This window comes from Hyperolius riggenbachi, chromosome 3 (genome assembly GCF_040937935.1).
Source record: "Hyperolius riggenbachi isolate aHypRig1 chromosome 3, aHypRig1.pri, whole genome shotgun sequence".
Classification (NCBI taxonomy): domain Eukaryota; kingdom Metazoa; phylum Chordata; class Amphibia; order Anura; family Hyperoliidae; genus Hyperolius; species Hyperolius riggenbachi.
In genome coordinates this window covers 512976025-513120203 of record NC_090648.1, presented here as the reverse complement: position 1 = coordinate 513120203, position 144179 = coordinate 512976025, and the positions used below count along the sequence as shown (strand labels likewise).

General features: G+C 46.7%; 2 protein-coding genes across 3 annotated transcripts in view; both read left to right on the top strand.

Moving 5' to 3' along the window:
- ATOX1 (antioxidant 1 copper chaperone) overlaps window positions 1-13973 on the top strand; it is a 56634-nt gene extending 42661 nt beyond the window's left edge. The window contains exon 4 of the mRNA XM_068278398.1: window positions 11678-13973. The gene's annotated coding sequence lies outside the window, so the exon portion shown is untranslated. The remainder of the gene's footprint in view (window positions 1-11677) is intronic.
- Window positions 13974-77051: 63078 nt separating this feature from the next.
- On the top strand, window positions 77052-121462 carry SPARC (secreted protein acidic and cysteine rich). Of its 2 annotated transcripts, none has more exons than XM_068278393.1 (10): window positions 77052-77157; window positions 103721-103790; window positions 103879-103932; window positions 105486-105582; window positions 106831-106952; window positions 107393-107513; window positions 114228-114361; window positions 117849-117997; window positions 118457-118605; window positions 120637-121462. In XM_068278393.1, the coding sequence occupies exons 2-10, from the start codon at window positions 103734-103736 to the stop codon at window positions 120663-120665; spliced, it is 912 nt and encodes a 303-aa protein (XP_068134494.1). In that variant the 5' UTR covers window positions 77052-77157; window positions 103721-103733; the 3' UTR covers window positions 120666-121462. The 2 variants fall into 2 exon arrangements, with proteins under 2 accessions (XP_068134494.1, XP_068134495.1); XM_068278394.1 differs by lacking the exon at window positions 77052-77157 and adding an exon at window positions 94714-94822.
- Window positions 121463-144179: the final 22717 nt, after the last annotated feature.

The following is a 144179-nucleotide window of genomic DNA, read 5'->3' as shown; positions in this document are numbered from 1 at the left end:
AAAAATTGCCCTGACTCCACAGCCCTGGGGAATACACATGGGAGCCACCATATCCTTCTCACTTCAGGTGTCCTTTAAGTATAATGTCTTCTTAAAGGGAACCTTAACTGAGAGGGATATAAATGTTTCCTTTTAACCTTTTCGGGACCGCCTCTATTAGATTCTACGCCGCACTTGTGGCTGTTCTAGCCTGATGCGGTGTAGAATCTACGCCGGCCCGCAATTTCCGCTCCCGACGCGATCGTGCGCACCCGGAGGGGGAGATTAAGCTGTCATATGACAGCCGACATCTCCCCCGAGTGATCAGCAGCCATCGCGTATGGCTGCTGATCACACGATCACTACGATCGCCGTCGGATCGTAGTGATCTGTTTGACAGCTGCGGCGGCAGGGGGGGAAAGAAGAGGATCCACTCACCTCCCTGCCGTTCCAGCGACGATCGGCACCCCCCTCCGCTCTGGCCGGCATCTCCGCTTCATCTGACGTCAGCGCCGGGTCCCGGCTTGATGACGTCATCAAGCCGCGACCCGGAACTGATCGTCAGACAGAACGGAGATGCCGGCTGGAGAAGAGGGTCCCGTGCGGCTCATCGCTGGAGCCTGGAAGGTAAGTGAAGGCTGCTGGCAGAAGGGGGGGCACAGGCCACTATGGGGGGACACAAATCCAGCCAGCCACACACGGGATCCGGCCGCCTGACCCCCCCCCAAACGCGCGCACCCCCTTCCCGCGCAAAATGCCTGGTCCTTAAGGGGGGGTAGGTGGCCGGTCCCGAAAAGGTTAAACAATACCAGTTGCCTGGCAGTCCTGCTGATCTATTTGCTGCAGTAGTGGCTGAATCACACACCTGAAACAAGCATGCAGCTAATCCAGTCTGACTCCAGTCAGAGCACCTGATCTGCATGCTTGTTCAGGGGCTGTGGCTGAAAGCATTAGACACACAGGATCAGCAGGAGAGTCAGGCGACTGGTATTATTTTAAAAGGAAAAATCCACATCCTTCTCGGTTTAGGTTCCCTTTAATGAAGGAATGTTGCTCCACATATCTGGGTCACACTGCTAGCGTTCAGTCAGCAGCTCTGCAGGCGTTTCCCTTCTACTCCTTCTCTTGCACCCAAGTTCTGAGAAACTCTTCATTTACTGTTCATAAGTCTGTGCCAAGAACTTAGTGTATTATTGTCATTTTCCCAAGCTAGACATTGAGTGATTATCAGCAATAATGCCACATGGAAGTCCTCTGAGCTATCCTCGCTAATCACCCTCTCATCCATCAGTGTTTTTTCATATCCCTGAAAATCTAATTTAAAAGACAACTAACCTGAGAGGGCTGCCATAATGGTTTCCTTTTAACTACTTTCGCCTCCTGGATGTACTAGCTACGTCCAGCATGCCATGTGCGCGTCCGCGCGCTCCCGTGGCCGATCGTGCACGCGCGCTCCCGGCCGCAGTTCGTTAGCCCAGGATTCAATGAATCGGGCTATGATGCCCGATCACTGATTCCTCTCTCCTGCAGAAAAAGCGACAGCTTCTCTCGGAAGCTTCGCTTTTTCTGGCTATTGCGTCCCCATGCTTCCCTTTAAGCGTATATGTTACGCTTAGAGTGACGTCATGTAAACAAACTCATGGCTGTCATCTTGTGGCCAAAAAGTAAAACTACAACTACATGTAAAAAAAAAAAAAAAAACACATTTACAGAAAAAAATTACTGTTTACATCCCACCCTCCCAAAAATACCCAAATAAAATGTTTAATATAAAAAAAAACATTACAATAAAAAAAAAAAAACATGTAAATATTTACCTAAGGGTTTAAACTTTTTAAATATCAACGTAAAGATGAAATATTTCCAATTTTTTTTTTTAATTTTAAACTTGTAAATAGTGATGGATGCAAAACGGAAAAAATGCACCTTTATTTCCAAATAAAATATTGTCGCCATACATTGTGATAGGGACATAATTTAAATGGTGAAATAACTGGGACAAATGGGCAAATACAATACGTGGGTTTTAATTATGGAGGCATGTATTATTTTAAAACTATAATGGCTGAAAACTGAGAGATAATGAATTTTTTCAGTTTTTTTCTTATTCTTCCTGTTAAAATGCATTTACAGTAAAGTGGCTCTTAGCAAAATGTACCCCCCAAAGAAAGCCTAATTGGTGGCGGAAAAAACAAGATATAGATCAGTTCATTGTGATAAGTAGTGATAAAGTTATAGGCTAATGAATGGGAGGTGAACATTGCTCGGATGCATAAAGTGAAAATGACTGAGGGCTGACGTGGTTAAGCAATACCAGTTGCCGGGCAGCCCTGCTAATCTTCTGCCTCTAATACTTTTAGACATAGCCCCAAAACAAGCATACATATCATACGTATCATTTGCCACATGCTGGTTTCAGGTGTGATTCAGACACTACTGATGCATGAAATATTAGCAGGACAGCCAGGCAATCAGAAATCAGAATCACTTTATTTCGCTAAGTACAGCAGAGCTATACTTGGAATTGGTTGTGGTACACATGGCATAGACATAGTGTAGGAGGACAGATGCGCAACACATACAGTTAACAATGATACAAGTAAAGAAATGCAGTAGTGATATAGACATGGCCTTCACGTGAAACAGTCCCGAGGCAACAGTTAGTCCAATAGAGCTACTTCTGATAGTGAATGGGTAGTGATGATACAGTGGTGATAAAAACAATGACAGTGAACCGGACCGTGGGCAGTGGGGACCAGGCAGGCAAACGGGCGAGAGCTGGCTGACCGACCCCGCCAGGGCAAGCTAGTGGGCGGGCCTTGACGGGGGAAGGTTGGAGTTAAGCAGCCGAACCGCTTGGGGGAAGAAGTTTTCCCGCCTGGTGGTTTTGAATGGTAAGGTCCTATAGCGGCGGCCCAGCGGGAGGAGTTTGAAGTAGCGACTGCCTGGGTGGGAGGGGTCTCGTTTGATCATGGTGGCTCTCTTTATCATCCTAGCGAAGTGGAGGAGATCAAGGGGTGGAAAAGGAGACCCGATGATCTTCTCTGCGTCCGTTATGACTCTCTGCAGTTTGTGCTTGTCCCTGGCCGTTGCACTTGCGTACCAGACAATGACTGAGGAGCAGAGGATGGATTCTATGGTGGCAGCAACTGGTATAGTTTAAAAAGGAATAAATATGGCAGCTCCTCCATATAGGGTATACAAATTAAGCTTTTTAAAGGACTCCTCAACTGAGAGTGATATGGTGGCTGCCATATTTATTTCTTTTTAAACAATGCCAGTTGCCTGGCATCCTCCTGAACTTCCTGGCTACAGAACTGTCTGAACTGCACACCTGAAACAAGCATGCGGCAAAGCTTGTTAGATTTTTGAAAGAGACACCTAATTTGCATGCTTGTTCAGGGGCTGTGGCTACCAGTATTAGAGGCCGAGGATCAGCAGGACTGCCAGGCAATCTGTATTGTTTAAAAGGAAATAACTATCATCCCTCAGTGGTTCAGGTGTCCTACTTGACAACTGGACCAGAGCAATTTTTATCTGCCAGCGCTCCTCTTTCTTTCGCCAATAACTTAATCACTATTAATCACAACAAAGTGATCTATATCTTGTTTGCCTCGCCACCAATTATGCTTTCTTTGGGAGGTACAGTATGCTAAGAATTATTTTATCCTAAACGCATTTTAATTGGAATAATAAGAATTTTTTTTAAAAAAATGCATTATTTCTCAGTTTCTGGCCATTATGGTGTTAAAATAAAACGTTCTACTGTGGATAAAAGCCACACATTTTATTTACTCAATTGCCCCGGTTATTGCAACATTTAAAAAATTTCCCTAGTACAATGTATGGCGCCAATATTTTATTTGGAAAAAATCAAGGTGCATTTTTTCAGTTTTGCGTCCATCACTAATTACAAGCCCGTAAATGAATAGTAATATACCCGCTTGACATAAATATTAAAAAAAGTTCAGTCCATAACGTAACTACTTATATATATTTTTTTTTTATGTACATTTTTTTTTCCTATACAAAACAAAAAAGTTTGGGTACTGTGGGAGGGAAATAGTTAATTATAAAACTCAGTGTGGGCATTTTTATCAAATAAAAATGAATTTTGGTGTAATTTACAATTTGGCCACAAGTTGTCCTCAGTCATCATTTCCGATTCACATACGTAAGCAGGTGAATTGAAAGTAATGCGTGGCACTTAAAGAGACTCCGTAACAAAAATTGCATCCTGTTTTTTATCATCCTACAAGTTCCAAAAGCTATTCTAATGTGTTCTGGCTTACTGCAGCACTTTATACTATCACAGTCTCTGTAATAAATCAATGTATCTTTCCCCTGTCAGACTTGTCGGCCTGTGTCTGGGAGGCTGCCAAGTTCTTCAGTGTTGTGGTCATGCTATGAACTCCCCCTTCCAGGCCCCTCTATGCACACTGCCTGTGTATTATTTAGATTAGAGCAGCTTCTCTCTTCTCTCTTATCTTTTACAAGCTGGATAAATCGTCCTCTGAGCTGGCTGGGCTTTCACCTACTGAGGAATTACAGACAAAGGCAAAGCTGTTTGCAGGAAGAAACGAGCAGCCTGAAACTTCAGTGCATGAGAACTGCAGGGGGAAAGAAACACACAAATGATCTCTTGAGATTCAAAAGGAAGGGTGTATACAGCCTGCTTGTGTATGGTTGTATTTTCTATGTGTGGACATGCTGTACATCAACCTACTTCCTGTTTTGGTGGCCATTTTGTTTGTTTACAAACAAACTTTTTAAAACTGGTTTTAACCACTTTTAATGCGGCGAGGAGCGGCGAAATTGTGACAGAGGGTAATAGGAGATGTCCCCTAACGCACTGGTATGTTTACTTTTGTGCGATTTTAACAATACAGATTCTCTTTAAAGTGAACCAGAGATGAAGCACCCTCATGTATTTTACCATATATATCAGTGGGAACATTAGAGAAAACACCTACCCTGCTCTCTGTTTCATTCTTCACTGTTCAGCTTTCTTCTTATCAACCCAGATAAAATCCCCCACTGAGCATTCAGTCTGGCTTTGCTATAATGACTCAGCTATAATGATTCCTGAGCAGAGCCACAAGGGGTCAGGCTTGGGCTTGAAAAGACACCAGAGAACACAGACTCAGCTATAAATATTCCTGAGCAAAGCCAGACTGAGTGCTCAGTCAGGGATTTTATCAGGGCTGATAAGAAGCAGGCTGAGCAGTTAATTGATGAAACAGAGAGCAGGGTAGGTGGCGAAGAGCCTCCCCGATCCACACTACAGGCTGTCTCCTGTGCATGGATCGGGGGGGGAGGCCCTAGAGCTGCGCAGCCGCACTCGCGTCTAGGCAGACTGTGCAGCCGCGCCAAGCCCAGACGGCCATTTTTTAGGGGGCATGAGAGCCCTACCTGGGCTGTGGGGTCGGGAGCCGGCCCGGGGGGAGTTGAAAGGGATACTGTAGGGGGGTCAGGGGAAAATGAGTTGAAGTTACCCAGGGCTTCTAATTGTCCCCCACAGACATCCTGTGCCTGTGCAGCCACTCCCCAATGTTCTGGCCCCGCCTCTGGTTCACTTCTGGAATTTCAGACTTTAAAGTCAGAAAACCACTCCGCCTGCGTTGCCGTGTCCTCACTCCCGCTGATGTCACCAGGACTGTACTGCGCAGGCCCAGTATGGTCTGTGCCTGCGCCGTGCGCTCCTGGTGACATCAGAGGATGCGAGGACACGGCAACGCAGGCATAGTGATTTTTCAGACTTTAAAGTCTGAAATTCCAGAAGTGAACCGAAGGCGGGGCCAGAACATTGGGGAGTGGCTGCACAGGCACAGGATGTCTGTGGGGGACCATTAGAAGCCCCGGGTAACTTCAACTCATTTTCCCCCGACCCCCCCCCCCCCCCCCTACAGGCTGCTTCCTGTCAATTCACGGCGGGGGGCTCCGTGAATAGCCTGCAGGCCGCCGATCGCGGCTCGCAGGCTAAATGTAAACAGAAGCGGAAATAATCCGCTTTGTTTACATTGTACGGCGCTCGGCGATCCCCGGCCAATCAGCGGCCGGGGATCGCCGCCATGTGACAGGGGACATCCTGTCACTGGCTGCACAGGACGGATAGCGTCCTGTGCAGCCCAGATTGCCAGGGGGGACAGGGATGAGAGGGAGGGGGGGAATTTCGCCGCGGAGGGGGGCTTTGAGGTGCCCCCCCGCAACACCCAGGCAGGCAGGAGCGATCAGACCCCCCCAGCACATCATCCCCCTAGTGGGAAAAAAAGGGGGGCGATCTGGTCGCTCTGCCTGCACCCTGATCTGTGCTGGGGGCTGCACAGCCCACCCAGCACAGATCAGCTAAAACAGCGCTGGTCCTTAAGGGGGGGTAAAGGGTGGGTCCTCAAGTGGTTAAGCAGCGGGGACCCGGCGGAACTGCACGGAGGGGGCGGAACTGCACGGAGGGGGCGGAACTTTTTTTTTTTTAATTTCGCCTCGTAAGTCCTTTAACAAGAAAGATACAATGACGCAGGCATCTCATAGACACCGGTGTTCATTGAATCGAGGGCTTAGATTAATGTGTTCCCATTCATTAATCTCCTCGCTAACCTGCGGTATGAGCGAGCGGCGGACGCACGCCGCTGCAGACTTGTATTCAAGGCCCTGGTGCATCCTGTGAAGTTTGCAGGGCCGTGAATATACTGCACGGTGTGCAGTAAGTAGTTGAAGGCACACCCCCCCCCCCCCCAAAAAAAAACAGTTTATTTAAAGGACAACTGTAGAAAAAGGGCAATGGAGGCTGACCTATTTCATTTTAAGTAATACCAGTTACCTGGCTGTCCTGCTGATCCTCTGCCTCTAATACTTTTAACCATAGCCCCTGAACAAACATGCAGCAGATCAGGTGTTTCTGACAATACTGTTAGATCTGACAAGATTAGCTGCATGCTTGTTTCTGGTGAGATTCAGACACTACTGCAGCCAAATAGATAGCAGGGCTGCCAGGCAACATGTATTGTTTAAAAGGTACTGTTTTCCTGCACATTGATTGTTACATACGCTCACCTAAAGGATTATTAGGAACACTATACTAATACGGTGTGTGACCCCCTTTCGCCTTTGGAACTGCCTTAATTCTACGTGGCATTGATTCAGTAAGGTGCTGAAAGCATTCTTTAGAACTGTTGGCCCATATTGATAGGATAACATCTTGCAGTTGATGGAGATTTGTGGGATGCACATCCAGGGCACGAAGCTCCCGTTCCATCACATCCCAAAGATGCTCTATTGGGTGGAGATCTGGTGACTGTGGGGGCCATTTTAGTGCAGTGAACTCATTGTCATGTTCAAGAAACCAATTTAAAATGATTGGAGCTTTGTGACATGGTGCATTATCCTGCTGGAAGAACCATCAGAGGATGGGGACATGGTGGTCATGGAGGGATGGACATGGTCAGAAACAATGCTCAGGTAGCCCGTGGCATTTAAACGATGCCCAATTGGCACTAAGGGGCCTAAAGTGTGCCAAGAAAACATCCCCCACACCATTACACCACCACCAGCCTGCACAGTGGTAACAAGGCATGATGGATCCATGTTCTCATTCTGTTTACGCCAAATTCTGACTCTATCGAGACTCATCAGTCCAGGCAACATTTTTCCAGTCTTCAACTGTCCAATTTTGGTGAGCTTGTGCAAATTGTAGCCTCTTTTTCCTATCTGTAGTTGAGATGAGTGGTACCCGGTGGGGTCTTCTGCTTCTTCTGCTGTTGTAGCCCATCCGCCTCAAGGTTGTGTGTGTTGTGGCTTCACAAATGCTTTGCTGCATACCTCGGTTGTAATGAGTGGTTATTTCAGTCAACGTTGCTCTTCTATCAGCTTGAATCAGTCGGCCCAGTCTCCTCTGACCTCTAGCATCAACAAGGCATTTTCCCCCACAGGACTGCCGCATACTGGATGTTTTTCCCTTTTCACACCATTCTTTGTAAACCCTAGAGATGGTTGTGCATGAGAATCCCAGTAACTGAGCAGATTGTGATATACTCAGACTGGCCTGTCTGGCACCAACAACCATGCCAAGCTCAAAATTGCTTAAATCACTTTTCTTTCCCATTCTGATATTCAGGCTTCTTTTCCACGGACTGTTTCTAGGCAGTGAAATGCCTCTCAAACTCTCACAACTGCTCACTGCTGCCTGGAAACTGCTTGCTGAGCACACAGCTCAACAGTTCGTGGACGAGAGGCCTCAGTTTGGAGTTCAGGAGATTGTCTTGACCAGGACCACACCCCTAAATGCATTGAAGCAACTGTCATGTGATTGGTTGATTAGATAACTGCATTAATGAGAAATGGAACAGGTGTTCCTAATAATCCTTTAGGTGAGTGTATATTCCCCTGGGGATCTTGTGGCAGGATGAGGGAGGCTTTAGTAAATAAGCCCCATTTGTGTCTGTGGCAGAGAACATTTTTGTTGTGAATTTTACATGGTTTGAGTGTGAACAGATTGCAAGCACTAGACTTTTAACACCAGCCATCCTGGAGCACTGTCTGCAGGCTTCATTGTAGTGACTTCCCGCCAAGGAATCATCTCTAATATGGGTTCAGGAAAGTCCGGATTAGTGAACATAAGAAAGTGAATTTCAAGATCTCTGTAATAAGCTTGTGATATGTAAACCTCCACTAGATGGCGATCTCATGATGCTTCTGTGGGATTTCTAGTCACTAGGTATTCATAGGTACAGTGGAGGAAATAATTATTTGACCCCTCACTGATTTTGTAAGTTTGTCCAATGACAAAGAAATGAAAAGTCTCAGAACAGTATCATTTCAATGGTAGGTTTATTTTAACAGTGGCAGATAGCACAGCAAAAGGAAAATCGAAAAAATAACCTTAAATAAAAGATAGCAACTGAGTTGCATTTCATTGAGTGAAATAAGTTTTTGAACCCTCCAACAATAAAAGACTTAATACTTAGTGGAAAAACCCTTGTTTGCAAGCACAGAGGTCAAACGTTTCTTGTAATTGATGACCAAGTTTGCACACATTTTAGGAGGAATGTTGGTCCACTCCTCTTTGCAGATCATCTCTAAATCCCTAAGGTTTCGAGGCTGTCTCTGTGCAACTCTGAGCTTGAGCTCCCTCCATAGGTTTTCTATTGGATTAAGGTCCGGAGACTGACTAGGCCACTCCATGACCTTAATGTGCTTCTTCTTGAGCCACTCCTTTGTTGCCTTTGCTGTATGTTTTGGGTCATTGTCGTGCTGGAACACCCGTCCACGACCCATTTTCAGTTTCCTGGCAGAGGGAAGGAGGTTGTCGTTCAGGATTTCACGATATATGGCTCTGTCCATTTTCCCGTTAATGCGATTAAGTTGTCCTGTGCCCTTAGCAGAAAAACACCCCCAAAGCAAAATGTTTCCACCCCTATGCTTGACGGTGGGGACGGTGTTTTGGGGGTCATAGGCAGCATTTTTCTTCCTCCAAACACAGCGAGTTGAGTTAATGCCAAAGAGCTCTATTTTGGTCTCATCAGACCACAGAACCTTCTCCCAGTCACTCACAGAATCATTTAGGTGTTCATTGGCAAACTTCAGACGGGCCTGCACATGTGCCTTCTTGAGCAAGGGGACCTTGCGAGCCCTGCAGGATTTTAATCCATTGCGGTGTAATGTGTTTCCAATGGTTTTCTTGGTGACTGTGGTCCCTGCTAATTTGAGGTCATTCACTAACTCCTCCCGTGTAGTTCCAGGATGCTTTTTCACCTTTCTCAGAACCATTGACACCCCACGAGGTGAGATCTTGCGTGGAGCCCCAGAGCGAGGTCGATTGATGGTCATTTTGTGCTCCTTCCATTTTCGAACAATCGCACCAACAGTTGTCACCTTCTCTCCCAGCTTCTTGCTAATGGTTTTGTAGCCCATTCCAGCCTTGTGCAGGTCTACAATTTTGTCTCTGACATCCTTGGACAGCTCTTTGGTCTTTCCCATGTTGGAGAGTTTGGAGTCTGCTTGATTGATTGATTCTGTGGACAGGTGTCTTTTATACAGGTGACTAGCTAAGACAGGTGTCCTTAATGAGGGTGACTAATTGAGTAGAAGTGTCTAACCACTCTGTGGGAGCCAGAACTCTTAATGGTTGGTAGGGGTTCAAAAACTTATTTCACTCAATGAAATGCAAATCAGTTGCTATCTTTTATTTAAGGTTATTTTTTCGATTTTCCTTTTGATGTGCTATCTGCCACTGTTAAAATAAACCCACCATTGAAATGATACTGTTCTGAGACTTTTCATTTCTTTGTCATTGGACAAACTTACAAAATCAGTGAGGGGTCAAATAATTATTTCCTCCACTGTATATAAAATGGAACCATTCGGAACATTGAGCTTTACAAATTCCCTGCCCGTCTAATCTGTACAATTTTAAGGGGAAAAAAAAAGTTCCTGTAATTCTGTAGAAAAAGTGGATTACGCAGCACTTTTCTTTTTATTTACGGTACCCATTTATATCTGCCCCATAACAAATTGTGTTCTAATGGCTGTATCATGCTAAGCACTCCTGAAGTGAGAGGTATACGGAGGCTGCCATATTTATTTCCTTTTACACAATACCAGTTGCCTGGCTGCCCTGCTGATCCTCTGCCTCTAATACTTTTAGCCACAGCCCCTGAACAAGCATGCAGATCAGGCGCTCTGACTGAAGTATGACTGGATTAGCTGCATGCTTGTTTCTGGTGTGCATAGCTCCCAACTGTCCCTTTTTCGGAGGGACAGTCCCTTTTTGGGAGCCCTGTCCCTCTGGCCCTCTTTCACCCTCATTTGTCCCTCTTTCAGGACTTTGTCCCTCTTTCTATGTAAATATATATATTTCTATACTAAAAATGTGTTTGATTGACTCTAAACTTTATTCCCATACTTTAAATTGATATATTACTAATTTTAAAATGTTACTATGAAGGAAAAATGAACCAGGATAGGAAGCACCAGTGTGGTTTGAATTATAAAACAACATATGTTTCTTATGAAATCTTTATGGTATGCGTGACTAGAGGTGTGGCGAGGGTGTGGCAGGGGTGTGGTTTAAGTGGTCTCATCTCAAAAAGTTGGGAGGTATGGGTGTGTGATTGTAATGCGTAAGGGTAGGGGGTACTACCTGAGGCTTCCTCCAGCCCCAGGTGGGTGGGGTCCCTCACCGCCCTCTTCGCCCCCTCAGTTTTCCGGTAAATCCCTCTGGTAACCTGGCCAGTCATGCACTTCTGCACATGTGCGGCCTAGCTGAGCGCGCCCCCCCTCCCGTCTGCTCCCGCGCCCAGCAGTGTTCTGCGCCTGCCCCGTACTACTGCCCAGGCACAGTACACTCCCGGCTGCTGGGCCAGACTACCGAGAGGGATTTTGAGAGGGCGGTGAGGGATCCTGCGCACATCATGGGGCTGGAGGTATCCCCAGGTAAATATAAATACCTCTGTACCATCTATTTCAGGTTCTCTTTAAATTTGAAAAAATTCAAAAAAGGTATTTCACACCATATACGATTTTTTTTGTAACTTTTTTTTTTTACGAAGTTTCGATAATATCAAATAAGGGTGTGGCACCTCGAACTTCCTTGAAATATTCAATCAACCGGAAAATTGGATCTTTTTTGTGGAGAAAATTTTAGAAAATGGTTCCGTTTGTGACCACTTTTCTATTTTCACTGACGGGTTGTTGTTTCTTATAGACTGATTGGGAGCCGTGTGATCTTATGGAATTCTGAAGATTTGAACTCCCCATTCTGGAGACGACATTGAAGAGCTGAGAACTCTCTGGAGGAATCGGAGATCCCAGCCTCCATCACCCTCCCGTTGTCTTTCTGTGTTTGATAGCTTGCTTCTGATTGGTAGCTTTTGGCCGTACGCACATGTAATATATCATACAGTGTATTAGAGGAGACCAAATTATAGCCCGTCTATCTATATGTTTTGTAACACTAACCCTGATCTGATTAATGCCAGTTCTTCATGGGAATCAATTTATCGGCCTCCGATATTGATCTGTTCTTCTAAAGTGGACCCCCTTCCTACTTCCACCACCAATGGATGATCGATAATATGCAAATATTCCAGAGTTTTTGCAAATGTATGTAGGTATTTATGTACATGTATGCAACTTGAAAATGGGCCAATCGAGTCCCACCCAGGTTTAAATTGATTGGCCCGTTTTTTAAAGAGACTCTGTAACAAAATTTTCAGCCTTATTTCTTCTATCCTATAAGTTCCTATAGTTGTTCTAATGTGGTCTGTCTTACTGCAGCCTTTCCTAGTTGCACAGTGGCTGTATTATCTCTGTTATATGATCTAATCTTCTCTCCTCTGTCGGGCTCAGGCAGTCAGGCTGGAATGTGCTGTGCTGCTTGTGATTGGATAGAAGCTATACACACCCTCTCCAGGCCCCCTGCACACTCTGTATGACTCACACACTGAGCTACTCTCAGCCTATCACATGCCATGTTTTGTTTGTAAACACTGCCTAAAACTGGCAATTACAAGCCAGGATTGCAGCAGGGAGTGACAGAAACAGCACAGAGGGGCCCAGGAGAACATAATGAATAGAATGGTATGCTTTTTGTTGTAAGAATTTTAGAATACAGATTCTCTTTAAAACTGCATAAATTCAGAAATATTTGGGTATCATTGATCATCCCCAGTGGCCATACACTGGAGGATGTGGTCCAACAGATCCCTCTAAGATCATTATCTGATCCGAGGTGGATCTATATGTCTGAATCTCTCCACATACTGCATATCCAGAGAGAGAGGAGCAGACTGGGCCATAGTGGAAAGAGAGGCGTGGCCTCCTGTGACAGAGCCGCACCTGCCCAAGAGTCATGGAGATTCAGGCCACTCCCCCTCCCATAGTACTCTATTATACGGGACACTGAGGAGCAGACTGGGCCATAGTGGAAAGAGGCGTGGCCTCCTGTGACAGAGCCGCACCTGCCCAAGAGCCATGGAGATTCAGGCCACTCCCCCTCCCATAATACTCTATTATACGGGACACTGAGGAGCAGACTGGGCCATAGTGGAAAGAGGCGTGGCCTCCTGTGACAGAGCTGCACCTGTCCAAGATTCATGGAGATTCAGGCCACTCCCCCTCCCATAGTACTCTATTATACAGGACACTGGGGAGCAGACTGGGCCATAGTGGAAGGAGAGGCGTGGCCTCATGTGACAGAGCCCGCCTCCAGGTGGGAGGGAGTAGAGGAGGAAGAGCCCAACAGTCATCATGTGACCACCGTGACTGAAGACTTGAAATAGAGTATTTATGGGAGAAAGAGGGAAAGTGTTGGGAGTTCATATTAGTTGCAGCATTTTGGTGGTGGGGGGAGGGGTTCCATTTTCCCAGAGAGCCACTTTAGAATATTTGTCATTGAGATGATGATAATTCTGGCTTGCATGCAAATGAAATGCAGTTTAGAATTGGGACAATCAGATTTGACAGGACATTTATTTGATTGGTCAGGTCTGATGCTGCATACAATTTGCATGACATTTGCATGCAGGCTGGAGATGTAAACCTCTCATTGGCTACCTCTAGTCACCTGTACATCCAGTCATTTTCTATGGAAAGCTCAGATCAGTGTCAGCAGTAAACCAGCAGTAGTGACACCACTGTGGCTTAGGGTGCACACACACATCCAATTTTATTTGGCCAATTTTACCACCTCCACATAGTATAAGGGACAACAGATTATGAATTCTATAAACAAATTGTGCAGCTCTCCTACTACCTGGAGGTGATAAAATTGGCCAATTAAAATTGTGTGTGTGTGTGCCCTTACCCTGCAGTGCTGTCACATGATCCTGTACATCAGACAGGATCATGTGACACAACATCTGCCACAATCGGGCTAGGAAGTGACAGGGACACTTTTTAAGTGCCTCAATGCTCTCATGTTTTGATATCCCCATTAATGAAGTGTATATAATGAACATAAGATATACAGGTGCTTTGTAGTAAATAAACTAATAAAATGACCCAGATTGTTGTCGTTTGTCTGAACTTGTGGAATAATCTTCTCTGAGCTGCGCTCCAGCCATGTGCAGAGTGGGCGTCAGATGTAAACACAGGATATTCGAGGGCGGGATTCCTGAAAGGTCTCCCTCAGCCGCGCACAATACAGTATAATAATATGGTAGGACATCATGCTGGGTACGCAAATTCCCGTCCGACCGACAGGATCTGACAATTATTTCCTAAATGTCCGATCTGCTCCTGATTGGCAACGGGATCAATCAGGAGCAGTTTGGATTCAGATAATATTGAGGACAGCCGACATTGGTAATGAAGGGGAAAGTGAAGCATTCACAAAGCAGGGCACAGGGCTGCGCTCATACCTGGTTCTGTGCTCTGTTAAGTTCCCCAGAGCTGCTCCATACTCTGTATACATGCTGCTGCTCCATGCTCTGTACACATGCTGCTGCTCCATGCTCTGTACACACGCTGCTGCTCCATGCTCTGTACACACGCTGCTGCTCCATGCTCTGTACACACGCTGCTGCTCCATGCTCTGTACACACGCTGCTGCTCCATGCTCTGTACACACGCTGCTGCTCCATGCTCTGTACACACGCTGCTGCTCCATGCTCTGTACACGCGCTGCTGCTCCATGCTCTGTACACGCGCTGCTGCTCCATGCTCTGTACACGCGCTGCTGCTCCATGCTCCGTACACGCGCTGCTGCTCCATGCTCCGTACACGCGCTGCTGCTCCATGCTCCGTACACGCGCTGCTGCTCCATGCTCCGTACACGCGCCGCTGCTCCATGCTCCGTACACGCGCCGCTGCTCCATGCTCCGTACACGCGCCGCTGCTCCATGCTCCGTACACGCGCCGCTGCTCCATGCTCCGTACACGCGCCGCTGCTCCAGGCTCCGTACACGCGCCGCTGCTCCAGGCTCCGTACACGCGCCGCTGCTCCAGGCTCTGTACACGCGCCGCTGCTCCAGGCTCTGTACACGCGCCGATGCTCCATGCTCCGTACACGCGCCGATGCTCCATGCTCCGTACACGCGCCGATGCTCCATGCTCCGTACACGCGCCGCTGCTCCATGCCCTGTACACGCGCCGCTGCTCCATGCCCTGTACACGCGCCGCTGCTCCATGCCCTGTACACGCGCCGCTGCTCCATGCCCTGTACACGCGCCGCTGCTCCATGCTCTGTACACGCGCCGCTGCTCCATGCTCTGTACACGCGCCGCTGCTCCATGCTCTGTACACACGCCGATGCTCCATGCCCTGTACACACGCCGCTGCTCCATGCCCTGTACACACGCCGCTGCTCCATGCCCTGTACACACGCCGCTGCTCCATGCCCTGTACACACGCCGCTGCTCCATGCTCTGTACACAAGCCGCTGCTCCATGCTCTGCACACACGCCGCTGCTCCATGCTCTGCACACACGCCGCTGCTCCATGCTCTGCACACACGCCGCTGCGCCATGCTCTGCACACACGCCGCTGCGCCATGCTCTGCACACACGCCGCTGCGCCATGCTCTGCACACACGCCGCTGCGCCATGCTCTGCACACGCCGCTGCGCCATGCTCTGCACACGCCGCTGCGCCATGCTCTGCACACGCGCCGATGCTCCATGCTCTGCACACGCGCCGCTGCTCCATGCTCTGCACACAAGCCGCTGCGCCATGCTCTGCACACGCCACTGCGCCATGCTCTGCACACACGACGCTGCTCCATGCTCTGCACACACGCTGCTGCTCTATCCAAAGTCTACTGTAGCAGGGAAAGAAAGGGGGCAGTGCTATGAGCTGCAGGATACCTGCAGATACTCTGGTGTCTCAATTTGTGCTTGGCCCTGGTCTGAGGGGGGATTCTGGGCAGCTGTAATTCCCCCCCCCCTCCTGCGTTTGCTTATGATTAACAGTGTAAGAATGGCTGCAGTTTATATTTTCCCATGTAAAAAGTTAGTTGTTTTTGGCTGTTTCTAACCTTGACATACAGTCACTTAGAGACAACGCGAGGTGGGGTTCTGACAATGCTATCTGCATACAGAGGCTGGGTCTGCCTATACAGCCCAGCCTCTGTTGCTATTTCAATCCCCCCTAAGTTCCCCCTGTGCTCTGCAATCCCCCATAAATCACAGCCATGCTGTGCTGGCTGTGCTTACATCTGTATTGTCAGTCTCGGCTCTCCCCCCGCCTCCTGCATAGCTCCGGTCCCTTCCCTCCAATCAGCGGGGAGGGAAGGGACGCGGGCGGGGACCGGAGCTATGCAGGAGGCGGGGGGGGGGGGGGGGAGCAGCAGACTGACACTATAGAGGTAAACACAGCCTGCTGTGACACGCTGCGTGTCGGCAGCGTGGCTGTGATTTATGGGTGATCGCAGGGCTTAGGGGGGATCTGGCTAGCAACAGAGGCTGGGCTGTATAGGCAGACCCAGCCTCTGTATGCGGATTTCATTTTCAGAACCCCACCTCGGGTTCTCTTTAATGACTATGTTTATAAACTTTGGTGTCCTTGGCATCAGTAAGTTGAATTTTTCCTAATTTAAACCCCAATCTCCCATTGACTGACTGTACCAGATTTGAGGCCTCTGCCATTAAGAGTAAGAATGGCAGCAATGTAAATATTCCCCTTTAAAATCAAAAGGTGAATTGTAATTGGCTGTTGTAGGCTCCACCCACTTTTCTGAAAATCAATCCCAGTCACCCAGTGACCAACTGTGTCAAGTTTGAAATCCCTGCCAATAATAGAATGACTGAAATCAACCTAACAAATCTGATTGGCTGTTTGTGGCTCCCACCCCCTTTAGTGAATTTGGACCCCAGTCGCCCAGTGACTGACTGTATCAGGATTGAGGCCTCTGCCATTAACAGTGTAAGAATGGTAGCAATGTAAATATTCATCTTAAAAAATCAATAGGTGAATTTTGATTGGCTGTTGTAGGCTCCACCCACTTTCTAACTATTAATCCCAGTCAGCACCCAGTCACAATTTCCCACTGAAATTAAACAAATCTGATTGGCTGTTTGTAGCCTGCCCCCTTTTCAGAATATAAACCCCAGTCTCCCAGTGACTGACTGTACCAGATTTGAGGCCTCTGCCATTAAGAGTGTATGGAGGGCAGCAATGTAAATAATACCCTTATAAATCAATCAATCCCAGTCACCCAGTGGCCAACTGTGCCAAGTTTGGGAACCCTGCCATTAACAGTGTAAGAATGGCTGCAATTTATATTTTCCCATGTAATAAATGTAGTTGCTGGCAACGCCCACTTTTTCTGAACTTGACCTATAGTCACTCAATTACCAAGTTTATGAGCTTTGGGGTCCTTGGTATCAATAATTTGTATATTCCCATTGAAATTAATCAAATCTGGTTGGCTGTTTTTGGCAGCAATTTAAATATTGCCCTTGAAAATAAACAGGTGATTTTTGATTGGCTGTTGTAGGCTCCACCCATTTTCCTGAATCACCCAGTCACCAACTGTCCAAAGTTTGGGAACCCTGCCATTAACAGTGTAAGAATGGCTGCAGTTTACATTTTCCCTGTGAATTTTGTTTTTTAGCTCCGCCCACTTTTTGTAACCTGGACGCACAGTCACTCAATGACCAAGTGTGTGAGCTGTCAGGTTCCTGGCATCAAAAATGTGTGAATGGAAGCAGTTTATCCACCAATTGAATCTGATTGGCTGTTTGTGGCCCCACCTCTAGTGAATGTTGACCCCAGTCACCCAATGACCGACTGTAGCAGGTTTGAATCCTCTGCCATAAACTGTTTAAGAATGGCAGCAGTTTAAATATTCCCCTTGAAAATCAATAGATGAATTTTGATTGGCTGTTGTAGGCTCCACCCACTTTCCTGAATCTTAATCTCAGTCACCCAGTGACCAAGTGTGGCAAGTTTGAGAACCCTGTGATTAACAGTCTTGTTTCCATCTATGCGCTTCTATCCGCTTCTGTCCGCTTTTTAGCAACATGTATCAATCTGTAACATTGATGTGCTGGTAAAAAGCGGACAGAAGCGGATAAGTGGAAACAAGGCCTAAGAATGGCTGCAGTTGACATTTTCCTATTAAAAATGAATGGCTGAAATTTGATTGGCTGTTTTATGCCCCACCCACTTTTCCTAGATTTGTAACCTCGGTATCCAAGTGTCCAGCTGTGCCAAGTGTGGGGACTCTGGCTTGATTACCGTGAGAATGGCAGCCTTTTACATTTTTTCCATTGACATGAATGGGAGGAGTCTGATTTGCTGCCCAGGTGTGCAGAGACCCACAGAACATATCATCCCAGGCAGTAAGGGATCTGCATAGCAAGTTTTGTTGAAAAACACACACACACACACACACACACACACACACACACACACACACACACACACACACACACACACACACACACACACACACACACACACACACACACACACACACACACACACACACACACACACACACACACACACACACACACACACACACACACACACACACACACACACACACACACACACACACACACACACACACACACACACACCACTGTACAGAGTACATAGTCATGTCACTGACTGTCCTCAGAGAAGCTCACACTCTAATCCTACCATAGTCATAGTCTAATGTCCTACCATATTATTATTATTATGCATTTATATAGCACTGACATCTTCTGCAGCACATTACAGAGTACATAGTCATGTCACTGACTGTCCTCAGAGGAGCTCACAATCTAATCCTACCATAGTCATAGTCTAATGTCCTACCATATTATTATTATTATGTATTTATATAGCACTGACATCTTCCTCAGCACTTTACAGAGTACATAGTCATGTCACTGACTGTCCTCAGAGGAGCTCACAATCTAATCCTACCATAGTCATAGTCTAATGTCCTACCATATTATTATTATGTATTTATATAGCACTGACATCTTCTGCAGCACATTACAGAGTACATAGTCATGTCACTGACTGTCCTCAGAGGTGCTCACACTCTAATCCTACCATAGTCATAGTCTAATGTCCTACCATATTATTATTATGTATTTATATAGCACTGACATCTTCTGCAGCACATTACAGAGTACATAGTCATGTCACTGACTGTCCTCAGAGGGGTTCACAATCTAATCCTACCATGGTCATAGTCTAATGTCCTACCATATTATTATTATGTATTTATATAGCACTAACATCTTCTGCAGCACTTTACAGAGTACATAGTCATGTCACTGACTGTCCTCAGAGGAGCTCACACTCTAATCCCACCATAGTCATAGTCTAATGTCCTACCATATTATTATTATGTATTTATATAGCACTGACATCTCCTGCAGCACATTACAGAGTACATAGTCATGTCACTGACTGTCCTCAGAGGAGCTCACACTCTAATCCTACCATAGTCATAGTCTAATGTCCTACCATATTATTATTATGAATTTATATAGCACTGACCTCTTCTGCAGCATATTACAGAGTACATAGTCATGTCACTGACTGTCCTCAGAGGAGCTCACAATCTAATCCTACCATAGTCATAGTGTAATGTCCTACCATATTATTATTATGTATTTATATAGCACTGACATCTTCCTCAGCACTTTACAGAGTACATAGTCATGTCACTGACTGTCCTCAGAGGAGCTCACAATCTAATCCTACCATAGTCATAGTCTAATGTCCTACCATATTATTATTATGTATTTATATAGCACTGACATCTTCTGCAGCACATTACAGAGTACATAGTCATGTCACTGACTGTCCTCAGAGGTGCTCACACTCTAATCCTACCATAGTCATAGTCTAATGTCCTACCATATTATTATTATGTATTTATATAGCACTGACATCTTCTGCAGCACATTACAGAGTACATAGTCATGTCACTGACTGTCCTCAGAGGGGTTCACAATCTAATCCTACCATGGTCATAGTCTAATGTCCTACCATATTATTATTATGTATTTATATAGCACTAACATCTTCTGCAGCACTTTACAGAGTACATAGTCATGTCACTGACTGTCCTCAGAGGAGCTCACACTCTAATCCCACCATAGTCATAGTCTAATGTCCTACCATATTATTATTATTATGTATTTATATAGCACTGACATCTCCTGCAGCACATTACAGAGTACATAGTCATGTCACTGACTGTCCTCAGAGGAGCTCACAATCTAATCCTACCATAGTCATAGTCTAATGTCCTACCATATTATTATTATGTATTTATATAGCACTGCACTGACATCTTCTGCAGCACTGTACAGAGTACATAGTCATGTCACTGACTGTCCTCAGAGGAGCTCACACTCTAATCCCACCATAGTCATAGTCTAATGTCCTACCATATTATTATTATGTATTTATATAGCACTGACATGTCCTGCAGCACATTACAGAGTACATAGTCATGTCACTGACTGTCCTCAGAGGAGCTCACAATCTAATCCTACCATAGTCATACTCTAATGTCCTACCATATTATTATTATGTATTTATATAGCACTGACATCTCCTGCAGCACATTACAGAGTACATAGACATGTCACTGACTGTCCTCAGAGGAGCTCACACTCTAATCCTACCATAGTCATAGCCTAATGTCCTACCATATTATTATTATGTATTTATATAGCACTGACATCTTCTTCAGCACTGTACAGAGTACATAGTCATGTCACTGACTGTCCTCAGAGGAGCTCACACTCTAATCCTACCATAGTCATAGTCTAATGTCCTACCATATTATTATTATTATGTATTTATATAGCACTGACATGTCCTGCAGCACATTACAGAGTACATAGTCATGTCACTGACTGTCCTCAGAGGAGCTCACAATCTAATCCTACCATAGTCATAGTCTAATGTCCTATCATATTATTATTATGTATTTATATAGCACTGACATCTCCTGCAGCACTTTACAGAGTACATAGTCATGTCACTGACTGTCCTCAGAGGAGCTCACACTCTAATCCTACCATAGTCATAGTCTAATGTCCTACCATATTATTATTATTATGTATTTATATAGCACTGACATCTCCTGCAGCACATTACAGAGTACATAGTCATGTCACTGACTGTCCTCAGAGGAGCTCACACTCTAATCCTACCATAGTCATAGTCTAATGTCCTACCATATTATTATTATTATGTATTTATATAGCACTGACATCTCCTGCAGCACATTACAGAGTACATAGTCATGTCACTGACTGTCCTCAGAGGAGCTCACACTAATCCATATTGTTTTATGCAATGTCTTAGAAGAAATCCTCTGGTTTTCTCCTTAATCCCGAAAACATACTGATACATGCACAGTGTCACAGCCAAGATTGGAAACCAAGCAGTGCATGGAAGTACTATCCTCCCTTACCAGTGTCTGTAACAAGTATAACTCACCCTGTCTACATATAGAGCTCTTAGTTCTCCCTGTGCAGCAGAATACAGAACAACCAGTCAGGTCTCAGAAAGCACAAAGCTGCAGTGAGCTAAAAACTAAACAATTCTTTAATCTACAGCAGAAAACAAAACTTCCCACTTATAACAAAAACTGCTGCTGTCCTTGAAATATACATTTTAAAGCAATACCCTAAAGTGACCAGTAGGTGTCGCTCATACACTACTTGTGAGAATGCATACCTACAGTCTGTGCACCCAGCACATTACAGAATAGGAATATCTTGGTCTGCAGGACTGTAGGGAGCATTTACTAAATTGAGTGCTTCCAAGATGGAAAACATAAGTAATATGCAAATCCAGCTTGGATTTATTAAAGCACATCTGAAGGGAGAGGCATATGGAGGCTGCCATATTCATTTCCCTTTAAAGAGACTCTGAAGCGAGAATAAATCTCGCTTCAGAGCTCAAAGTTAGCAGGGGCACGTGTGCCCCTGCTAAACCGCCGCTATCGTGCCGCACAAAGGGGGTCCCTTCACCCCCAAACCCACCCCAGCACGACTTGGTCGTGCATTTGGTCGCTCCGGGAGGCAGGGCTAACGGCTGCAGCCCTGCCTCCAGTCGCGTCTGTCAGCGGCGCATCGCAGCCTCTCCCCCGCCCCTCTCAGTGAAGGAAGACTGAGAGGGGTGGGGGAGAGGCGGAGATACGCGCTGACAGACGCGCGTGGGGCAGGGCTGCGGCGGTTAGACCTGCCCCAACCAGGAAGCGTTCTACCGCATTACGGAGGGGATTTGGGGGATCAGGGACCCCCGTTAAGCTGCGCTATAGCGGCGGTTTAGCAGGGGCACACATGCCCCTGCTATCTATGAGGTCTGAAGCGAGATTTATTCTCGCTTCAGACTCTCTTTAAACAATGCACATTGCCTGGCTGTCCTGCTGATCCTCTGCCTGTAATACCTTTAGCCACAGCCCCTGAACAAGCGTACAGATCAGGTGCTCTGACTGAAGTCAGACTGGATTAGCTGCATGCTTGCTTCTGGTGTGTGATTCAGTCTCTACTGCAGCCAAAGAGATCAGAAGGACTACCAGGCAACTGGTATTGTTTAACCACTTATGCGGTTTGCGAAGGTATATCTACGTCCTGCAGGACTTCAGTTCCCGCCCAGGGACGTAGATATTTGTCAATAGATGTGGATGGCTGCCACTTGCTCCCGTGTGTGCGCCCTCGCGGGTACCCACCCTGTTTTCAAAAGAACAGGCAAATGTTTGTGATTCATGGGGGCTGCCATCTTTGTCATGGGGGCAGCCATCTTTTTGGTTGAAAGGAGGTGACAGGGAGGAGGAGACACAGATCCAACTGTCCTGTGTCCTGATTACCTCTCCCAGCTGCGCATTCTAGGCTTCAAATATCAAATTCAAAATGTTAAAAAAAAATTGCACCAAAACAGCAGAACGAGAACAACAAAATCAGAAATCCCATCATGCTTTGCACAGCATCAGGGGAAAAAAGCCCGGGCAGTTTTCTTCTGTGCAGCTAAAAATGAGGCTTGTATAAGAGAAACAAAGTTCTGATGACGTAATACTGTTAAAGAAACACAAAGCCTTTTCAGTGCTGCTGAGTCGATTTTTAGTCCGGAGGTTCACTTTAATCTAAGTCCTTGTGTCATTCATCGCCGGCATCATTGAGATGCCTGCATCATTGTAACTACCGCAGTAACATGTCCACGCACGACTTCCTGTTTAGCGTTAGCTAATAGGAAATAATGTGCAAGGGCATCTTGTGGCCAAATTGTAAAATTACACCTACATTCATTTTTTTTTTTTTTTTAATATAAAGACCCACCATTACATTAAAAATTAACCCCTTACCTCCCTCCCACTCCCAAAAATTACAAATAAAAAAATTACATAAGTAGTTAACTAAGGGTCTGAACTTTTTTTTAATATGTATGTTAAAAAGGTACATTAATGTTATTTATGAAATGATGGGCTTGTAAATAGTGATGGACGCAAAACTGAAAAAAAAAACACACCTTTATTTCCAAATAAAATACTGGCACCATACATTGTACCAGGGAAATATTTTAAAACATTTTAATAACTGAGACAAATGGGCAAATAAAATGTGTGGGTTTTAACTATGGTAGCGCATTTTAAAAATATAATGGCCGAAAACTGAGAAATAATGAATTTTTTTATTTTTTTTTTCTTATTTCTAACATTAAAATGCATTCAGAATAAAATAATTCAGAGCAAAATGTACCACCCAAAGAAAGCCTAATTGGTGGCAAAAAACCAAGGTATGTATCGTTGCATTGTGATAAGTAGTAATAAAGTTATAGGTGAATAAATAGAGGGAGCGCTGAAAGGTGAAAATTGCTCTGCTACAGAAGGGGAAAACCCCTCAGTAGTGAAGTGGTTAAAAGGAAATAAATATGGTAGCCGCCATATCTCTCTCACTTTAGGTGTCCTTTAACAACTGTATGCTATTAGATTATAGAAGTCTGCAACCCTTGACTGGGTTATATCATACTATAGCGAGGGTTGTATAGCTACAAATCGCTGTGTCGTCCAAATTTGCGAAGAGATTTTGCCAAGCGATGTTTGGTAGAATGTGCAATTTGGCAGCATTCCTTAAAGGAATACTGTGGGGGGGAGGAGGGAAAATGAGTTGAAGTTACCCGGGGCTTCTAATGGTCCCCCGCAGACGTCCTGTGCCCACGCAGCCACTCACCGATGCTCCGCCCCCGCAGACATCCTGTGCCCACGCAGCCACTCACCGATGCTCCGCCCCCGCAGACATCCTGTGCCCACGCAGCCACTCACCGATGCTCCGCCCCCGCAGACATCCTGTGCCCGCGCAGCCACTCACCGATGCTCCGCCCCCGCAGACATCCTGTGCCCGCGCAGCCACTCACCGATGCTCCGCCCCCGCTGACATCCTGTGCCCGCGCAGCCACTCACCCATGCTCCGCCCCCGCAGACATCCTGTGCCCGCGCAGCCACTCACCGATGCTCCGGCCCCGCCTCTGGTTCACTTCTGGAATTTCAGACTTTAAAGTCTGAAAACCACTGCACCTGCGTTGCCGTGTCCTCGCTTCCCCTGATGTCACCAGGAGCACATGGCGCAGACACAGACCATACTGGGCCTGTGCAGTACGCTCCTGGTGACATCAGCGGGAGTGAGGACACGGCAACGCAGGTGCAGTGGTTTTCAGACTTTAAAGTCTGAAATTCCAGAAGTGAACTGGAGGCGGGGCCGGAGCATCGGTGAGTGGCTGCGCGGGCACAGGATGTCTGCGGGGGACCATTAGAAGCCCCAGATAACTTCAACTAATTTTCCCCCGACCCCCCTACAGTATCCCTTTAAAGCACAATTGCTCAGAAGATGTTGCATGCGGCGCAATTGCTATTTAATACAAATTGCAATGCTGCAGTGGCGTAACCCACTACCATTGATTCCATCGGTATCTGCTGCGTAGACGATCCATTTCTGTATTTGCAATTATCGCGAACCACAAAGGCTTCCGTTCCACTGATCTGACTGATTGCACAGATCTGTTCTGACCGGACTGTTGTGTACAGATCCTATTGCTCTGCATGAGGTCCGTTCACATCTGTGCCAATCCGCTCTGCTCCAACAAGGGGGAATGATTTTGATGCCAGTGTGAACCCAGCCTGAGACTATGCACGGTCGAGACAAACAGATTTGAGGAGTAAGAGGAGTAATCATAAAGCATGCAAATAAACAAAGAAGCAGCCGTGTTACACACCAGACAAATCTCATGCAGACAATCGACCACAAAAAAAGTATGCATGTTATGCCCCTTTCACACTTGGGCTTTTTGCCCGCGATTTGTGCTTTGCTGATCACCGGCAATCAGCAAAGCGCTGCTGCACAATTCATCTCATTGCAGCAATTCTGGTGCGTTTCTGATTATTGCCTATCGCAATTCGCAAACACGCTGCATGCAGTATTTTCCCAACAATTGTGTCACTGGAATGAGAAACGCAAGACGCAATCACCTAAAAAAATCATACAAAAAAGTAATGCAAAATCGAAATCGATTGCTATCCCAATTTGCATTTACAAGCCTAGGATTAGATTGTGAGCCAGTCTGAGGGACAGTTAGTGACACGACTATATTCTTTGTAAAGCATTGCGAAAGATGTCAGTGCTATATAAAAACACAATAATAATATGGTAAGACATTAGACTATGACTATGGTAGGATTAGATTGTGAGCTCCTCTGAGGACAGTCAGTGACATGACTACTATGTACTCTGTAATGTGCTGCAGAAGATGTCAGTGCTATATAAATACATAATAATAACATGGTAGGACATTAGACTATGACTATGGTAAGATTAGAGTGTGAGCTCCTCTGAGGACAGTCAGTGACATGACTATGTACGCTGTAATGTGCTGCAGAAGATGTCAGTGCTATATAAATACATAATAATAATATGGTAGGACATTAGACTATGACTATGGTAGGATTAGATTGTGAGCTCCTCTGAGGAAAGTCAGTGACATGACTACTATGTACTCTGTAATGTGCTGCAGAAGATGTCAGTGCTATATAAATACATAATAATAACATGGTAGGACATTAGACTATGACTATGGTAAGATTAGAGTGTGAGCTCCTCTGAGGACAGTCAGTGACAAGACTATGTACTCTGTAATGTGCTGCAGAAGATGTCAGTGCTATATAAATACATAATAATAATATGGTAGGACATTAGACTATGACTATGGTAGGATTAGATTGTGAGCTCCTCTGAGGACAGTCAGTGACATGACTACTATGTACTCTGTAATGTGCTGCAGAAGATGTCAGTGCTATATAAATACATAATAATAACATGGTAGGACATTAGACTATGACTATGGTAGGATTAGAGTGTGAGCTCCTCTGAGGACAGTCAGTGACATGACTATGTACTGTGTAATGTGCTGCAGAAGATGTCACTGCTATATAAATACTAATAATAATACTCTGCATTACCATAGCAGCAGTTGCATCACGCTAATACCACAATGCACTGCACTTTGCTGGCGAGAGTACCAGTAACACTGCGGGTGCGTTATGTAACAGTGCCAGTGTAATACTGTAGCTGCGATAAGCTGGTAGGATTCTCTGTGGTTGCACAGCAAGAAATGCAGACGCTTTATGTCCTGTTTCTGAACTGTAGACAAAATAGAAGGAAATCTCTCCACCCTTCGGGACAACGACAGACGTGTTATGGGCACCAGACAGACGCTGCCAACCACATGGAGCTATTTATAAACTGGTACAATGAAAACACCCAGCAATTGAGCGGCCAGGGTGGCATACGGGGGGGGGGGGGGTCGTGGCGTCCATATGTGGCGAATACAGCAAGTGCTGCTGACAACTACAGAACCTTCCCTTACACTAGAGAATCTGCCGACCATGAGGGAGAGATGGTTATCCTGAAATCAGTCGCTTCACCCAATTCTGGTGAAAGTATAAAGCCTCTTACTCAAGAGGCACAAAAGGAGGCAAGTGACACACACAAAAAAAAAAAACAAAAGCAGCGACAGCTCGTCGCCAGGTCCCTCTGTGCTGCAGCCGTACACACGGCACACAGAGGGACAGAGATGCGGCGGAAGCTGTCGCCGAAGGTCCCTTCCCCCGCCGGAAGCTCCGCTCACTTTGTGTGGGTTGCTGTCGCTAGTCCGCATACACACGGCGGACTAGCGACAGTTGCGGCGACAGCTGTTACCGGCGATTGGCCGCGCCAATCGCCTGGCAACAGCAGTGACAGGCGACGGTTCAGGGCGCGCGCGTCATACACGCGGGCGACCTTTCGCTGCAACACGCACGTGCTACGTGGTTGCAGCGACAGCCGTAGCCCGTGTGTTTGAGCCATTAGAGTAACTAGAGATAGCCCAAGCGGTTCGACTGCGAACCAATTCGCGCAAACTTCGGTGGTTCGCGTTCGCGGTGAACCGCGAACTAAATGTGAGTTCGACCCGCCCCCTATACTACATCATTAGGGTCAATTTTGACCCTCTACATCACAGTAGACCTGTTCACTGCACGTGTGTGTGTGTGACAGCTGCACATTTGTAATACTAATCATTGTATAATTGTTCACAGTACCTTTGTGACCGCATGCTGTTTAATATACCAGTCCTTGTATACCTGTTAACTGCACCTGTGTGACAGCTGTACATTTTATTGTAATACCAGTCACTGCATACATTTCACTGCACCTGTGTGACTGCACATTGTATTAGTTAAGTCAGTGCATACCTTTCACTTCTCCCCCCCCCCCCCCCCCCCCCGATATGGACAAAACAACAGGCAGAGGCAGAGTCAGAGGCAGGCCACCCGGCAGGTCTGTTCTAGGTCGTGCTGACGTGATTTTGTTCGGCCCTGGACTAAAGTATAGTGCTCAGAAGAAGGCACGTCCCATCAACTCCCAAGATTGTCAGGACGTGGTTGACTATTTAACACAGAACACCTCATCCTCCGCAGCCACCAGCGCTACTACAAGCACAACATCCGCTGCATATGACACTTCGCAGGAGTTATTTGGTGGGGAAATCACTGATGCACAGACATTATTGTTACAGCAAGATGAAGGCGCTAAGCAAGTTACACCACCTCATATGTAACAAGAAGAGAGAGACAATCGAGAGCCCCCAATAGTGTATTATCGTTTGTGTGATAAGCATAGGTTGAAGGACAATTCAAGTTATACTCACAAGTCTGAGTTGCCGAATTAGGGCAACCACTTCAATCGCAGACGAGGAGATTAGACCTGTCCTCGCTCAGGTTAAGAAGTCGCTCTCCGTAGGAGGAAAAAAAGAGGGTGTCAACACCCATCCACCAGCCAGGTGGATCAGTAAGCACTATGTATACGGAGGCGCCAATAGAGTAAAAAGGTGTCAATTAAAAACAATAATAAAATTGTGGGTGGCAATGGTGGACTTGTCCACCCCAGTGGTGCTCGGATACCCCTTTTTATTATTCGAGTTTGGTCGAATTCGAATAGTAAATTATTCGCGATCGGTCGAATATTCGAGTCGAATATTTTTTACTATTCGATTCGACCTCGGACTTCGAGCTCACTATTCGAGTCGGTATTCGAGCTCATTATTCGAGCTGACTATTCGAATTGGCCTTAAATAGCTGTTTTGAGGGTGAATGATGCAAGAAACATCTTTTTTTCCAAATAACAACAGCAAGTGATTATGTGGGGATGTTCCTTTAAAAAAAAAAACAAAAGGTGGAAAGAGAAGTTGTGTCCAAAATTCTGTTCAGTACTGTATATACTTCTTCTTCTTCTTTATCTTCTTCTTCTATATCTTCTTCTTCTTCATCTTCTATATCTTCTTCTTCTTCTTCTTCTTTTTCTATATCTTCTTCTTCTTCTTCTTCTTCTTCTTCTTCTTCTTCTTCTTCTTCTTCTTCTTCTTCTTCTTCTTCTTCTTTTTCTATATCTTCTTCTTATTATTATTTTTCTATTTCTTCTTCTTCTTCTTTTTCTATATCTTCTTCTTCTTCTTCTTCTTCTTCTTCTATATCTTCTTCTTCTTCTTTTTCTATATCTTCTTCTTATTATTATTTTTCTATTTCTTCTTCTTCTTTTTCTATATCTTATTATTATTATTTTTCTATATCTTCTTCTTTTTCTATATCTTCTTCTTCTTCTTCTTCTTCTATATCTTCTTCTTCTTCTTCTATATCTTCTTCTTCTTCTTCTTCTTCTTTTTCTATATCTTCTTCTATATCGTTTTCTTCTTCTTCACTTATTTCTCTTCTATATTTTTTTTTTAAAGAAATGCAGCTATTTTTGAGCGTAATAAATAGCTGGTGGCGCATGATGGAAGCGCCATTGTATGTGCTCCCTGGCAGTGGAAACACACAGACAGCAGGAGGTAAATTCAGCAGCAGCAGCAGCAGGAGGAGGATGATTGTGTGGCAGCAGGCAGTCAATGAGGCAGGCAGCGAGACATAATAGGCTGTGGTACCTAGCGGTGGTACCAGGCTGTAAATACACAGCATGAGGTTCCAGACAGCGGTCGTGAAGCCCACATCGTGTCCAATACACAACTGGGACAACACAGTTTTCAACCCGGACACCTCTAAAAATAATATCACAAAGTATTAAAAAGTATATATATTTTTTTCGTTTTTTTAAAGAAATGCAGCTATTTTTGAGCGTAATAAATAGCTGGTGGCGCATGGTGGAAGCGCCATTGTATGTGCTCCCTGGCAGTGGAAACACACAGACAGCAGGGGGTAAATTCAGCAGCAGCAGCAGGAGGAGGATGATTGTGTGGCAGCAGGCAGTCAATGAGGCAGGCAGCGAGACATAATAGGCTGTGGTACCTAGCGGTGGTACCAGGCCGTAAATACACAGCATGAGGTTCCAGACAGCGGTCGTGAAGCCCACATCGTGTCCAATACACAACTGGGACAACACAGTTTTCAACCCGGACACCTCTAAAAATAATATCACAAAGTATTAAAAAGTATATATATATTTTTCGTTTTTTTAAAGAAATGCAGCTATTTTTGAGCGTAATAAATAGCTGGTGGCGCATGGTGGAAGCTCCATTGTATGTGCTCCCTGGCAGTGGAAACACACAGACAGCAGGAGGTAAATTCAGCAGCAGGAGGAGGAGGATTGTGTGGCAGCAGGCAGTCAATGAGGCAGGCAGCGAGACATAATAGGCTGTGGTACCTATCGGTGGTACCAGGCCGTAAATACACAGCATGAGGTTCCAGACAGCGGTCGTGAAGCCCACATCGTGTCCAATACACAACTGGGACATCACAGTTTTCAACCCGGACACCTCTAAAAATAATATCACAAAGTATTAATAAAAAGTATATATATTTTTTTCGTTTTTTTTAAACAAATGCAGCTATTTTTGAGCGTAATAAATAGCTGGTGGCGCATAGTGGAAGCGCCATTGTATGTGCTCCCTGGCAGTGGAAACACACAGACAGCAGGAGGTAAATTCAGCAGCAGCAGCAGGAGGAGGAGGATGTTTGTGTGGCAGCAGGCAGTCAATGAGGCAGGCAGCGAGACATAATAGGCTGTGGTACCTAGCGGTGGCACCAGCCCGTAAATACACAACAGGAGGTCCCAGACAGCGGTCGTGCAGCCCACATCGTGTCCAATACACAACTGGGATAACACAGTTTTCAACCCGGGCACCTCAGAAAAATTTAACCTTTTTTTTTTTTTAATGTTTTTTTTTTTTTACAGCAAATTACACAGATATAGCTATTGTTGGACGTAATAGCTGGTGGCAGAGTGGCAGCAGAAGGTAAATCTGTGTACCCTGGCAGTGGGAAACACAGACCGACAGCAGCAGCAGCAGGAGGAATGGAGGAGTAGTGTGAGTGTGGCAGCAGGCAGGCAGCGTGACATAATAGCCCTGGTACCTAGCGGTGATACCAGGGCTGTAAATAAACACAACAGGAGGTCCCAGACAGCGGTCGTGCAGCCCACATCGTGTCCAATACACAGCTGGGACAACACAGTTTTCAACCCGGGCACCTCAGAAAAATTAAACCTTTTTTTTTTTTTTATTGTTTTTTTTTTTTTTTTTAAGGCAAATTTAACAGATAGCTATTGTTGGACGTAATAGCTGGTGGCAGAGTGGCAGCAGAAGGTAAATCTGTGTACCCTGGCAGTGGGAAACACAGACAGACAGCAGAAGGGCAGTACGCAGCAGCCCACTGTAGGTGTAAAATGTGTGGCTACAGGCGACGTAATAGTCAAACTGAACCAGGCTGGCTTAGTAGCGAGCAGGAGCCAGGAGGTGGTAAAGGGTGGTAAGGCATATTAACGATGGTTCCGGCAGCCAGTTCATGTCCCCCTCTCGCCGACAACAGGGGCCAGGAACTCGCCTTCCACCCACGCCTGGTTCATCTTGAGAAACGTCAGTCTGTCCACAGACTTGTGAGACAGACGTGAGCGTTTCTCGGTGACCACGCCACCAGCTGCACTGAAGCAGCGCTCGGACAGCACGCTGGAAGGGGGACAGGACAGCACTTCCAGGGCGTACTGCGCCAGCTCGCTCCAGATCTCCAGGCGCTTGACCCAATACTCCATGGGATCAACAGGGGCATCGCTGTCAAGCCCGTTGTAGGACCCCATGTAGTCAGCCACCATGCGGGTCAGGCGCTGGCTGTGACCGGAGGAGGATGCTGCTGCATGCACCTCCTCTCTAGTCACTGCTGCCGGAGCCTCTACAGTCCTGTAGAGCTCGTTGCTGAGAGACAGCAGGTCTGTGGGGCGCTTGCTGCTGGATGCAGGCACCTGCTGCTGCCTCTGTGCTGGCTGGACAGTGGGGGTGGAAGGCTGGGGGAAGGCTTCCTCCGAGCGCTCAACAAGGGCCTGCTGCAAGCTCCTTATTTGTTGCGCTGGGTCTCCTCCTGCAGAAGGCAGGAACTGGCTCAACTTCCCCTTGAGGCGCGGGTCCAACATCATGCTGATCTAGATGTCCTCCCTCTGCTTCATCTGGATCACCCTGGGGTCCTTGCGCAGGCACGTCAGCGTGTGCGCTGCCATTGGGAAGAGGCGGGCCACGTGTGCTGGCACATCGGCGGCAGTGCTGTCCTCATCCTCCTCCTCTGCCGCCTCATCCTCTCTCCACCCCCGCACCAACTCAGCTGCACTGTGCTGATCCCCCTCATCAGCAGCAAGGTCAGGGACCTCCACCAAGTCCTCCTCCTCCTCCCCCTCAGTGGTGGACTGTGCAGCTGCATGCCGCTCCTGCTGGGCCAAGGCTGCCGCTCCCTGTTCCAGCAAAGCATCGAGGGCCCTGTTCAGCAGACAAACCAGGGGCACCCACTCGCAGACCATAGCATGGTCCCTGCTCACCATGTTAGTGGCCTGCAGAAAGGGAGCCAGCACTAAGCACACCTGCTGCATGTGCCTCCAGTCATCATCGGGGACGATGGACGGGATGTTGCTGGTCTTGTCCCTTCTCTGAGCGGCGGAAACAGTGGCCAGGGCAAGGTACTGGTTGACAGTGTGCTTCTGTTCAACCAGACGCTCCAACATCGCCAGGGTGGAGTTCCAGCGAGTCGGAACGTCAAGGATCAGCCGATGGCGTGGCAGCTCCAGCTCCTTTTGCACGTCTTCCAGGCTCGCAGAGGCTGCAGCCGAGCGCCGGAAGTGACGCACAACATTCCTTGCCGTTTCCAGCAGTTCGCCCATCCCCTGGTAGGTGCGCAAGAACTTCTGCACCACCAGGTTCAGCACGTGGGCAAGACAGGGGATGTGGGTCAGGTTTCCCCTGTCGATTGCGGCAACCAGATTGGCCCCATTGTCGGCCACCACCTCTCTGACTCTGAGGCCTCTGGGGGTCAGCCAAATCCTGTCCTGCTCCTGGAGTTTGGCCAACACATGGGTTGCCGTCAGTTTGGTCTTCCCAAGGCTGACCAACTGCAGCAGCGCTTGGCAGTGGCGGGCCTTCACGCTGCTGCTGAGGCGGGGGGTTTGGCCAGGTGTGCCGGAGGATGACAGAGGATCGGAGGAACCTGCTGCAGTTCCCCTGACCATGCGGGGTGGCACCACCCACTGTGTTGCTGCTGCTGCTGTGCCCGCTGCTGCTCTCCCATCCTCACCCCCTTCCACCAAGCTGACCCAGTGGACAGTGAAGGACAGGTAGCGGCCTGTCCTTTAGCGGCTGCTCCAGGAGTCCATGGTGACGTGGACCCTTTCACCAACCGCGTGCTCCAGCCCTCGCTCCACATTGGCCATCACAAAGCGGTGCAGTGCAGGCATGACCTGGCGGGCGAAGAAGTGTCTGCTGGGGAGCTGCCAGTCTGGGGCTGCACAAGCAAGCAGCACACGCATGTCGCTCCCCTCCTGCACGAGCGTGTACGGCAGGAGTTGGGAGCACATGGCCCGTGCCAGTAAGCCGTTTAGCTGCCGCACGCGACGGCTGCTGGGAGGCAGAGCCCTAACCACCCCCTGGAAGGACTCGCTCAAAAGGCTCTGGCGTTGCCTTTTGCTAGCACGGGAATCAGCGGAGACAGCAGAGGAGGCCACTGAGGACTGGCTGCCAGAACAGGCCTCAGTGTCGGCGGCAGGAGTTGCAGAGGGGGGAGGAGCAGTGCGTTTCCGCACTCCTGCTGGTGCTGCTGGAGGAGCAGGAGGGCGGGTGGCTGCTGTTGCTGCTGCTGCTGCTGAAGGCTGTGCAGTGATGGGTGTGGTGCCACTGCCAGCACCAGATGCCTTCAGCCTCTGGAACTCCTCATGCTGGTGGTAATGTTTAGCAGCAAGATGGTTGATAAGAGAGCTGGTGCTGAACTTTAAGGGGTCTGCACCTTTGCTCAACTTCCGCTGACAGTGGTTGCAAGTGGCGTACTTGCTGTACACTGTGGGCATGGTGAAAAATTGCCAGATTGGTGACATGAAAAACCCCCTACGGCCTGGAGCCGCTGCTGCCTGTCTCCCTGTGGTGGTTGGGGGGGGCTTGGGTGCGGCTGGTGGTGGTACTGGCAGATGCTGCTGCTGCTGCTGCTGAGCCTGAGACACCAGCAGGCTGTGGGACCTGCCTACTGCTGCCAATGCTTGCAATGATGCGCCTCCTTGCAAGGCCCACAAGAGCATCCTCCTCCTCCTCCTCAGAGCTGCTGAGGACGACATCCCCTGGAGGTGGTGGCACCCAGTCTCTGTCTGTCACCGTGTCATCATCATCCTCCCCCTCCTGAAACATGTCCTGCTGGGATGATGACCCCCCCAAACTCCTCTCCTGATGCATGGATGGGCTGCTTGACTGTCGCCACAGTCTTGCTGTCCAATCCCTCCTCCCCCAAAGTGCCTATCAGCATCTCCTCCTCAAAATCGCCAACAACAGCAGACAATACCCTGATGGTGCCTGGGGTAAAAAGACTGCTGAGTGACAGGTCGGCGACTGACGGTGAACTGGCCTCCTCCCCAGGCCCTGCTGGGCGGCTGCTGCGAACAGGGGTGGTGGTGGTGGTGAGGGTGGAGGCCTCGGATGCAGAGCTGATGGCGGGCTGCTCATCCTCCGTCATGAGTTGCACCACAGTGTCTGCATCCTTTTCCTCAATGGGACGTTTCCGACCCGGCTGGAGGAAAATCGGAGCAGGTGCTACACGCTGCTGCTGCTGTGTCTCTGCAGCGTGAGTTGCAGATGCTCCTGCTGGGCGCCCAAGGCGTCCACGGCCAGTGGCTATGGGAGGAATGTTAGCCACTGACGCAGCTGCTGCTGCTGCGGAACTGTGCATGGTGGCGCGGCCGCGGCTTGCCACAATGCTGCTCCCTCTCCTCCTGATTCCCTTGCTGCCCTTCCCCTTGCCCAAACCGCGCTGGCTGCCACTTCCAGACATCTTCGATGTTTTGGGCGTAAACAAAAAAGTTTTTTAAAAGGGCGGGTGAAAAAGTGGGGTACTTTAATGGAGTGGGTTAGTGGGTGAGGTGACACTAATCACTAAGTGATTAGATCGCTAAGTGATTACTAGTACAGTACAAATACAAAATACAATAATCAGTAATCAGTAAGTGTGAACAGTGAACAGTGAGTGTGTCCCCTAGTACACTAACTAGAAAATACAATAATCAGTAGTAATCAGATTCAGTAGAAGGAAATAGAGTGTGTGTACACTACAGACAGTGCACGCACACACACACGCAGGAGCTAGCCTATGAACAGTGACTGAGTGTCCCTAGTACAGTAAGTACAACTAGAAAATACAATAATCAGATTCAGTAGTAATCAGATGATTCAGTAGAAGGGAATACTGTGTACTGTGTACACTACAGACAGTGCACGCACACACACACGCAGGAGCTATGAACAGTAACAGTGAGTGTCCCTAGTACAGTAGTATAACTACAAAATACAATAATCACTCAGTAGTAAAGGACAAGACAGGGTAGAATACACAGCAGAAACACTGGTATAGATGAGAAATAAACTAACAGAGGACAGGAGGACAGCTGCCCACACAGGCAAGGCCCTGAGGCCTAAAGCTGTGTAAGCTTGCCTGCAGCAGCAGCTGTCTCTATGTAACACACAAGCTACTAACTAAAATACAATCTCTATCTAGCTAACAACAATATAGGTGTATATAGCAGGTGTATGTGAGCAAAAACGCTAGGTAATTGACCACAATAGAGCACTTGCTAAGCCAAAGCACAAAGGAGCAGATCTCTCTCTGTACAAAGTCAGGCAAGGACGGAAAAACCGAACATGGCGGCCGCTATTTATAGGGTAGGGGCTGGCCAGGGTCCCCCTCTGTGATTGGCTGCCGTCAGAGGGCCTGGGAGCCCTCTGATTGGCTCTAAGGACATCAATCTGGGCTATGACGCTATTCGAGCTCGGTATTCGAGCTCGAATAGCGCTGTTTTCTCGAATAGCTTGAATAGTGAGTGGGCTATTCGCGTTTACTCGAATAGCCCATTCGAATAGCTGCAGCTATTCGAGCTCTGCTGAGCATCCCTGGTCCACCCAACAAAAACCACAAGCACTGATTCAGTGTAGTATAAAACGTACAAATTTAATTAGATTATTACTCCTCATAAAAAACAGTTTGCAACGCGTTTCACGGGTCCCAAGCCCGCTCCCTCAGGCAAAAAAACATACAGGCAGGAGCAACAGTGTCTCTGTGTGAGAGACACTGTTGCTCCTGCCTGTATGTTTTTTTGCCTGACCCTAACCCTACTCTCACACAGAACCCCCCCCCCCCCCTTCCTGAAGCCTAACCCTAACCCTACTCTCACACAGAACCCTCCCCCCCCTTCCTGAAGCCTAACCCTACTCTCACACAGAACCCTCCCCCCCTTCCTGAAGCCTAACCCTAACCCTACTCTCACACAGAACCCCCCCCCCCCCTTCCTGAAGCCTAACCCTAACCCTACTCTCACACAGAACCCTCCCCCCCCCTTCCTGAAGCCTAACCCTAAAATCCCCCTTCCTGATACCTAACCGTAAAAACCCCTTCCTGATGCTTAACCCTAAAACCCCTTACCTGGTGCCTAACCCAAAACTCACCTTCCTTACGCCTAACCCTAAAAACTCACTTGCCGGGCTCCAAGCAAAATTCATCTCCTCTGTCTGACTGCAGCGCCCCTTACTCTCACTACTTCCTGCTAATTCGGGGTGCCCGACAAGAGGGAGGGAGGAGATGCACCCCAAGTGTGCCTGCGGCTCCCCCCTACATCACCTATTCTGGGGACACCTATGCCTGGCTACTTATACAAGGGGCACCTATGCCTGGCTACCTATACTGGAGACACCTATGCCTGGTTACCTATACAGGGAGAACCTATGCCTGGCTACCTATACTGGGGGCACCTATGCCTGGCTACCTATACTAGGGGCACCTATCCCTAGCTACCTATACAGGGAGCACCTATGCCTAGCTACCTATACAGGGAGCACCTATGCCTGGCTTCCTATACAGGAGGCACCTATGCCTGGCTTCCTATACAGGAGGCACCTATGCCTGTCTCCCTATACAGGGGGCACCTATGCCTGGCTTCCTATACTGGGAGCACCTATGCCTGGCTTCCTATACAGGAGGCACCTATACCTGGCTTCCTATACAGGGGGCACCTATGCCTCGCTACCTATACTGGTGGCACCTATGCCTGGCCACCTATACAGGGAGCACCTATGCCTGGCTACCTATACAGGGAGAAAGAAGGCACCTATGCCTGGCTTCCTATACTGGGGGTACCTATGCCTGGCTACCTATACTGGGGGCACCTATGCCTGGCTTGCTATACTGGGGGCACCTATGCCTGGCTACCTATACAGAGAGAACCTATGCCTGGCTACCTATACAGGAGGCACCAATGCCTGGCTTCCTATACTGTGGGTACCTATGCCTGGCTACCTATACTGGGGGCACCTATGCCTGGCTACCTATACTGGGGGCACCTATTCATTAGATATGTGACAAGCATTACATGTGAAGGTGAATCTGGGGTGAGCTGTGTGTATTTCCTCACATGAAATGGTATTTGGTAATGATAAATGATGGATTCCAGGTAAATGATAGTCTGTGAATACACATGCTGTCCCAATGAATGGAAAATCCCATTTATCTCCAGCTCTGTTTACTCTCTTCCCCCTCCAGTTACCAGGCTGTGGTGAGAGCTATTCAGAGGTGAGGACAGGGATTGTTCAACTCTCAGTGGGGATCAGGAATGTCTGCTATTTAAACAGCTGCTGTTTGTGGGGGAGAAGGAGGATGTGCTGTACTGCATGTCATGTTTATCCATCCTTGCATCATCCCTGCATCATCCATGGATCAACCAAAACATGTAACCCTGTATCAGGGGAAGACACTGAATCAAGGCCATGGAAGGCCAGAATATTATTATTTTATATTCATCATTCAGCAGCATTTTACCGAGTACACAGTTGTGTCACTGACTGTCCTCAGAGGGGCTCACACTCTAATCCTACCATAGTCATAGTCTAATGTCCTACCATATTATTATTATGTATTTATATAGCACTGACATCTCCTGCAGCACATTACAGAGTACATAGTCATGTCACTGACTGTCCTCAGAGGAGCTCACACTCTAATCCTACCATAGTCATAGTCTAATGTTCTACCATATTATTATTATGTATTTATATAGCACTCACATGTCCTGCAGCACTTTACAGAGTACATAGTCATGTCACTGACTGTCCTCAGAGGAGCTCACACTCTAATCCCACCATAGTCATAGTCTAATGTCCTACCATATTATTATTATGTATTTATTTAGCACTGACATCTTCTGCAGCACTTTACAGAGTACATAGTCATGTCACTGACTGTCCTCAGAGGAGCTCACACTCTAATCCTGCCACAGTCATTGTCTAATGTCCTAACATATTATTATGTATTTATATAACACTGACATCTTCTGCAGCACTTTACAGAGTACATAGTCATGTCACTGACTGTCCTCAGAGGAGCTCACAGTCTAATCCTACCATAGTCATTGTCTAATGTCCTACCATAATATTATTATGTATTTATATAGCACTGACATCCTCTGCAGCACATTGCAGTGTACATAGTCATGTCACTGACTGTCCTCAGAGGAGCTCACAATCTAATCCTACCATAGTCATAGTCTAATGTCCTACCATATTATTATTATGTATTTATATAGCACTGACATCTTCTGCAGCACTTTACAGAGTACATAGTCATGTCACTGACTGTCCTCAGAGGAGCTCACACTCTAATCCTACCACAGCCATTGTCTAATGTCCTAACATATTATTATGTATTTATATAGCACTGACATCTTCTGCAGCACTTTACAGAGTACATAGTCATGTCACTGACTGTCCTCAGAGGAGCTCACAGTCTAATCCTACCATAGTCACAGTCTAATGTCCTACCATAATATTATTATGTATTTATATAGCACTGACATCTTCTGCAGCACTTTACAGAGTACATAGTCATGTCACTGACTGTCCTCAGAGGAGCTCACACTCTAATCCTACCATAGTCATAGTATAATGTCCTACCATATTATTATTATGTATTTATATAGCACTGACATCTTCTGCAACACTTTACAGAGTACATAGTCATGTCACTGGCTGCCCTCAGAGGAGCTCACACTCGAACCCTACCATAGTCATAGTCTAATGTCCTACCATATTATTATTATGTATTTATATAGCACTGACATCTTCTGCAGCACATTACAGAGTACATAGTCATGTCACTGACTGTCCTCAGAGGAGCTCACACTCTAATCCTACCATAGTCATAGTATAATGTCCTACCATATTATTATTATGTATTTATATAGCACTGACATCTCCTGCAGCACATTACAGAGTACATAGTCATGTCACTGACTGTCCTCAGAGGAGCTCACACTCTAATCCTACCATAGTCATAGTGTAATGTCCTACCATATTATTATTATGTATTTATATAGCACTGCCATCTTCTGCAGCACATTACAGAGTACATAGTCATGTCACTGACTGTCCTCAGAGGAGCTCACAATCTAATCCTACCATAGTCATAGTCTAATGTCCTACCATATTATTATTATGTATTTATATAGCACTTACATCTTCTGCAGCACATTACAGAGTATATAGTCATGTCACTGACTGTCCTCAGAGGAGCTCACAATCTAATCCTACCATAGTCATAGGCTAATGTCCTACCATATTATTATTATGTATTTATATAGCACTGACATCTTCTGCAGCACATTACAGAGTACACAGTCATGTCACTGACTGTCCTCAGACGAGCTCACACTCTAATCCTACCATAGTCATAGTCTAATGTCCTACCATATTATTATTATGTATTTATATAGCACTGACATATTCTGCAGCACTTTACAGAGTACATAGTCATGTCACTGACTGTCCTCAGAGGAGCTCACAATCTAATCCTACCATAGTCATAGTCTAATGTCCTACCATATTATTATTATGTATTTATATAGCACTGACATCTTCTGCAGCACTTTACAGAGTACATAGTCATGTCACTGACTGTCCTCAGAGGAGCTCACAATCTAATCCTACCATAGTCATAGTCTAATGTCCTACCATATTATTATTATGTATTTATATAGCACTGACATCTTCTGCAGCACTTTACAGAGTACATAGTCATGTCACTGACTGTCCTCAGAGGAGCTCACACTCTAATCCTACCATAGTCATAGTCTAATGTCCTACCATATTATTATTATGTATTTATATAGCACTGACATATTCTGCAGCACTTTACAGAGTACATAGTCATAGTTTTTGTGCTGATAGTGGGAAATTTTTAAAAAAACCTCTGTAGCCCCTTGTCTCCCATGCAGGCTGGGACAGGCAGAATGTGGAGCCCCGGTCGACTGGGGCTTCGCACCCTGAGCTATACCAGCCCGCATGGGGTTTCCCCTCTCCCCCAGAGCCCTTGTCTAATCCATGGACAAGGGGCTCTTCCCACCTCCAGTGCCGCAGGAGGAGGTGGAGGGGGGGGGGGGCTCCCTTGGGGGGAAGGGGGGGGGGTTGGGCTCATGGTGGCATATGGGAGTCCCCTTTAAGGAAGGGACCCCAGATTTCCGCCCCCCTCTTTAGGAGAAATGAGTATAGGGGTACAAAGTACCCCTTACCCATTTCCATAAATGGTTAAGTGAAATAAATGTGCAACAACAACAAAAAAGTATTTTATTATTCTTAAGTAACCAGAAATACTTACCTGTACCTTTAAAAAAAATGTTCCCATGCCAATATCCTTGGAAAAGGTCCCACGCCAATATCCTCTATCTTGCAAACTTCACTAGAGATGGCCCGAACCTCCGATTTTCGGTTCGCGAACGTGAACCTCCACAAAAGTTTGGTTCGCACGAACTTTTGCGAACTGCAATAGACTTCAATGGGAAGGCGAACTTTGAAAACTAGAAACATTTATGCTGGCCAGAAAAGTGATTGAAAAGATGCTTCAAGGGGACTAACGCCTGAGTTTTTTCAGTGACTACAAGAGGGAAATTTTTTTTCAAAAAGACTTTATAAATTTTGAGAAAATCGATTTTAAAATTCTCCTGACCGTGGGAAAATGAAACGGCCGTCGATTTTAGCGGTTAATAGCAAAGCCCCTTTAAAAGCTAGAAACACCAAAATTGCTGGGAATATTAAGATGAACAGTGGGAACAAGAGGGAAAAAAATTCAAAAAGACCTTATAGTTTTTGAGAAAATCGATTTTAAAGTTTCAATGCAAATTCTCCTTCTGACCGTGGGAAAATTACCATGGGTGCACCAGTTGCCAGCCTAGGTGAGTGTAACAGGTGAAGACAGGTGGGGAGAGACAGTGGGAGCCAGCAGCTATGCGTCCCAAAGGACGCATTCTCTGCTATGTGGGTGGCGGCGAAGATCTATAATCAACTTAATTGAAGATCGCAATTATTTTTTACTATTTTTTTATATATTTATTTATTTAAAACCCTCCCTCCCCCCAGCCAGCCAATCATAGCGATCAGCTCTCATAAGCTTCACTCTATGAGAGCCGATCGCTCTCTTGTCCCCCAGGGGGACAGCCGTGTCACACGGCTGTCCCCAGTACAGAGCTGCTGCAGATCGCAGCGCTGTACATGTAAATAGACGGCAATCACGCCGGAGACTGAAGAGGGGGCGGAGCTCCGCCTCCCAAGCAGGAGATGCGCACGCAGCCTGCTCGCGATCACCTGCAAAATGCAGCCCCAGGACTTGACGCCAATTGGCGTTAAGTGGTCCTGGGGCTACCGCCGTGACCACGCCCATTGGCGTGGGGCAGTCTTTAAGTAGTTAAGTATAGCTGAGAGTGCATTGACCTATGTGGATGCATTGCCGTCGGCTCCCGCTGTCCTCCCTGCCATCCCATGGGATGGTTGCACTTGGTGTCAGCATAGGTGAGGGTGACAGCTGTGGGCGGATGGAGAGGACAGCGGGAACTGGCGGCAATGCTTCCGGATAGGACACTCTCTCAGCTATCCTAAGTATAGCTGAGAGAACAGCAGCTTTACATTTTGGCTTCAAGGCTCCCCATTGGTTCCTTATCGACCAATGGGGATCCTCCTGATCAGGCCTGGTTTAAGGGGCCCTGTAGCCCTAGGGAAAACTATAATTTTGGGGCCCCCCCAGCGCAAAGCTTTCCCCCCCCCCCCCCCCCGCTATTAGCCCTCTGCTCCCCGGGGCCCTGCAAGCAGCCATAAATACCTATTGGTCCCAGCTGGTGAGCGGACGGGCAGCGGCTGTACTATGAGACACGCTGTCTCCCTCCCACTCTATGAACCGGCGCGTCATTTGTAAACACGCGCCCAGTGGCGTAGCTAAGGAGCTATGGGCCCTGATGCAAGGTTTACATTGGGGCCCCCAAGCACTCTATACATAACAATTGATACGGCGCACCAAAACCTGCCAATGGCAACTACAGTGTCAGAGGTGCAAGAGGGGAATGGGGAACAGCTAGTTAATGATTACCACTATTCAAAGTATCTATAGAAGTGATTATTATGAGCACAGGACCAATAGAGAGCTAATACTGTAGTTGAGGGAGGAGCCCTCTGGCCCAAGGCCCCCGATGCAGTCGCAACCTCTGCAACCCCTATTGCTACGCCCCTGCACGCGTGTAATCATGGAATTTCCATGACCGATTTCCCTGATCCAGAATCGATCACGGCGTCAAATACCGAAGCCGAATGGTGAAAAAAATACTCGTGAGTTGCGGCTAATCCGTGATCACGGAAAATATCTGTCCTTCATTGCCTGTATCCGAGCAAGGAAGGGTTAGTAGTTGCCCCCCCCCCCCCCGAGTTCTGGGCCCCCTGCTATCACAGTGGCTGCTCTACTCTAGTTACACTCCTGACTAGAGGAACAAATCACTGGTTTAATAACCCTTGCAATGAATATGCTTATCTCATCATGCCCAGGCCTGGTCCGACCCATGATGCCAAGTGAGGCGACTTCCTCAGGAGGCAGAAGTCTGGGGGCAGCACCAGACAGAAACAGGAAGTGATGAGAGTGCCTGGCCAACCTATACTGAAGGCAACTGTACCTGGCTAACCTATACTGGGGGCCACTGTACCTGGCCAACCTATACTGGGGCAACTGTACCTAGCTAACCTATACTGGGGCAACTGTACCTGGCCAACCTATACTGGGGGCAACTGTACCTGGCTAACCTATTCTGGGGGCAACTGTACCTAGCTTACCTATATTGGGGCAACTGTACCTGACTAACCTATACTGGGGGCAACTGTACCTGGCTAACCTATACTGGGGGCCACTGTACCTGGCCAACCTATACTGGGGCAACTGTACCTAGCTAACCTATACTGGGGCAACTGTACCTAGCTAACCTATATTGGGGCAACTGTACCTGGCTAACCTATACTGGGGGCAACTGTACCTGGCTAACCTATACTGGGGGCCACTGTACCTGGCTAACCTATACTGGGGGCCACTGTACCTGGCTAACCTATACTGGGGGCAACTGTACCTAGCTACCAATCTATACTGAAGGCAACTGTACCTGGCTAACCTATACTGGGGGCAACGGTACCTGACCAACCTATACTGGGGCAACTGTACCTAGCTAACCTATACTGGGGCAACTGTACCTAGCTAACCTATATTGGGGCAACTGTACCTGACTAACCTATACTGGGGGCAACTGTACCTGGCTAACCTATACTGGGGGCCACTGTACCTGGCCAACCTATACTGGGGCAACTGTATCTGGGCAACCTATACTGGAGGCAACTGTACCTGGCCAACCTATACTGGGGCAACTGTACCTGACTAACCTATACTGGTGGCAACTGTGCCTGGCTAACCTATACTGGGGGCAACTGTGCCTGGCCGACCTATACTGGGGGCAACTGTACCTGGCCGACCTATACTGGAGGCAACTGTACCTGGCCAACCTATACTGGGGCAACTGTACCTGACTAACCTATACTGGTGGCAACTGTGCCTGGCTAACCTATACTGGGGGCAACTGTACCTAGCTACCAATCTATACTGAAGGCAACTGTACCTGGCTAACCTATACTGGGGGCAACTGTACCTAGCTCACCTATACTGGGGGCAACTGTACCTGGCCAACCTATACTGGGGCAACTGTACCTAGCTAACCTATACTGGGGCAACTGTACCTAGCTAACCTATATTGGGGCAACTGTACCTGACTAACCTATACTGGGGGCAACTGTACCTGGCTAACCTATACTGGGGGCCACTGTACCTGGCCAACCTATACTGGGGCAACTGTATCTGGGCAACCTATACTGGAGGCAACTGTACCTGGCCAACCTATACTGGGGCAACTATACCTGACCAACCTATACTGGTGGCAACTGTGCCTGGCTAACCTATACTGGGGGCAACTGTGCCTGGCCGACCTATACTGGGGGCAACTGTACCTGGCCGACCTATACTGGGGCAACTGTACCTGGCTAACCTATACTGGGGCAACTGTACTTGGCTAACTTATACTGGAGGAATCTGTACCTGGCTAACCTATACTGGGGGCAACTGTACCTGGCTAACCTATAATGGGGCAACAGCACCTGGCTAAACTATACTGGGGGCAGCTGTACCTGGCTAACCTATACTGGGGCAACTGTACCTGGCTAACCTATATAGGGGGCAACTGTACCTGACCAACCTATACTAATGGCAACTGTACCTGGCTAACCTATACTGGGGGCAACTGTACCTGGCCAACCTATACTGGGGGCAACTGTACCTGGCTAACTTATACTGGGGGCAACTGTACCTGGCCAACCTATACTGGGGGCAACTGTACCTGGCCAACCTATACTGGGGACAACTGTACCTGGCCAACCTATACTGGGGGCAACTGTACCTGGCTAACCTATACTGGGGGCAACTGTACCTGGCCAACCTATACTGGGGGCAACTGTACCTGGCTAACCTATACTGGGGGCAACTATACCTGGCCAACCTATACTGGGGGCAACTGTACCTGGCTAACCTATACTGGGGGCAACTGTACCTGGCTAACCTATACTGGGGGCAACTGTACCTGGTTACCTACCTATACTGAGGGTGTTTTTTTGGGGGGCTCACCACAGCTATAACGTGCAGTGCAAATTGTCGGGTGCTGTGCGATCATCCCTGTTCGGGGGGGGGGGGGGGGGGGAGGGGGGACATCCTCACAAGTTTGCCTCAGGCAGCAAAAAGTCTAGAGCCGGTCCTGATCATGCCACATGTCGTTGTATGCAGTGCTGCTCGGATACCCCTTTTCAAAATCCGGATTGGATCCGGATACCCAGATATCCGATCCGGGCCGGATATCCAAGTTCAAAATGTTCTAATCTGGATCCGATTTGGATATCTGGATAGAAAAAAACGGAAGTGGCCTTTAAAATGCTTTAAAAACGTTTTTTTAGAGTAAATGAGGCATGTATCATCATTATTTTGTAAAGGGGAGCACTCATTGATGATGTGGGGACTTTGAATCCCCCCCCCCCCCAAAAAAAATGGCTGTCAATTAACATCAGGACTAGGTTCCAGACAGCGGTCGTGCAGCCCACATTGTGTCCAAAGTCCAACCACACAACTGGGACATGACAATTTTCAGCCCAGACACCTCCAAATATTACGCAGCAATTGTGTTTTGGGTTAAATATAGGTGCTATCAGCACAGCAGCAGTGGCCTGTGGCACCCTGGCGGTGGGAGCAGCAAAGGCAGCAGGAGCAGGGCAATGCAGCAGCAGCGGGTGTATTGGCTCAATGAGGTCGGGTGGGGCTGGCCAGAGTTCCCTTCTGTGATTGGTTGCTAGAGCTTCTGCTGGGAGCCCTCTGATTGGCTCCAGGACTTCATCTCCTTAGTTACAGTATTTCGGATCTGGATATCTGCCTAATATCCGCGGATATCCGGGTTATGCGCCCAACTATCCGCAGCTATCCGGATTTGGGCACAACTATCTGGAATCCGAATCCGGTGGGATAGCTGAAAAAAGGTTGGATATCCGGGTTACCCGGATATCCTGAATCCGGATGAGCATGTACCCTATAAGTCTAAAGAAGAAAATGAGTTTGTGTTGGATCTGGCATGGCCACGTGGTGGAGAGGTCCACTCCTTGCCATCTCCATACAGCAGTTCCTCCTCTGTATTGTAGGACGGCGTGACCTGTGTGAGGGACGATGTGCTGCGCTGGAGAGCGGTCGCTGGGAAGCGTCTGCACTGACTGCTTTCTGTGGCTGCGGGGGGTCTGTTCGGAGTCCCTGACGTGTCACTTCGGCGAGGGAACGCCCACAAGCCGTGCTGTAAAACGATGATGATGCTGTACAGCTGGCAGCCAGCTCATAGCCTGCAGTCGTGGATTCTCACATGCTGCTAGCTGCCTGATGCTTTGGGTGGAGCTGGTGAGGGAGTTGTATGATCTAATATTCCTATACATGCCGCCACACATGCCAGCATCGTAAATATCACTCGCTGACATAAACCCGCCACTCTTCTGACGCCCCCACCCTCTGTAATAAGCCTCACTTACCTCCCATCTATCCCATTTCCACACAAATAAATAAGCACAACATAAAGGTAAAATAATCAGGAGTTTAAAGAGACACTGAAGGCTCCTTAAAATCACGTTTTTATTCTCAGGCCTCGTTCACATCATTTAGCGCAGATGGCTGTGCGATTGGAACGCAACGCGTCCGATCGCACGCCATCTGCGCTCCTATGCGCTGCGCTGCAGATCCCATTCATTACAATGAATGGGATCTGCGCTGCGATTCACAAAAATGCGTGCAGCACGCGATAGCGCAATCGCGCTGCCACGCAGCGCATATGATGGGAACGGTAGAAGGGCTGTCTATGCCCTTCTACCGTTCTTGCGTGTCGCACACTATACGCGCTGCCAAAATGCGCACGGCAGCGCGTATAGTCTGAACGAGGCCTAAAGAGGAACTGTAATGGCAAAACGTCCCCTGGGGGGTACTCACCTCGGGTGGGAGAAGCCTCCGGATGCTAATGAGGCTTCCCACGCCGTCCTGCGTCCCTCGGGGGTTTCGCTGCAGCCCTCCGTACAGCCGTGACGCAATATTTACCTTCCTGGCTCCTGCGCAGGCGCTCTGGTGGCTGTCGGCTCCGAAGTAGGCGGAAATACCCGATCGCCATCGGGGCTGCTCTACTGCGCAGGCGCAAGTCTCCGGCGCCTGCGCAGTAGAGCGGACCCGACGGAGATCGGGTATTCCTGTGTAGTTCGGAGCCGAGAGCAGCCACAGCGCCCCTGCTGGAGCCTGCAAAGGTAAATATTGAACTGACAGTCGGCTCAGTCGCCGGCTGTTCGGAGGGCTGCAGCGAGACCCCCGTGGGATGGAGGACGGCGTGGGAAGCCTCATTAGGATCCGGAGGCTTCCCCCACCCGAGGTGAGTACCCCCCAGGGGAGGTTTTTATTGTTACAGAGTCTCTTTAAAAACCTCTTAAGTATGTTTGCCCTAACTAAAACGCTGGATCTCCGCGGCTGAAATCTAACTAAATCTCCCCCAAACTCCCCTCGCAAAATCCACGACTTTCTTCAACGTGGATTTTGCTGCCCTGTGTGCTTCCGTGAGAGGCAGAGCTTTCAGCTGCAGCTCTGCCTCTCAACGTGTCTATCAGCGCGTATCTCCGCCTCTCCCCCGCCCCTCTCAGTGAAGGAAGACTGAGAGGGGCGGGGGAGAGGCTGCAGTGGCTCAATTTGAGAAAAATGGCCTGGTCTTTAGGGGGGTTTAACACTGCGGTCCTCAAGTGGTTAACATTTTAGCAAGCCTCTTTTTCTCAAACTTCAGAAAATGACAAAGGGTTAAACTGGACCTGAACTCTTGCACAGGATAGAAGGATTACATACAGAAATGCACCCTGTATGTACAGTATTTAGAGAGTTTAGTCTGTATAATTCCCCCTCATCTGTGACTAACCACCAGTGTCATTTGGTCCCTCAGCTGTGTCAGCTGACTGCCCCGGCAGATAAGCTCATTTTAAAGAACAAGATTTTAACCCTATGTCTGCTTCCATGAAAGCAGGAAGTAGACACACTGCAGATGTATTACAGGATTTGTATCAGCTGTAGCAAAAAATGTTTTTTTTTCTTTAAAAGTTTTTATGCTGTTGCTTATCTTTTAAAGCAGAGAGGAAGTTCTGAGTTCAGGTCCGTTTTAAGACGCAAACGATAGCAACAGTGTCTGGAATACAGTAAGGCTAGCAGCAGACGATGAATACACATGATATTGTCAGTGTGGCCGGGACCTGACTGGTGTGATCCCAGTACAGACCCGCAGAGCGTGTGGTGTGATCCCAGTACAGACCCGCAGAGCATGTGGTGTGTGATCCCAGTACAGACCCGCAGAGCGTGTGGTGTGATCCCAGTACAGACCCGCAGAGCGTGTGGTGTGATCCCAGTACAGACCCGCAGAGCGTGTGGTGTGATCCCAGTACAGACCCGCAGAGCATGTGGTGTGTGATCCCAGTACAGACCCGCAGAGCGTGTGGTGTGATCCCAGTACAGACCCGCAGAGCGTGTGGTGTGATCCCAGTACAGACCAGCAGAGCGTGTGGTGTGATCCCAGTACAGACCCGCAGAGCGTGTGGTGTGATCCCAGTACAGACCTGCAGAGAGTGTGGTGTGATCCCAGTACAGACCCGCAGAGAGTGTGGTGTGATCCCAGTACAGACCTGCAAAACGTGTGGTGTGATCCCAGTACAGACCCGCAGAACGTGTGGTGTGATCCCAGTACAGACCCGCAGAGCATGTGGTGTGTGATCCCAGTACAGACCCGCAGAGCGTGTGGTGTGATCCCAGTACAGACCCGCAGAGCGTGTGGTGTGATCCCAGTACAGACCCGCAGAGAGTGTGGTGTGATCCCAGTACAGACCCGCAGAGCGTGTGGTGTGATCCCAGTACAGACCCGCAGAGCGTGTGGTGTGATCCCAGTACAGACCCGCAGAGCGTGTGGTGTGATCCCAGTACAGACCTGCAGAGAGTGTGGTGTGATCCCAGTACAGACCCGCAGAGAGTGTGGTGTGATCCCAGTACAGACCTGCAAAACGTGTGGTGTGATCCCAGTACAGACCCGCAGAGCGTGTGTTGTGATCCCAGTACAGACCCGCAGAGCGTGTGGTGTGATCCCAGTACAGACCCGCAGAGAGTGTGGTGTGATCCTAGTACAGACCCGCAGAGCGTGTGGTGTGATCCCAGTACAGACCCGCAGACAGTGTGGTGTGATCCCAGTACAGACCCGCAGAGAGTGTGGTGTGAACCCAGTACAGACCCGCAGAGCGTGTGGTGTGATCCCAGTACAGACCCGCAGAGCGTGTGGTGTGATCCCAGCACAGACCCGCAGAGCGTGTGGTGTGATCCCAGCACAGACCCGCAGAGCGTGTGGTGTGATCCCAGTACAGACCCGCAGAGAGTGTGGTGTGATCCCAGTACAGACCCGCAGAGCGTGTGGTGTGATCCCAGTACAGACCCGCAGAGCATGTGGTGTGTGATCCCAGTACAGACCCGCAGAGCATGTGGTGTGTGATCCCAGTACAGACCCGCAGAGCATGTGGTGTGATCCCAGTACAGACCCGCAGAGCGTGTGGTGTGATCCCAGTACAGACCCGCAGAGCGTGTGGTGTGATCCCAGTACAGACCCGCAGAGAGTGTGGTGTGATCCCAGTACAGACCCGCAGAGCGTGTGGTGTGATCCCAGTACAGACCCGCAGAGCGTGTGTTGTGATCCCAGTACAGACCCGCAGAGCGTGTGGTGTGATCCCAGTACAGACCCGCAGAGAGTGTGGTGTGATCCCAGTACAGACCCGCAGAGCGTGTGATGTGATCCCAGTACAGACCCGCAGAGAGTGTGGTGTGATCCCAGTACAGACCCGCAGAGAGTGTGGTGTGATCCCAGTACAGACCCGCAGAGCGTGTGGTGTGATCCCAGTACAGACCCGCAGAGCGTGTGGTGTGATCCCAGTACAGACCCGCAGAGCGTGTGGTGTGATCCAAGTACAGACCCGCAGAGCGTGTGGTGTGATCCCAGTACAGACCCGCAGAGAGTGTGGTGTGATCCCAGTACAGACCCGCAGAGAGTGTTGTGTGATCCCAGTACAGACCCGCAGAGCGTGTGGTGTGATCCCAGTACAGACCCGCAGAGCGTGTGGTGTGATCCCAGTACAGACCCGCAGAGCGTGTGGTGTGATCCCAGTACAGACCCGCAGAGCGTGTGGTGTGATCCCAGTACAGACCCGCAGAGCGTGTGGTGTGATCCCAGTACAGACCCGCAGAGCGTGTGGTGTGATCCCAGTACAGACCCGCAGAGCGTGTGGTGTGATCCCAGTACAGACCCGCAGAGAGTGTGGTGTGATCCCAGTACAGACCCGCAGAGAGTGTGGTGTGATCCCAGTACAGACCCGCAGAGCGTGTGGTGTGATCCCAGTACAGACCCGCAGAGCGTGTGGTGTGATCTCAGTACAGACCCGCAGAGAGTGTGGTGTGATCCCAGTACAGACCCGCAGAGCGTGTGGTGTGATCCCAGTACAGACCCGCAGAGCGTGTGGTGTGATCTCAGTACAGACCCGCAGAGCGTGTGGTGTGATCCCAGTACAGACCCGCAGAGAGTGTGGTGTGATCCCAGTACAGACCCGCAGAGCGTGTGGTGTGATCCCAGTACAGACCCGCAGAGCGTGTGGTGTGATCCCAGTACAGACCCGCAGAGCGTGTGGTGTGATCCCAGTACAGACCCGCAGAGCGTGTGGTGTGATCCCAGTACAGACCCGCAGAGAGTGTGGTGTGATCCCAGTACAGACCCGCAGAGAGTGTGGTGTGATCCCAGTACAGACCCGCAGAGAGTGTGGTGTGATCCCAGTACAGACCCGCAGAGAGTGTGGTGTGATCCCAGTACAGACCCGCAGAGAGTGTGGTGTGATCCCAGTACAGACCCGCAGAGCGTGTGGTGTGATCCCAGTACAGACCCGCAGAGCGTGTGGTGTGATCCCAGTACAGACCCGCAGAGAGTGTGGTGTGATCCCAGTACAGACCCGCAGAGCGTGTGGTGTGATCCCAGTACAGACCCGCAGAGCGTGTGGTGTGATCCCAGTACAGACCCGCAGAGCGTGTGGTGTGATCCCAGTACAGACCCGCAGAGCGTGTGGTGTGATCCCAGTACAGACCCGCAGAGCGTGTGGTGTGATCCCAGTACAGACCCGCAGAGCGTGTGGTGTGATCCCAGTACAGACCCGCAGAGAGTGTGGTGTGATCCCAGTACAGACCCGCAGAGAGTGTGGTGTGATCCCAGTACAGACCCGCAGAGAGTGTGGTGTGATCCCAGTACAGACCCGCAGAGCGTGTGGTGTGATCCCAGTACAGACCCGCAGAGAGTGTGGTGTGATCCCAGTACAGACCCGCAGAGCGTGTGGTGTGATCCCAGTACAGACCCGCAGAGCGTGTGGTGTGATCCAAGTACAGACCCGCAGAGCGTGTGGTGTGATCCCAGTACAGACCCGCAGAGCGTGTGGTGTGATCCCAGTACAGACCCGCAGAGCGTGTGGTGTGATCCCAGTACAGACCCGCAGAGCGTGTGGTGTGATCCCAGTACAGACCCGCAGAGCGTGTGGTGTGATCCCAGTACAGACCCGCAGAGCGTGTGGTGTGATCCCAGTACAGACCCGCAGAGAGTGTGGTGTGATCCCAGTACAGACCCGCAGAGAGTGTGGTGTGATCCCAGTACAGACCCGCAGAGCGTGTGGTGTGATCCCAGTACAGACCCGCAGAGCGTGTGGTGTGATCCCAGTACAGACCCGCAGAGAGTGTGGTGTGATCCCAGTACAGACCCGCAGAGCGTGTGGTGTGATCCCAGTACAGACCCGCAGAGCGTGTGGTGTGATCCCAGTACAGACCCGCAGAGCGTGTGGTGTGATCCCAGTACAGACCCGCAGAGAGTGTGGTGTGATCCCAGTACAGACCCGCAGAGCGTGTGGTGTGATCCCAGTACAGACCCGCAGAGAGTGTGGTGTGATCCCAGTACAGACCCGCAGAGAGTGTGGTGTGATCCCAGTACAGACCCGCAGAGAGTGTGGTGTGATCCCAGTACAGACCCGCAGAGAGTGTGGTGTGATCCCAGTACAGACCCGCAGAGCGTGTGGTGTGATCCCAGTACAGACCCGCAGAGAGTGTGGTGTGATCCCAGTACAGACCCGCAGAGAGTGTGGTGTGATCCCAGTGCAGACCCGCAGAGAGTGTGGTGTGATCCCAGTGCAGACCCGCAGAGCGTGTGGTGTGATCCCAGTACAGACCCGCAGAGCGTGTGGTGTGATCCCAGTGCAGACCCGCAGAGCGTGTGGTGTGATCCCAGTACAGACCCGCAGAGAGTGTGGTGTGATCCCAGTACAGACCCGCAGAGAGTGTGGTGTGATCCCAGTACAGACCCGCAGAGAGTGTGGTGTGATCCCAGTACAGACCCGCAGAGCGTGTGGTGTGATCCCAGTACAGACCCGCAGAGAGTGTGGTGTGATCCCAGTACAGACCCGCAGAGAGTGTGGTGTGATCCCAGTACAGACCCGCAGAGAGTGTGGTGTGATCCCAGTACAGACCCGCAGAGAGTGTGGTGTGATCCCAGTACAGACCCGCAGAGCGTGTGGTGTGATCCCAGTACAGACCCGCAGAGAGTGTGGTGTGATCCCAGTACAGACCCGCAGAGAGTGTGGTGTGATCCCAGTACAGACCCGCAGAGCGTGTGGTGTGATCCCAGTACAGACCCGCAGAGCGTGTGGTGTGATCCCAGTACAGACCCGCAGAGAGTGTGGTGTGATCCCAGTACAGACCCGCAGAGAGTGTGGTGTGATCCCAGTACAGACCCGCAGAGCGTGTGGTGTGATCCCAGTACAGACCCGCAGAGAGTGTGGTGTGATCCCAGTACAGACCCGCAGAGAGTGTGGTGTGATCCCAGTACAGACCCGCAGAGAGTGTGGTGTGATCCCAGTACAGACCCGCAGAGAGTGTGGTGTGATCCCAGTACAGACCCGCAGAGCGTGTGGTGTGATCCCAGTACAGACCCGCAGAGAGTGTGGTGTGATCCCAGTACAGACCCGCAGAGAGTGTGGTGTGATCCCAGTACAGACCCGCAGAGCGTGTGGTGTGATCCCAGTACAGACCCGCAGAGCGTGTGGTGTGATCCCAGTACAGACCCGCAGAGAGTGTGGTGTGATCCCAGTACAGACCCGCAGAGAGTGTGGTGTGATCCCAGTACAGACCCGCAGAGAGTGTGGTGTGATCCCAGTACAGACCCGCAGAGAGTGTGGTGTGATCCCAGTGCAGACCCGCAGAGAGTGTGGTGTGATCCCAGTGCAGACCCGCAGAGCGTGTGGTGTGATCCCAGTACAGACCCGCAGAGCGTGTGGTGTGATCCCAGTGCAGACCCGCAGAGCGTGTGGTGTGATCCCAGTACAGACCCGCAGAGAGTGTGGTGTGATCCCAGTACAGACCCGCAGAGAGTGTGGTGTGATCCCAGTACAGACCCGCAGAGAGTGTGGTGTGATCCCAGTACAGACCCGCAGAGAGTGTGGTGTGATCCCAGTACAGACCCGCAGAGAGTGTGGTGTGATCCCAGTACAGACCCGCAGAGAGTGTGGTGTGATCCAAGTACAGACCCGCAGAGCGTGTGGTGTGATCCCAGTACAGACCCGCAGAGCGTGTGGTGTGATCCCAGTACAGACCCGCAGACAGTGTGGTGTGATCCCAGTACAGACCCGCAGAGAGTGTGGTGTGATCCAAGTACAGACCCGCAGAGCGTGTGGTGTGATCCCAGTACAGACCCGCAGAGCGTGTGGTGTGATCCCAGTACAGACCCGCAGAGAGTGTGGTGTGATCCCAGTACAGACCCGCAGAGAGTGTGGTGTGATCCAAGTACAGACCCGCAGAGCGTGTGGTGTGATCCCAGTACAGACCCGCAGAGCGTGTGGTGTGATCCCAGTACAGACCCGCAGAGAGTGTGGTGTGATCCCAGTACAGACCCGCAGAGCGTGTGGTGTGATCCCAGTACAGACCCGCAGAGCGTGTGGTGTGATCCCAGTACAGACCCGCAGAGAGTGTGGTGTGATCCCAGTACAGACCCGCAGAGCGTGTGGTGTGATCCCAGTACAGACCGGCAGAGAGTGTGGTGTGATCCCAGTACAGACCCGCAGAGAGTGTGGTGTGATCCCAGTACAGACCCGCAGAGAGTGTGGTGGGATCCCAGTACAGACCCGCAGAGCGTGTGGTGTGATCCCAGTACAGACCCGCAGAGAGTGTGGTGTGATCCCAGTACAGACCCGCAGAGAGTGTGGTGTGATCCCAGTACAGACCCGCAGAGCGTGTGGTGTGATCCCAGTGCAGACCCGCAGAGCGTGTGGTGTGATCCCAGTACAGACCCGCAGAGATTGTGGTGTGATCCCAGTACAGACCCGCAGAGAGTGTGGTGTGATCCCAGTACAGACCCGCAGAGAGTGTGGTGTGATCCCAGTACAGACCCGCAGAGAGTGTGGTGTGATCCCAGTACAGACCCGCAGAGAGTGTGGTGTGATCCCAGTACAGACCCGCAGAGAGTGTGGTGTGATCCAAGTACAGACCCGCAGAGCGTGTGGTGTGATCCCAGTACAGACCCGCAGAGCGTGTGGTGTGATCCCAGTACAGACCTGCAGACAGTGTGGTGTGATCCCAGTACAGACCCGCAGAGAGTGTGGTGTGATCCAAGTACAGACCCGCAGAGCGTGTGGTGTGATCCCAGTACAGACCCGCAGAGCGTGTGGTGTGATCCCAGTACAGACCCGCAGAGAGTGTGGTGTGATCCCAGTACAGACCCGCAGAGAGTGTGGTGTGATCCAAGTACAGACCCGCAGAGCGTGTGGTGTGATCCCAGTACAGACCCGCAGAGCGTGTGGTGTGATCCCAGTACAGACCCGCAGAGAGTGTGGTGTGATCCCAGTACAGACCCGCAGAGCGTGTGGTGTGATCCCAGTACAGACCCGCAGAGCGTGTGGTGTGATCCCAGTACAGACCCGCAGAGAGTGTGGTGTGATCCCAGTACAGACCCGCAGAGCGTGTGGTGTGATCCCAGTACAGACCCGCAGAGAGTGTGGTGTGATCCCAGTACAGACCCGCAGAGAGTGTGGTGTGATCCCAGTACAGACCCGCAGAGAGTGTGGTGGGATCCCAGTACAGACCCGCAGAGCGTGTGGTGTGATCCAAGTACAGACCCGCAGAGCGTGTGTCAGCGCTGTACAAACACAGGAGATAAAAGCTGCATGTTGATATTCAGTAGAAAGATACAGAACTCCGAGTTTAATCATTCAATGCATTCCTTGGAAGTGACTCATATAAATGACTTGGAAGGTCTTTAGACTGAAATGGTCTGTGATGTGAAAGCAGTGGCCACGTTACACTGCCTGCATTGTCTGTGCGCACAGCCTGCACAGACTGCCTGACACATTATTCTACAATCAGATCCAGCCCAGACCAAACTTTCAGAGGGACAGAAGAGTGACACGCTAGAACCGCCACATATCTGGCCACTTGTAAGGACTTGTAACAGCCGGTGACCGCAGGTGTGGGGAATGAGGGCTGAGCAAGCACTGAGACAAGCACATTAGTCTGACAGACTATTGCACTGCATCCGTCAGTGGAACGAATGCCAGCGAACGTTGCCAGACAGGTACTGACAGCGAGGGAAGAAGGCCAGGGCTGGGTTTACACTTAGATACGTTGCGCTGAGTTGCTTTGAGTTGCGTTGCATTATGTTGCATTGCAGCATGCTTTTTTCAATGAGATGCAACTAGACGCAACTCAACTCAATTAAAGACATCCACATGTTTCTTAAAGCATAGTCTACACTGTTATTAATTTGATGTGCTGTTACCTTTAAAGAGTAACTGTCGGGCATAAAATCAAAAATCAATTCTTTATTTTTATCTGGTAAACAAGTAATAAGGATGCTAACCAGGCAATCCAAAAGTTACAATCACTTTTACTTTTCTTGTAATTGTCCTTTCCGGATGCTTACATATCATCACACGTGGGTAATGTCCCGCCCACTTTACCCCATAGGACCAAAGATATTATAAATTCTACCTGTCAGCTCCGCCTACCTGCCCCTCCCTCCCCCCCATTCTATGTAACCTCGGATTCACCGAAGCCCACAGAAGGGAGGGTTCCGTGTGATGATATGTAAGCATCAGGAAAGGAAAATTACCGGCAGGTAAGTATCAATTTTCCGTATTCCCTATGCCTACATCTCATCATACGTGGGAGCTAACTAGGAAAACAGAAGGGAGGGAGACAGATTGCTGTGCAACAAACCAACTTTACTATATTATATGATATGTGCAGACAAAACCGGTTTTCCAAACAAAGCAGAAGATTAAGTAGTCATATCTACTTTATAATGTTTCATGAATGTGTGGATCGTAGTCCAATTAGCAGCCTGGCAAATCTTCTCTACCGGCACCTTATTGAATGCTGCCCATGAGGTAGATATCCACTTAACCCCCCGCGGTACTAATTTCTCCATCCCTTTTTTCCCCCCTAAAAAACCAGGGACGGAGAAATCCGTACCTTCCGCGCTACCTCCGCTGTCCGCGCTCCCGCCGCTCATGTACGCCGCCGCCCGCTCGCCCGGAGATCAATGAACGGGAAAATCCATTCCCGTTTGTTGATCTAAGCCCCCGCAATGATCCGTTGCTTCTATTAGAAACAGCGCGATCATTGTGATCTTCTCAGCCTCGTACTGCTTCCTGTAAGCGTCCTTCCGGACGCTTACAGGTCGCATGTAAACAAACACACTGTAGCCATCTTGTGGCCAAATAGTAAAACTACACCCTAAAGCATTTTACATATACAAACACATTACATTTACACAATAAATTAACTCCTTACCTCCCACACTCCCCAATTTTTTTGTTTTTGTAATAAAAAAAATAAAAAAATACAATAAAAAAAAAACATAAATAGTTACCTTAGGGACTGAACTTTTTAAATATTTATGTCAAGAGGGTATAACACTGTTACTTTATAAACTGCGGGCTTGTAATTAGGGATGGATGCAAAACTGAAAAAAATGCACCTTTATTTCCAAATAAAATATTGTCGCCAAACATTGTGATAGGGACATAATTTAAATGGTTTTATTACCGGGACAAATGGGCAAATACATTTCATGGGTTTTAATTACAGTAGCATGCATTATTTAAAAACTATAATGGCCGAAAACTGAAAAATAATAATTTTTTCCCCACATTTTTTCCTATTTTCCCATGAAAACACATTTAGAATAAAATAATTCTTGGCATAATGTCCTACCTAAAGAAAGCCTAATTGGTGGTGAAAAAAACAAGATATAGTTCATTTCATTGTGATAAGTAATAATAAAGTTAGAGATGAATGAATGGAAGGAGCGCTGAAAGGTGAAAATTGCTCTGGTGCTCAAGGGGTAAAACCCCTCAGTGGTGAAGTGGATATGGGCTTAAATTTGTTCAGGTGGCTCAAGGCTAAGAGTCCTATAAGCCAGTTGAATGGCCTTGACCAACCAAGTTGCCAAAGTTCTTTTTGAGGCAGGTTGACCCTTCCTATAGCCATTAGGAATAGCCTCTCAGTAGCCCTGAATTCCTCAGTAGAACTCAGATAGTCCATAAGTGCTTACACTACTTACTTGTGTATCCTCCTGAAAGAAAGCTGGTAAAGTCCAGTCCTGATTTAAATGATAAGATGAGTTAACCTTTGGCAAGAATTGGTCTACAGGACTAAGAACAACTCGGTCCGAGAAGAAGGTGAGGTAGGGACCTTTACATCCTAATGCCTGCAATTCTGAAATTCTTCTTGCAGACGCTACGGCTACAAGGAATAATGTCTTTAACGTTTAGTTCCAAATAGAGCAAGACTGGATAGGATGAAAAGGCTCCTTAGAGTACGCCTCTAGAACAAGCGGTAGATCCCAAGAAGAGTGAAGAGTGTGCTCAGCTGTAGGGGCACAAGGGGATGGAGCCAGGCGTTAAACAGCATCATCATCACAGCATATGCCATTGCCAATGAGAATGGCATCCATTTCACTATCAGTTAGCCTCTTTACTTCATTCTGCTATATGTCACTACAGGGCCTCTTTACTGCATTCTGCTATATGTCACTACAGGGCCTCTTTACTGCATTCTACTATATGTCACTACAGGGCCTCTTTACTGCATTCTGCTATATGTCACTACAGGGCCTCTTTACTGCATTCTACTTTATGTCACTACAGGGCCTCTTTACTGCATTCTGCTATATGTCACTACAGGGCCTCTTTACTGCATTCTGCTATATGTCACTACAGGGCCTCTTTACTTCATTCTGCTATATGTCACTACAGGGCCTCTTTACTGCATTCTGCTATATGTCACTACAGGGCCTCTTTACTGCATTCTACTATATGTCACTACAGGGCCTCTTTACTGCATTCTGCTATATGTCACTACAGGGCCTCTGTACTGCATTCTGCTATATGTCACTACAGGGCCTCTGTACTGCATCCTACTATATGTCACTACAGGGCCTCTGTACTGCATTCTGCTATATGTCACTACAGGACCTCTTTACTGCATTCTGCTATATGTCACTACAGCGCCTCTTTACTGCATTCTGCTATATGTCACTACAGGGCCTCTTTACTGCCTTCTACTATATGTCACTACAGGGCCTCTTTACTGCATTCTACTATATGTCACTACAGGGCCTCTTTACTGCATTCTACTATATGTCACTACAGGGCCTCTTTACTGCATCCTGCTATATATCACTACAGGGCCTCTTTACTGCATTCTGCTATATGTCACTACAGGGCCTCTTTACTTCATTCTACTATATGTCACTACAGGGCCTCTTTACTTCATTCTACTATATGTCACTACAGGGCCTCTTTACTTCATTCTACTATATGTCACTACAGGGCCTCTTTACTGCATTCTACTATATGTCACTACAGGGCCTCTTTACTGCATCCTGCTATATATCACTACAGGGCCTCTTTACTGCATTCTGCTATATGTCACTACAGGGCCTCTTTACTTCATTCTACTATATGTCACTACAGGGCCTCTTTACTTCATTCTACTATATGTCACTACAGGGCCTCTTTACTTCATTCTACTATATGTCACTACAGGGCCTCTTTACTGCATTCTACTATATGTCACTACAGGGCCTCTTTACTGCATCCTGCTATATATCACTACAGGGCCTCTTTACTGCATTCTGCTATATGTCACTACAGGGCCTCTTTACTGCATTCTGCTATATGTCACTACAGGGCCTCTTTACTTCATTCTACTATATGTCACTACAGGGCCTCTTTACTTCATTCTACTATATGTCACTACAGGGCCTCTTTACTGCATTCTGCTATATGTCACTACAGGGCCTCTTTACTTCATTCTGCTATATGTCACTACAGGGCCTCTTTACTGCATCCTGCTATATATCACTACAGGGCCTCTTTACTGCATTCTGCTATATGTCACTACAGGGCCTCTTTACTTCATTCTACTATATGTCACTACAGGGCCTCTTTACTTCATTCTACTATATGTCACTACAGGGCCTCTTTACTTCATTCTACTATATGTCACTACAGGGCCTCTTTACTGCATTCTACTATATGTCACTACAGGGCCTCTTTACTGCATCCTGCTATATATCACTACAGGGCCTCTTTACTGCATTCTGCTATATGTCACTACAGGGCTTCTTTACTGCATTCTGCTATATGTCACTACAGGGCCTCTTTACTGCATTCTGCTATATGTCACTACAGGGCCTCTTTACTGCATTCTGCTATATGTCACTACAGGGCCTCTTTACTTCATTCTACTATATGTCACTACAGGGCCTCTTTACTTCATTCTACTATATGTCACTACAGGGCCTCTTTACTGCATTCTGCTATATGTCACTACAGGGCCTCTTTACTTCATTCTGCTATATGTCACTACAGGGCCTCTTTACTGCATTCTGCTATATGTCACTACAGGGCCTCTTTACTGCATTCTGCTATATGTCACTACAGGGCCTCTTTACTGCATTCTGCTATATGTCACTACAGGGCCTCTTTACTGCATTCTGCTATATGTCACTACAGGGCCTAATTACTGCATTCTGCTATATGTCACTACAGGGCCTCTTTACCGCATTCTGCTATATGTCACTACAGGGCCTAATTACTGCATTCTGCTATATGTCACTACAGGGTCTCTTTACTGCATTCTGCTATATGTCACTACAGGGCCTCTTTACTGCATTCTGCTATATGTCACTACAGGGCCTCTTTACTGCATTCTGCTATATGTCACTACAGGGCCTCTTTACTGCATTCTGCTATATGTCACTACAGGGCCTCTTTACTGCATTCTGCTATATGTCACTACAGGGCCTCTTTACTGCATTCTGCTATATGTCACTACAGGGCCTAATTACTGCATTCTGCTATATGTCACTACAGGGTCTCTTTACTGCGTTCTGCTATATGTCACTACAGGGCCTCTTTACTGCATTCTGCTATATGTCACTACAGGGCCTCTTTACTGCATTCTGCTATATGTCACTACAGGGCTTCTTTACTGCATTCTGCTATATGTCACTACAGGGCCTCTTTACTGCATTCTGCTATATGTCACTACAGGGCCTCTTTGCTGCATTCCGCTATATGTCACTACAGGACCTCTTTACTGCATTCTGCTATATGTCACTACAGGGCCTCTTTACTGCATTCTGCTATATGTCACTACAGGGCTTCTTTACTGCATTCTGCTATATGTCACTACAGGGCTTCTTTACTGCATTCTGCTATATGTCACTACAGAGCCTCTTTCCTGCATTCTGCTATATGCCACTACAGGGCCTCTTTACTGCATTCTGCTATATGTCACTACAGGGCCTCTTTACTGCATTCTGCTATATGTCACTACATGGCCTCTTTACTGCATTCTACTATATGTCACTACAGGGCCTCTTTACTGCATTGTACTAGATGTCACTACAGGGCCTCTTTACTGCATTCTGCTATATGTCACTACAGGGCCTCTTTACTGCATTCTGCTATATGTCACTACAGGGCCTCTTTACTGCATTCTGCTATATGTCACTACAGGGCCTCTTTACTGCATTCTGCTATATGTCACTACAGGGCCTCTTTACTGCATTCTGCTATAGGTCACTACAGGCCTCTTTACTGCATTCTGCTATAGGTCACTACAGGGCCTCTTTACTGCATTCTGCTATAGGTCACTACAGGGCCTCTTTACTGCATTCTGCTATATGTCACTACATGGCCTCTTTACTGCATTCCGCTATATGCCACTACAGGGCCTCTTTACTGCATTCTGCTATATGTCACTACAGGGCCTCTTTACTGCATTCTGCTATATGTCACTACATGGCCTCTTTACTGCATTCTGCTATATGTCACTACAGGGCCTCTTTACTGCATTCTGCTATATGTCACTACAGGGCCTCTTTACTGCATTCTGCTATATGTCACTACATGGCCTCTTTACTGCATTCTGCTATATGTCACTACAGGGCCTCTTTACTGCTTTCTGCTATATGTCACTACAGGGCCTCTTTACTGCATTCTGCTATATGTCACTACAGGGCCTCTTTACTGCATTCTGCTATATGTCACTACATGGCCTCTTTACTGCATTCTGCTATATGTCACTACAGGACCTCTTTACTGCCTTCTGCTATATTTCACTACAGGGCCTCTTTACTGCATTCTGCTATATGTCACTACAGGGCCTCTTTACTGCATTCTGCTGTATGTCACTACAGGGCCTCTTTACTGCATTCCGCTATATGTCACTACAGGGCCTCATTACTGCATTCTGCTATATGTCACTACAGGGCCTCTTTACTGCATTCTGCTATATGTCACTACAGTGCCTCTTTACTGCCTTCTGCTATATGTCACTACAGGGCCTCTTTACTGCATTCTGCTATATGTCACTACAGGGTCTCCTTACTGCATTCTGCTATATGTCACTACAGGGCCTCTTTACTGCATTCTACTATATGTCACTACAGGGCCTCTTTACTGCATTCTGCTATATGTCACTACAGGACCTCTTTACTGCATTCTGCTATATGTCACTACAGGACCTCTTTACTGCCTTCTGCTATATTTCACTACAGGGCCTCTTTACTGCATTCTGCTATATGTCACTACAGGGCCTCTTTACTGCATTCTGCTGTATGTCACTACAGGGCCTCTTTACTGCATTCCGCTATATGTCACTACAGGGCCTCATTACTGCATTCTGCTATATGTCACTACAGGGCCTCTTTACTGCATTCTGCTATATGTCACTACAGTGCCTCTTTACTGCCTTCTGCTATATGTCACTACAGGGCCTCTTTACTGCATTCTGCTATATGTCACTACAGGGTCTCCTTACTGCATTCTGCTATATGTCACTACAGGGCCTCTTTACTGCATTCTACTATATGTCACTACAGGGCCTCTTTACTGCATTCTGCTATATGTCACTACAGGACCTCTTTACTGCCTTCTGCTATATTTCACTACAGGGCCTCTTTACTGCATTCTGCTGTATGTCACTACAGGGCCTCTTTACTGCATTCCGCTATATGTCACTACAGGGCCTCATTACTGCATTCTGCTATATGTCACTACAGGGCCTCTTTACTGCATTCTGCTATATGTCACTACAGTGCCTCTTTACTGCCTTCTGCTATATGTCACTACAGGGCCTCTTTACTGCATTCTGCTATATGTCACTACAGGGTCTCCTTACTGCATTCTGCTATATGTCACTACAGGGCCTCTTTACTGCATTCTACTATATGTCACTACAGGGCCTCTTTACTGCATTCTGCTATATGTCACTACAGGACCTCTTTACTGCCTTCTGCTATATTTCACTACAGGGCCTCTTTACTGCATTCTGCTATATGTCACTACAGGGCCTCTTTACTGCATTCTGCTGTATGTCACTACAGGGCCTCTTTACTGCGTTCCGCTATATGTCACTACAGGGCCTCTTTACTGCGTTCTGCTATATGTCACTACAGGGCCTCTTTACTGCCTTCTGCTATATGTCACTACAGTGCCTCTTTACTGCCTTCTGCTATATGTCACTACAGGGCCTCTTTACTGCATTCTGCTATATGTCACTACAGGGCCTCTTTACTGCATTCTGCTATGTGTCACTACAGAGCCTCTTTACTGCATTCTGCTATATGTCACTACAGGGCTTCTTTACTGCATTCTGCTATATGTCACTACAGGACTTCTTTACTGCCTTCTGCTATGTGTCACTACAGAGCCTCTTTACTGCATTCTGCTATATGTCACTACAGGGCCTCTTTACTGCATTCTGCTATATGTCACTACAGTGCCTCTTTACTGCCTTCTGCTATATGTCACTACAGGGCCTCTTTACTGCATTCTGCTATATGTCACTACAGGGCCTCTTTACTGCATTCGGATTTTTATGTACGCATGGCGTACCGATACGCATGCGCAATCTCCGCTGTTAACACGTACATTTCTACGTATGGCGGCATGGCGATACGCATGAAAAATTATGGGTCACGACTCATCACGGCACGACATTGCGGATTTTTATAATACTGAATACGGGGAAAGACGGGTGGAGCCGGTTGCGGAAAAAAATACGGGACGCGATCACGGGTTGATACGGATGCGGCTCCAATAATCACGCCCGCATGCAGATCCGTGATTAGGGGGTATCCGAGCAACACTGGAGAACATGGGAAGACTCTCCATCATCCAAAGTCTTCCTACTACTTGTATAAGTATGTAAAGCTATGTAACCATGTCGCGATTTTACCGACGATTTTCCTGCCTACCAGCAATTTTATGAGCGCTGAGTGGTCATTTCCTCGATATTGCACCGTGGGTACAAGCGCACTACTACGCAAATATCACTTAGCGTCACGCAGCAACAGCGACCATCACGGCGGATCTTTAAGATGTCCAACAACTCCCACGCAAAGTACCGCAATCGCTTGAAGTGTAGTTTGCACCCGACGTGCAATGTCACGTGACATCATGCATGCCTGTCAGCAGGAAGAGGCGTCGCTGGGCAACCGTCGTCAAGGGGATGTCGATGAACCCGTCGAGTGGTGAGAGGGATATGGAGGCTGCCTTATTTATTTAATTTTAAACAATGCAGATTGCCTGGCTGTCCTGCTGATCCTCTAATACATTTAGCCATAGCCCCTGAACAAGCATGCAGATCAGGTGCTCTGCCTGAAGCGTGACTGGATTAGCCGTATGCTTGTGATACAGACACAACTGAACAGAAAGATCCCCAGGGCTGCGAGGCAACTGGTATTGTTTAAAAGGAATTATAGTAAATGGGGTAGCTTCCATACACCCCTCACCTCAGGTTCCTTTTAATTGTATGGCTCACAAAACAGTCGATCTTACTACAGTTAGGTTGTCAATAAACCAAGCAGTATTCAGACTACAATACGTGTTTGAAAAAAAAAAAAGGAAACACAAAGAATAAATGGAATATTCTTCGGAATCTTGTAGCGTAGCTGAGATTCATATTCCTATAAGAATTTGCAGCTCTGGCCGTCTAGAATTGAAATTCGAATGAGCCTTTTTTTAAGAAAGTATTTCAAGTAAAGTAAACGGCAATCTTGTGGCAGCGACGCCACGTCCTGACCATCTGCCGCCTGCCATTTGGTTCTGTTTAGAGGGGGGGGGGAGGACTGGGCCAGAAAATGGGAGGATTTCTATTCTGCCACGTCCTCAGCCCAATCACCTCTGTCTGTGTGAAAAGAGTTCCAGGCCAGATGTTTTGTGTCATGTAGAGACTTGCTCTGTGAGCAGCTGCTGCTTCCATTGCTATAATCAGGACTGGGCCTGAAACAGACTGTAATAATCTATCTCAGAGAGAGCGTCTATCCATCCTGGGCCTGTGCTCACATTATGGCATCCTACTCTGTAGATTGCTTACAGTGGACCTGAACTCTTGTACAGGGCAGAAGGAAAACAGAGAAATGCCCCCTGTATATGTATTTAGAGAGTTTAGCCTGTCTAATCTCCCCTTTTCTGTGAATAATCACTAGAGTAATTTGATCTCTCGGCTCAGGAATCTCACCTGCCTCAGCAGAGCAGCTAATCTGTAAACTCAGGATGTTAACCCTATGTCTGCTTCCATGAAAGCAGGAAGTAGACACACTGCAGATTTATTGCAGGATTTGTATCAGCTGTAACAAAGAAATGTTTTTCTTTAAAGTTTATTATGCTGTTGCTTATCATTTAGAGAAGAGAGGAAGTTCTGAGTTCAGTTCCACTTTAATTCTCCTCTTAACTCACGTGATAAGGAAGCACTGTAGCGACGTATAGAATCATGCAATGCACTATGCAGGATACCCAGTTTTACTTTACTTATTCTGGTTTTAGCATCAAAAACACTTCCTGTATCTATATATTGCTGTATATTGGTAGGTAACCACGCCCTCCCAGTGATGTCATAGCCTAGGCTGTTTAGTTAGGGCTGATTCACACTGCCGTCCGTCCGGCTTTCAGCAGCGTTTCGTTAGGCGGCGTCTCGGTGTCAGCGCGTTCGGGCTTTTGGTGGCTTTCCATTGCGATCTGCATTTTCGTCCCCACAGGGGGACACTAGCTGCGGCAGCTAACCAACATCCATGCTCCCTTCTCATCCAAGTGCACTCTGGGAGACCAGCTGTTACATAGTTATGTGGGTTGAAAAAAGACATACGTCCATCGAGTTCAACCAAAGAATAAAGTACAACACCAGCCTGCTCCCTCACATATCCCTGTTGATCCAGAGGAAGGCGAAAAACCCTTACAAGGCATGGTCCAATTAGCCCCAAAAGGGAAAAATTCCTTCCCGACTCCAGATGGCAATCAGATAAAATCCCTGGATCAACACCACTGGGCATTACCTAGTAATTGTAGCCATGGATGTCTTTCAACGCAAGGAAAGCATCTAAGCCCCCTTTAAATGCAGGTATAGAGTTTGCCATAACGACTTCCTGTGGCAATGCATTCCACATCTTAATCACTCTTACTGTAAAGAACCCTTTCCTAAATAAATGGCTAAAACGTTTTTCCTCCATGCACAGATCGTGTCTTCTAGTCCTTTGAGAAGGCCTAGGGACAAAAAGCTCATCCGCCAAGCTATTATATTGCCCTCTGATGTATTTATTCATGTAGTTCCCCTCTAAGGCGTCTTATCTCCAGACTAAATAAACCCAGTTTTCTAACCTTTCTTGGTAAGCGAGACCTTCCATCCCACGTATCAATTTTGTAGCTCGTCTCTGCACCTGCTCTAAAACTGCAATATCTTTTCTGTAATGTGGTGCCCAGAACTGAATTCCATATTCCAGATGTGGCCTTACTAGAGAGTTAAACGGGCAATATTATGCTAGCATCTCGAGTTTTTATTTCTCTTTTAATGCATCCCAAAATTTTACTAGCTTTAGCTGCAGCAGCTTGGCATTGAATATGATTATTTAACTTTGTTGTTGATAAGTACTCTTAAGTCCTCCTCCAAGTTTGATGTCCCCTACTGCAACTACTAGGCCATTAATAAATACATTGAAGAGCACTGGACCCAGTACTGACCCCTGTGGTGCCCCACTGCTAACAGTCACCCATTTTGAATATGATCCATATGCTTTCTGTCTGTACACACATTATCAGAAAACAAACAAAAGCTTTCATCAGCAAGGGGAGTGAAGAGATTGTACATTGTGCTTCAAAGAGTTTAGAGAAGTCAGAGATGCTATCTTCACACCTTCCCTTGGATAAATAAGGGCAGAGGGAAAGGGAGGGGGAAAATGACAGCTCCTAAAGCTACTAGAAACAAGGACAGAAAAGTGCTGCTGTGCTGCCCATTCGCTCTCACACTGTTCTGGTAGTTGGACTGTAACTCTGCCTTACAGGGAGTATTTTTACAAATTTGTACAGCGGTACAGAAGATGTCATTGCCAGATCAATAGATAATAATAATGTTAATAAAAGGCATCCTAACCGTGGGAATAGACGATCTTATTTTTTTGCCTTGAGTTAGAGGTAAAAAATAAACATAATTAGGTTTTGTGTCCAGGTTGTACAGCAAAGCAAACAGACATCCCTTCTGAAAGTGAAATGACTGTGAGAAAATATGCGGTTTGCAGAACATTTGGCATAATACGTTTCTTTTTACATTTTTTACGCCACCAGTAACTCATGGGAGCCCCAGGTTGTGCTAACGGAGGGGGAGGTCACAATTTTCTGCACTTAAACAGCACATAAAGCTTCTGCTGTATCGTGTTGTGTGAAGAGTGGAGGGCTGTCCACTGTGGAGTTACTACTGCCTAAGGGCCCTTTTCCACTAGCAATCACTAGCGTTTGCGCTAAACGCTAGCGATTGCGATTCAGCAAAGTCCTTTTTTTCCCTGGCGATTGCGATTTTGCTATGCACTGCATAGCATAGCAAAATCGCGGCAATAATCGCTCCGCATCGCGATCGTGCTTTTGTTAAAATCAAATCGCGGTAGTGGAAACTATCTACCGCGATTCCTATGTAATTTAGCAAACCCTAGTGATTTTAAAAGCGCTAGCGATTTTGCGATTCAGCAATCGCAATTGCTCTGGTGGAAAAGGGCCCTAAAGGTGGCCACTAACAATCCAATTTCTAGCGAAAAATCGTTCGAGCGATCAGAAATTCTGATCGGAAGTGAAGTATTGTAATAGATTGTTCACTACACCATCAACGAACCAATCTTTGCTTCCTATCTATCACAACCAACAAGAAAATCCAAATTTTGGTTCGACGAAAATTCATTCGGCCGACATTTGTTTCACTAGTTCATAATCGATTGTGTCCACCAATGGAGGTTATTTACAACCAATCCGATCAGAATTTCTGATCGCTCAAACGATTTTTCGCTAGAAATTGGACAGTTAGTGGCCGCCTTAATATACGACATAAACAATCACATAATTGCTTGCAGGTGATGGCACAACACAAGAGGAAACACACAGAGATTAGCAAAGCAAACAGTAATCTCTGTGCGCACTGAGGGCCACATGAGCCTTGAAAGGGCGTGGGGGGGGGGGGGGGGGGGGTTGGGCGGGATTATCTGTACCCCATGGCTGTAGGCATGTGCATAAATAAATAAAATGCACTCTGAAATTTGGGTTGCCCATTTATCCCGATAGTAAAATATGTGTATTTAATACCGATATTTTATTGAATAAAGAGGATAGTAAAATATCAGCATGAAGTATTTTACCATAGCTGAGCCTAAGCTTATTCTCATACAAAACCCTCCCCTCTGATGCCTAACCCTAACCACCCCCCCCCCACACAAACACCCTTCCTGATGCCTAACCCTAACCGCTACACCCCACCCCCACACAAACAGCCTTCCTGATGTCTAACCCTAACTGTCCACTCCCTGCACAAACCCCCTTCCTGATGCCTAAACACCCCCCTTCCTTCACCACACCTTGCTAATGAGTAAAATTTTGGCACCGCCACAGGTTATCATCCGATTTATCAGCAAGGAAAGGAAATTTGGGCGCCGTAGGCCCAGAATCCTTATATTTATTGGGCGCAGCGGCCCAAAAATGTCCATTCCTCGCTGATAAATCTAACGGTCCGGAACCCTATGGCGGCACCCACATTTTCCTCACTAGCGGGCTGCCAAATTTCCTGCTTTAGTAGGCAGTACTGTGTGGCTGGTAGATCATTCTGGGCTGCCCTCTCGCTTTGCCTGGATGTCTGTTCTTCACATAGGGCTCTTCTGAGCCTAAGTTGGTCCCGTACGTATTGTTGCGTTGCTGGTGCTGGTGAGGAAGCTGAATGACGGCTCTCCCTGCTGCCACAAAACTCCCCGGCACTGTTAAATACTATCCCCCCTCCAAGTTGGCGCAACTCAGAGGAAGATCTAATCCGAATTACTCTTAAAGGGAAGGTCCAAGCAAAAAAAAAAAATGAGTTTCACTTACCTGGGGCTTCTACCAGCCCCATGCAGCCATCCTGTGCCCTCATAGTCACTCACTGCTGCTCCAGTCCCCCGCTGGCAGCTTTCTGACCTCGGAGGTCAGGGCCGCATTGTGTACATTTTTACGCATTCCCGCTAGTGCAGGAACATTAACATATTCATTTTTACGCGTTAGTGGTGCAACGCATACATTTTTGTTCCTGCACTAGCTGGAATGCGTAAAAATGTATGCAATGCGGCCCTGACCTCCGAGGTCAGAAAGCTGCCAGCGGGGGACTGGAGCAGCAGTGAGTGACTACGAGGGCACAGGATGGCTACATGGGGCTGGTAGAAGCCAAAGGTAAGTGAAACTCATTTTTTTTTTTTTGCTTGGACCTTCCCTTTAAGGTGACCACACACCATACACAGTGGGATGTTGCGTTTTAATGTGACATTAAAGTCTGCAAGCAGAGAGTTGCCACAATGCAACATTTTGAGCATTGCAGTGCGGTAAGCTGCGTTATAAGACTTTGTAAGGCGCGACCATAACGTCCCACTGTGAATGCGACCTGAAAGATCCAATTTTACCTCAATTTGATCATTACGATCGATTGCGATCCCAAAAATGTAAAGCTTTTTTTTCATTCGTTCGAGAAATCTGATCGAATTTCCCATTTTTATTCGATAAAAGAGGATCGGGAGTGCTGGATTTTTCTGATCAATCTTTATCAAAATTGTATGGTATGTGGTAGATTGGCAATATTTTTCAATCATTTTTTTCATCATTGGGGAAAAATTTAACACGTGTGTGGTGCATTGGTCAGATTTTTGAAATAATACAATCAGTCAGAAAAATTGATTACAATTCTTGAATTGAAAAGATATTTAAAAAATTGTATGGTGTGTGGCCAGCTTTAGCCTTACTGCAATGGGGCACCTGGTTTCAGTGCACGTCACTGCGCTCCGTGCATCGAAACCACCTGCTTTGAGCACCTTCGATTTTAGCAAAAGTACCCAATGTTGTTTGGGGCTAAAGCTACCCGATAATGTGGGAAATAAAACCTGGTTGGTTGGTTAAGTTTTTGGTTGGTTGGTTCAGTTTCAATTTAAAGTGGCCACTAACTGTCCAGTTTTTAGCGAAGATTCGTTACAGTAATCGGATAATTGCGATCAGATTGGCAAAAAATAAACTCCTACCAATTCTTAAAGCCACCATTTGATGGCAATTTGTCAACTGGAAAATGTTTTTTATAATCGGTTGTGATGGATAGGAAGTACAGATTGGTTCATTGTTGGTGAACTAATCAATGTAGTATGACATGCTATTTCCGATTGCATTTATCTAGTCACTTGAGCAATTCTTCGTTGAAAATTGAACCGTTAGTGGTCCTCTTTAAGGTGCCAAATAACTCTACAATCTCACGAACAATTGATTGCATGCCGTTATTGGTGCCATCAACAATGAATTGCTCTATAAATCATTCAGTTGATCCAAATTTTGGAACGATTCCTTCAGTTTGATTGCTTATCAATTTTTCCTTTGTTGCTGTTCCCGAAAGATTGTTTCCAATGGATCACAATGATTGGGCTGGCTAGCTAAGTCGTGATTTATAATGTTTAATAATTTATTCAGTAAAGTTAATGGGGCCTCTGAGCACCTCTCATAGCTATGCCTTTAAGACTCCGACCAGTACTGCAAAGTACTTAAAGATGCATATCTTTCTGTAGCTTGTGCTCTCCTCTTTCATTTGATGCCTGAATCGCCGTTCTACACCAAATAGTCTCCGTTCCATTTCAATTTAAAAATCGCGGCTGCCATCTTGGCTATGTTATAACTTCCGGGTCACCTCTGTCTTCTCTGTTAGAGAAGTGCATCACTGAATGAAGCAGGAAGCCTTGCCTTGGTTCAGAGACCTGGGGAATGACTAGGACATTGCAATAAGCCTGAAAATCGCTGTTGTCATTGTATCTAAATTTTCTTAAAACCCCTATATTTCTTTACTTTTAACAAGCTGACATGACACTGACATGTCTGTGATTACCAGAGTCGGATTTGTAGACAGGCCGCATAGGCCTGTGCCTTAGGTGCTTGTGAAGCTGAGGCGGTTGCAGTTTGTCCTGCTGCCCACTTTCCTGACGATTCATCCATCATCAAGGGCAAAGCAACCACCCACTGTAAAGGTTGTCTAACTACTATGTGCTTTAAAAACTGTGGCCATTTCATCTGAAGCCATCCTGCTGCTCAGCCCGAAAGGGGGCGGGACACAGACACAACTCTCTCAGTAGATTACAGTCTGTGACAGAGGAAGTCTGCACTGCAGGAAATGACTGGAGAGTAGATTCTAACCAGGCACTGCAAAAGTGATTAATTTAATTCTAGCTAATGATGAAGTTTCTGTCTTTACAAATCAGGTTCTGCCACTCTGTGCTTCCACAAGACTTGAGGAAAATTTGCGCAGAGATTGGTCTTTTTAGCAGTGGAGACTGGAATACACAGGGGGATATTCAATGTGCCCAGAGCTGGCTTTTAAAATTCTACAAACATAAATGTATTTGGGCATAAATGGCGTTCGTTTATCCCTCCAGGGTCCGTGCTTCAGGCTGCCTGTCAGATAGGATCATTTATTTTGGCGAGATTACGTTCGCCCGCTGCCTCGGAGGGAACACGGCGCAGGTAATGGGCTATCTATGTATTTCTGGGGGTCCTGTGGCTGCGGCTGGCATCTGACCGCATGTTTGCACTTGGACGAGCCTCCAGATCTGTGAATAGGCCGGTTTAGGGTTTGTATATTTTCTATTGCCGGGCAGGATGTGTAACTTACATGGCTGTCAGCTCTGCTCTTATAAGCAAGTGTCTATGGAGAGATCACATCCCTGCTGGAAGACTGTTTTGTAAAGGCTCATTGAGGATTAGTGGCTGCTTCCAAGTGTTTAACCTCCCGGCGTTTAATCCACGCACGATTTTTGTACCAAAGGAGGTAGAATTTTTGTACACGTTTCTATTGTAAGCATTTTTACCGCTTGCAAGTTACAGCCTTGCAAGCTGTCCGCAAGCTTGCGTACAATATATAAATATATTTAAAAATATATATATGTTTGTTAAGCATTTTTTTTTTACTTTATTGTTTGCTGCTATTATCTTTTCAGCAGAGGACAAGATGCTAATTATTCTGCACAATAAGGAGAAGAGGCTCCAAAGAATGTATAAAACCAAGTAAAAAATGCTCAAATCGGAAAAGGGGGAGGTGGCTTACCTCAATAACGACAGTCACATATGTCTATAATATTTATTAAGCTCAGGCAACGCATTTCGTTGGGTCTGAGGACACTTCCTCGGGCCAAGTACAGTGCCAAATAATTACAAAGCCGGAGTATTGAGTGCCTCTGGCACAGGAAGTGGGCTCAGACCCACGGAACGCGTTGCCTGTGCTTAACCACTTCAGCCTTCAGTGTTTTTCCACCTCATACATCATTTCAGCACTCCTCCCATTCATTTGCCAATAAGTTTATCACTAACTATCACAATGAAATGATCTGTATCTTGTTTTTTTCCACCACCAATTAGACTTTCTTTGGGTGGTACATTTTGCTAAGAAGTTGTTAATGGGAATATTAACATAAAAATTGAAAAAAAAATCGTTATTTCTCAGTTTTTGGCCATTATAGTTTTAAAATAATACATGCTGCCATGATTAAAACCCATTTATTTTATTTGCACATTTGTCCCAGTCATTTATGCTTCCTCCTATCCAGGCGGCTGCTGCTGTGCTGCTGCGCGCTCCCGTGCGCTATAGCGCGTGCACGTGGTGCCTGGAGATCAATGAATGAGAATATAATTTCCATTCATTGATCTAAGTCCCCGCTAAAAAGACCGACGGCTTCTTTTCAGAAACCGCCATCTTCCTGAAAGGGAAAAAAAAGTTTCCCGTCCTCCTAGTACTTCCTGGAAGTGAGATCTCGCTTCCAGGAATAAAAAGAGAATGTTCACTGTGGCCATCTTGTGGCCAAAATAGTAATACTACTTCTACATACACTTTTTAATGAAAAAGATCCACATTATTACATTTAAAATTAACTGTTTACCTCCCACACCAAAAATTACCCCAATAAAATTTTAAATGAAAAAAATAATAACAATTAAAAAAACAAAAACATAAATAGGTACCTAAGGGTCTGAACTTTTTATATATGCATGTGAAGAGGGTATATTACAAATATTTTTTTAATTAGTTGTAAATAGTGATGGACGCAAATCTGAAAAAATGCACCTTTATTTCCAAATAAAATATTGGTGCCATTCATTGTGATAGGGACATAATTTAATGCGGACACAAACCAAACATTTTTTTTAATTCAAAATATTTAGTTGCACCACTCTGACACATACAAAGAAAAATAAACACTCCTTCAAGCCTATGAGCATTTCAGTGCATGCTTTTCACCCTTCTCTTTTCATAACTAGGATTATACAAGTGGCAGCCATTAGCAATTCCTCCTTTGCTGGACACCACCTACTCCACCAGGCTGCCGGATTCTGTCCTGGCAATATGAAAGGAAGGGAGGGGTTCCTCCAATAAATGTAAAATATTTTATATTTGTCATCATGCAGCTGAAAAAAGGCTGCTATATATTATCATAATTTAGAAAATAGGTTTTATTGCGGAAAGCTTGTATTTTTAATTTGGGTCCACTTTAAATGATGTAATAACCGGGACAAATGGGCAAATAAAATACATAGGTTTTAATTATGGTAGCATGTATTATTTTAAAGCTATAACAGCTGAAAACTGAGAAATAATGAAATTTTTTCCATTATTTTCTTAATATTCCTGTTAAAATGCATTTATAAAAAAATAATTCTTAGCAAAATGTACCACCCAAAGAAAGCCTAATTGGTGGCGGAAAAAACAAGATATAGATTGATTCATTGTGATAATTAGTGATAAAGTTATTGGTGAATGAATGGGAGGTGAAAATTGCTCTGATGCATAAGGAGAAACATGAAATGGTTAAATGATGTCCCTATCACAATGTATGGCGCCAATATTTTGTTTGGAAATAAAGATGCATTTTTTTCAGTTTTGCGTCCATCACTTTTTACAAGCCCATGATTTTAGAAATTATTAGTAAGACACCCTCTTGATATGCATATTAAAAAAAAGTTCAGATTCTAAGGCAACTATTTATAGGGATTTTTATTGCAATTTATTTTATTGTTTATTTACAATTTTTTGGGGGTATTTTTGGGAGTGTGGGAAGTAAGGAGTTAATTTTAAAATATGTGTAAGTCTATTTGGTAAAATAAATGTATGTAGGTGTATTTGGCCACAAGATGTCCTCGCGCATTACTTTCTGTGTTCCCATTCATTGATCTCCGGGCTAACGGGCAGTGACGAGTACCCCCGCAGGCAAACGTTCGATCGGCCGCGGCGACGGGTTTTTTCATGGACGTAGCTCCTATGTCCAGCATGCATTTTTTTTTGGCATAGGAGGTACGTCCTTCAGTTGCTAAGGAAGAAATGCGCGTTACTAAGGAAGGCATGCTCCTTACACGGCAGCGAGCTCTGCTATGTAAGGTGTGCAGAGCGCACACTACAGCACATTAAAGTGAACCTCCAGACTAAAAATCTACTCAGCAGAACTGAAAAGGCTTGGTGTTTCTTTATCAGTTTCACAGCATCAGAACTTTGTATTTCTTACCCAAGCCTCATTTTTAGCTGCATTTTTAGCTAAGCTCCACCCATAAAAGAAAACTGCCTTGCCTGGATTCTAGCTACTTAATACTGAGGATAGCTCTGGCTACCTAATACTAAGGGGCACCTGTAGCTACCTATGATGGGTAAGGGAAGTAAGGGAGAAGGGACAGCCAGCACACTTGGGGTACAGTTTGGTGGGGGTTTGTAGCAGGGCCTGTTCTAATAACAATGGGGCTCCCGGGCAAGATTAACCCCTGGGGCCCCCCAATAGACACCCCCCAATCAAAAATCGGCAGTAGGGACCCTTTGTTGCTACAAAATTTCCACCCAAGGACCCTGAGGCAAGGGCTGACACCATCTGGCTCAGCCGAAGACTCTGCAGGTGCCTCGGGGAACAACAGTTAAGTTGGGGGAGACACCCTGGGGGTCCCTACAAGCTCTGGGGCCCTAGGGCAATTGCCCCCTTTGCCTCTATGGTAGCGTTGGCCCTGGTTTGTAGGCTCATAGATGGTGAAGTCTGAGGTGCCCGGATATCTGTGCCTTTAGGCTCCTGTGAGGTAAATCTGGGCCTGAAGTCAGGGGGTATGAGAGATCACAACTACATTATGGGCAGTACAGTTCTTAATTGTAAAGATTCCCCAATTTGACTTGGACCTCTGAAGTAAGAGGTATACGGAGGCTGCCATATTTATTTCCTGTTGAGCAATACCATTTGCCTGGCAGCCCTGCTGATCTCGTTGGCTGCAGTAGTGTCTGACTAGTGTACGTGGAACGAGCGTGCAGCTAATCCAAGCAAGACAAGACAAATAACATTTATATCGAGCTTTTCTCCTGGCGGACTTAAAGCGCCAGAGCTGTAGCCACTAGGGCAGGCTCTATAGGCAGTAGCAGTGTTAGGCCTGAGCTGCAGCCACTAGGGGGCGCTCTATAGGCAGGAGCAGTGTTAGGCCAGAGCTGCAGCCACTAGGGGGCGCTCTATAGGCAGTATCAGTGTTAGGCCAGAGCGGCAGCCACTAGGGGCACTCTATAGGCAGTAGCAGTGTTAGGCCAGAGCTGCAGCCACTAGGGGGCGCTCTATAGGCAGTAGCAGTGTTAGGCCAGAGCTGCAGTCACTAGGGAGCACTCTATAGGCAGTAGCAGTGTTAGGCCAGAGCTGCAGTCACTAGGGGGCGCTCTATAGGCAGTAGCAGTGTTAGGCCAGAGCTGCAGCCACTAGGGGGCGCTCTTTAGGCAGTGGCAGTGGTAGGCCAGAGCTGCAGCCACTAGGGGGCGCACTATAGGCAGTAGCAGTGTTAGGCCAGAGCTGCAGCCACTAGGGGGCTCTCTATAGGCAGTAGCAGCGTTAGGACGGAGCTGCAGCCACTAGGGGGCGCTCTATAGGCAGTAGCAGTGTTAGGCCAGAGCTGCAGCCACTAGGGGGCACTCTTTAGGCAGTGGCAGTGGTAGGCCAGAGCTGCAGCCACTAGGGGGCGCACTATAGGCAGTAGCAGTGTTAGACCAGAGCTGCAGCCACTAGGGGGCTCTCTATAGGCAGTAGCAGCGTTAGGGCAGAGCTGCAGCCACTAGGGGGCGCTCTATAGGCAGTAGCAGTGTTAGGCCTGAGCTGCAGCCACTAGGGAGCACTCTATAGGCAGTAGCAGTGTTAGGCCTTAGCTGCAGCCACTAGGGAGCGCTCTATAGGCAGTAGCAGTGTTAGGCCAGAGCTGCAGCCACTAGGGGGCGCTCTATAGGCAGTAGCAGTGTTAGGCCAGAGCTGCAGCCACTAGGGCGCGCTCTATAGGCAGTAGCAGTGTTAGGCCTGAGCTGCAGCCACTAGGGCGCGCTCTATAGGCAGTAGCAGTGTTAGGGAGACTTGCCTAAGATCTCCTACTGAAGAGGTGCTGGCTTACCGAACAGACAGAGCCGAGATTTGAACCCTGGTCTCCTGTGTCAGAGGCAGAGCCCTTAACCATTACACCATCCAACCATTACGCACTCCAGTCAGAAACACCCTATCTCCTACATGCTTGTTCAGGGGCTGTGGCTAAAAGTATTACAGGCAGAGGATCAGCCGGACAATTTGCATTATTTAAAAGGAAATAAATATAGCAGCAATTTCCACAACCTTCTCACCTCAGTTGTGCTTTACAACCATCCCTGGTTACAGCCATCCACATTCATTGTTTGATGTTTGTGGTTATTCTGCACCTGAGGAAACACCAGAATAACTGCCCCCTTGCTGTGTGTGACCTCAGAGACTTTGTGCCCTGAGTTCCATGAAGGCAACATTGTTCTCCTAGCAGGCCAGACAAATTCTGGAAACTTCATCGCTCACTTCCTCATCAACGTTTAGGAGTCTCTGTGGATTGCTCTGGTCTGAGAATGCATTTGTGTTTTTTTATAATGTACTGTTGGCTGCATCTTCAGAATGGGGGGGGGGGGGGGGGGGGGGTGTAGGATGGGGCTGGAACAACCTCCCCTGAACAAAAAAGTACAGAATGAGAAAGACAGACAGCTGAGTCCCACCCATCCTGCTGCTGCTCTCTGCTGACTTTCTCTGAAGTCCTCAGAATTCTTCAGACCATCCCAGAGGCTGAATCTTTCTCCTCTCTTGTCCAGGTATGGACTATCTACTGACTACTCTTTATAGAACTCTTCTTTACTCTAATTAATACTGTGCTATTATCCTGGAAGATAACCCAGCTTGGTCCTCAGAATCAATTCCTCTCTCTGTAGACCTGAGTATAGATGTAGAGACTAGACAAGATAGACTAGACAGGTCCTCTGTAGGGAATAGATATATCTTGATAAACTTAATTACTTGGCCAACGCAGGCGTGACACTTGTAGCCATATCGTTGTTTTTTGTAGCTATGGTTTTTTTTAAAATTCTTATGATATTGGCATGTGTGTTTCTAGTTAATTAGTCATTTTTCATGTATGGTTGAAGAAGAAAAACATGTATTACACTTCCTTAGATTTATAACGCATCATTTCAGTACTCGGTACAATGTTTGCTACGAATGATCATAGTGATGATGGACTTTAGAGGGTGAGTTCAATTATTTTATGATCTTGAGAGGACACTTAGGAAAACTTCTAGTGATATGGAATTCAATTGGCAAGAGAAAGAGATAGACTGGAATGTGAAAAATCCACTCAAGGGGAAGTTTGAGTTTGTTTGAAAAATCCACTTAAGGGGAATTTCAGAATTTTTGATAAAAAAATAAATAAATGACATTGTTTACGTGTCTGTGTATGAATATAGAGAGGGGAAAATGAATGTATATAAGCTTTTGTAGTATGGAGGTAAGTCTTGTGTATACATTATGCCAGCTATTATTGCCTCGTTATATATATATCATAAGTGTACTTAGATTAATTGGCGTACAGCCAACCACTGGACCTGCTGCCTGTTCATGTTGACGTGGTGTGGTGGTATGGGGGGGGGGGGGGGTATTTAATTTAAAAATACCTCTGAGGATGTGGACTATTGTAAACAGACCCATTTTTCTGCTGAATTCCTCAAAAGAAAAAATGGCAATGGTAAATTTGTAATCTTTATGTTACTTAAAAAATAGAATATATATATATATATATATATATATATATATATATATATATATATATATATATATATATATATATATATATATATATATATATATATTTCATGAGATTTTTCTCAATGGCAGCATACACTTAGTTTAAGTTAACTTTATTTATTTAACTGCTAATTGTTCTTTATTATTTTTTTTTACTAGTAAGCCTGATCTTAGCACTCCCTTCTCTATTGCTTCCATTGTCTTTTATTGCAGCACAAATATTAGCGGTATATTGATGTGTATAAATGATTCTATCATACGTTGAGTTTACTAGATGTTCTTGGAGTTTGGAAAATTTTAGACAGTAAAGAGGTGTGTGGAAACTTTGACAGACAGAGAGACACAGAACATTTATATTGCTCTTTCCTCCTGGCGGACTCAAAGTTCCAGAGCTCTATAGGCAGTAGCAGTGTACGGCAGTCTTGCCCAAGGTCTTCTTACTGAATAGCTGCTGGCTTACTGAACAGGAGGAACCGAGATTCAATCCCAAGGCAGAGACCTTAACTAGTGTTCCAAAAAACTTCCAAGCAGTATTTTAATTTCTGTTTCCAAAGTAGGACGGTCTTGACTTAAACTTATCAGTGATCTATAATAGTCAGATGATGATGTGTCATGTGTATGCAATCCACAGAGCTCTTAGCATAGTTTAAGTGGACCACACTAGAGAGATGAGAGCAGGAGGGCGACCCAACACTGCAATGATATTAGAGGAATTTTAAGCATGCCCTTGCAGAGTGCTGGTTGACTTATTCTCAAGTGATGACTGACTGGACAGAGTACAATAACCTTCTGCAGGGCAATTTACTAGCTCAAAAAAAAAAAAAAAACATTTTCAAATGGTCACATGATTTAATAACACCAATTTTGGAGCAATGGAGAATTGTACTTTAAAATGTTCTAATAATAGTAAGGATGATGCAAGGATGATATCAAGTTGGCCAATAAGTTCTCACTGTAAAGTTTTTTTTTTTTATGTATAATTATTATTTTATTAATTAAAAATATATCCTAATTATTATATTTTTGAGTTTTCAGATTATTTTTTTGTTCAGTATTTTTTTCTGATAATATATATATATATATATATATATATATATATATATATATATATATACATATATATATATATACAGTCCAACATATCCTGCGGTAGAGCAGTTCACAGAGGTCCTTGCCCCTGATGCCAAATATTAAGAGAATGGATATGTAAGGTCTATGGTGGCACAGAGGGGTCAGTAGCTGGAGCTGGTGACAGACAGCATGAGTTGTCACATACTCTTCTTGTCACTTGCGTGGCAGGTCCCTTTATAGAGCCATAAAAATGGGTTAACGCAGTCATTGTCTGCCACATAGGCAGAAAAGGGGGGATGGGTGGGATGGGAGAGAAGAAAGAAAAGGGGAGGGGGGGGGGGGGGGGGTGATGTTATGTAGGAGAGAGAATCAACTTTTCAAAGTTGCTGTTGCTGGAGCCCCACCCGCTTCCCCCTCTCACATTACTCAGGCCCAGAGGAATGCTTGTTGCTATGGTAACATGGTCAGGTCCTCCTTTTTAGACTGGGATGATCTGAACAAATGGTGTGTCAGGAGCACACATGTCAAATCTTCATTTTCCAGCCCTGTCCATCTCCATCACACTCACAACACCCACACTGAGTCCCCACTAAGGCTAGGGCCACACTAGCTCCGGGTGCGGGACGCATCCGCGGTCCGGGCTCCGATTTTCAAAACCCGGAACGCAAACGGATCCGTGCTGCCTTTTTTGCAGCACACGTTTTGGATCCGCTTGCGTTTTTTTTTTTTTTTTTTGCTAGAGGGGGTAGCAGCCAGGACGGGGGGCTGCGGGCAAAGCGGCGGCCAGGGGGGTCACATCCCCCCCCCCCTTGCTCACCTGGGTGCCCCCCGTCCCCGCTCCCCCTCCAGCTTGCATATAATGTAATAATTTGTACCTAATGAAGTTCGGCGAGCCGGGCACTTCCGCCCACACCGCTCGCCGTCACTTCCTGCAATGTCGCCCTCTGTATTTCAGTGGGCGGCATCGCAGGAAGTGACGGCGAGCGGTGTGGGCGGAAGTGCCCGGCTCGCCGAACTTCATTACGTACAAATTATTACATTATATGCGAGCTGGAGGGGGAGCGGGGAGGGGGGCACCCAGGTGAGCAAGGGGGGGATGTGACCCCCCCTGGCCGCCGCTTTGCCCGCAGCCCCCCGTCCTGGCTGCTACCCCCTTCAGCATGGCGGCCCCCTCCTTCACCATGGGACACTGGAAACTGATCCGTTTCCAGTGTCCCAAAATGTCAGTGAAGAGGGAGGCCCGTTTCCCCATTGATTTTCACTACCCGTACGTGTATACGGGTCCGTGAAAAATGCTGCAAGTCCGGACAGAGAGTTCCGGGTTTAAAAACGTATGCGGATACGTTTTTAACTTGAGTGTGTGCTGTTCCTATTTTTAACATTGGTATCCGTGGCTACGTTTTTCGTCCGGGACAAAAAACGTAGCTACGGATACGTTTTTAAATTAAATGTGAACTAGCCCTAAGACTACGTTTTCCATGTGCATTTAAGAGAATGTTATTTTAAATTAATTATGCATAAAAAGTTTTGTACACATTTTTTTTTTCAAAAATGAAAAAGGAAAGGGCTTGCTGCACCAATTCATAGATCCTCACTAACCAACTGATGCCCGTTTACTTCAATTCTTTCTGGAAATGTCTCCATTTAGGCAAATGGGCATGCAGGGAGGAGAGTGATAGCTCTGTCAGTCAAAGCCACACCTCCCTGCTAACTAATAGCCTATCACGTGGCATGGTTTCTTATCCACTGGTTGGGCCTGATCTAGTTAAAGCATTGCCACACAAGTGATGTCTTCATTGATTGGGCATGGAGCAGTGATTGGTAAAGTGATATCTGTGGCCCAGTTTGACTGACTTGCAAAAAATATTTCTACTGAGATCTGATTTAAAGTGAGGTGACGCAGGGAAAAAGGATAATTGCTACATCTGAACCAAATTCCATATCAATAGTTTGTTACGTCGACTCCATGGAGAGTAATGGGTGGCTACATCATGTACATGTGCTGGGGTCTCAGGCAGTCATTCGCAGGGGCGTATCTGGGTAATATATCACCTACGGCAAACACTGAAACACCACCCCTGCAATATAGATGGTGGCAGGTTTCCCCCAGTATAAGTATCCCCTTAGTATAGGTGATGAGAGGTGCCCCCCAGTATAAGAAAGCCCCCCCCCCCCCCCCAGGATAGGTAGTGACAGGTGTCCTCCCAGTATAATTAGCCCCCCCCCCTCTTGGTATATGTAGTGGGAGATGTCCTCTTTAAGAGCAGGTACAAACGCCCAAGAGTCATCCCTCAGTATACTGGTGAATCGCAGGAGAGAGGAGGGGGAAGCCATGGTGCTGTGGCGCCCATGGCACATGCCATGCTTGCACCCCTCTAGATACGCCTCTGGTCATTAGACTTCTGTATCACGTCAGCGGTCAGCCAGACTCCTCTGATGGATCAGTGGTCGCTCAGGCTGCAGTGACCCAGGTATACCCGCTATTGGTTACCCAGATTGTTGTGACACGACTGTAGGCATTCCATTTTGTAACACAGGTGGTGTCAGCCAGGCTGCTGTGACAAGGCAGTGGTCACTAAAGCTTCTGTGCCACGAATGTGGATATCGGGGCTACTGTTATATGGCTGCTGTGATATGGCTGTGGCTAGGACATGACTTTTGACCCACTTATCCTCCTTTATGAGTTTAGCAGTTGTTGAAACTTTTGTAACGTGACAGTGGTTGCTCAGCTACGTGTCATGTGGCAGTAGTAAAGTAGTCTTGTTTGGAGGCTGAGCTTTGCCTTTGGGAGACAGATGGTGGAAGGGTAGGCACCTGGGTGTGCATGCCTACGGCACATTTTTAACTTGGCTAAAAAGATCGTTCACAATCATCCTAACCAAAAATCTAAATTCAATACAGATGTCTCTTAAAGAGGAACTGTAATCAAGGATTGAACTTCATCCCAATCAGTAACTGACACCCCCTTTCACCTAGGGAAATCGTTACCCTTTTCTTGAATAGATCATCAAGGATGTCTGTATAGCCGATACTGTAGTGAAACCCCTCCCACAGTGTGATGTCATGACCACGGTCCTGACAGTTCACTGTCTGTGGACCTCGTTGCATTGTGGGAAGTAACTCTTGTCTTTCCAGAGTGTTGTATGTTAGAGATTGTTTAAAGGTTTAAAGCACACCGAACCCGAGGCAAAACTACCTAAGCTAACCACAGAGGTATGTTCAAGTCGGAGCCGCATCCCTCTGTGCATTGTCAGTTCCTCTCCTCATTCCCCCCCATTGCTGTAATCACTGAGACAGGAAGAGGCGGGCTTGCTGTAATATTCCCTCCTATCACCCTGTCATTTCATCCTTTTCCCTGCCCCATTCACTCCCCTTAAAGGGAACCAGAGACGAAGCGCTCTCATGTATTTTACCATACCATATATATCAGTGGGAGCATTAGAGAAAACACCTACCTACCTTGCTTTCTGTTTCATCCTTCACTGCTCAGCCTGCTTGTTATCAGCCCTGATAAACTCCCCGACTGAGCATTCAGTCTGGCTTTGCTCAGGAATATTTATAGCTCAGTCTGTCTTCTCTCATGTCTTTTCAAGTCCAAGCCTGCCCCCTTCTGGCTCTGCTCAGGAATGATTATAGCTGAGTCATTATAGCAAAGCCAGACTGAATGTTCAGTGGGGGATTTTATCAGGGCTGATAACAAGAAGATTGAGCAGTGAAGAATGAAACAGAGATCAGGGTAGGTGTTTTCTCTAATGTTCCCACTGATCTATATGGTAAAATACATGAGGGTGCTTCGTCTCTGGTTCCCTGTAAGGGTGGAAAAACCTAAAGGGCAGTTTTTCAGCATTGATTTTAGTGTACGCAGACGCCCCTTCGTCTGACATACTCAGCTTCATGACTTAGCTGGGGGATGACGTTACTGCATTGAGCCATATGTACACACAGCTCTGTTTCACAGTTAGACGTCAACTGGGCTCCTGACCAAGATAAATTTCTTGCCTCACTCGTGAACGATGTACACATTTATCCCCGCGGTTACCAGGCTATGATATAACATAGGCAAGAAGAAGATCTGATTATACTGAAGGAACAAAAAACACGATATTGGCCATAACGGGTCGCAACTACTGTAACTGAGCCCATCGTATTTCTACTGTAGGCCAAGTCACCAGTCACATGACTGGTCGCTATGAGAAACACAGACTACATTCTTTGTTGCTTTTTTTATATTTAGTTATTATAATTTTTCTATTGGGACTGCAATACAGATAAGCTCTCTGCTCCATCTCAGGCTATTCTCAATTCCTCCACTCCTCCTCTCTCTGGGCTAGTGCAACGCCAAAATGACAATAGCAATCGCTAGCAATTTGTGAGTGTGATTTTGTGAAGCGATTTTCAGAGCGATTTTTCAATGAATCGCTCAAAAACATGCTACATGCAGTATACCTGCGATTTTGAAAAAGTCACAACGCTGCTGTGAGAACACCGTCATAGGGTAACATTAGCCAAGCGCTTTTTCAAATCACTGTCGATTTGAAAAACGCTCAGAAGCCCTCTTGGTGTGCAGCAGCCTCCCTCATTCACCTTTGTTTCCCTCTTCCCCTAGAGCTGGCTGGCTGTGTCTTCTCGTCATACAGGAAAGCTAAATAAAAGTGCAATCCTGGTGAGGCAAATTATTAGTATTTAGTATTTATATAGCGCCGCCATCCTCCGCAGATGCATATATCCCTGCATCATATGGGTATCGCTTGCGCTATGTGACACTACGTGGCATATTCCACTGAATTGTCCAAACTAATGCTACGTACACACATGCGACAACGATCGTTCGTTGAGAACGACGAACGAACTTTTAATTGATGAAAGAACGACCTAAGTAAAGTTGGTTTTTAAATGTGTGTAACGATCTGATCGTTAGAACGAACGTTACATCACGTAAAGCAACTATTGCGCTTGCGCATAAAAATGAGAAGTTTCATGGAGAAATAGCGAAATGCGCATGTCAAGCCTAGTACGAACGAGCGATTCCAACGATGTACTACTTTTGCAAACGATCGTCGTTGGAAAAAATCCGCCAAGCTAGATCGTTCATTTTTAACGATCTAGCTCGTCCGTCGTTAGACTTAATGATCGTTGGTTGCTTTTTTTTAAACGATCGTCGTTTGAAACGATCGGGGAACGATCGTTTCAAACGACTATAGTCGCATGTGTGTACGCACCTTTAGTCTATCTCCCGTTTCTCTCTCGGGGAGTTGTGCCAGCGCTGTACCCCGTTCAAATTTGCTGCTACTAGAAGCCCTCAGAAACACTCGTGTCCTTGAGTACTTCCAAAGATAGGCAGCTCCGTAATACGCCAACGCACTTTTGTGCATGGGCAGTATGGAGCCACCTGTATTCGGAAGCACTCGGGGACATAAGTGCTTCTGGACCTTTCAGGAATCCCCCCTTAAAAATCCTGCGTTTGCCCCTGATTGCATTCCTTTTTAACAGAATGTAATGGGCTGCACCTGATCACACAGAACGTCAACATCAGCGCGGGCCAGTCATGATTCTTGTAGGCCTCTAGAACGTCACGTGACATCTCCAGAAGTAATCTCGGTACACATAGGGCCATATGCAATGAACTTTTTCTCCCTAGGTTTCTCTTAGGAGATCATTTTTCATCTTTTCTTTAAAATACGTTTTCAACACTTTCCAATTGAAAAAGTAACTAAAAGTGCATGAAAAAGTTCTATCAAAATTATTTTGAGTATTTACTTGCTTGCTGCTGCTGTTGACTTAAAATGTAATTATATTGATAGTACTTTTTAACATACTTTTGGGTATTTTATTAATTGTAAAATGCTTAAAAGCGTTTTTAAAGAGAATATGAACATTATTTATAAGGAGATAACTCAGGAGAAAAAGGTAATTGCACATGGCCGTGCTATCTAGTTCACGGTTGAGGTGGCCACTTGAGTATCTAGCATATATACGGACCCCAAACTCTTACAGACATATCGCCAAATGATCCAGAGTGCCGGTTCGTCTTGTCTGAGTACAGGCTGAAAGCATTGTTCTCCTCCTAACCCCGCCCACTCTGTCATGTGCTATGCCGTCATCACTCCGCCCCCTCCAATGCACCGCTAATCTCTAGACTAGTGGCATATCTGTGCAGAACTCAGCCCTGAACTGAACCTCAGGAATCGAGGCACGATACCTGCGAGTGACAGAAATTGGTCATGTATATGCACCTTCAGATTCCATGTGTTAGTATATGAATCCTATCAGACAGGACCAGATATGGTCAGTAAGATGCTTGCATTGAAATTGAGCCAATAAAATGTACTTCCTGACAATTCTGATGACCATTTGCATGAAATTTGCACACAAGCAAGCATTATTAACATCTCATTTACCATGTCTAGACAGGACGTCACTCATTTTGTCACATAGACGACCTCAAATCAAACTCATTGATAATGAAGGTTGGTAGGATAGTGGCAGTGTTACTGGCTAAACTAATCTGAACCCGAGACCTCTGTCCTAATACACAAGCTATGGAGGAGCTCCGCTAACAAGTGCGACTCTACACATACCTCTGCTTTGCTCAACTGAAGCTCCCACAGAATACATGAATCTCATTTACTGTCTAGTCACACTGCGATACTCTGTGAAGCTGACAGAACTCCCTGGCTGTCCTGCTCCTCTAGTGTAAACAAACGTCTGTCTGGGGAGCAGCAGAGGCAGAAATAACCATTTAGTATCTGGAAAATATTTCAGACTTCACTCAGGCTCACGAGTTCTGCAGGTAGCTTAATTGCCGGAATTTACAAAAAAGCTAGTTGGAAGACCCCATGAGAAAGAGAAAGTAAATTTCATAACTCTGGCCTGATGGCTGAAAATACTTGCTGCCCTAGTAAAATGATGTATTGTAGATACTTGGCACATTAAAAATAGACTCAAGTGGAGAAAGGTTGGTTCAGGGTTTGTTTCAAATCCAAAGAAGATTTAATCTTCTAGTGTCCTTCAGTTGTCGACAAACTCCAGTCCTGGAGGGCCAGATCCATGCCAGGGTTGAGGATGGACTGAGAAATGGAGAAATGTCTTCTATTTGTGGTACCAAACCTTTTCTTAAATAGGACCCTTCACTTAATTTAATCTGTGCCAAAAATGTGTGAGAACCTCCTTGGCCCTTGAGGACTGGCGTTCAATCAACATCCCTGCTGTAGGGCATCGTTTTGGTTTGGAGGCCCGTGTTTGTTTACACTGTAGGATAGACTGTTTAGGAAGGTCAGACATCTGTGTTGTATTATCATAAATTCCGTAGCATTGCTTTCTAATTGGGCATAGTCCCACAAACATGACCTGGAGGTATGGAAGGCACCATCTGACCACCCTCAGGTTCTTCTGCTGGCTGACTGTCTGACAGATAAACACAAATGCTCATGAGAACAGCCTGTGTATGGACAGAGGTTAGGGGGTAACCAGAGAGAGGAAAGCAGAGCTGCTGGGGCCTGTTCTGTAGCACTATACAGGGGCAAACACAGGATTTTCAAAGGGGGAATTCCTGAAAGGTCTCCCTCAGCCATGCACAATACAGTATAATAATATGGTAGGACATCATGCTGGGTACGCAAATTCCCGTCCGACCAACCAACAACAGAATCGATCAGGAGCAGTTTGGATACAGATGATAATGAGGACAGCTGACGTTGCTAATGAAGGGGAAAGTGAAGCATTCACACAGCAGGGCACACGGCTGTACTCATATCTGACTCTGTCACATTCCCCAGAGCTGCTCCATGCTCTGTACACACGCTGCTGCTCCATGCACTGTACACACGCTGCTGCTCCATGCTCTGTTCACATGCTGCTGCTCCATGCTCTGTACACATGCTGCTGCCCCGTGCTCTGTTCACATGCTGCTGCTCCATGCTCTGTACACACGCTGCTGCTCCATGCTCTGTACACACGCTGCTGCTCCATGCTCTACACACGCTGTTGCTCCATGCTCTGTACACACACTGCTGCTCCATGCTCTGTACACACGCTGCTGCTCCATGCTCTGTACACACACTGCTGCGCCATGCTCTGTACACACGCTGCTGCTCCATGCTCTGTACACACGCTGCTGCTCCATGCTCTGTACACACGCTGCTGCTCCATGCTCTGTACACATGCTGCTGCTCCATGCTCTGTACACATGCTGCTGCTCCATGCTCTGTACACACGCTGCCGCTCCATGCTCTGTACACACACTGCTGTTCCCTGCTCTGTACACACGCTGTTGCTCCATGCTCTGTACACATGCTGCTGCTCCATGCTCTGTACACACGCTGCTGCTCCATGCTCTGTACACACGCTGCTGCTCCATGCTCTACACACACTGCTGCGCCATGCTCTGTACACACGCTGCTGCTCCATGCTCTGTACACACGCTGCTGCTCCATGCTCTGTACACACGCTGCTGCTCCATGTTCTGTACACACTCTGCTGCTCCATGCTCTGTACACACACTGCTGCTCCATGCTCTGTACACACGCTACTGCTCCATGCTCTGTACACATGCTGCTGCTCCATGCTCTGTACACACGCTGCTGCTCCATGCTCTGTACACATGCTGCTGCTCCATGCTCTGTACACATGCTGCTGCTCCATGCTCTGTACACACGCTGCCGCTCCATGCTCTGTACACACACTGCTGTTCCCTGCTCTGTACACACGCTGTTGCTCCATGCTCTGTACACATGCTGCTGCTCCATGCTCTGTACACACGCTGCTGCTCCATGCTCTGTACACACGCTGCTGCTCCATGCTCTACACACACTGCTGCGCCATGCTCTGTACACACGCTGCTGCTCCATGCTCTGTACACACGCTGCTGCTCCATGCTCTGTACACACGCTGCTGCTCCATGTTCTGTACACACTCTGCTGCTCCATGCTCTGTACACACACTGCTGCTCCATGCTCTGTACACACGCTACTGCTCCATGCTCTGTTCACATGCTGCTGCTCCATGCTCTGTACACATGCTGCTGCCCCGTGCTCTGTTCACATGCTGCTGCTCCATGCTCTGTACACACGCTGCTGCTCCATGCTCTGTACACACGCTGCTGCTCCATGCTCTGTACACACACTGCTGCGCCATGCTCTGTACACACGCTGCTGCTCCATGCTCTGCACACACGCTGCTGCTCCATGCTCTGCACACACGCTGCTGCTCTATGCTCTGTACACACACTGCTGCTCCATGCTCTGTACACACGCTGCTGCTCCATGCTCTGTACACACACTGCTGCTACATGCTCTGTACACACACTGCTGCTCCATGCTCTGTACACATGCTGCTGCTCCATGCTCTGTACACACGCTGCTGCTCCATGCTCTGTACACACGCTGCTGCTCCATGCTCTGTACACACGCTGCTGCTCCATGCTCTACACACACTGCTGCGCCATGCTCTGTACACACGCTGCTGCTCCATGCTCTGTACACACACTGCTGCTACATGCTCTGTACACACACTGCTGCTCCATGCTCTGTACACATGCTGCTGCTCCATGCTCTGTACACATGCTGCTGCTCCATGCTCTGTACACATGCTGCTGCTCCATGCTCTGTACACACGCTGCCGCTCCATGCTCTGTATACACGCTGCCGCTCCATGCTCTGTACACACGCTGCTGCTCCATGCTCTGTACACACGCTGCTGCTCCATGCTCTGTACACACGCTGCTGCTCCATGCTCTGTACACACGCTGCTGCTCCATGCTCTGTACACACGCTGCGGCTCCATGCTCTGTACACACGCTGCTGCTCCATGCTCTGTACACATGCTGCTGCTCCATGCTCTGTACACATGCTGCTGCTCCATGCTCTGTACACATGCTGCTGCTCCATGCTCTGTACACATGCTGCCGCTCCATGCTCTGTACACACGCTGCCGCTCCATGCTCTGTACACACGCTGCTGCTCCATGCTCTGTACACATGCTGCTGCTCCATGCTCTGTACACATGCTGCTGCTCCATGCTCTGTACACATGCTGCTGCTCCATGCTCTGTACACATGCTGCTGCTCCATGCTCTGTACACATGCTGCTGCTCCATGCTCTGTACACATGCTGCTGCTCCATGCTCTGTACACACGCTGCCGCTCCATGCTCTGTACACACGCTGCTGCTCTATGCTCTGTACACACGCTGCTGCTCCATGCTCTGTACACACGCTGCTGCTCCATGCTCTGTACACACGCTGCTGCTCCATGCTCTGTACACACGCTGCTGCTCCATGCTCTGTACACACACTGCTGCTCCATGCTCTGTACACACGCTGCTGCTCCATGCTCTGTACACACGCTGCTGCTCCATGCTCTGTACACACGCTGCTGCTCCATGCTCTGTACACACGCTGCTGCTCCATGCTCTGTACACATGCTGCCGCTCCATGCTCTGTACACACGCTGCCGCTCCATGCTCTGTATACACGATGCTGCTCCATGCTCTGTACACACGCTGCTGCTCCATGCTCTGCACACACGCTGCTGCTCCATGCTCTGTTCACACGCTGCTGCTCCATCCAAAGTGAACAGTAGCAGGGAAAGAAGGTGGGCCATGCTGTGAGCTGCAGATATTCTGGTGTCTCAACTTATGCCTGTCCCCAGACACTGCACCGGCCCTTGTCTGTGGGGGGGATTCTGGGCAGCTGTAATCCCCCCCTGCGTTTGCCTATGCTGTAAGCAATAAGCTGCTTCTTTTCCTTCTTCCTGAGGTGCCTCAGCAGACCCCCACATGGCTTCAGTCAACCCATCGCCTTGCTTTTCCTCCGATGTAATAATCACTCCTCACTCCACCCACCCATTTTGAAAATTTATTTTAATTTTTTGTAGGCATCTTTGCATGGATTGAGCATAGTTTGCTTTCTGTTCTAAGCCCTTCCCACGATGACAAATCACACTATGGAGCCCAACCTCTTTATTTAAAAAAATAATTAGATGACATTGTTTGTACTTTCCTGCAAACAGTTGCAATATAATGTTGCGCAACATAAGCCAATTCCAATCAGAACTTAACTTTCACCAGTGGTGTTGGGAATGGGCGTAACAAAAGGGGGTGCAGAGGTAGCAACTGCATCGGGGCCCTTGGGTCAGAGGGGCCCTGAAGGGCCCTCCCTCAACTGCAGCATTCACTCTCTATTGGTCCTGTGCTCATAATAATCACTTCTATAGACACTTTGAATAGTGGTAATCACTACGAAACCACCTTCCACCCCCCTCTTGCACCTCTGACACTGTAGTTGCCATTGGCAGGCTTTGGTGCCCCGTATCAATTGTTATGTACAGAGTGCCTTGGGGGGCCCCAATGTGAAACTCGCATCAAGGCCCTCAGCTCCTTAGCTACGCCATCACCATAGCAGTCATAGCGGCTGCTATGGGGCCTGTAGCCAGGAGGCCCAGTGTGAGTGGCTGGTGAAAATATGGGGGTCTGCTGCGGGCCTCATACAGACCTTCGGCAAACCCCCTGAGATGCAGAGTAATCCATGCAGACTGTAGGAAAGAACCCACCTCTCTGGAAGCCCCTCTGGCACCAACTACTGGGCAGTACCTAATACTGGCAGTGGGGACTACCTAATACTGTGAGCCCATCTGGCTACCGATACTGGGGGTACATCTTGTTACATATACTGGGGGGAGGCTACTTAATTCTGGAGGTCCCTTTGACTACCCATACTGGGGCTCTACCTATCACTTGGGGGGGGGGGGGGGGTTGGTTGCCTTTGACTACCTATACTGGGATGTAGCTGGCACTACGTAATACTGAAGGGGGGAACCTCTGGCTACTGATACTGGGGGCTACATAATACTTGAGAGCACCTCTGGCTACCTAAAACTAATAATCATTTTTTTGAGGAGTGGGGGACACCAATATTTTGCCATGGTGCCTCATGATTTCTACCTATGCCCCTTACTGTCACCACACAGAGTATTTACTTAGGACAAGCAACTTCTGAAGGCCTTGAACCTGGTCCAGCCCATTCATCAGCCAGTACATTTTATTGGTTCCCCCGGAAACCATGAAATATAGAACATCCACATTTTAAAATGAGTCTCCAAGAACATTTTCTAACCAAACAGGAAAGTTCAAACTGTTCCCCGTGAAGTCGAGCTGACGTGAAGGCAGTTTTCACATCGAGTTAATAGAAACGTTTGGTCACTCTTTGACGATGATGATCTGGCCAATGTGTGTTTCTCTGTCCTGGAAGTGTACAAAGTGAAATGTTTCCAGACATGGATGGTGTTCAGGCATAAGTCTCTTTTCATAAACGTAGTTTACTCTTCTGAAATAAACTTGTTTTTTCCTCACGCTGAGATCATGAAGACCTGAGGTTTGTTTGCTGCAGGACACGGTTCCTCCTCAGAGCACTCCAATCAAAACACTCCAAGTTCTGTACCTCTGTGTCTACGAGTTTAACGGTCGATATCCATTTGTTGACTAGATACGGGTAAATAGAGGGGGGCAGTTCAATCTGATAGCAATTATAGGTAAATATCACGGCACTGAAAAAATTTAATAAAACGGACCTTATATAATGTTATCCCTTATTCAATCAACAGCAATTCAGGAGATGTTGCCTCGCAGACAGCACCACATGTTGCAAGTAGAATCTGTGACAATATCGTATTTAAGTACATTCCACTTTGGCTAAAGGGGTGCAATTTATGGGCAGCAGTATGCTGTTTTTGGCAACGACTTCTGTTGCTTCCATCCTCGCTACTAAAAGCCCATGTTTCTGCATCCGTGTGTTGTCATAGTGCGCATGCACAGGTCCCCGGCTGTGACCATGCGCACAGTCATGGCCCAGCACATTACTACCACCAGGGGCGCTGCTAGAATCCTTAGAGATCCGGGGCACTTTTGGGCACTTCAAACGAAAAATGGGTGTGGTCACGTAACAGAATGTGGGTGTGGTCATGGGTGGGGCAAAACCTACATGAAATTATCAGCGGTCTAAGTAGGCTTGCCCAGCAAAATGTTGGTTGAAGCCCCCTTTTCCATTAATACAAAAAGCATATCACATACATAGGCAGGCAGAATCAGATGCTAGGAGCTCTAGCGTCTGATTCATTCTGAGACACTAGGGGGAGAAGCCCAGAAGAGAAGATGTCTGCAGAATCTGGAGACCAAGCGGCCCAAGGCGAGTACTGCCACCTGTCTCTGCCTGAGGGACATCCGTGGCATGTGCCACTGATCTTTGGGGCTAGGAACGCCCCTGATCACCACGTTCTAGCACCTGTTAGAGAAACGGGCCTGATTGTCTAGTACAATTATTGAGTGACCTTTTTTTAAATCTATATATACATTTTTGTTTTAGGGCCTACAATTATGTGGCAACTGGCAAGTTTTTCAAAGTAATGGGCCATTAACCTTGCAAAACTCTGTTTACAATCACCTTAACCCTTTACCAGTCAATTTATTTACAGGCTTGCAAGTGCTCCAAGCGTTTTTATTTTATCACTTTTTTAATGTATTTGTTACATTTCCTTGCTACTAATCAGTACTGCTGTAATGTGTGTTTACTTGTCACTAGGGGGCAGTGTGAGAAAGTAACAGAGGACTTCTGCTTTCAGTTTCTATGTCCTCTGCTAGCAGAGAGACATCAAAGCATTCTATTAAAAACTTCTTTGAAGAGAGGCGCCAAAATAGGATAAAAGCGTCTAAAAAACGTTTAAAAAGGGGGAAGCGGTGGACTTACCTCCCTCGAAACTAAACAGACAGGGATTAATTATTTATATCAAAAATAACATTTATTGAACGAACACTCCACTCTGCAACGCGTTTCGTGGGCACAACCCAACTTCATCAGGAAATAAAAGGAGCAACTCCAAAATGTCTGTAGCGTGGCCGCTCGGCCACGGAGAGGTGCTCGGCCAGGTTATAATTCTCCCCACCTGTGATTACAGTGGTTGCCTTGGCGGCAACCTACTTTTGTGAGTATAAAATTTGTTAAATTGTGCAATATATCCTTGTCCCTTTAATACTACACTATATCGGGCTCTCGGTCTACTCCTTCTTCTCGTTTACAATCAAAGCATTCTCAGAATTTACAGCAGGACGAGTTCTGCCGGCTGTGGATAAAAAGCAGTGCACTTACCTCAAACAAGATCATTCCTATTACCAGCTAATGGGTCAAAGGAAACCAGAGAGCAAGGATACTTACCTTTTTATACATACCTGGGGCTTCCTCTAGCCTCATGCACACAGATCGCTCCCACACCGGCGTCCTCAGCCTTCTCCTGCACCGGTACCGGGTCCCGTAACTTCCTCCAGTCTGCGCAAGAGAAGTGCGCTCTTTACGTATCTCTCCAGCACATGCTTCTCCATGAGTTTGAATTGACATGATGACCATCACTACCCATCTCTATCTGGGATTGGCCTAGGTCTTCTGCATTGGTCACTGTCCTGATGAAAAAAGCCTGGATGTATGTGGTCAAATGTCAGAGGCGTAGCTATGGGGGGGGCAAGGGGGGACACATGTCCCTGGGCGCAGCACTGTAAGGGGGTGCAGAGCATTTCACCGCACCCCCAAGTGAGTGAGAGGCAGCTCGCTGGTTGCCCGAAGTGCCCCCGCTTCTCTCCTTACCTCTGCAGAGAAGTGCAGAAGTGTCAATAGCAGCAGAACAAGGGGGGCACATCTGGCTAACTATAGGTGGTACATTACCCTCTAAATGAGGGTAAGGGAGGTACATCTGGCTATCTAAAGGGGGGGGGGGCACATTAGGCTATCTAAACTTGGGAGGGGGGCACATCTGGCTATCTAATCAGCATTTGTACATTTGGCTCCACCCACAACCACACCCACATTCTGATGCATTGCCATGCCCGGTTTGTCCAGGAGGTGGGGTGCAAAAACCGTCTTTGTCCCCGGGCGCTGAAAAGCCTAGCTACGCCTCTGTCAAAGGCAAAACAACAGACTGCAGGGGATAGTGTCATTTTTTAAGAGTATTAGTGGCAAAGGTATGCTATAAAAAGATCACCTCAAAAAGAACACCTTAAACATAGCACAATTTGAGCAGAAATAACTCTGACAATCATAATTGCATCTTGATAAATAGTCCCCTTAGGGTTCCAAACCACTCTGCTATTAGAAACTTTGATTTAGACCAGAGTTCTTCCTTAAGACAGTAGCCTTTCAGAAAACGTATAGAGCAAATTGTGGGTCACCACCGCCGTCTCCAAATTGTTGATTTTGGCCAGAGGAGTGTTTTTGCGCTCTGATGAGCTGCAGTGCGCTTAAATAATCTTGTTTATCGGACATCAGGAATGCACTCCCAAAGCACATGCACTGTTTGCCAGGAATCCTCCAAATCAAACAAAGTGCCCCAGAGCGGGCACACAGGGGGAGTGCAGGGAAGGGGCGCAGAAGGCTGCCAACTGTGGCAGTAATTTTCCACCCAGACACTCATCAAAGCCCTGAAATGCTGATATGACCTCCGAGCGAGACACAGAGCACAAGAGGGGCTGAGCAGGCCAGAGAACATAGGATGAAAGGGGCTTAGCTGGCTGTATAGACTCTGCCACCTTGCAGGGCGTATTGTGCCAAAGAAAAGCGCTGTCTGGAAAGACGACTGTAAGTATGCCTGTAGTCAATTTCTGAATTAACACGTGGAGGAAAAGGCATTGTTTAAAGCCTCAGTTCACCATCCAAGGTTTTTTTCAATAAAGTAGAGGTGAATGGGGGACTCACACACCTATCATATTTGATGCAGCTGTTCCATAAAAATCCCCTTTGGAAGAGTCAATCATGTGACCCAGCTATCACTCAGAAAACTATCAGCTGCAAGGAGAGTGGGAGGTTCAGCTAGTGAGCAGCTCTCACCCCACAGCACAGCACAAAGTAGATAACCTGGCCCCACCCATCTCCTCACTTGTCTGCTGAGAGATTGACTCTTGTGGGCCAGCACTGCAGCTTAGAATTCTCATTATCTTCCAGTCCAGTTAGTCTTTGATTAGTGCATAATAAAACATTTAATTCTGTAGTATTTTTATAAAAGCTACGTGTACCTCCCTCTCGTCACCCTGCCTTGCCAGCAATGAGAAACCATTTCTCACTGTTCTTTTTATATTTTTAATTGATTGGTGGTTCTGGGCTGATTTGCATATAGAGAAATTAATATGTCTCCATTTATCCCCAGGTGACCTCTCGGGGACTTTATTGTTTAGTGTGTCTACGCACATCAAATTTTGAATGGCCAATTTTATCACCTCCGTGTAGTATGAGGACCAATAGATTTTGAATACTATAAACAGATTGTGTAGATAAACTATCATACTACATGGGAGTGGTCAAATTGGCCGTTTATTGGCCAAGCAAAATTGGATATGTGTAAGCACCCTTAATGTACACATATACAAGGCATGTCCCCCACGTTAGATTCTCGGCAGAGGCAGTCGATATCTGCTGCCTCGGCTGTCTTTGATCTACTAAACTTTTTTTCAGTACAAGTTCCATTTCAGACGCTGAGAATGTCACGAAACTCTTTTTGATGCTCTTTTATTCAGCATTACCTGTAATAGAATATTCCCCTTTAATTACTCTGCTGTGACAGAGAATTCATTATCTGGAAAGGGATTTGATTTGGAAAGTCTAGTCTTGCTTGAACAGAGAGCGTTCCAGGAACAAGTCTGATCATAACCACAGCAGACACTTCACAACTAGACTGAAGCCAGACCTGGAAGGAGAGAAGTCGTGTAAAGTGGACTGAATTCTGTTCACCGCACTTTGCTTCTGTTCCTATAGCATTAAAGAACTGTAGCAAAAGGGCTATGGAAGCTGCCATATTTATTTCCTTTTAAAGAAAACCTGAACTGAAAATTAAAAGTCAAAATAATCATACACAAGTCATACTTACCTTCCATGTAGTCTACTCCTCGGTGTCTTTCTCCTGCCCCACGTCCTATTTGTTCACTGTGATCAAGGGAATTTTCCATCCTCCATTTTGAAAATGGCCATTACCCATAACCGCTTTCTGGTCAGCACACAGTTACACTGTAACATCGCCCTCTTGAGCCATAGGGAAACATGGACATTACCTGGTACATCAGTTTTCCTCTCAACTATAACTGACAGCAACTGATATTTTACTGACAGCAACTGATATATTTCAGATCTGACAAAATATTGTCAGAACTGGAAGGGATTATTGTCAGAAGAGAATGGTGAGTTTCTGAGAGGAACTGATGGCAAGGTAACTATGTAATGTTCATTTGAAGTTACCTCATGTGCTTATTTTAAATATTTTTACTCAGTACAGGTTCCCTTTAAGTTCCCTTTAAGCACTACCAGTTGCCTGGCAGCCCTGCCGATCCTCTGCCTCTAATACTTTTAGTCATAGCCCCTGAACAAGCATGCAGCAGATCAGGTGTTTCTGACAATACTGTTAGATCTGCCAAGATTAGCTGCATGCTTGTTTCTGGTGTGATTCAAACATTACTGCAGCCAAATAGATCAGCAGTACTGTCAGGCAACTGGTATTGTTTAGGTGACCCTGCTTAACCTCTGCCTCTAATACTTTTAGCCATAGCCCCTGAACAAGCATGCAGCAGATCAAGTGTTTCTGGCATTATTGTCAGATCTGCCAAGATTAGCTGCATGCTTGTTTCTGGTGTGATTCAGACACTACAGCAGCCAAATAGATCAGCTGAGCCATCAGGCAACTGGTATTGTTTAAAAGGAAATCAATACGGCAGCCCCCATAGTCTTTTCACTACAGCTGTCCTTTAAATAAACCTGAGACACTCAAAGGATAAGTGAACTAGTAGTAAGTGCATTCGGAATTTGGTAGAATTTGATTGGTCCGTTTTCAAGCTGCAGAGAGAATTTGCATAATCCTGCACCATCTCATTCACCAACTTTAATGACTTTTTAACTCCTTGGTCTTCATCAGGGGTGGTCAGTGACATGCTAATCATTTTAAGTTGGTGCAAATATTATGCTAATTTTATGCAGATTAGTAAATTTCCAAGCTGTACAAATATATTAGCATACATTTACATCAACACATTCATTTGTTTTCAGTGTTTTTGTTTTTTTTTTAAACTCAATATTGTAATGCAAAGGGCCCTATGGAAGCGCTCGCCCTTGCTGGGTGTATATTTAAACCCTAATCAACCCACAATTGAGCAAATTGAATTCTATTAGTGATCAGGGTGATATGTGAATATATACTGGATATAGACAGGCAGTGCTGGATGGTAATGGGCTAAATGTACTTTACAAACCGCACTATAACTCCCTTCCTCTCCATTGTGGACAATCACACGTGACCACGTGACACCTAAAGTGATAAAAACAATGGAATCCAGACTACGGTTCCCAGCATCCTTAGATTACATGAGGAGGCGGGGCTTGTCGTTCACAGGAAGTAGTCAACTGTAAGAGACCGCCTGTTGCTAACAGGAAGCTACAAAGTAACTGTCTTAGGACCAGGGACCCTCTAGAAAGTGATACGTCTCAAACTCGATTTACCTGGGGGCCGTAGGAGACAAAGTCAGGATGAGGCTGGGCCGCATAAGGAATTTCACAATCACGGCGCATCGCCGCCTCTGCCCGCCCCTCTCACTCTTCCTTCACAGAGAGGGGCGGGAAGAGGCGGCGATCCGTGCGGCGATTGACGTCAGGAGGGGCAGAGCTGAAGCTGAAAGCTCTGCCCCTTCCAGGAAATGCCGGCGGGGCTCTTCAGCCCTCGTTTAGCGGCGGGGATGCGGCGGATTACTTGGGAGCACTGAAGCGAACTATAAGGAAGCTTTTGCCGGCGAGGGCCACAAAATATTGTATTGAGGGCCGCAAATGGCCCGCGGGCCACGAGTTTGAGACCCCTGGTCTAGAGATTCCTAGTCAGATTGTGTTTACTGTACAGTGCTTCCAATTACCGTTTCAGGGTTTTGTTTTGTTTTCTATTTAAATACATTTTATACAAGTGTCCTGATGTCTGGCTTCCATCTGTAGCCCCACCCCCTAGTGGAAAAAGTCATAAGGGCTTCTCTGGCACCAATCAGAGAAGTGCCTGTGGCCTCTTCTGCTAGGGGGTGGAGCAACGGGCAGAAGCTGGACATCGGGATAACAAACCTTTTTTAAAAAACAAAATGTTCGGACCCCAGATCAATGAAAAATCGCTTTGAAATAAAAGGCGATATTGCAGCGCTTCCATACATTGCATTGATTGTAAATGCAACCAAAATGCTGCATGTCCTGCCTAATCGCAATCGCACTAATGGGTTCACCGCCATTGCAATACATTGGCAAATCGGTTTTTGGAATCATGTCGGATGTTGGCGATCCAAAAATGCGGACAAAATGGATCTAGTGGGTCCCAGGCCTGAGGCTGTTTAGACGGGCTTTAGAATTGTAAAAGTTCAGTTACAAAAGTGATACTTTTAATCTACAATTAACAACATGATTGCCTGGGGAATTTCCCTCCTTCATCTGTGGCTTCAATCGTTTTCATTGGGATTTGTGGTTTGCTTATAAAGCAGTCTTCAATCACCACCTCAGTCATTTATTTTGAAGTAAATGGTTTTTTAATGTGTGTGGCTGGTCTATGCTCCCTTTCTGCTCTTTTGTCAGGGGAAGGATACAGCGTTCTGGTTTTAGAGTTTTTATTATTATTTATTTATTTATTTATAAAGCGGAAACATATTCAGTGGCGCTGTACAATGTAAGAAAACAAACAAGGGATACATAATGATACAGACAATGATATACATCAAATATGAACACAAAATACAGAACTGCTGATTACAATAGCAAAATTAACATGACTAAAATGTATAAATGTCTAACAGTGTGCAAGCAATTACATTAATAACAGTCCATGACACAAAAGGGTGAGAGCCCTGCCCTTGCTAGCTTACAATCTAAAGGAATGGGGTGGAAACAAGAGGTGGGGGAAGTATACAGTATATATACAGGCAGTGCGCAATTAGGTTATTTAGTGGGTGCATGGCCTAAGCTAGAGAATATGCCTGTCGGAAAAGGTGGGTTTTGAGAGAGCATTTAAAGATTTCAAAGGTGGGAGAGTGACGGATGTGTTGTGGAAGGGCATTCCAGAGGAGGGGTGAGGCACGTGAGAAGTCTTGTACACGTGAATGTGAGGAGGTAATTGTAGAAGAGGATAAAAGAAGGTCGTGAGCAGATCTGAGATTGCGGTTGGGTTGGTATCTGGAGACTAGTGAGGAGATGTACAGGGGAGAGAGATTGTGGAGAGCTTTGTAGGTTAGGGATAAGAGTGAATCCTCTGGTTAATTGGTGGCCAGTGAAGAGCTTGACGGAGAGGGTCAGCACTCAGCAGAGGAAGAGCGAGAGGAGAGATGAATGAGACAAGCAGCAGAGTTCAGTACAGAATTGAGCGGTGCTAGTCGGTTAGTTGGAAGTCCACCAAGCTACTTCCCAGTAATCAGAAAGGAACACGACTTGTAAACAGGAGGCTGCAGTGGCGTTTGGAGGAATGGATAGTCTGCAGCTGTTCTGCAGAGTAATAGTTGTCTTCAGGGCCGCTTCTAGACTTTATGATGCCTGAAACACACTTTGGAGGATGTCACTGCTACTGAACGAGTGCAGTGATTGGCCCAATAACAGTGCCGTGGCCACGCCCACAAGACCATCATGCACCAGGAGGAGCAGGAGGTGGCTGTGATTGGCCGATCTGGTGCCGTAAAGTAGTAGTATCTGGCCGCACTCCCCTAGTCGTATGTAAGGTGCACTCCATTTATGGGCTTGAAGACGGGCTGCTGCCAGAAACAGCATTAGGCCAGTGTCTGTCGCCATGCTTTGAGACACATTTTTCTGGGAAGTGCGGATCTTGGACTCCCTCACGGACTCTTTATGCAAGTTGGCCAGCAGGCATTTCATGGACTTTGGGTGTCTTTGGCACCTCTCTACTGCAAGTTGCTGGTCCTTGTTGTACACAAAGTGCGTTTTTGGAAACTTCTTTATATTAAAAGAGCTTAAAGTCTTGCATCATATTACTGAGTGTGCTGATCCTTCTGCTATACAAATGGCCGATTTGGTGCCAGCACCCTGTCTGATTGCTTGCCAACACTTCACCACTGACTGCCCGTGGTGATCTCTAGCCGGTGATGGGGTTTTACCTTAGCATGCCTTGATAAGAGGCGACACCTCACCTGCTTATAATGTCATAGGGAAGGGTAGCAGGTGCCACTGGTGGAATGAGGGCGTGGATTCAGGATGTGTGGATGAGGAGGGTAGTGTGCGTGTCATGAAAGCGGGCAGGAGGGTGGAGAGGGGGCAGGTGCCACTGGTTGAATGAGGGCAGGGATTTGGGGATGTATGGATGAGGAGGGTAGTGTGTGTGCCAGGATGGCGGACGGGAGAGTGGAGAGGGGGCAGGTGCCACTGGTTGAATGAAGACGTGGATTCAGGATGTGTGGATGAGGAGGGTAGTGTGCGTGCCAGGATGGAGGACGGGAGAGCGTAGAGGGGCAGGTGCCACTGGTGGAATGAGGGCGTGGATTCAGGATGTGTGGATGAGGAGGGTAGTGTGCGTGCCAGGATGGAGGACGGGAGAGCGTAGAGGAGGTAGGTGCCACTGGTGGAATGAGGGCAGGGATGTGTGGATGAGGAGGGTAGTGTGTGTGCCAGGATGGAGGACGGGAGAGCGTAGAGGAGGCAGGCGCCAGGTGGCCACAACTGTTTGTCTAAACACCTCCCCCTGGATTTTCCCGCCTGAATCCTGTGGTTCAGGTGGCTTCATGGTAGACCCGCCCCTGGCTGTCACCTGCTTTGTAAATATAACTGCAGCCAGCAGGAAACGCAGAGCACATGCTGGAGGGCTTCGGATCTCTAAATGACTCCCATGATGCTTTGTATGAGTAAAAGGCCAATGTTAGACAAGTCTCTTTTTTTAGAGTGGAAGATGCCCTCCTCACCAATGAGAATATTCCACTTACTCTGTCCAGACAAGAAGGTGTGTTAGGGTTCTGGTACTTTCACTCTGATACGTTGAGTTGCATTTTACTGTTATACTGATACTGTTTTCATAAATAGTTTTATGTAAAATGGGGCCCTGGGTAAGAAGGAACATGGACCCCCAAACTCCTCCCCACATATAGGGGTATTAGCGACCTTTTTGTGCCCCCAACCCCATATAGCAATATTAGATGTCCTTTTGTCTCTCACTTGTCCCCCAATAGCAGTATTAGGTGGCCTTTGTCAGCTCCATGAAGCTGCCCCCTCCCTCCCCCAACAATCAGCACAAATGAAAATTCCATCATATTTAGTTAGTGCTACATTTGTGCCCATTTGTGCTGCTTTTGTTTTTAATTGTTCCCCCCAAACAATAACATAACCCGGCCCCCATACAACAAGCCTACAGAAATGACGTGGTTGGATAGTGCTGGGTTTGTGCTCACGTATGCTGCAAAGATCAGCATTCTACTTTTTATAGTTTTTGAGATATTCAAGTTTTTGTAAAGGTCAAAAGTTCACTCAGACCTTGCACTGTTGTAGGGGGGGCTGAGTGGACTTTTGACCTTTACAAAATTGCCGTTGTCCTGACACCTCCCCCACCGGGACTGCCACACGTACTGTATCACAAGAACCCAGCCCCACGTTCTATCACATAGCTGATGGTGCACAACATGCCTCTTGGTGTGCTAGAAACACACAATGCAATTTTCCTTGACGGGTGATCGAATGGGAAATTGTAAAACATGTGTACATGTCGAAACTGCTCCCGATTGATAAAAGAATCAATTTTCCAATGATGACTTTGCAAAATTGATTCCATTCTCGATTGGAACAGATCGGACATGTTGGAGATAATCAGCCGATTCCCGTAGATCGGACGGGAAATCGCATCGTGTGTTGTCAGTATTAGAGGTCCTTGGGCCATATCCTATTCAAGGTGATAAGTAGCTTGCAGATACGAGCTACTTATCACCTCACCATCGCGCGAGGATTACTGGCAAATCCTATTGCCCATATCCTTCACGCAATGGCCAATCGTTAGGGAGCATTACTCAGGTGAAAGCTCCCTATTACCGGGCGATGGGGAGTGAGGTTTACGCTGTGGTGCTGTCCTTCAGCACCACGGCCTCACTCCCCAAACATGCGCACTCACCCGCCGATCATCGCCGACATCTTCCGCCGCAGCATCTGGGGCTAGTAACATGTGCGGCGACCCGATGGGGAGCTCTGGGGGTCTCCTTATTAAAGGAAACACCCAGATGCTGCGATGGCGGCGATGATCGGCGGGTGAGTGCGCATGTTTGGGGAGTGAGGCCGTGGTGCTGAAGGACCACTCCCCAAACATAGACAACTCAAGCTTTTATTTGAAGGGGGCAAAGATGTCAGCCTCCATGCCTTTCACTTCAGATATATATTAAAACATAACTGTACTTAAGCTCATAAAGATAACTGTTTGTCCAACAAAATACATCAAAGTGTAAACTGGCCCTCCCATCTAGTATGTCTGGATATGGAGAAGGGGCATCTGTGGTCTACTGCTATTCCAATCCACGCTGGCAGTGGTAAAATGTCATCAGCAGTGGCGTAGCCAAGGAGCTATGGGCCCCGGTGCGAGTTTTACATAGCAATTGATACGGCGCACCAAAACCTTCCAAGAACAACCAACCACAGTGTCAGTACACTTATGCTGGGAATACACAGTTTGTTTTTGAGCCATTTAGATGGCTCGATAGATAATTTCCGCCATGTCTGATCTCCCGCCTGATCGTTTCGCCGCTCAATTCCGCTTTGAACACAATGGAAAAAGATAAGAAAAACGAGCGGAAGATGAGAGAATCACCTGCGGAATCAAGCGGTAGAATCGAGCCGTGTATGCCCAGCATAAAGGGATTGATGATTAATATTCAAAGCATCTATAGACGTAATTATTTACCAGCAAAGAACCAAAAAAGAGCTAATACTGCAGTTGAGGGAGGATCCCTCTGGCCCAAGGTCCTCTGCATCCCCTATTGCTAGGCCACTGGTCATCAGCTAAGCTACCTAAACAAGCTAAGAGGCAGACAGGAGACTGGAAAGCATCTAGAACAGGGCAGGGGTATCAAGCTCAAATACAAAGTGGGCCGAAATTGTACACCAGTGACCTAGTCGCGGGCCAATCTAGATGTCTGTTGGGCACCATCCTCCCTTATAAAGTTCCCAGGTGGCCCCCTTCCCTATACAATCCCCTGGTGTTTAGTGCTTTACCCCTTCCTCCCCCATATGGCTTCCCTGGTGATCTAGGCCTACACCTCCAATATAACTTCCCTGGTGCTCTAGAGTGGGCCAAACATAATGCAAAGTGGGGAAACCACTTGAGGGCCAAATTTAATGGCTGTGAGGGCCAGATTTGGCCCGCGGGCCGGAGTTTGACATGTATGATCTAGAATGATATGGATAACAGGTTGCTAACAATAGATGTGTGTTTTTCTCACATTTGCTTTGCCCACGTCTTGCCCCAATGTCCTCCTTGTTTCTAACCTGCAATGCTTGGTTTCGTTTCAGGTCTGGTAGCACAATGAGAGTCTGGATCTTCTTCGTCCTGTGCCTGGCTGGCAGAGCACTAGCTGCACCTGTAAGTGGCTTCTGTCCTGTAGTTACAGTACATAGTATTAGCTGCATCCTATCCATAAGTAAATCCATTCCCTCTCTCTCTCTAACAGCAACAGGATGCTTTGCCAGAAGAGGAAGAGGTCATTGAAGATGTAGTAACAGAGGTAAGGATACCAAAATGAGCTAATGCCGCCCCAATTAACTTTCAACTCTCAGGCCTTGTTCACATTGCGTTCGGCTCGCGTGTCCATCTGCGTTGGGCTGTTTTTGAGGTGTCTTTTCGCTTGGGTGGGCGATTTGTTTTTGTGCTTTGCGGTTTTCTAAGTGTTTTTTTCCGAGCGGTTTTGTAATTCACTCCCTGACGTAAGTCAGGAAGGGAACTCTTTCACCCGGAAAAGAATAAATACAATGTATTTATTCTTGAAAACGTGAATGCAATCGCTGCACAAAGCGGTTTTGTGAGCGTTCTCCTATACCTTCCGTTATAGCAAAAACGCCCCAAGAATGGTCCAGGCGCCGCTTTACTGAACGGACAGCGCACGACCCGTGCTTATATGAAACTTCACATAGAGATTCATTGCGCAAGCGCTTGGTGGGTGATTTTAATAATCTCCTGTGTGTAAAAAAAACCCCGAAAACGCCTGCAGTGTGAACAAGCCCTCAGTGTAAATCATCTGTTTTCTTGCTGTAGGTCTGCACATGAGAGTATAAGAAGCCAACAGGTGATGAAACATTAAACATTACAGAATCTATGTGGGACTGCAGACTAAGGGTTGGAACCCACTAAGAATTGCAAGTGCTGTGTGCAGCGATTGCTGGGCCGCTTGTGATCGCGTTTCACTCTGATTAGAAGCGATGTACAGGAAACTGATTAGCTTTTTTTAAAATAAACTTTATTATACTTACCAAGTGTTCCGATGTCCAAGTTCCCTCCGTAGCTCCGCCTCCACTGGAAGAGGTCATAGGTGCTTCTCTAGGACCAATCAGAGAAGCGCCTGCTGTGACCTCCGTTAGGGGGTGGGGCCACGGGCAGAAGCTGGATATCGGAACACTTGGTAAGTATAATTAACGTTATTTAAAAGTCCAAACGCTCTGCCCACAAATTGAACGCGATTTTGCAACATTTCTATACGTAGCATGTCCTGCGATTGCGAATTAGCTCTAATCGCAATCGCACCAGTGGGCTCCCCACCGTTTAAATACATTGGCAAAGTGTTTTTTTGGAATCGCTGGCGATTGTCGACGATCCAAAAACGCTGCCAAAATCGCCCTAGTGGGTTTCAGCCCTAAGGAAGAGGCCTCACTTGCGTATGTGTAAAACACTGGTGGTTTTACGCGGGCGATTTTTTGCACACACGTTAGCCACTATAGACTGCCGACACCTGCTAGCAGTCTATGGGAATCACAAGCACGTTGCAATTGTATGTAGCAGGGAATCCGTTTTTTAAGCATGCGAAAAATCACAGACTTGCGAACGAACGCATTGTGCATTGCCCTTGAGGAGTATTGCGTGCAATTTCACATATAAAATTGCATGCATATAGGCAGTCAGTCACTGGAGTTACCAGGTTCAGATCACTAAGGAGAGGTACAGGTGGCAGGGTTGCTAGGAGGGGGTGGGGGGGGGGGGTGCATCAGTAGCGAGTACCAGGCTGCCTGCGATCTGCTGCAAACGAACAGGTTAGTGCAGATTTATGACATTTGTATATTTCCACAGGAAGCAGTAGTTGGAGCAAATCCAGTGCAGGTGGAGGTTGGCGAGTTTGACGAAGCAATCGCTGAAGATGAGGAAGAGGAGGAAGGTACACCTGAGAGTAAGTCTTCAACCATTAACCATCTGATGTGATCATTCTCACTAATTGCCGTCATATAAACAACTATTAAGCTGTTTCTTTTTCAAAACGACATAGAACAATCTAATCCCCACCATAGTCATATGTATGTATCGTGTAGTGTATATTATGTAGTCTAGGGCTAATTTAGGGGGAAGCCAATTAACTTATCTGTATGTTTTTGGGATGTGGGAGGAAAGCGGAGTGTCTGGAGGAAACCCACGCAGACACAGGGAGAACATACAAACTCTGTGCAAATAGTGCCCCAGCTGGGATTCAAACCCGGGGACCCAGTGCTGCAAGGCGAGAGTGACAACTGCTACGCCAGTGAACCACCATGCTGGATATCAATATAGCTCCCAACTGTCCCTCTTTCCTCATTTGTCCCTCTTTCAGGACTTTGTCCCTCTTTCTATGTAAATATTTATATTTTTCTCCTAAAAATGTGATTGACTCTAAACTTTATTCTCATCCTTTAAATTGATATATTACTAATTGTAAAATGTTACTATGAAGGAAAATGAACCAGGATAGAGAGGACCAGTGTGGTTTGAGTTATAACATTTATGACTAGGGGTGTGACGGGGGTGTGATCAGAGGTGTGGCAGGGGCGTGGCTTAAGTGTCCCTCTTTCTCATCTCAAAAAGTTGGGAGGTATGTAACTAAATTCAGACATCTAAAGGTGCCTGAACAATATATCTCGTATTCCTGTCTGAAGACTTTAAATGCAGCCCTCAATACTCTAAAACCCAAAACAAACTCTGATTAAAAAAAAACCCAAAAACATTTGGCCAGTTTAGTTTGCCAAGCAGGGTTAATCCAAAATGGGGATGGCCAATTGTCATAGGAGAATTTCCTCTGCAAGATGAGTTAATGGCACAATTGATTAGCAGGCAGTTGGTTTGTACTGATTGGCTGTTCTTGATCATGTGATAACGCCTCACTTTGACTTCCTGTGTAAACTGCTTATGACCAGCCAATCAAAGAAGTAAAAACTGGTCACCTGGCAAATCAGGTGCTTCTCCAATGTCCTCTCAAAGTTTTTCTGCAGGAGAAATTCTCCAAGGAGAAGGAATGCTCTCGAATTCAGAACATCTTGAGTAGAACAGATGGACATCTATCTGATAACTTCCAGCCAATGAATGGACTACTAGACTGCGATCATTTGATGTGTGTACATACCTTTCATTGTTACATTTTACGTTTTGATAAAGTAATGCTTCATTTCAGATCCATGCCTAAACCACCACTGCAAACACGGCAAAATCTGTGAACTCGATGAGTACAACAAACCAATGTGTGTCTGTCAAGACCCCTCCACCTGCCCCGAGAGCGTAGGGGAGTTTGAGAAGGTAAGACGGCAAAACCAAAGGGTCAGCACTCTTTCCGTAGCCCATGGCGAAGACCTCATTGCTAATAATCATACCATCTACAAATTAAAACATCACAATATTTATTATGTCACTCAATAAAAAAATCCAGTGACATTTCAGAGGCTGTAGGGCGGAAGGCTTGAGGAAAGTTCCCGCTATGTAGCCAAAAACTGGCTATCGGCTATATAGTGCATACATCAGACATTGGCCCGAGTACCAGATCCCGATGTATGCTGTATGGCAGAAGAGCTCTGGTGCTCAATGTATGCACTGTAGCCTGGTAGCCAGCCATGTTATCCACCAATTTTTTGCATCAACTCTACGGTGACACAAGAGATTCCTGTGTACAAACTAACCAACTCAAATGCTGAAACTGAGTCACCTACAAAGAAATAACCTTTCTTTATTTTCTGCTGCAGGTCTGTGGCACCGACAACAAGACCTACGACTCCTCCTGCCACTTCTTTGCCACCAAATGCACCCTGGAGGGCACAAAGAAGGGCCACAAACTGCACCTTGACTACATTGGCCCATGCAAATGTGAGTATATTTATATAGTCACTGACTATGTGCCAGTTATGGGGGATTTCCGAAGGGTGTATATGCTGCATTTCATCTCCGGCTCAGGCTCAGGCTAAGCTTTATAAATGTGACAAAAATAAAAATCAACATCAGAACTGCGACAAAGCTGTAAAGATAAACTTCCCATAATGCAGCGGGTCTGAAGGACAGTGTCTTCCCACAAGGGAGGAATATTGGCAATCCTAGTGCCGTAATGCTGGCTACACACCATACGTTTTTCTGCTCGATAGATGGGTTCGATAGATAATTTCTGTCCGATATTCCTTCCAATCGTCTTTTGGGTCGATTTCTCATAGAAGTGAATGGAAAAAGATAAGAAAAACGAGCGGAAGATAAGAGTATCGAGCTTCTGGGGCATAAGCCTCGTACTTGTCGGTTACTATGGTCGGAAGGAGAAGGGAGGTCGTGGTGCACAACGAAGTAGCTTCCTGTGGGCGGGGCAAGTGGCAGAATAACGAAAACAAATTATTTTGGAGGTGTCCAGTATAGTTAAATACTTAAAAAACAGTTTAAAATGGAGAGGTTATGTAGGTCTTACATCTCCCGAAGAACTAAGCTAGTATTATCTGGAAAAGCCATTTATTGCGCACTATAAAAAGGACAACACGTTTCATGGACTCTCACCGGCTTCTTCGGGACAGTATAACAATTGTGCGCAAGCTGTAAGACTTTGTTGTTACATTGACCTGTCGAAGTGAGTGAGATCCCGCGAAACGCGTCAAGTGAGAGAACGGATTTCCTGGCAGTTCAGGGGATAGATAAAAAAAGAGTCAAAAGTTCATAGGCTTTAGCTGGCTGAGACACAGAAGCACTGTGTCATTGAGCAGTGACAAAACAATAAATCTACTTTGTTAAGTTTTTACAATGTAACATTAAACCGTAGGATATATATATTTATACATACATATTTATATATAAAAAGTCATTTTTAAAAGTAGGAGGATGGATACAAGTTTTTATCTCATTAGTTTATCTCCACTTAAAGAGAGTCTGAAGCGAGAATAAATCTTGCTTCAGACCTCATAGATAGGAGGGGCACGTGTGCCCCTGCTAAAACGCCGCTATTCCGCGGCTAAACGGAGGTCCCTTCACCCCCCGAAATCCCCTCCGAGCAGCGGGGGATCTCTTCCGGATTGAGGCAGGGCTAACCGCCGCTGCCCCGCCTCACGCGCATCTGTCAGCGCGTATCTCCGCCTCTCCCCCGCCCCTCTCAGTCTTCCTTCACTGAGAGGGGCGGGGGAGAGGCGGCGATGCGCCGCTGATAGACGCGCTGGGAGGCAGGGCTGCAGCCGTTAGCCCTGCCTCAACAGCAGCAAAATCCACGACCAAGATTTTGCAGGGGGGGGTTTGGGGGGTCAGGGACCCTCGTTTAGCCGCGGGATATCGGCGTTTTAGCAGGGGCACACATGCCCCTGCTAACTATGAGACAAGAAGCGAGATTTATTCTCGCTTCAGAGTCTCTTTAAAGGACAACTGAAGCTGAAGCTGCTTAGATGGTTCAATAGATAATTTCCGACATGTCTGATCTCCATTTCAATTCTTTTGCCGCTCGATTTCTGATAGAAGTGAATGGAAAAAAATAAGAAACACGGGAGGGAGATAAAAATCGAGAGCTGAAATCGAGTGGCAAAATCGATCGAGAGCAGAAACGCACGGCAGAAACGAACCGTGTATTCCCAGCATTAGACCCAGATTAAGCATACAGCAGATCAGGTGTTTCTGACATTATTGTCAGATCTGACAAGATTAGCTGCATGCTTGTTTCTTGTGTGTGATTCAGACACTACTGCAGCCAAACAGATCAGCAGGGCTGCCAGGCAACTGGTATTGTTTAACAGGAAATAAATATGGCAGCCTCCATATCACTCTCACTTCAGTTGTCCTTTAAGGTTCACATTACAATGCACCAAGGGGAGATTCCTTGCTTTTATCCTAGCACAATCTCATCCTGAGACTAATAACATTCAGTCCATTACTTCTAGTTTGGGGAATGTAAGCCCCCTGCTCAGATTTTCCTCTGCTATGTTACGCTGGGACCCCCGGGGCACTTGCATGTTACATGACTGGTCCCAGCACGCGTAGCCCCCACAAGGGAAGATGCGATCTGCAGCTGCTGAGGGGGTGGGGGGTCAGCCGTGAGTCACGGCGTCCCCTAGGGGCTCATTCCTGCAGCGCACAGATGTGTTGGGGCCTGTTCCGCTTCTCGGAGAACATTCTGTCCAGTTCCTCCAAACAAGCCTGATCCTTTCTGAGCTCCGGCAGTTGGCTCGCTGGTGAACGTACTGAGCCCTGACCTCCCTCTGAGGGGAAATTACATTCTCTGCAGAATTACTCTTATTGACGTGAGAACTGCTCTGTTGTTAGGTCAAAACACAATACAGCAGAGTCCCCGGTATCCGACACTGGCTGGGATCGACAGGGGCGTAGCAATAGGGGCTGCAGAGGTCTCAACTGCACCGGGGCCCTTGAGCCAGAGGGGCACCACAGGGCCCTCCCTCAACCACAGTATAAGCTCTTTAATGGTCCTATGCTTCTAATGATCACTTCTATAAAGGCTTTGAATGAATGAATGATTGCACCTCTGACGCTGTAGTTGCCATTGGCAGGTTGTGGTGCGCCGTATCAATTGTTATGTATAGAGTGCTTGGGGGTGGACCATGTAAAACTCACACCAGGTAACCAGAGCTCCTTAGCTACACACCTGGGGATCGCCTAATTTCGGATACATGTGCTTGCCCCCCCCCCCCCTCCCCCAGTGCAGGATAGAATACTCACCCAGCCTCCAGCAACTTCCTGTAGCTCCTGACTGCTTCAGGTGTGTCCTGCCAGGTCACGTGACACGCCGGGAGCCGTGCACGGACGCCGGAAGCCGCCAGGAACCACAAGATGTCTCTGGAGACTCAGTGAGTATTTCATGGCTGGCAATCCCCCCCCCCCCCCCAAAAAAAAATCCCCATTACCTCCTCAGGCATGCCGGTTAGTTGAGACTTCCTGTTGCCTGAGTTCCAGATAACGGGGACTTTGCTGTGAATTGAAACCGCTAGAGATGATCAACCAGATGCTATAAATTGCAGCTTCCATGCAAATTAAATGCAAATGTATGCAAATTGTATTCACTGGCCCAAGTCCAGGCTGCATACAATTTGCCTCAAATTTGCATGCAGGACAGAATTGTAAGCAATCAATCATGTTCTACAGACCAGACTGAGCAGGTTACCGGGGCTGATCGCGGCTGAACGGCAGTCCACGCGAGGGCGGTGTGGGACAGAGATGTGTTTATGCTGCAGGAGGAAGCCCCCGGTAAGTATCAAATCTTTTGTTTTTAGGAGCTCTGGTTTACTTTAAGGATTTTCAAAAAGATGTAGGATCGTATTTAGCCTGAGTGTGATAAATAATATGTGATCACACTGACATGGCTGCTGTACATTCAGTACCGAAAGAGAAAAATAATGACCTGTTGAGCGTTCAACAACTTCCCAGCCATCATAAGTGTATGTTCAGTGTTTGTGCAGCCACACAGATGCTTTGTGATCTCTAGTTAGTTTTCAGGAACACTCCGGCTGCAGACATAACACACTGGTTTATTAGCCCTTGAATTTAACAAAATAGGGCAACACAGGTAAGGCAGGATTGGTGCTTTATGTACGCTTGTTTATCTCATCATGTCACATGTCACTTTAGTGCCCCTTTAATTGAATCAGTGCTGAGGTATGTTTATCGCTGGGGTACTGAAGGCGGGCCACTTGTTAATACCTTCTATCAACATCCACCTGTCAAAGAGAAGCAGTTTTCTGCCAGTGAGCTTGGCCCTTTGTCTGTATCATGCAGTCCTCTATAGTCTGGGCTCAGCAAACGGGATCTTCTTCCAATGAATGGAAAGTACAGTCAGCGCGGCACTTGAAACCGCTATAAAAGGCATTATTAGATTACTTTACTCAAGGGGTAAGTGATGGGGAACAAAGGCCCTATTCTGGCCAGAGATGCCTCTCCTGTAGTATGTGGGTAACAGCAGGCTGAATAATACACATTCATGTCCTCTTTACAAAGACTCCTCTGTGCAGAGACTGTGCTCTACCGAGCTGCAAATCAACAAGGACCAGACTAATAAAACCTCCTTTCAGAGGGGGGTTCCGGGGAGGCAAATGCTGCCAAATGGGGATTTCAGCTAACTTTATCCCTTCCCGCATTGTTCTCATGACATTATCTGATACTTTCCTTGTTATAAAAGGATGTCATTGGACTGTAAAACAACCCACACAGAAACACTGCAGCGAAGGGAAGAATCTGTGTATGAACATTACTTATAGAGAGGGGGGAGAGAGGGGAGGGGCCTCCAGCTGGAGGGAAACAAAAGCATTCACCCAGGAAAATCCAGCAAAGCCAACTGCTTGTGACCTGCACTTGGCACAGGAAGTTAGGGGATGTTGTACAGACATATATTCAATTGTAAATATATATTCAATTGTGAATATATTCAATGTTCATTAAAGGACGACTCCAGCGAAAAAAGTAAGCAGTTCGAATCTGACAGAACCAACAGGTTTTGGACTAGTCCATCTCCTCGTGGGGGATTCTCAGGGTTTTATTTTTTTGTTTAAGGCATTTCCTGAACGGCAATTGCTAAAACGGCAATTGCTAAAGGGAAGCTGGCTGGTATCTTATTATTTTAGCAGTTAAACTTTGACAACAAAGAAAACCTGAGAATCCCCATGAGGAGATGAACCTGTCATTTTGGTCAGATTTTTTGTTTTTCTTCATTCCGACTTCAGTTTGCTGTTCAGTGATCTAGACGAGACATCAGAGAGACAAAATCAATGCAAACAAGTGTTCAGCTCAGATTCTGCCACGTCATCATTTCACATCAAAATTGCAAAATAGTAATTCTGCATTTCTGGAAAACTCTTCATTCATTTTGCACACAACTGTAATTATGTTCTGTCATTTCGCAGAAAAATTTAAACTGTTATTCTATGGGAACGAGGCAAAAAAACGTTTTTCAAAAATCCCTTGTCACTTTTCAGAAGATCGATTTTAAAAAAATTCAAAGAAAAATTGTTTTTTAAGCTCGGTAAAATGACATTTTGCTGCCGCATACTTCAGCAGAATACAGAGTTCCAAGCGTTGCATACAGATTTTTTACATTTTAAAGCAAACCAGTAATTGTATAAAGAGAGCAAGTTACATATTTACTTTGGCAAAGAGCTGGATCAACCACAAGGAAACTCAGGCAGTTGCCTAGGGCCCGGAGAGTGTCTAGGGGCCCCGGTTTATACAAGCCCCCAACAAATCTTACCAAAAATGCTAGGTGGCCATCAAAGGTGGGCCTAAAGTTGTTGCTTGCCTAAGGGCCCTATTTCACCTTAATATGTCTCTAGAGGTCAGCCTCTGGATCCTCTAGATCAAGGGTCCCCAAACGTTTTGGGTGGAGGGCCGGGTCAAGATACTTCAAACTGCTGGGGGGCCGGAGTATACATGAGATGATGTAGAAATCTTTGTGGGCCGGACAATGAAGCATACCCAGGTGACAATCTGTGGTCCAATTGGACAGCAGTGTCACCAGAAGTGGAATTTGATTGGAAGCCAGCAAATTACTGCTTTCTGGCTTCCATGTGGATGGCTGGTGCCAGCACTGCTATTCTATATGCAGACCACCAATATTTAAAGATGTAGCTGACCGCATCTATAAGTAATACATTTTGTGCATGGGGACCAGTAAAAAAGCCTCAGGGGGCCACATTCTGCCCGCGGGCCTTAATTTGAGGATCACTGCTCTAGATACTCCTCCTTGAGATCACCGATCCAGTGCTAGGACCCTCTAGACATTTTCGATTACAGCAGGGGATTTGTTTTCTAGAAATATCAGCATAGAGGTGGCAAGCCTTGGGTGTGGCCTCTGCTAAGGGGGGTGGAGTTTAGTGCTTGAGGTTTTCCATGCCCATAGGCTCCTGAGATGTAAATCCAGCCCAAGTTCCTGATGAAGTATTCTAGCTGTATGAAAAACAAAAAAGGATTGCGAGCCCCAATAGTGCAATATGTCAGTTCCATGAGTGTGATAAATAATATGTGATCAGATATACTCACAAAGATGAGTCACCTCCGGTAGCCACTAAGTAGGCAGGCGAGGAGATTAGACCCAACCCCACTTGTTATAAAAGATGTCGCTCTCTGTCGAAGTGGAAAAAAAGGGGGTAACACCCCTCCACCAAGGGTGGGCTCACAAAATAAATAGAATGTTCAAACAGAGGAGCCAGATAAGAATAAAAAAGGTTAAGAAGCGTTTTTAAAGGGAGGTAGTGGTGGGCTTACCTCCCACAAGTAGACTCAAGAGTCAGTTTTCACTGAAAAGTTAATTTTATTCAAGGTAACGGCACAAATATGCAACGCGTTTCATGAGTGATATCCCGCTTCATCGAGGAGCTGCTAGGAACAAATACAGTATACACACGCTAGGAACTTATTTACATTAATAAAATCAAATTACAATGGTAAAGACCCAATATTATGCCAAAAATTGGTACATCGTATATGATAATACAGCTCTACAGTAGCTGTATGAAAGCTGTAATGGGCGACGTGTAACAGATGCACTAATATTGCCGTGCTTATTTTTTGTCCTTGTGGAGCAGTTATATCATTTCTTCCTAAGATCTGTAACATGTTGTTGTTTTGCAGACATTCCCGCCTGCATGGATGCCGAACTGAGCGAGTTCCCTCTGCGTATGCGTGACTGGCTGAAGAACGTCCTGGTCAGCCTATACGAGCGCGACGAGGACAACAACTTACTCAATGAGAAGCAGAAGCTCAGGGTAGGACCTCTCAGATGAACAGAAACATATGCCTACATACACACTGTCACCAGTCATGTCCAGGGAAAATGATCACGTTATAATGCAGAAACTCTCTTTATAGGAGAACTTATGATGAAGCCTGATTACTGAACAATTAATTTATAAAGCTTGTTACAAAGATTTGGTGCTCTACAGAAAGTCACTGAGGTTTGATGCTCTACACAGAGATTCACTGTGATTTGGTACTTTGCGGAGTCACTGAGATTTAGGGTCATATCCTATTGCTGAACTTAGCGCTGGCGAGTTCTTAATTTAGGTGATGGGGCATTGCCTAATCCTATTAAACTTAAGACCCCCCCCCCCCCCGGCAGAAAAGAATTCGCTTGGGCGATATACTCGCTCAGCGAGATCTTTGCACAGTATCAAGTTATCCTTTTCATGTCTCCAGGAAGTGATGCTTACCAGCAGACATGAGCATTAGCTTAGAGTTGCAAAGAGCAGGTCTAAACCAGCTAACGCACGTCATTGCCGCAGCATCTGGGGGTCTCCTGTAATAAGGAGACCCCCAGAGCTCTCCGTCGGGTTGCCGCACATCTTAGAAACCCCCCACGTAGCTCTGCCCGGCATCCCTGTCATTATCCATACCGCCGCTAATCACCCAATGCCTCTCGCCGCAAGATCCATTGCGTAATTACAGTGTATCTATCACTAATTACTGTGCGCCTAGGAGTCCGAGCAAAGCATTTTTGAATGTGAAGTCGGGGCTCCCCATTGGACCGCTGTCTGAGTCATTTTATTTTAGAACTTTATAGCTTCTCTGTCTGAACTGTCAGCTTCAAAGGTCATGTCACAGCCCGACGCTTGGATTAGACGCTAACGTCAATAGGACAGTTGTCAGTCTGCCTCTCTCTGCAAGCTCTGCTGTCAAGGCAGCCACTGTGCACTTTGCCAGGAATTCAGGAGAACAGACCTAAGAATAACATTATGCGGTGTAAATAGATGCTGTTATGGCCACTGGTCAGTCCTTCAGTCACAGGAAGTCCGTCCTTCCCTCCGGTCAGTGCACAGTTGTGGAGATGGTGGTAGAGCTCCCGGAATGTTTTCCTGGGCTTTGCCGCAGTAAATCACTTTCACTGTTCTGAGTCCAAAACTGCAAACGTCATTTCGTTTTCCAGGTTGTTTATTTCTTATTCCTTAAAAATACTTCCCTGGATCCTGACTAGAGATGGCCCGAACGGTTCCCGGCGAACTTCCGTGGTTCGCGATTGTGGAGAACCGCAAACTTTTCCGGAAGTTCGGTTCGCCCCCATAATGCTCCATTAGGGTCAACTTTGACCCTCTACATCACAGTCAGCAGGCACATTGTAGCCAATTAGGCTACACTCCCTCCTGGAGCCCCCCCTCCCCCCTTATAAAAGGCAGGCAGCATCAGGTTTTTCACTCACTCCTGTGCCTGCATTAATTAGTAAAAGGATAGCTGCTGCAGACTCTCAGTCTCTCATAGGGAAAGCTTAGTTAGGCTCTTGTAGGCTTGTTAGCTTGCTCCTTGCTGATTCTTATTGCTAAAATAGCACCCCGCAACAGCTCTTTTGAGAGCTAATCTTGTTCTTGTGATCTATTTTTTTTTCTGTGTGTCCCACTGACACTTGTGTTGCATAGAGAGCCTTGGTAATTCCTACTGTGTGAGCCACTGCCAGGCCCAGCGCATTCAGTGACTACCTGTGTGTGTGACAGGTGCACATTGTAATACCCATCACTGCCTATACCTACCTACCTGTTGTTCACAGTGCACCCACCTACCGATGTGAGCGCACGCAGTGTCACTGTGCCTGTCCGCTACCTGTCTGTGTGTGACAGGTGCACATTGTAATACCCATCCCTGCATATACTTACCTGACAGTCACTGTTGTTCTATCATTGAACAACCACAGCCCGGCGACCATATGGGCTTGAACACCGCCACGGCCTACACTCTGGCCATGTTGCGCACCAGTCCAGCACGGAGTCACTACGCAAACAGATGTTTGCGGTGCGTTACACAGTGAGTTTGGTGCGTCAGTGTGAAGCAGTACTCTAATTACACTCCCTGATTGTAGTATACACATGCAAGATGTTTTAAAGCACTTTAGGCCTGCAATTTAGCATTCAATGTGATTTCTGCCCTTAAAACGCTGTTTTGCGTCACATCCAGATTTTTCCCCGGGACTTTGGGCATGTATCCCACTCCGCCATGCCCCCCTCCAGGTGTTAGACCCCTTGAAACATCTTTTCCATCACTTTTCTGGCCAGCATAAGTGTTTCTAGTTTTCAAAGTTCGCCTCCCCATTGAAGTCTATTGCTGTTCGCGGAAGTTCCTGTTCACGAACCGAAAATCGGAGGTTCGGGCCATCTCTAATCCTTACTTCCAGATCAATGAGAGAAGGGATGATAATTTGGATTCTGCGGGATTGAAATTTCCACATTCCCAATCGGAAAAAAGAAATCGGAAATTCTGCGGAAATCCGATTGACCGCAACTCGGTAATTTTAGCCCAATCCTAGAACTCGGAAGCATTGGACCAATCAGAGAATACAGAGTTTTTCCGCAAAATTTTGATTTCAAAACCAATGATAAGACTGATTTTCCGTATTTCCGATCTTCCAATTTTTTTTTTCTGATGCAAAAGATGACCAATAAAGTACCCCTCAAAAATTGGAAAAATTAAAATTCAGAAAAAGGAAAATCAGAAATTGAGATTTCCTTGGAATTGAAAATGGGCATTGCTGACCATCCCTAATTGTGAATAGGAACATTTCATTGAGAGTTGCTGCTGTAGAGTACGGAGGATCAATGTCATACTAATAATTCTAAGTTGATGCAAATGGTATGCATCTTTCCAGGAAAGGTGGTCTTGACTGGACTTTCCCTCTCTCAGAACTCTATGGCTGGGTTCATACTAGAGGCCAAGTAAGACACATGACCATTGTGCCTGTTGTGTCCATTGCAGTAGCAGAACGCAAAGTCCCATCTTGCACAACTTTTCCGCATACAGTAGGAAGTACTGACATGTCACAGATAGCATGGTATTTATGACATGTCCATTCCAAAAGACACCACAAAATCATGGACGTGGTGGATCATACTTCGGATCTGCTGTGAATTCCTTCATTGGGAACCTGGAATAGTGAGAACCTAGCCAAAGTACTTGCCACAACCTTCTATGGCTGCTGCCAGACCCCTAGCCGGAACTGATCATGTGATAAGAACTCTTCCACATTCTGAGAAGTTAGTTCATGTTAGGAACACACTGAGAAGGCCAGTGCTAGTTCATGAAAGGATAGCAGAGGTCAGTGTAGCCTAATTTCCTTTGCTAAGCTCATTGCAATCTACATACACGATCCAGAGAGAATTGCTCATTAAATTCTCATTCATTTTGAAATTGAAGTTCAAGTCCAGTAAAAACATACTGTATATAAGGAGTGATGATTTTCCTGCTAGCTCCTCAATCTGAATATTTATAATTTAGGTAAAGAAGATCCATGAGAATGAGAAACGTCTGGAGGCCGGAGACCACACCTTAGAACTCCTCACTCGTGACTTTGAGAAGAACTACAACATGTACATCTTCCCTGTTCACTGGCAGTTTGGCCAGCTGGACCAGCACCCCATCGATGGGTAGGTTAAGCCTTTGGTTGACTGTGGTTTATAATACATTGGTCAAGGGTTTCTTAAAAGTACAGGCCTGTGTATTAGAGGGGCTCACAAGATAATGTCCCTACCATAATCTTAATCTAGCATTCCTACTCTAGCCTAGGGTCAGTTTGGAGACAAAGCCAGGTCATTTGCCAGCATGTTTTTGGGATGCCACAGGAAGCCAGCGGGTCTGAGGGAAACATTGGCAAATATGGGGAGAACATACAAATCCATACAGATAGTGGCATGGCCAAGATTTGACACTAACATTGCAAGGCAAGGAATTAAGCAGTAGAGATAAAAGACGTTATGACTTAACAATGTGGCTTGAGTGCCAACTAAAACAGGCTACAAAAGTGTTCTGTGTTTTCAAGATGATTTTGTAAGCGTTCAGAGTTTGGATTCAGCCTGACTCTCGTTTTTCCCCTTCTACATCCACAGATATCTCTCCCACACCGAGCTGTCTCCTCTCCGCGCCCCACTCATCCCCATGGAGCACTGCACCACCCGTTTCTTCGATGAGTGCGACCTTGACAACGACAAATACATTGGCTTGGATGAATGGGCTAAGTGCTTTGGAATCAAGGATGGTATGTGATGCTACAGCATATTTACGTGTGACCGCAACAACCCGCATCAGACCAAACATAATACTGGTTGTGCAATGACATCTCCTTGAAGTACATAGTGGTATGGTTCTGAACGCACCTCATGCTCTTTAGCTGTCTCTCTCATTTTAGGGGGTGACTCTTATTGATACAGAGCAAAATGGCACAGGGGTGCACCATGTGCTGCCATAGGCTGTATAGTGTATTATGGATATAGCGGTGCTCAGACAGCAATTTGGGCGGAGTCAATTACTACAAACCTAGCTGGCAGCCGAATGATGTCTTTCCCCTGAGTCCACGGCGGCCTAGAAGGGGAATAGTAATTAATGCCACTGGGACTTTTGCAGGGACAGGGTGAACCGTTTTTTTTGGCTTCACCCTGCATCCAAATTTCCCATTTTGCATGTATGAAATTCTTATACCCAAAATTATGTGCAAACAGAAGATGATTGTTGCTCACACCAACTATGTACTGTTACATAGTTTTAATTATTTGGGTTGAAAAAACACATCTATCCGTCACATTCAACCAATAAATGAGATACAACACCCGCCTGCACTCTCACATACCCCTGTTGATCCAGAGGAAGGTGAATAACCCTTACAAGGCATGGGCCAGTTAGCCCCCAAAAGGAAAAAGAATCCTTCTCGACTCCAGATGGCAATCAGGTAAAATCCCTGGATCAACGCCAGCGGGAATTACCTAGTAATTATAGCCGAGGATGTCTGTAGGGGTTGGGTAACTATAGTATGTCTGTATGAGCCCTGGGGCAAAAGCTACTCAACAGATTAATGAACTGCTGAGTTGGATTTTCCCAGCCAGATTTTAAAATTCTTAACTCTCAACTCACAGAGGTGAACCTGCACCTGTCTAACCTCAACATGCACGTTCATAAATACAGATATTGTTTGAAAGATCATTGTTAGACAGATCCTGTACGCAGGTCTCACTAACTGAAGCCCATACTTGACTTATTGTATAGATATTGTAGATATTGTTGAATACTCATTTGGAAAGAACTGCCTGATATTTTAGTTTTGGATTTTTTCAACAGCAGAAGCCGATGTCTAAACGTTCCCATATATCACTCGATGTATGGGCAGATCCACCATTAGATAGATCCCTCTCTGATCAGAGAGGGATCTGTTTCCTTCCCATACTCTGTACACTGATTTCCGATAATTTTCAGAATAAAATCTATCAGAAATCGGGCTAGATTTAGCGTTCTCCACCGCCTCCGTCTGCCAGGCAGCCCCTCCAAAGGATATGAGTGTCCGACCGTGCCCAGTGTTATAAACTCACCTCTTTGCTGGTACGACTCCTGACCTCCTCTTGTGTCCAGCATCACAGCAAGCGTCTGTCCCAGGTGGCACCAGGCTCATGTCGTGACGTCACATGGTTTAAGTCCTGGTGCTACGCAGTACAGGCAATTGCGATAACGGCTGACACAGCGGTTATGCAGGAGAAGGCCAAGAGTCATGCAGTCAGAGAGGTGAGATTGTAAAACACTGCACACAAGCACAAGGGGACACTTTATACTTGGGGGGGGGGGGGGCACCGGCTGGGGTACATTGGTCATTGCAACATAAAACTCCATAACTGCTCTTGCCCCAATCAAGCACTTGTGACCGAGATTTTCCAGCATGCCCGATCAATACTTTTGGTCAATTTCAGCCTGAAATCAATCGAAACATCGATTGGGTGGATATGCTGTGGCACTGATTTTCCTGTGATTCCATCATCCCGCAAAAATCGCCTGATGAAGGGCCACCTTTACTGCTTCAGCCTCATCTAACTACAACATTATCCCCACCCTTTCACTAACCATGAACTTCCCTAGGTTCTAGGCCTAACCTTGCCCGCTTCCTAAGCACTGCCTACTCAGTGACCCTAACCCAAACCTTTTGCCTAATCTTAACCCTTCATCCAAGCGTGACAGTGAAAGTTTTACTGTTTCTGAAAAAATAAAATAACTGTCGAAGCCTAACATATCTGTATTTCTCTCTTTGCAGAGGACGTTGACCAAGACCTGATCGTCTAAGCCCCATCAATGGATTTTTGTCTCATCTGAATTTATTTGTGTAATATTTTATTTTGTATCTCCTCTTTTACACTCTAGTTTTTAATATTTGTCTCTCGGGTTGGGCGGCAAAACAAAACAACAAAAAAGGAAATGGTGCTAACTGTAGAACAGATATTATTAACGGTGCTAAGACCAACGGGAACAGGACGCTTCAGCTACTGGAGGAGATGATGGCTTGTCGCCACTTGCCCAGAAGTCCATTGATTGACCAGTTCAGATTTCTTCCTCTCTTTCTCTCTCTCTCTGTTGTCTTCACCTGTCCGACTCCCAACTTTCGAATCCTTTCACACTTCCCGAGAACAAAGATTGAATTCAATGGCTTTCAATACCGGCTTCCGATCGTTTTATTTTTTTCAAAATGAAAATATAAGAACAAAGACTTTTTTTTGAAATCTGAGTTGCTTACCTTCTTCTTTTAAACCAAGGCTACCCATGGAAATAAATAAATAAATAAGTAAAGGAGTGTTAAAGCTGGACTTTAACCCCTTCACTGCTGGAGTAGCCCCCCAAAAATTGCAGAGACACTCTAGCAATGAAGGGGTTAATCCTGACTCATCCCACCTTGGGTCAGGCAGGTGGTGGGATCTGACCTTTGACAGGGGCCTCCTTACGCTCTCTCTTGGGGGGTTGGGGAGGCCCGTGTCTGAGCTGCGCACAAATCTGGGTCATCTGGAATGTCAATTTCAACATTTTTTTTAGACAATTTGGCGTAAATGAATCAGAAGACTCCGTAAAGAATAAAAGACTGAAAAATCTCTCTTTTTCCTTTTTTTGGGTTTCCTGTAGTTGTGCTGTGTCTCTTTCACTCTTTACCAATGAAATAAAATCTATACATGTGGATAGAGGCTTCTTATGCAAAAGCTGGTACTGGTCCCGAGATTGATTATTGTACCCTGTTGTACAAACAATACAGAAATATTGCCCTTTTGCTTTTTTTTTTTTATAAATCAAACTTCTTTCAAGTAGTGATGAGCACAAATTTCACATAGACGTAATTTTGCATCGAAATTCGCAATATCAATGCAAAATTGTAATGCAAAATTTTGGGAAAGATCATAATTTCATCTGTAATTGCAATCATTCGTAATTTTGTGCTGACCCTAGTGGTTAATAGCAAAGCCCAATACAAGCTATTGCCACCAATTTGCTACACATGTTAAAGGGAATAGGGGTTCAGAATTTTTTTCTAAAGACCTTGTCGTTTTTGAGAAAATGGGTTTGAAAATGCAAAGGAAAATTGTTTTTTAAACAGTCATTTTTCTGAGTTTAAAAAACATTTTTCCTTTGCATTTTTTTAAAATCGATGTTCTCAAAAACTACAAGGTCTTTTTGAAAAATGACTTTTTTTGACTTGTACCCACTAGTCTCCTTAACACACGTAGCACTTTCAGTGACAATAGATTGTATGGGGGCTTTGTTATTCAATAAAGTTGGCCCGAAATTATGCAAAAATTACACAAAATTATGAATGATTGCACAAAATCAAATGAATTTACAAATCGTAATTACATATAGGTGTAATTGCAAAAATGTACGTGAAATGTCACGTAATCGTAATTAGCTGCTTACGATCATTACTACTTTCAGACTACTTGCCAGTGCGGGTTTGAATCTAATCAGTTTCTCAAACATTTAAGAAATTTTTGAAATATAATTGTTCAAGTTGCCGGATCACTATCATGAACGATTGTAAAATGTAAAGTATGTGTGTAGATTTATCCCAGGTTACAAAGCACTACGAACCACCTTTCCAGTGCATTTTAGTCTGGGACAAATGTATATTTTATACATGAGCATACACATGTATGTTATGTTTTACATTATTTTTATTTTAAAAGTACCCACAATAATGGGCCTTTAATTGAGACTGGCAGTAAAAAAAAAAGGGGGAGGGGGGGGTTACCCACCTGGTTTGTTAATACTACTATCATATAGAGGTACATGGAGGTACCCACACATTCCTGGTTGCCAATGGATAAAATTATGATAATTTTCAACACTTCTGGGAAATTCTAAAAAAAAAATAAAAAAAAATTGTGAAAATAAAAAAATAAGCAATGATCCTGAGTATGTCCCTTCCAGAAAAGAGGTGGTATATCCCTTATAAGAAATAATTATAAAGTCGCTGAACCCCCCCTCTGCTCCTCGAGGCAATCCCAGGCAGCTCATGCACACTAAAATATAACTAGATGTTTAAGGAAATTGGTGGGATAAATTATTTCATGTACCAATGTAGGTGTCCAATCACTGTTGGGAATACACCTGGATTTTACCACTGGTGACTAATCTCAATGCGGGGGGGGGGGGGGGGGGGGGAGAAGGGGGTTTGAAGCATCAAAATGAGGTCTCACAAAATGGTCTTTAATTGAAAATACAAATTGGGTTATGAAAGAGTTGTTGCCAGCTAATATTTTTGTGCGGATCTTTGATACACAGTATGTATCAGAGCACTCAGAGGGGGTGTCCAAAGGGTACATAGTGGTATCGGCAGCACTTAAGGGATGGCGGGATGGTGTAGTGGGTAAGGGCTCTGCTTCTGACACAGGCAACCAGGGTTCGAATCTCGGCTCCTGCTGTTCAGTAAGTCAGCACCTATTCAGTAGGAGACCTTAGGCCAGTCTTCCTAACACTGCTACTGCCTATAGGGCGCGTCCTAGTGGCTGCAGCTCTGGCGTTTCGAGTCCGCCAGGAGAAAAGCGCGATATAAGTGTTCTTTGTTTGCTGTGTTTGTTAAGGTGCATGAACTTAATCCACGACCAAAAGACCAACCACACGACTTGTTGTTTGCACAACCATTACATACACACGCGCTGACCAACTAAACAGCCAACTCATTTAAATACTGCGTGCGCACCATACCCCACATTCATAAAAACAACAAGTCATTCAAACGACTTGTAGACACGTGGACAACCTGCCCAAAAGTTGGTCAGTAGATCCATCGGTTCGATCAGACAAACCGCCCACTATCAGTAGGTCGTCTAGTCATTTATTGCCTGTTCACACGCCCAACCTATCGTCCAACAGACAATTTAGATCGATAGTTGGGCAGATTGTGTTGCACTACAGGCTGAATATGAGGACACTACAGGAAGTATCTAATGACACTACAGGAAGTATCAGATACCATCATCTGATAGGACTACAAGGGGCAGACATGTAATGGGAGGTGCTAGTAGAGAGGACATTACTATTTCAGGATAGGGCGCAGGTCAAAATCTGTACTTACAATCACTTACCCTCTGCACAGAAAACACTCACAGCAAGCTGCAACTCTAGTAGCGATAAAACAACCAGGTTCCAAAACTGTAGGCTTTTAGCTTCCAAAATGGATTGTAAACTTACCAAACACACAAGAGGAGAAACTCACTCCCAAACAGTTCTCTGCTGCTTTATAAAGCCTGCAGGCTGCTTATAAGCCACACCTAGCTTGCAGTGATTAATAAAGCAAGCTGAGCAAGTCAGCACGTCGTTGGAGAGGGCTTCAGTTGCATATAGACAATGGCTATATGACCAGCAGGGGGCACCAGCGTGCAGGATATTCCCTCTCATCTGCCCCCCTCCTAACTAAACTGCATGGGATACTACAATAAAATTAAAAACAATGGTGCATGAGCCAGCCTGGGGCCCCGGGAACTCTCACTGCCCGGGGCCCCAGAACCAGCATCTAACACCATATGTGAGCGCAGCCAAAACCTTGGAGCTGCCACCTCCAAGGCCTGTCTCCTACTGCTCTAAAACTTACCAAACACACAATTGGAGAACCTCACTCCCAAACAGTTCTCTGCTGCTTTATAAAGCCTGCAGGCTGCTTATAAGCCAATGAGAAATGCACACATATGTTACACCTAGCTTGCAGTGATTAACCTTCCTGGCGGTAAGCCCGAGCTGAGCTCGGGCTATGCCGCGCAGGAAGATATCTCAGCCCCTGATGGAGCGATTTGCTCCATTTAAAATGCTGTACGCGCAGCTAGCACTTTGCTAGCCGCGCGTACAGCTTGATCGCCGCCGCTCTGCGGCGATCGCCCGTACGCAGCGGCGCAAGAGGGCCCCCCCCCCGCCAGAGCCCTGCGCTGCCCGGACCAATGAGTTCCGGGCAGCGCTATGGGCTGGATCGGAGGTGTCTGACGTCAGGACGTCGGCTGACGTCCATGACGTCATTCCGATCGTCGCCATGGCGACAGGAGAAGCCAAACAGGGGAGCGCGTTATATACGCGTTCCCCTGTTTGCTATTGATGCCGGCGACGATCGCACTAGAGGGACACATGCGCCCTCTAGTGGTGTTTCATGTAGCTACCACTCTGGTAGCTTTACATGAAACACAAAAAAAAAAATTAAAAAAAAAAGGATTTTTGCCATTTTGGCAAAAAAAAATTAACCGCCAGGAGGGTTAATCAAACAGAAGCTGAGCAAGTCAGCCAGTCGTTGGAGAGGGCTTCAGTTGCATATAGACAATGGCTATATGACCAGCAGGGGGCACCAGCATGCAGGATATTCCCTCTCATCTGCCCCCCTCCTAACTAAACTGCATGGGATACTACAATAAAATTAAAAACAATGGTGCATGAGCCAGCCCGGGGCCCCAGAACCAGCATCTAACACCATATGTGAGCGCAGCCAAACCCTTGGAGCTGCTGTATGCAACAACATTCTGTACTGGACCATTTCACCAGCACTGAGGTTCCCTTAGAAAGGGTCCCTTCTCTACCTATACTAATCAGGAAGCAAGAAAATATTTCATGCTCATAACTTGAGATTCCCGCTGAGGCACTGTAAAGTTTCTACCATTATAGGCAACACATGCATGCACATAAATCAGTCTAAAATCTCCAAGGAGTGACAAATTGCACTAATTATACCATTACATAAATGAGCTGTGGGGACAAGAGAGCTACAGCCTGCAGCCAGACCACAATGGCTGTTAAGAAATTCACACAAGAAAGGATAGCAGTGCTCATCCTGCTTTAAGATCAGGGTTTTAAAAAGGAAATCTGGTGCTGAGGGGAGTGGTCAATTTCCATACAACAAATCAATAACTCTCTGTGCTCACAGCGAGCTGGAACCCTATTAACAATAAAAACAATTAGGTTGCAAATTTATATTCAGTTGCAAAAATGGAGGATATTGGCTTCCAAAATGGATTGCGTGCAAGAACATTCTGTACTGCACCCTTCCACCAGCATTGAGGTGTCGTCCTTAGAAAGGGTTCCTACTCTACCTATACCAGTCAGCAAGCAAGCAAACAATTCCTGAACCTGGGATTCACACACAGGCACGGTCAGGCTTCTACAGTGAACACATGCATGCACATAAATCATAGTTACAGACTACCCAGCAAGCTCATGATCAATCAGAACTAGTAGTGAGGACCAAAAAGCCTAAAGACTAAAATGCTACGCAAAACAAAACTCATATGCTCACTACAATCTGAATAATCACAAATACCTTCTGTTTTAAAAAGGCAGACTTTTGTTTTGCGCATAAATCATGAAATCTACAGTCTCCAGTTTATTGGTTACTGTTTAATGGAATTCAGTTAAAAGCCTTTGCACCAGCTGGACAGACAGAGGCAGAAAGGGCAATGAACAATGATTGCAATAAGCATGCTCATTAATAATTTTATGAACTAAATCTAAATAATTATGAATAATCAGAGAAGTTGCAAGCTTACCAATCGAATAGGGAGGTGACGAGAGAAGTCCTGTATACAGATATGTGAGAAGGGAATTTTTAGTGGTGGACAAAGTTGTGTGCAGAGCAGAGCTTACACCTGGGGTATACAATACAATAATAATACAATACAATAACATTTGTAAAGCGCTTTTCTCCCATAGGACTCAAAGCGCAGTAGTGCCTACTAGTGAGGAGAAGTCTCAGCCTCATCAGCATATATAAGTAGTAACAAAAAAACAGATGCATTTATTATTTTCCTGAGTCATGCCTGCCTATAAATGGAGAAAAGAAGAGGTCCAAAGACAGAGCCCTGAGGTACACCCAGACAGATATCGTGGAGAGAACGTATGTTTAAATTAAAAACAGGAAAATATTCAGGAAAGTGTTTGGCATTTGGAGCGTGGCCAACAGTGTCAAACTGAGAAGACGGATCAAGAAGAGAAACCATGCAGTAATGGCCTTTGGATTCGCCAGTAGAGAGATGATGGAGATCATAAGCGACTTTGGTGAGGGCTGGTTTGGAGAAATGGTGTGGAAGCCAGAATGGAGTTTGAAGGGAAATAATCAGCTAAATCCACATGGACATAATGGTCCAATCATTTAAATATGAACAGGAGATGTGCACGGGGTAGTAGCTAGTGAGGCTCCAGGATCTATGATCCCCAAACCTGTCCTCAAGGCCCACCAACAGTGCATGTTTTGTGGAAATCCACAGAGGTAGGTAATCAGCTCTGCTGAGACACTAATTACCCCACCTGTGAATGTTTGTGGTTTTCTGCAAAACATGTACTGTTGGTGGCCTTGAGGACAGGGTTGGGGAACTCTGATTAGAGGATCACAATATGATGCATAATAGGACAATACACACATTAAAGGCTTTGTATTCCACTGATCTGCCTTTGAAATAATTGTGGTTGGGTAGACATGGGTAGATAACACCACCATAAATAATACATGATAAAGGAGAGCCAGAAAATGTGAGCACCCAAAAATAACCAGCAGTAGAACGTCGGCAAATTTATGGTAAATGCCGGTAAATATTTTACTTTTTCAGTGCTAATATTGATAGCAAAATATTGGTAATAGATACTGATATTTTACTACAGCTAAACCTATTCTCACACTGAACTCTCCCTCTACTGAGTAAAGACCTTAACCACTCCCCCTGGATGCCTAACCTTAACCACTCCCCCTGAATGCCTAACCTTAACCACTCCCCCTGGATGTCTAACCTTAACCACTCCCCTTGGATGCCTAACCTTATCCACTCCCCCTGAATGCCTAACCTTAACCACTCCCCCTGCATGCCTAACCTTAACCACTCCCCCTGGATGCCTAACCTTAACCACTCCCCCTGAATGCCTAACCTTAACCACTCCCCCTGGATGTCTAACCTTAACCACTCCCCTTGGATGCCTAACCTTAACCACTCCCCCTGGATGCCTAACCTTAACCATTCCCCCTGAATACCTAACCTTAACCACTCCCCCTGGATGCCTAACCTTATCCACTCCCCCTGAATGCCTAACCTTAACCACTCCCCCTGCATGCCTAACCTTAACCACTCCCCCTGGATGCCTAACCTTAACCACTCCCCCTGGATGCCTAACCTTAACCATCCCCCTGAATGCCTAACCTTAACCACTCCCCCTGGATGCCTAACCTTAACCACTCCCCCTGCATGCCTAACCTTAACCACTCCCCCTGGATGCCTAACCTTAACCACTCCCCCTGAATGCCTAACCTTAACCACTCCTACTGGATGTCTAACCTTAACCACTCCCCTTGGATGCCTAACCTTAACCACTCCCCCTGGATGCCTAACCTTAACCATTCCCCCTGAATACCTAACCTTAACCACTCCCCCTGGATACCTAACCTTATCCACTCCCCCTGAATGCCTAACCTTAACCACTCCCCCTGCATGCCTAACCTTAACCACTCCCCCTGGATGCCTAACCTTAACCACTCCCCCTGGATGCCTAACCTTAACCATCCCCCCTGGATGCCTAACCTTAACCACTCCCCCTGGATGCCTAACCTTAACCACTCCCCCTGCATGCCTAACCTTAACCACTCCCCCTGGAGGCCTAACCTTAAATATTGGGGGCCAGTCACAATGCAAAATACGGGTATAAATAACGGGCACAAGCACATTGCCGTTTTTTCAATGGCACCTATTGTGGCACCCAAACTTTCACTGATCATGGGCACCCAAGTTTCCTGTTTCCATTATATCAACCTTTTTGCTGTTGATAAAGAGGCCATGTGGTTCCAAACCACTGGCTGCTAATTGCTGCAAAAGACTAAATATAATTTATGTATAAATTGCCAGCTCTAAAGATCTGGTTGCCCAATCGTCCTTCCTGTCCTCATCTTAGTTTTAAGAAATGCACTTTTTGGGGCAGCATTTGGCCTGAACATAGACCACCATGCAGGTATTCTTCATCGGAGAAGGTAACAGTCCTGTCCTTAGTAACAGATATACACCACAGTGGTGACATCTTGTCCCAGTTGTGCGACTAGCTGCTTTCACAAGGCTCAAAAAGACCCACCAACAGCTGAGCAGCCGAGCGTTGGGCAGCCAGGAAGGCACAGACGCTCTTGGCAGCAGCTGAACTGGCGGGCACCCATGCTTTGTGCAGACGGGAAGTCTTGCCCAATGTTCTGGCTGTCCTGACCAGACACGGACCTCACAGGGAAGTCAGCCATTGTATCACACAAAGGGCTTTCCTGGGATCACCCTGAGCTGACGGCAAGTGTCCAGAAAGCAGAGAAGCTCCATTACTGAGGAGTTAAAGCACAAGCAAAGGGGAATAACAACAAGCAGACCGACAATAAGGCAAAATCCCTGTAATGAAAACATATTGAAGACTTGCTTTTTAAAATGACACAGTTTCAAAGGTTTTATTTTTGAATAGACATTTACACTGAATAGACAAGAGCCTTTTCAGTCAAGTCCCTCTCCAGAACTTGGGGTGTAAACAATGTTACCAGGGCCGCATAACTACTGCGGAGAAGTCCTTGCAGCCAAAAGGGGGGCTCTGGTTGTGTGTGTGTGGGGGGGGGAGTGTGTGTGTGTATGTGTCTGTGTGTGCGTGCGCGTGTGTGTGGGGAGGGTTCTTCTCACTCACCACCTAATTGTGTAGTGTGTGTAGGGGGAGGGGAAGTGGCATGTGTGTGTGTGTGTGTGTGTGTGTGTGTGTGTGTGTGTGTGTGTGTGTGTGTGTGTCCGTCCATGTGTGTGTCCGTGTGTGTGCGTGTGTGTGTACAGTGTGTGTGTGTGTGTGTGTATACTGTGTGTGTGTGTACAGTGTGTGTGTATACTGTGTGTGTGTGTGTATACTGTGTGTGTGCGTGTGTGTGTCCGTCCGTGTGTGTGTGTGTGTGTCCGTCCATGTGTGTGTGTGTGTGTGTGTGTGTGTGTGTGTGCGTGTGTCCGTCCATGTGTGTGTGTGTGTGTGTGTGTGTGTGTGTGTGTATCCGTCCATGTGTGTGTGTGTGTGTGTGTGTGTGTGTGTGTGTGTGTGTGTGTGTGTGTGTGTGTGTGTGTGTGTGTGTGTCCGTCCATGTGTGTGTGTGTGTGTGTCCGTCCATGTGTGTGTGTGTCCGTGTGTGTGTGTGTGTCCGTGTGTGTGTGTGTGTGTCTGTGTGTGCGCGCGCGGGGGGATCTACTCAGTCGTCATCTAATACAGACCCCTCCTTCTTCCAGAACAAGTGTTGGTGTGGCCATTCTTTGTGGGTGGGAGGAGTCCTTCCCACCAATTTCGGACAGGAAATGATCCAAACCACCGATCTGGTGGCCACAGGGTGGCATCGATATCTTCCGGATTCGATCATTACGGTTGATTCGGATGAATATCGATGCCGAAAAACTGAGTAATGTATGGGCACCCTTAACCCTTGAAACACACATACAGATATTTCATTGGTTCATTTATTTTTCAATGAGTGCATGATTGTATATAGTATATTCATGTTTAGTTAGCATTTCCTTTTCGACTTATTACTAGGACTTATTTGAAAATCAGATGATTTTTTAGGTCATATTCATATAAAAACATTGAAAATTTGAAAGGGTTCATAAATGTTCAAGCATCGCTGTACACAACCCGACAGATGAGCCACCCTGCCCTGATCCTCAGGGACGGATTTCTGGAAAGGCCACAAAGGCCAGAGCCTAAGGCGCTGAAAAAGCAGAAGGGCAGCAGGACTTGGGGAGAGAAGAGAGGCCACATGTCAAAATAAATCATCTCTCCTGCTCGAAGCCGCCCTGATTTGCTGCACACAGCCTGAATACCAGAGCTCCGTGCATCTTACTTACTTCCTGGTGTGCGGTGAGACAGCACTATCTCCTGTGCTGCACACACAGCCTGAATTCCAGAGCTCCATGCATCTCCCCTACTTCCTGGTGTGCGATGAGACAGTGCTATCTCCTGTGCTGCACACACAGCCTGAATACCAGAGCTCCATGCATCTCCCTTATTTCCTGGTGTGCGATGAGACAGTGCTATCTCCTATGCTGCACACACAGCCTGAATACCAGAGCTCCATGCATCTCCCTTACTTCCTGGTGTGCGATGAGACAGCGCTATCTCCTGTGCTGCACACACAGCCTGAATACCAGAGCTCCATGCATCTCCCTTACTTCCTGGTCTGCGGTGAGACAGTGCTATCTCCTGTGCTGCACACACAGCCTGAATACCAGAGCTCCATGCATCTCGCTTACTTCCTGGTGTGTGATGAGACAGTGCTATCTCCTGTGCTGCACACACAGCCTGAATACCAGAGCTCCATGCATCTTACTTCCTGGTGTGCGGTGAGACAGTGCTATCTCCTGTGCTGCACACACAGCCTGAATACCAGAGCTCCATGCATCTTACTTCCTGGTGTGCGGTGAGACAGTGCTATCTCCTGTGCTGCACACAGCCTTAATTCCAGAGCTTCGTTCATCTTCCTTACTTCCTGGTGTGAGATGAGACAGTGCTATCTCCTGTGCTGCACACACAGCCTGAATACCAGAGCTCCGTGCATCTCCCTTACTTCCTGGTGTGCAATGAGACAGTGCTATCTCCTGTGCTGCACACACAGCCTGAATACCAGAGCTCCATGCATCTTCCTTACTCCCTGGTGTGTGATGAGACAGTGCTATCTCCTGTGCTGCACACACAGCCTGAATACCAGAGCTCTGTGCATCTCCCTTACTTCCTGGTGTGCGATGAGACAGTGCTATCTCCTGTGCTGCACACACAGCCTGAATACCAGAGCTCCGTGCATCTCCCTTACTTCCTGGTGTGAGATGAGACAGTGCTATCTCCTATGCTGCACACACAACCTGAATTCCAGAGCTCCGTGCATCTTCCTAACTTCCTGGTGTGCAATGAGACAGTGCTATCTCCTGTGCTGCACACACAGCCTGAACCCCAGAGAACCGTACATCTTCCTTACTTCCTGGTGTGTGATGAGACAGTGCTATCACCTGTGCTGCACACACAGTCTGAATACCAGAGCTCCGTGCATCTTCCTTACTTCCTGGTGTGCGATGAGACAGTGCTATCTCCTGTGCTGCACACACAGCCTGAATCCCAGAGCTCCATGCATCTCCCTTACTTCCTGGTGTGAGATGAGACAGCGCTATCTCCTGTGCTGCACACACAGCCTTAATTCCAGAGCTTCGTTCATCTTCCTTATTTCCTGGTGTGAGATGAGACAGTGCTATCTCCTGTGCTGCACACACAGCCTGAACCCCAGAGAACCGTACATCTTCCTTACTTCCTGGTGTGTGATGAGACAGTGCTATCACCTGTGCTGCACACACAGTCTGAATTCCAGAGCACCGTGCATCTTCCTTACTTCCTGGTGTGTGATGAGACAGTGCTATCTCCTGTGCTGCACACACAGCCTGAATACCAGAGCTCCATGCATCTCCCTTACTTCCTGGTGTGAGATGAGACAGCGCTATCTCCTGTGCTGCACACACAGCCTTAATTCCAGAGCTTCGTTCATCTTCCTTACTTCCTGGTGTGAGATGAGACAGTGCTATCTCCTGTGCTGCACACACAGCCTGAATACCAGAGCTTCGTTCATCTTCCTTACTTCCTGGTGTGAGATGAGACAGTGCTATCTCCTGTGCTGCACACACAGCCTGAATACCAGAGCTCCATGCATCTCCCTTACTTCCTGGTGTGAGATGAGACAGTGCTATCTCCTGTGCTGCACACACAGCCTGAATACCAGAGCTCCATGCATCTTCCTTACTTCCTGGTGTGCAATGAGACAGTGCTATCTCCTGTGCTACACACACAGCCTGAATACCAGAGCTCCATGCATCTTCCTTACTTCCTGGTGTGTGATGAGACATCGCTATTTCCTGTACTGCACACACAGCCTGAATTCCAGAGCTCTGGTTATCTCCCTTACTTCCTGGTGTGAGATGAGACAGTGCTATCTCCTGTGCTGCACACACAGCCTGAATACCAGAGCTTCGTTCATCTCCCTTACTTCCTGGTGTGAGATGAGACAGCGCTATCTCCTGTGCTGCACACAGCCTTAATTCCAGAGCTTCGTTCATCTTCCTTACTTCCTGGTGTGAGATGAGACAGTGCTATCTCCTGTGCTGCACACACAGCCTGAATACCAGAGCTCCATGCATCTCCCTTACTTCCTGGTGTGCGGTGAGACAGTGCTATCTCCTGTGCTGCACACACAGCCTGAATACCAGAGCTCCGTGCATCTCCCTTACTTCCTGGTGTGCGGTGAGACAGTGCTATCTCCTGATGATCCCGGGACATACCAGCTTCACTACCTTCAGTGCGTAGAGAAGAATTTATGATTCGGTAAGGTTTACATTCACAGGAATATCAGCTCCACTTTACAACTCAAGTTGAGCTAAACAATATAGCTGGTCAGACTCTGTTAATGACTTGAACCATTCCCTCTTCTCTCTCCCCTGGTCCTTTATCATAATAATGCAGCCTCCATGGGTCTCTCCACCCATAACCACACCTGCTATGGAGGGTGTGGGGAGTCCTGTACTGGAGGGAGGAGGAGCAGTAGTTTGGGTACTCTCAAAGGGCAGAAGTAATTAGCTGCACAAAGCAGGAGCCTTTGCCACTCATTTGTAACACCTGGGCTAACCCATTGACTGGCAACAGACCTGTTTCTCAGTTTCAGTTATACTCACTGTTGATATGCATTGCTTTTTTATGTGCATAAAAGCAAAGCAAACAAGCCAAAATATTGCCATTTATCCCAGCAATATAGTAAGCCAAGCTAAAAAAAACCTGAGATTTTCAGCACAAAAGTACAATTTACTCTCTTGGGCTGGAAAAATTAATTTGAGCCTCGATGAAAAACGATTCGTAGAAGAATTTCAGCGCAGGGCTGGAACCTCCACACTTTATTGTCCGGAGCGAGTGCTTATAATGGTACAGCTATGGAAGTAATGAGTTTCTGCAGACAGGCAGGGGTTATAGCAGCACATCTGCCTGGCTTGTATTATAGCAGCACATCTGCCTGGCCTGTGGTTGGCTGCTGGCAATGGGCTGGGAGGAGGACTCAGAGGGAAGGAATGCAGCTCACAGCCGCAGGAGGAGGGAGGATGCAGCTGGAGGTTCAGGCTGAGAGGGAGCTGATGGATAGCAGGTTGGGAGCATGTTGTGCTATAAGGAAGGGACACCAGCTGCTGGTCACATGACCTTCTCCTAGTAAAGTTTACTCCTCAGTCATGGCAGATAATAGCAGCTGCCACTGCAAAGTAAACAGTGTGCGCCTGAGACAAGCATTATATCTTTACTGAACTCTGCTGAAGAGCTGTGATTACTTTACCCAGCTGCGCTAAAGCGTTCATTATTATTATTACTTAATCTATGTCTTCCGTAGCACTGTACAGAGTAGGGAGGAGAGTATATAGATACATATAGAGTTCACGCACAGTACAAATATCCAGCAACACAAGTGCAGAATTACAGGCATAGTCAATGGGAATACCCTCCTACACTGTGCCCTGAGGCTGAAGCCTCTCTCGCCTCTGCCTTGGTCCGGCCCTGTGCCCCCTCCTACACTGCGCCCCGAGGCTGGAGCCTCTCTCGCCTTTGCCTCGGCCTGGCCCTGCTCCCTCCTACACTGCGCCCTGATGCTGGAGCCTCTTTCGCCTCTGCCCCGCCCTGTGCCCCTTCCTACACTGCGCCCCGAGGCTGGAGCCTCTCTCACCTTTGCCTCGGCACGGCCATGCTCCCTCCTACACTGTGCCCTGAGGTTGGAGCCTCTCTCGCCTCTGCCTCGGCCTCGCCCTGTGCCTCCTCCTACACTGCGCCCTCAGGCTGGAGCCTCTTTCGCCTCTGCCCCGCCCTGCGCCCTCCTACACTGCACCCTGAGGCTGGAGCCTCTCTCGCCTCTGCCTCGGCCCCGCCCTGTGCCCCCTTCAACACTGCGCCCCGATGCTGGATCCTCTCTCGCCTCTGCCTCGGTCTGGCCCTGGGAACCTATTCCACATTTGCATAAATCTTACACTTAACCAATTAGCAGCTTCAAACCAAATGTTTTGTTTAAATGTCGTGCAGCTAAATGAGCGGGTAGCAGGGAGCAGTTATATTCCCTCCCCGACAACTTCTTCTCTTCCTCCACAGGTAGCTCTGAACTTCCGCCATGTCTTCTGGGTCCTCCAGCACCCGAGGCTGAGACACCAAAGTGCGCCCCTCCATCCCTCCACCCCAGCCGTCACACTGATTGCTATTAGACTAATAGGTGTCCCAGGACCCCCCCAACCTCCCCAACACCTTAATCTCTAGTTATCTGGCTTGCAGTCACTGCTATGTATCCCCTTTTCTTATTTCTTTCTGCTTCAAACACAATTGGGAATGACAGCTGAATTAATTGTGCGCCCCCTTCTACACTGCGCCCTGAGGCTGGAGCCTCTCCAGCCTCTGCTTCGGCCCGGCCCTGCATCCGATCACATGATATGACGTGATCTGGATGCAGGAGACCGTGTCAGCATTACAGAGCCACCTGGTGGTGGAAGAGGGGTGATGGAAAAGACTCTTCCATCACCCCTTTTCCACCACCGGGTGGTGCTGTAACGCTCACATGGACTCCTGGATCCTAATCACATGTCATATCATGTGATCAGAACCAAGAAAACATTTCAGGAATAAGTCACCGGCATGGTGGAGGAAGAAGAATCTGGACAGGTATGTATGAGAGCTTCATGCTGCCACTCTACTCTGCCACCACATACCCTGCCAGGCTGGGAAAGGTGGTAAAATTGGTCAGTGATTGGCCAATCATAATTGAAAGTGTGTAAAAAGCTTTCGACTTTTTTCTCCTGGTATGACAAGTGTGGCCATACTGTACATGTGTGAGTCCATGCTTGCCTAGTAGCACTAAAACACTTGTGTATGTTTTTCCTCCATGCACGAGTGGCTTTGTGGTACATGGACGGATCATACTGGTACACGAATGGGAGCAGGGCACAATGTATTGCTTCAGGTGCCAAAAAGTCTCAAACCGGCCATGGGTTTGCTTTAACTTTTCATCCCACCCTCCCTTGTCGCTGGCACCTTTGTGGGGATGTCATGCCCACTGTTCAGTGAGTGGATCCAGGTGCATTATGGGATTGGACTGGTTTCACTTGGTGTAACAGGCAGACCAATGAGGCTGGTTATTAACATTGACTGTTATAAGCTATAATGTTGATTTTATTAAGCTTTAAAAGTTGTAATATGATAGCCCCATTGAACAATAATAAAAGGGCCATTTTATCGCAACGTGGAGTGTAGTGTTATTTATTTTTATTTATTAATGAGGTTAGATGGTTAATTTTGAGTAAAATGCAGTCTTCTCGCACACATGGGTACCATATGAATATTTTTTACTTTTTGCTAATAGTTCTTCCTTGTGAGATGTGCCAGTGGCACCACCAGCACACTCTGATCCAGGAGGACACCCGATGTGATCTCCTAAGGAGAAGTGTGAAGTTTATGAGATGGGCCAGTGGAACCACCAGTACAGTCTGATCCAAGAAGACCTGCCATGTGATCTCCTGTGCAGAAGTGGTCCCCTGTGGAGAAGTAAGATGTTTCGGAGATGTGCCAGTGGCACCACCAGCGCACTCTGATCCAGGAGGACCCGCGATGTGATCTCCTGTGGAGAAGTATGAAGTTTGGGCTGCAGGGCATCCCCCCACATGTCCTTATCTGGAAGAGGAGGAATTAAACAAGGAATTCCATATCTGCAATCCAGTGAAAAGGGACATCTGCTAAACACGACTCTTCTACAACAATCTGGCAGCCTTTTCCGCCGTAGCCCGTATCGCAGGCGAGTCATAACAAAAGTAATAAAATTACGTTTCCCTCCATCCAGTGATAGTATCTTATATCTGTGTCTGTCCTCCTCATGTAAAGTCATCACCGGTGATACACGAAGACAGCCAACAACTTCAAGAGAAGAATCCTACAGTGTGAAGATCCTCTGACTGCACTGCAACCGTTTATTAAAATTCCCAGGGCTATTTCCAGGGAACTCTGATAAGCACTTCTTGTCAAGGGATCACACTGTGGGATAGAAAATGAAAAGTTAACCCATTAAATTCATTAAATTCCATCTCCAGACAGCGATCTAAATATATCCTCTGAAAGCTTATTAATCGGAGTTCTCAGATGCTACCTACTTTGGCTCCAGTTCTCTTAAGGCTGTTCGGTAAAAAGTAACAGGTCGGTAAAATACCGCAATCAGGGCCATAAGCAATTCCCTTCTTCTCCTGACTTTTCTCCTTGGAGATAATTTTTCATCTTCTGTTTGAAATAACTTTTCTGTAACTGAAAAACTACCAAAATGTAGGTAAAAAAAAAAACCCTGCCAAAATTATTCAGAGTATTTTCTTGCTTGCTATTGGCTTAAAAGGCGTTTTATTTAAAAGATGTGAAAAATTCACCTAGGAGAAAAAGAAAAAGTGAAAAGAAAAAGTGAATTGGCTTGGGCACTTGGTATTTTAGACTTTTAGAAGATTCCAACACATGTGGTAATATACATCCTACTAATATAATAAATGGGAAAGTTTGGATGTTTGGATATTTGGATGTTTGGATGTTTGTTACTCGATCACGCCAAAATGGCTGAACGGATTTGAATGAAATTTGGCACACACATAGTACACTACCTGGAATAACATATAGGATACTTTTTATTCCCATAACCAAAAAGGGGGCGGAGACAAATACAAATTTCACTGGAAAATGTAAACTGCAGCCATTTTTACACTGTTAATGGCAGGGTTCCCAAACTTTGCACAGTTGGTCATTGGGTGCCTGGGATTAATATTCAGAAAGGTGGGAGGAACCTACAAAAGCCAATCATAATTCACCTATTGATTTTCAAGGGGAGTATTTACATTGCTGCCATTCTTGCACTGTTAATGGCACAAGCCTCAAACCTGGTACAGTTGATCATTGGGTGACTGGGTTCAGTGGCGTAGCCAAGTAGCTGTGGGCCCCGATGCAAGTTTTACAATGGGGCCCCCAAGCATTATATAAATAACAATTGATACGGCGCAACAACAACTGCCAATGGCAACTACAGTGTCAGAGGTGCAAGAAGGGGATGGGGAGCAGCTTGTTACTGATTACCCCCAAGCACTCTGTACATAGCAATCCCTGCCAATGACAACTACAGTGTCAGAGGTGCAAGAAGGGGATGGGGAGCAGTTTGTTAATGATTACCCCCAAGCACTCTATACATAGCAATCCCTGCCAATGGCAACTACAGTGTCAGAGGTGCAAGAAGGGGATGGGGAGCAGCTTGTTACTGATTACCCCCAAGCACTCTATACATAGCAATCCCTGCCAATGGCAGCTACAGTGTCAGAGGTGCAAGAAGGGGATGGGGAGCAGCTTGTTACTGATTACCCCCAAGCACTCTATACATAGCAATCCCTGCCAATGGCAACTACAGTGTCAGAGGTGCAAGAAGGGGATGGGGAGCAGCTTGTTACTGATTACCCCCAAGCACTCTATACATAGCAATCCCTGCCAATGGCAACTACAGTGTCAGAGGTGCAAGAAGGGGATGGGGAACAGCTTGTTACTGATTACCCCCAAGCACTCTATACATAGCAATCCCTGCCAATGGCAACTACAGTGTCAGAGGTGCAAGAAGGGGATGGGGAGCAGTTTGTTAATGATTACCACTATTCAAAGCATCTATAGAAGTGATCATTACCAGCATAGGACCAATAAAGAGCTAATTCTGCAGTTGAGGGTGGGCTCTTTGGGGCCCCTCTGGCCCAAGGTCCCCGATGCGGTCGCAACATCTGCAACCCCTATTGCTACGCCCCTGACTGGGTTTAAACTTGAGGGGGTGGAGCCACAAACAGCCAATTAGATTTGTTTCATTCCAATGCAAATTATTGATGCCAAACACCGCAAAGCTCACAAACTTGGTAATTGAGTAATTGATTAATTGTGTGTGAGGGTTAGAAAATTGGGCACAGCCAACACCAGCCAAATACATAACCGGGCAACATGGGGTCATAAGTGGGCGGAGACAAATACAAATTTTACTGGGAAAATGTAAACTGCAGCCCTCCTTACATTATTAATTGTATGGTTCTCAAACTTTACTGTGATGATTTGCTCAGCTGCCTGTGCAGACAGGCAGCCCTTTGACCATTGTGTAAGTTTGCATGCTGCAGGACTCTGGAAAGAAGAGTTTCTGTCAGTTTTGCAGCTTGTGCTTGCAGAGGAATTTGCATACGTTGTCATGCAAATTGCCTGGCCACATTCATTGGAGGCGTGTACTATAAGTACTATGTCTTTCCCACAATGCTTTGCTGGTCATTTCCCTTCCTTGCTCAGTTCCTGATGGACACTGCTGGAGTGTCAGCCATTGCTATCTAGTATAGTTAATTCCTGGGGGTTGCTTTAGGCTCCCCTTCTAGCCCAGTCAGGTTGTATTATCTGTATTGCCTGTTCTGTCTTGTCTTGCCTGTTGCCATTGTCCTGTCCCTATGGTGGTTGACAGGAAATGGTTCTGATCTCTGTTCTTGGAGTATAGCTGGTGCAGCGGTTGCTACCAGCTATCTCTTCTGTTCTGTCTCCTGGGATCGCGCTAGCTACTTTGTGCTAGCGCTGGGGATCCTTCTGTTCTGTTTCCTGGGATCGCGCTAGCTACTTTGTGCGAGCGCTGGGGATCCTTCTGTTCTGTCTTGTCGGTCGCGATTGCGCTGTCACCAACGGCGGTTGATAGCGAATCGTTCTGTCTTGCTGAGATCGCACTAGCCGCTAGCGTTAGCGGCTGTGGATCTTTCTGATCTATGTTCCTGCTTGGATCACACTTGCTCTGGCGGAAGAGCGGTGGATCCTTCCTGCCTAGTTCTTGTTTTTCGTGTGTCTGTCTTGTCCGCTGCGCTTGCTACAGGCTCGGTGAGGTAACCGTTAAGCAAGCGCTCGCGTCCCCTGTTTCATGTTTGTCTGTTTATGGTTAGTTAGGCGTGCTTGTCTCTATTGTGCTTATCACGTGGAGATCGCGCATAACCGCGTGCACTGTTGCGAATGAGTGCGGTGTTCGCGGTTAGCTAGCGGTTGTTATTTTCCGTATCTCCTTATTGTATTTGCTGTGCCTTTGCTACCCTCGTATTCTATTCTGTTCTGCCTTGTGTCACGTCTCGCGATCGCACCTCTCGCGATCGCGTTCCTATTTCGTATCTGCTGTTGTGTGTGCGCGGTCGCGGAGTGGCGACTGGATTGGCGCACACACATACAACCTATCCCTTTTGCTCAATCTCATTCACAATCGCCTCTCTTGCGATTGCGTTCTGCGCTTCGTACAATTCCTGTCTGGCACTTGTGGAGGTACAGAGGATTGGTTCCTCTGCACTCCCCAGCGCCATCTGCCGACAGGAATTTCCCTCTACAGGTGCGTAGCACCTTTTGCTGGGTTCCTGCAAATTATACGCTTGTGGAGGATCTCCGCCGTGTCAGCGCACGCGTTGTGCGCTGATCACGGGGAAAGTTCCACAATCGTTACATTTACACAGTTAATTACTGTGTGGCTGGGATTAATATTCAGAAAAGTGGGTGGAGCCTAAAAAAGCTAATCAAAAATTACCTATTGATTTTTCAGGGGAATATTTCATTGCTGCCATTCTTGCACTGTTAATGGCACAAGCCTCAAACCTGGTACAGTTGATCAATGGGGAACTGGGGTTTAAATTGATAAAAGGGGGTGGAGCCACAAACAGACAATCTTATTTGTTTCATTTTAATGCAGGTTATGGATGCCAAAAACTGCAAAGCTCACAAACTTGGTCATTGAGTAATTGTGTGTTATGGTTAGGAAAAGTGGGCGCAGCCAACACCAGCCAAATACATAATCAGGCAATACCGGGTCATCCGTGGGCGGAGACAAATACACATTTCACTGAGAAAATGTAAACTGCAGCCATTCTTACACTGTTAATGGCAGGGTTCTCAAACTTTGCACAATTGGTCACTGGGTGACTGGGATTAATATTCATAAAAGTGGGTGGAGCCTAAAACAGCCAATCAAAAATTACCTATTGCTTTTTCAGGGGAATATTTCATTGCTGCCATTCTTGCACTGTTAATGAAACAAGCCTCAAACCTGGTACAGTTGATCATTGGGTGACTGGGGTTTAAATTGATAAAAGGGGGTGGAACCACAAACAGACAATCTTATTTGTGTCATTTCAATGCAGGTTATGGATGCCAAAATCTGCAAAGCTCACAAATTTGGTCATTGAGTAATTGTGTGTAAAGGTTAGGAAAAGTGGGTGCAGCCAACACCAGCCAAATACATAATACTGGGTCATCAGTGGGCGGAGACAAATATACATGTCACTGAGAAAATGTAAACTGCAGCCATTCTTACACTGTTAATGGCAGGGTTCTCAAACTTTGTACAGTTGGTCACTGGGTGACTGAGATTAATATTCAGAAAAGTGGGTAGAGCCTACAAAAGGCAATCAAATTCACCTATTGATTTTCAAGGGGAATATGTAATTGCTGCCATTCTTGCACTGTTAATGGCACAAGCCTTAAACCTGGTACAGTTAGTCATTGGGTGACTGGGGTTCAAATTTAGACAAAGGGGTGGAGCCACAAACAGCCAATCAGATTTGTTTAATCTCAATGCAAATTATTGAAGCCAAAGACCGCAAAGCGCACAAACTAGGTCATTGAGTAATTGTGTGTTAGGGTTAGAAAAAGTAGGCGGAGCAAACACCAGCCAAATACATACCCGAACAATGTCAGGAAATCAGTAGGTGAAGAAAAATACAAATGTCATTGGGAAAATGTAAACTGCAGCCATTCTTACACTGTTAATGGTAGGGTTCTCAAACTTTGCACAGTTTCTGGGTGACTGGGATTAATATTCAGAAAGGTGGGTGGAGCGTACAAAAGCCAATCAAAATCCACTTATTGATTTTTAAGGGGAATATTTAATTGCTGCCATTCTTGCACTGTTAATAGCTAGAGATGGCCCGAACCGTTCGCCGGGCGAACATCTCTGGGCCTTCTACTACATCCGGGTCGCTATGACCCGGAGTAGTACGCCTGCACTGCCCGGTGGAGCGTGTCCTAGATCGCGCTCCTGTTGCCGGGCACTCTCTGCGCATGAGCGTGACGTCGTTCATGACGTCACGCACATGCGCAGAAAGTGCCCAGCAACAGGAGCGCAATCCAGGACGCGCTCCGCCAGGCAGCGCAGGCGTACTACTCCGGGTCATAGCGACCCGGAAGTAGTAGAAGGCCCAGTGATGCAGAGATGTTCGCCGGCGAATGGTTCGGGAACCGTTCGCGACATCTCTGTTAATGGCACAAGCCTCTTGCACTGTCAATCACCTGTACCTGGTACACTTGGCTATTGGGTGATTTGGGTTCAAATTCAGAAAAGGGGTGGAGCCACAGCCAATCAGATTTATTTTATTTCAATAAAAATTATTGATGCCAAAGACCGCAAAGCTCACAAACTTGATCATTGAGTAATTAAGTAATTGTGTGTTAGGGTTAGGAAAAGAGGGCAGGGCCAACACCAGCCAAATACATACCCGGGCAACGCCGGGCGTCCAGCTAGTATACAATATATGTTTGGTAATTCAATGAAATGTTGCTTTAATTCACTAAGATCTGCTCGGTAATAAGTAGAAGTCTTATAGAAGAGTTGTTCTGATTCTTCTGCTGTAAATCAAGGATGTTTTTTTTTTTTTGGGGGGGGGGGGGAGTTAAGAACAGGGAGTTATGTACTACACAAGAGAAATAAACATAGAGATATCTTACCTCTTGAGATGACTCAAACCAACCTTTGAATAAGGAATCTTTAGGATTCAAAGTTGTTGTACCAAGCGCCCACACTCCACACAGCTCTATATAAGGTGTTATTTTTGTATTGAACTGAGGAAGTGGGCTGAGACCCGTGAAAAGCGTTGTCAACAACTGTTTTTGAATATTAAAGATAACCTCTATGTTTATTTCTTCTGTGTAGTTTATCACTCCAGAATATACATCTATTGGGTGCCTCCCCACCTCCCATAAAGAAAACTTCTTGCCTCTAAACATGTCATTAGAGGTGTTAGTGCTTACTAGTTGTAGTGATTTACTGTACAAGTAGGAAAGAACACAGAAGGAGAACAACCAGTCGACCACCCAGACCAAGTAGGTTCCGGTACACCGAGCAGGAACGGCTATATCCCCGTAGGCATACACGGTGGTTGCAGGCTTGCAACCCATCTTTGTGAGTATAATATACCCAAAATTCTATAATATCTCCTTGACCTGATGATACTGCACCATTTGGGCTCATGGTTTTCCTTCATCCTGCAGGCTCTGGAATTCCCCTCCCCTTGGTAGAGAGGAATTGGCGGAACCTGACACATCGATATTCTGGTGTAAATGGTCTGCGATGAGCTGTTCTGGCTTCTGACCTGTGTCAGCTTTAAAGTGTAACTGTCAGGCATAAAATCAAAAATCAATTCTTTATTTTCATCTGGTAAACAAATAATAAGGATGCTAACCAGGCAATCCAAAAGTTACAATCACTATTACTTTTCTTGTTGGTAAATGATCATTCCCCAGTTTACTTTTTATTTGGTACACACAAAATTTGGTACACAAAAAGGAAGTTGCAGGGCATGCTGGGTTGTCCCTTTTTGCTTCTCTACTTCCCCTCAGACTTAACTAATGCAGCCTGATTGGCTGAAGCCTCTTTTACTCTAGTTTTCCCCTCCCACACCTCTGTTCCTCTCTGATTGGCCAATATTTCTCATGCTGAGACAATGCACTCTCTATAGTGAAGGGCGGGCAATGCATACACAATCAGGCAGAGGAGAGTAAGGGAGGAAATGGCATCAGGATTAGCTTCAAAATAGCCACACTTAAAATGTGAAATGCTAAGAAGGATTTTCTCTTTTTACTGAGGAAAAATCGCTAAAATCAAAACGTGGACAGTGCAATACATATGTAATGTAAATAGAGCAAGTATTTATCTACTTTTATATGTGTTTTTTTTTCTGAGATAGTATGGCTGACAGGTCCTCTTTAAGAGTAAAACGCCTCCCCGGCATCTCTTTAGATATGTATGCATGCCACTAGAGGGCCCTCTACCTTGCATCAGTCTATACATCTGCATGTCTAAAAGGATACAGCAAAGCCTCTATGACTGGCTTTTGCATTTTATTTACTTTTTGATGTCCCGCCCGGCAGTACATCAGCACCAATGGAGTGAGGAGCCCCCTCCTACACTGTGCCCTGAGGCTGGAGCCTCTCTCGCCTCTGCCTCGGCCCCGC

Excerpts from the sequence above, each read along its gene's own strand:
- SPARC (XM_068278393.1), top strand. The coding sequence starts at position 103,734 with ATGAGAGTCTGGATCTTCTTCGTCCTGTGCCTGGCTGGCAGAGCACTA. Across the intron at positions 114,362-117,848 it reads ATGAGAAGCAGAAGCTCAGG|GTAAAGAAGATCCATGAGAA; the intron begins GTAGGACCTCTC and ends TTTATAATTTAG. Across the intron at positions 118,606-120,636 it reads GTGCTTTGGAATCAAGGATG|AGGACGTTGACCAAGACCTG; the intron begins GTATGTGATGCT and ends CTCTCTTTGCAG.